This window comes from Pezoporus wallicus, unplaced genomic scaffold (assembly GCF_028554395.1).
Source record: "Pezoporus wallicus isolate ANWC-B61680 ecotype Strahan unplaced genomic scaffold, APGP_CSIRO_Pwel_v1 contig_5552, whole genome shotgun sequence".
Classification (NCBI taxonomy): domain Eukaryota; kingdom Metazoa; phylum Chordata; class Aves; order Psittaciformes; family Psittacidae; genus Pezoporus; species Pezoporus wallicus.
The window spans coordinates 2207059-2351237 of record NW_026640754.1 but is presented as its reverse complement, the minus strand read 5'-3'; the positions used below and the strand labels follow the sequence as shown (position 1 = coordinate 2351237).

Sequence of the window (144179 nt, the reverse complement as noted above, 5' to 3'; positions counted from 1 at the left end):
TTACACATAGGTTAATGGAAAAGTAAAGCTGGAGTAGTCAGCTGCAGAATACTGAGCTGCAGGATTTTTACTGGAAATGCAATTTCAAAGACAAGTCTTCTGCACAAACTCCTGTTCTGTTCTAACATTTTCTTGTCCTGAATTGGTTTCAGCAATATTCCAACATAATGACTTTTTCCCAATTAATATTCAAGATTTAGTGTCCACTGAAGAACAGCAAATGCAAATAATGCACCTTTTCTAGTCCAGAACTCCTGCTCAGGAATCATCATGTAACATTATGTGCAACTGTTAACATACATCTGTGTCTGCAGTTCATCTTGCATGGGACTAAAGCACCAGATCTGTATAAATAGTACTCTGGTTTTATACTTCTTTGCTGCAGTAGCTTAATTGTTCAAATTACATAATTTTTAGCCACATTTCACACTTTAATGTCCTGGTCAATCTATTCATAACAGTAATCCTTAACTGTTCTTGTGTCTCCCTATTTTTCTATAGGATGCATAGCATCCTATTTGTTATGAACAACTCTTAGTTATATCCAAAATCTCATTAATTAATCTTCTTACCTCCAAAACCAAAGGAACTTCTGCTCTGAAACTACAAGCTTTGTTCAAGATTGTAATTTCCCACCTCACGAATATTCTTCCCACCTGCCACTGTAATCTGAAGCCGAAGTCCCATCCCTTCTCTATTAAGTTCCATAAGGTGCCTCCTAACACATGAGAAAAGTGACTTTCCAAAGAGGTTGACGTCTTTGCCAGTGACACTACAAGAACTACATTTTCTCTTCTTAAGAGTCAAAACAACTATTCAGTTACTAGAGAAATGGCTTTCCCATTCTCTCAAGGTTTTGAGGATGTGAGCTTTAGCACTGGTCCTGAATCGGAATGAACTTTTTTAAGAATGCAAAACTTTAACTGAAAATCTGAAAGATAATTGTTTCAGGCTGAATATGATACAATGCTTTGATTAAAAACACTTTAAAAGTCTTTGGGTTTTGAATAAAGTTATTCAAATTCTAAATTTGAAGACCCCCAGTTTCCACACAAGCTCCTTTTTTCTTGTTTCTACAGATGAAGCAGTACAGTGCCAAGCCCTTTCCTTGGAGTAACAGAACCCTCCCTCTACTGTATTGCTAAATAGCTGTGACATACCTCTGTTGGCAAGCCAACCGTAAAACCATACAGGTCAGAACTCACGAATATTCTTTTTATAGAACATACACTGAACTTTCAAAGCAATTGACCAAACAAATTAAGGTGGTTTTCTCTTGGCCTTATTACTATTTCTGCCTTTCCTACATAACTGTTTAATTCTGGTTTATTCCTAGCTGCACATTCTCCAAACTATAATGTCTGCTCACATACAATCTCCAGTGCACACATGAGACATATTTCCGAAGTTATCTTATTAAATAACAAGGAAAGTCACACACATTTCTCTCACAAATCCAATCAACATCTACATTTGGAGATCATAAAGCTGAAGAAGCTAAAATAACAGAGAACAAATTATAAATACATATAAATTAAGGTACACAGTATTTCACCTCTTTTTCTAATCTTCATGAGGTACAACAACCTGGTAATGACAACTGCAGAAACATTTCTCAAAGGGAACTTGCACATATGTCAAGAGTCACCCTGTCTGAGGACACCGAGAACATCTGATGGCAGTAGCATCATCAGCATAATTATCATTTTCCCGGTATGGTAGAAATCTGTGCATGTATGTGTGCACACATGCCTATGTATAATTTGGATTTAAAATTATAAAAAACCTATTCCAAATGGTGGAATTTTCTTTTTAATCTTATCAGATTTTCAGTTGTTTCTATAACACATCTCACAACAAGCATTTCTACAACTTTCAGGCAAAGTTGCAAACCTGGCACAAAAAAGGAGCAAATAAATATCAGGTTTTCTAGTAACTCATTATTCACACAGATCCATGCTTTTGCTAACCCAAATGGTGACATGTGAACTCCACTTCTTGCACATTTTAGCTCCAAGAGTGATGTGCACTCTACAGTCATCCATGCAAGTCAACGCCTACTCTGTTCCCAGATGCTGTAAGTTTCCCATACCAAAATTAGAACTTAAAACCAGTATTTTTCAGATATTTCCAATTCCATTCAATCATTTTGGGGGTATGCTTAAAAATGCAAGAAACAAGTGTATGCAGTAATTAGTACTTCACACACTTTCTATGATCTGTCGAAAACACCTTCTAATCTTTCTCACTGTGTTAAAATCGTACTGCTCTCATTACATTTTGCAATTACTTCATCTGGATGTTTTAATTCAGTCAAAAAAAGTTTTCCCCTAACAAAATCATCACTTTCAGCAAGTGTCTAAGTTGTGCCTCAGGATAGCCTCAAAATTTGCAACTTCATTCTCAACATAAAAATACAGCAGTATGTGTTGAGTTGGTGACAAACTGATGATAAAGCCCCTACTAAACTGTATTCCTAAAAAAGTGGTACTGGTAAAGAACTTCAGTGCAGCAATATTTGTCACTGCAATCCCTCCACCAAATTCTGAACTGAGGGAGTGCCTATCTTCCTTTGATTTAACTGAGTTACATACATACATTTCTTCATTGGTTGTCTGCTAGGTTGCCCATACAACATAAGCAAAATGTTAGATGTCTCAGAATATGATCTCAAATGAGCAGACTAGTAAGTTATTTCAAGCTAATAAAGAAAGCAGAATTTCAGGGTCCTTTCCAGGAATCCCTTGCAGCGCTACAGTACCCTTTCTTCTCTAGAGAGCTAGAGTTTCAGACAGAGGACATGGCAAATTCTCTACTTTTGAAAAGGTGTGAGCAAATTATCAGAGAGGACTGTGGACCTCTGATAAGGTCAGCAGCAGTGTTGACACGTGGAATTAACTTTAACTTGGGATCACGTTGCATAAAAAACAGTTTGGGGTTGGTTTGTTGTTGTTATTGCTTGTTGTTTTTTTTTAAAAGCTAATATTCATTTTAATTTACAATTAAAGCTCAGATTTTAATGGAGATTTAGGAAAAATACCAGACATGACAAGAGTTAGAAATGCTGTGTCAGTCCCAAAAAACCTTCTACCTCCCCCCATCTCTCCGAGCACATGGGTGGCCTACGGCTGCCTGAAGAGATCAAGGGCTGACCTCGAGTGTGGCTGACACAACCAACTTATTAGGCACTGAAGATAAAAGTATAATCTAAGAATTGATGACAGAATTTGCTCTGATCACTTCCACCTACCTTGATAAAAGGGCAAAGGAAACACCTTTGTCTCAACCATCCAAGTTAAGAAAAACTGACTTGTTAACGGAAAAAAAATCTGCAAAGTAATGCTTTAAAACATCTGTTAAAAGCCTCTTAACGTATCTATGTATGTCTTCAGTTTTTCCACCTGAAGGTCAGAGAGAGAAGTAACCAGTGATTTTTGTTGGTTTTGTACCTAAGCATAAGAAAAGCCTGAAAGATAAAAATGGTACTTGAACTCTGTAGTGCAGGTTCACAAATCATTCTGAAAAATAAACTGTTACCCAAACATTTCAGTTTATTCCCACAACTGAAAAAACAGATGTGTCAGAAGATAGCAGAGTTTGAAGAGCTTTTGGGCGTAATCCTCCTGAGAATACCAACTAGGCCCTTTAACTCAGAATTTGTATACTTAGTACTGCTGCATGCAAAGCAATTCTTAAACTAGAGTTTACGTAAAGCAGATAAGGGACCAAAGCCATGTGTTTCAAACTGTTAAGACTCAAAGTATGATAACTGACTTACCAAACAGAGCTTATCTAAATGACAGTGTGAAATCCTCACTGTTTGCCTGTATTAGTTTTAAGTGCCTTCCAATACCAACTGTCTTCAAAACACATATTACCAAAAGGATGAAAATAATGCTTTTTTCAATATGCATTGTGTTATTTGCACACAAATAAGTTTGTGTGCAAACTTGCAGTGGTCTCAGCTGTTTCCCATCTACAAAACAAGTTACCAGGGGATAAACTGAACTTCATTTGCAAAGTAATAGCTTTCAAATGAAGAGAACTGAAGTCCTTCACCTTATTACTACCGCAATGTGTTTGAGTGCCACGCTCTAACAGCACCAGAGGATCCCAGACTCAAAAAGACTACAGATTGTGAAGCCATTTCTGAGAGTGTTACATAACATAGCTCATCACAACTACTGTGTACAAACAAACAAGAACCACCTATAACTTTTGCCAGGAAAGAAAAGAATGGAGACTGATTAATGCCAAAAATTGTTTGTAGAAATAAGGACCAGGGAAAGTATTTAATTTCCTTACTTTTCTAATAAAGTTCAGTAGTCCACTGTACTGCCTTTTGAGCACCTTTTTCTAGAGCTACTCTAATGTAGCACGTTTCCTTTGATGTCAATGGGGCTACTTCAATGTATGCCAGATTCTTTTCTACCGCAACACCGTTGTAGCTTCATTACCAGTACAGAAACTAGGAACAGATAGCAAAGTTTAAGTCAGAGGACTATATCATATACAGCCTAATTATTTAAATTCTTGGTTTTCATATTGGTAGCATCAACAAAACTCAGGGAGCTCTAGAGAAGATACATACTTCGGTTGTCTTTTCTGTTTGGTTTGGTTTTCAGGCTATTATTCCAAGTTGCTTTGGATTTATTTCAGGTGCCAGAGGCCTGAGGAGTTGTTTTGATTTTACATGGTAATGAGTGGCCCCTGCGAGGAGAAAACAGTGCTGCCACTGTTGTGGACAGAGCCAGCTCCAAACCAGACCCATGTCAGTACACAGCTGAGGACATCAGCCAAGCTGCATCCCTCTGCATTGCTTGGGGCATGGAGGGGCTAGAAGGAGAATGAAGTAGTGAAGTTGAGCCTGGCAAAGAGACAAGGTGGAAGGTGGGTTTAATTTTGGCTTTGTTTCTCACCATCCCACTCTACTTTTAGTTGTCAATAAAACAAATTCACTTTAGAATCATAGAACAGTTAGGGTTGGAAAGGACCTTAAGATCATCAAGTTCCAACCCCCCTGCCATGGGCAGGGACCACACACTAAACCATGGCACCCAAGGCTCTGTACAACCTGGCCTTGAACACCGACAGGGATGGAGCATTTACAACTTCCTTGGGCAACCCATTCCAGTGCCTCATCACCCTCACAGTAAAGAACTTCTTCCATGTATCTAACCTAAACTTCCCCTGTTTAAGTTTTAACCCATTACCCCTTGTCCTATCCCTACAGTCCCTAATGAAGAGTCTCTCTCCAGCATCCTTATAGGCCCCCTTCAGACTTTCTCCAAGTCAAGTTTGGTTTGGCTGTGATGGTAAATGGTGACTTCCCTTGTCTTTATCTCAACCCACAAGCCTTTCCATCTTATTTTCATCCCCTGTCCTGTCGAGATGGTGGAGTGAAAGAGCAGATGGGTGGGCATCTGGCAGTCACTCAAGGTCATCCTGCTGCAGGTCTTTGAGTACTTTTCCAGACCCGGTTTCTTGAGATACTCCACCATCTATAAGCAATAGAAATTAACTCCCAAAATGGCACTTTCTGCATACTCCTTAGGCATATCATATTCTTCCATTCATTAGATACTTCTATTTGGAACATATTTAGTATTTACTTCATCTACATCATTTGACAAACATTTTTTGCCATGTAACTTTACCTATAACTACACGGATGCTACACACAGCTGCGTCACCATCGAACATGTTTGCTAAATTTACTGCTTACTTTGAGGAACAAAATAGTGAACATCTGAAATTTCATCCAAATCTTTAAATAATTCCTGTAATTGGATACAGATGATCTATGGATATATACTATTTTTCTCATCTACATCAAAAATTTTAGAAGGTGTTTTATTTCTTCCAAATCCCCATTCCAAGTGTTTATGACTTGGTTATAACCAAGAAACAAGAAAATCTCATCTTGCATTGTCTATTCAGAATTTACTATATAATATGTCATTTTTAGTAGTAACTGCTAGAGCTGGAAAAAATACATTTCTGCTATGCCTATTTTGCTTTCTGAAGAAATCAAATGTTATAGCATATTCAGAATCATACACGTAGAGTTACCAGATCAAAGTGATATTGCTGATTAAATTGAGGAAACAATAGAACAAACCTGTAATGCCTAACAGCCTGCCTGTCTTCTGGCACTGATTGGTAAAACTGATCTGCTAAAATTCTCATCAGAATCATGTATGTGAACACAAACGAGGAAAGGTTTACCCAGTGTCCCACTCAGGAATGCCTTTTAGAAACTGGCCAAACTCCATCCTAAAAGCAGCTAGTTGCTCTTCTAATTTCCACTTGCATTTATTGATGTTCAACTACGTCACCACCCATTCTCATCATAACTTCAGCTTATATAAATATTTCTTTTCTGCTTACCACCAGATATATCCATAGAAAACTACAAAATCCCCCTTTTCAACCTTCATTTTGCTAAACTAAACAAGCCAAGCCCTTTCAATGTCTTCTTATATGTCCCCCATTGTCCTCATAATTCTAATAGCAATTCTTGGCACTTGTTCAATTTTTTCTCTTTATTGAATACAAGTGACCAGTACCTGAAGCACACAGTGTTTCAGGTAAGACCTCTTTAGGAATGCAACAGTGATATCCATTCTTCCCCATCTTTCCTGAATAGAGCTTGATTGATAGACTGGGAATTCATCTTTTCCTCCCTCCTTTCCTCCCTCCCTCCCTCCCTCCCTCCCTTCCTTCCTTCCTCTCGCAACACTTTTCAAGTTAACCACTTCATTCACTAATTTAAGGCATCATTTATTAGGTGTTGCTATATCAAATTCTGTAATGAAATCCAAAGTAGAGATCTATCACCTTTGTTTAGAAAATCCAGTACCAACTCAAAGAAAGCAGTAATATTAATTTCTGTAATGTATCTTCCAAAAACCATTGCAGCATTTTAACCCCATTTAAATCCATGTCTTTAAGCTGCATTTCTATCTGAAGGTTTAAAAGCAATTACGGACAGCTTTATTGACCTGCAGTTTTCATGCTGACTTTTGCCTGCTTCTCAAATATACTTCATTTTTAACTCTGTTGGCCCCTGGAATACCTCTTTGCTTTGTCTAAAATATTTGCTAATGAAGCTGCAACAGTTCTGAGAATTTTGAGATGGAAATGAGCTCACCAACTCCACTTGAGTGTACTAACAACTTGAATTTCTGGCCTGTTTAACAGGCACTGCAATTTACATGCTTGCCTTTCATTATCACTCTCACCCCAATGTCACTGTTTTTGTTGAGAAAGCATGCAGTTAGTTCTAGGTTGCTAGACCTATAATACCCTTTATCTTCACCCATATGAGTCTTCATCTTCTTCCCCTTAAATTTCTAAATTCTCTCCAAGGTGCTTATTCATCCATCTAAATGTCTACATTTGTTCCTCTTAGTTGGGATAAATTTTCCCAATACATTTAGCAATTTACAAGCAATCTCCATATTCAAGTTCCTGAGCTCCAGGGCTGTTTAGCCTGGAGGAAAGGAGGTTGACAGAGCACCTTATCACTCTTTACAACTACATGAAAGGAACTTGTAACGTATTGGGTGTAGGTCTCTCCTCCAAGAAACAAGTGATAGGACAAGAGGAAACAGCCTCAAGTTGCACCAGGGGAGGTTTAGATTGGATATTAGGAAAAATTTCACTGAAGGGTTTATCAGGCATCACAACACACTGGCCAGGGAAGTGCCTGAGTCACCATTCCTGGAGGTTAAGTGCAAATGGGGCACTTACGGAAATAGTTTTGTGGTGGACTTTCCAGAGTTAGGCTTTATGGCTGGACTCTTATGGGTCTTTTCCAACCTAAATGACTCTACAATCCTAAGATTCTACAGCTGAATGTACTATGTATTTTCTGTTTGAATTAAAAAATCCCTATTATTCTTCCACTGAATTTAAACTAAATTGACTAAAGATCATTTAATCCGTAATTACTTTCTCTGACCTCCTGTTTTATAGTCGGTTGCCCAGGACCACAATACCTTCTTACTCAATAAAGTTAAGCTAAAATAACATAGTATTTCTATTGTTTCAGTGCCATCAGGCAGCAAAAAAACATCCTGGAATGCAAGTACTAATAAAATATACTACAAAATTCACTTTTATTAATGTTGTTTACTAGTATTGATCGTAGCTAATAACATTTCCAGACCCTGAAGTCTTTAGCCAAACAGCTACTCTACCAACAGCATAGTGAAAAGCATCTGTGCTGCATCTAAAACCCTATCCATATGTTCGGGGCTTTTAAAAGCACACGCACTGCAAGTCATACCCCAACTAACTTAATTTAATGTCATGGTCAGCAACAGAGTAAGGTGCAAAAGCTGGTAAATACTCAGGCAGTCAACCTGTTACAAGTTGTAGTCACAGAAATAAATCTGATAAGAGACAAATCCAGGATCAACACAAGCAATATAAATTTGATATCCAGTCTCAATACATATCTACCTGCTGGAGAGAGCAGAACTGACCAAATGGATGACTGCTTCTCAATCCAGTACCACATCTGAAGCCGTAGGTGCTCTTTAGATTCCCTCAAAAATATACTTGCTTCTTATTGTAAAGCAAGTCATGCAAACAGAGTTATTTAAGACTGTGTCATAAACTGTTTTTTTTTGATTGCTATAGTAGTCAGAAATCACATGAAAAACAACTTTTCCAACTAAACAACTCCAAACCAACTTTTTTTCCAAAACAACTTTTGTTTCCAAAGCAACATTTTTTTTTCATGTTGGTGGATTAGTTCTCTAAACCTTAACTTAAAACAAAGTTTTGATTTTTCTATTTGATAAAGATGGCTTGTACATTCACCTACATGTGTGTCTATGATACACAACTGCATGCACACACTCCTTCCCTAGCATCATACAGAATACAACAGAAACCAGAAGGGAAGAAAAGCAAAACTCTCCTCCACTGCTGTACTGGCTTTGATGGGGTTAAGTGTGAACTCCCCATATTCTACATTTGTACTGCTGGTTCAGATAAATGGGTTTCATTTTATTGTTTACTTGTACTTGATAAGGCTCATGGATTGATTCCAGTGGCTCACAATGCCTTCCAGGCACAGGATGTTATTCTTACTACTGCATCCAATGCCTTCCACAACACAGTGTTTTTTTCTCTAAGAAAGACACACATTGTGAAACTAAAATGTCAGAAAAATCAGTTTCTCCATTTTTGGAAAATGAAGAAAAATCTGTGAAAAAAAAATCAATTCTATGCCAGCACAATAACCATAACAACCAGAAATCTCAAGACAGATAGAAAAAATTGATTATTTTTCCTCTCTTCTATCAGTGTTGGACAATATGAAGGCACTGTGAAATCTACGATTCACCTTGTTAACCCATAGCTAGAAAAGGATCTAAAGGTGTTTCAAATCACAGGAGCTGCTCTTACAGAGCAGGCAAGTATTCTTTAACCCAATCAATTAGCAGCAGCAGCAACTCAGGTTCCTGTAACTGAAAGAGTATGTCTCTCTCTTCATTCACCTTCATCTCAGATACATTTGATATTAATGTCAGGTGAATTCCAACAGGATTTGCATGAATCTGCACTGGGAAATACAATGAATCTGATTATTTCAGCAGAATTTTAAAATTCAAGATCACTTCCTCACCTTGTTACTGACTTGCATAGTCTCAAAATACCTGTGTATCTCTGTATATCTTCATCTTTTGTAAGATGGATACTAACATCTATTTACCTAAAGGAAAAGCCGGTAACATTCCTCACTAATAACAAATTATTTTAAGAACGTCATTTTACAATTAATTCAAAGAAGCCAAAGAACTGATTTATTATCCCCGCAGTCTGGTGATTGTATTGAACAGCCAAGACTGGGCCCATCTATCAGGAGGAGCACATGGAAATTTTTACTAGAACAGCAATGCACCACAGGAGCTGATCCTGCCCCTGTACTCTGCTCTTGTAAGACTCCACTTGGAGTATTATGTGCAGTTCTGGTGTCCTCAACATAAGAAGGACATGGAACTGTTGCAGCAAGTCTAGAGGAGGCCCATAAGGATGATCAGGGGGCTGGAGCACCTCCCGTATGAAGACAGGCTGAGAAAGTCAGGGCTGTTCATCCTGGAGAAGAGAAGGCTGCATGGAGACCTCATAGCAGCCTTCCAGTATCTGAAGAGGGCCTACAAGAATGCTGGGGACGGACTCTTCATTAGGGACTGTAGTGACAGGACAAGGGGTAATGGGTTTAAACTTAAATAGCAGAAGGTTAGGTTAGATATAAGGAACTGTGAGGATGGTGAGGAGGCACTGGAATGGGTTGCCCAAGGATGTTGTGATTGGTCCATCCCTGGTAGTGTTCAAAGCCAGGCTGGATGGAGTCTTGGTTGACATGGTTTAGTGTGTGGTGTCCCTGTCCATGGCAGGGGGTTGGCACTAGATGATCTTAAGGTCCTTTCCAACCAGAACCATTCTATGATTCTATTTCTGCCTATGATTTACCAAGAAAATGCAAAGGTCATTAAAACATCAAAAGCTTTAAGGTATTTTCTGTGTGAATTTGGGGAACACTTTACCTACATGAGTTTGACCCTACGTTTCAGAACTTGAGAACCATTTCTGGTTTTTATACATATATTCTGGTCAAAATCTGCCAGAACTATTTTAAACTTCTGACATATTCTTGAATCTCATCCAGCTCTTTCCTCCATTTTAGCCTGCTGTAAATTGCAGCTTTGGGACTGGCTGCACAAAAGAACTCCCACATTGTAACAGCAATGTGTTACAACACCTGTTTCACATATCCTGCCTTCCTAGGGAATCCTGCTCCACAGAAATCACCTGAGGCCTCACTGCGGCGGTGCTCAACACCGACAGCCAATATCTGTAAGCAGCAGCTTCTTCATCTGCCACAGCTACCTTTAACAGAGGTTTCCAACCTTGAGCAAATCACATAAAACCCCACCTGCAGTACTGTGTTCATCTCTGGGGTCCCCAGAACAAGACGGATGTGGACCTGCTCAAGTGAGTCCAGAGGAGGACCACAAAGATGCTCACAGGGCTGGAGCACCTCTGCTATGGAGACAGGTTGAGAGAGTTGGGCTTGATCAGACCGGAGAAGAGAAGGCTCCAGGGAGACCTCAGAGCAGCTTCCAGTTCCTAAAGGTCACCTACAGGAAATCTGCAGAGGGACTTTTTACAAAGGCATGTAGTGACAGGAGAAGGGGGAATGGCTTTAAATTGAAAGAGAGGAGATTTAGATTACACATTAGGAAGACATTCTTCACTATGAGGGTGGTGAGCACTGGCACAGGTTGCCCAGAGAAGCTGCGGATGCTCTATGCCTGGCAGTGCTCCAGGCCAGGTCAGATGGGGCTGTGAACAACCTGGTTGTTGTTCCCCTGTAGTGGAAGGTGTTCCTGCCTGTTGCAGGGATGTTGGAACTAGGTGATCTTTAAGGTCCCTTCCCAAACCATTCTATGATTTTATGATGATTCCACATTTAACTTCTTGGCTTCCACAACTGAGTAGCCTGTATACTTGCATGTTAAGGAGGTGGTTTTTAAAGTCACTATTCTTGCCTGTGAGCTATGACCCGCAGTAACGGCTAGAAGAGCACTAGTGTAATCACAGAGATCACAAATCAGAATCTTTACTAACCTAAAAGTAGTATTTACTAGGATTAAATACACTGCCCATGGAGCTCATGACCTGGTGAGTAAGAAATGACAGAGAAGGTGTTTGCAATTCTGCCTTTCTTCAGAAGTTGCATTCTGCCACCCCCAAGGTCCCTGGAGGCAGGTAGTCGTAGTGGAGTCACACCTCTGCATACTCTGTATGCTTATACAATGGACAGAAGTAACTGGTGCTTCTCAAATCAATATTAGTTTTTCTAGGCAAACTGTAATAGCATCATATGAAAAAAAATGAAAGCCCTACTACTCACCACTGTTGTCACTAAGCCTCAAATCCTGGAACCAGGAGATAATAGATCCAAAACCAGACAGAGCAGGGTATTAAACCCTGGCCTCTGACATACGGGATGATCACTTAAGTGGTATGATAAAAAAGGATGTTTGTGTCAAGGGATTTATGTCATGTGTGCTAGTTTAGAAATACTTTCTAAAACTCTTCAGCTTACTGCAGGGCAGTATGTTCAGCACCATCTTCCTGCATTCAGGGCCAGTTCCCTTATACTCGTGAGAATTTTCACACCTGTGCCTGAGCCTTCCTTTTAAATTAGCTGCTCATCAACTCTATTACTAAACAAACATGAAGCAGCTGTAGCTCTCAGACTATGATTAAAATTAAACCCTTCAAATCCAGCCTACCTTAGAGAACCTCTGTACAGTTGTTCTCAATTGATTAACTCCAACTGGCTCACTACTAAAGCTGATCTATACATTTAACAGTCTGAAAAAAAGCTTCAAATAAAGCATTTCACACAAAGGGGATCCAAATGATATTTCAAGTAAAACACAAAGAGATAATGCCACTAAAATGCTTTAAGAAAAATAAATAATTTATAGTTTTGCCTTAGAGCAGTTAAACCATGGATTATTTTATTGATTCAACATTCACTGTTGTTGTTTTGCACAACACTGGAAAAACAGAATAATGCTCTTATTGGTCTTCTAAGAGAGGTAACAGAAAATGCTAGGAACCACAAACCAATCAGCCCACTATCAGCTGTATGCACCACCTATGGCAAAATACTGAGTGCTTACCAGAGGGCTGCATTCCAACCAGGCTACAGAATAGGTTTTCGATCTGAACTTTCCAGAATATAAACCCCTGCTGTGCAGTCAATGAAATAAAGTAAAAGACAAATAGGGCTGATCCACAGGGCTGCATTATCCTGTTTAATCATGATGTAATGCATAAAAAATTACAGTGCTAGAAAGTTAGCTACACAGTAGGTGAACAAGTCTTCTGCATGAACTTTCAAAACATTTCAGGAAACACTTCTTTGCCTTTACAACTTCTCTTTAAGAGAAAATGCAAATCTACATGAGGATTTGCCTGCTGCTAGCTGAAACTTACAAATATGAGCAATACTAACCCTATCACACACTCTCTTTTTCCTCATTTCTGTTTTAAATGGAAAGGTTTTGCCTCAAGATCCACATAATTTTTACTGGTATGACTAAAGGGCTGAATCCTTTCTATTCAGTGTTCTAGTTAAATTACCGGTATTTCACTGGAACCTAAACAGACCCATAAATGAAACTTCATTAGTATTCTCATGGCTCCCTTCTCCACCTGCTCACTGAATTCAGCATTTAAAGCTTGCCAATACCTTCTCCACAAGATGGAGCTGGCTGTGGATTTACTTTGACACTCTGGTTTCCATCCCCACCTGCCCATCACATCCTATGGTACACGCAAAGTACACAACCTCTCCAAAAGAAACTCACAATACCCTTTAACAGTTATGAGGCACTAGCCTGAGGCACTGCATGATCCCAGCACTAGGGATCTGTCTCTGAGCCAGATGGACATGTCATAATCTCCATAAACTGGCACACAATTAAGGAAACTGCCTGATTCAGCTCTCAGGTTTGTAACAGATTTAGAAGCCATGCCAAATTAATGGTAAAAAAATAAAAAAAAGAGAGATGCCCATAGCTCTTTATGGCAGATGGGAAGAGATAAAAGGCAAAACTGGCTGACTCTCTTTTAGGGGTGAATGAAGGCACAATACAGCATGCAGCCTGTTTAGGGAAGCTTACTACCCTTCAGCAGGAGGAAGAAACAGAAGACCCCAAGGATCTGACCCGCCAGACATCACCCAAGAGCATCACATTGCTTTTCTCATGCCAAGAGCAGACCACAACCCCAGCAGTAGCCAAAACTATGTCACCAATCCAGCCAGGATTGTTCCCTAGATTCTCTGCAGGGAGACACTTTGTGGAAGCATAAGGTAGTCCAATGCATCCAGATAAATGAGCACTCTGTTACCAACATGAAAGGAGGCATTTGAATGAACAGCTGTCTCCAGCTGCTCTTCCTCTGTCCGCTAGCAAGGGACTCACAGGTAACCTTTAGGAAACCATACCACCTCCAGATGACTTTCATCTGAATCACATTCCCACACTGACATGCTTCTCTGCTAAGGCAGTACTGGTAACAAGGCTTAAACTTAATTTATTCTCAAGTTTAGAGTAAGGTACAGAAGCTGGTAAATAGGCAGTCAACCTGTTAAAAGTTGTAGTCACAGCAGTAACTCTGATACTGACAAACCCAGATCAACACAGACAGCATAAATTTGATATCCAGTCTTAATACGTATCTACCTGCTGGAGAGAGCAGAACTGACTAAATGGATGACTGCTTCTCAATCCAGCATCATAACCGAAGCTATAGCTGCTCTTTATAAGCTCTAGATATTCCTTCAAAAATACACACCACTGGCACTAGGTCCGGGGAGCCCTGTCACATGCCTCCACATATACTAGAGGAAACCAGAGGTGGCACCTGCACATATTCTTATCATCCTTTACCAGCACCCACAGCTTGAGAAGTAATGGGAGAGACATCTTCAGCTGAGTGTGGTGAGACAGTTGCTAAGTAAAGCAAGGAAGAGGATTTCACACAGCATCCAGGAGCCTCTATTTGTCCCTTTTTAGAGTTGTCACTGTCATTTGGTGGAAAAATGCTCTATTTGCAGGCATGGGTAAAGGTAGCTGAGTCTTATATTCTTCCAAACCCTTGGTTTTCAATTAACTTTTGCCTTGGACTCATGTTGATCCCACAGGGCACTTTTGTTTCTCAGTGCTTTTAACATATCAGGTCACCATGTGGTCAGTGTTTATGTTTGTTGTCTTCCTGTGAGTAATCTGTCTCAGGCCATAACCCAAGTATGACACAGGAGTACAGTAAGTCTGAACTGATGCTGAAGCTTTCCAGACTGTTGCAGTAAACTGCCATGAATACTGTTTCAAACAGTATCTGAAAATATTATGTGGCTGTGAACCTTGATTATTATACACTGCTACCAAGAAGGGCAGCTCTTTACACACTTTGTCAGCCTCTCAGAAGAAGCCTGACCTATGCATAAACATCCTCTTCTTTTTAATTTGTCCCAGTGCAGCAGAAGAGCAGTGAAGGACCATTAAGAGTGGCCAGGCTTGCAGGGCTCGCTTCTTGCCTCACTCCAGAAGACTAGCAACATTATTCTTACACTAAAAATCTGCTCTGCTTAACCTGTGTGACTGTGTTCGCGTCTTTTGGGGTGAAAAGAAATCAGTCCTTTCTCTTTACTTTCTCACTCCAACCTCAGCCAGCTGCAATTGCTATCCTCTCACATCCTGTCCCTGTATGAGGGGGCCTCTGCACTTGCTGGGACAGACTGTTTACCTTGCTCAGAACAGAGGGAACCTCCCTGTCTCCAACAGAAAATGAGGTGCACAGCTATGGTGTGTATAGCCTACATATCTGACCAGAGATTCACAGGTTGTCCATTGACAGTGCTGAAGCCCTGGGCAGCATGGTATTTCTTTTAACTAGACTACTTGTGTCTTTCCACTGGATACTGGAGAAAAATCTATGGTGTGTATAGCCTACATATCTGACCAGAGATTCACAGGTTGTCCATTGACAGTGCTGAAGCCCTGGGCAGCATGGTATTTCTTTTAACTAGACTACTTGTGTCTTTCCACTGGATACTGGAGAAAAATACATGTTCTATTCATGGATCTGACAGAGCTAGACATTTCATACCTCTCAGATATGGCAGTTCTGGACACTTCAGGCAGTGATGAGACCTGAACTAGATCTTGGTCATCTGCAACAAAGACAAGCACAACAATGGACTTTACCAATGCTAAGCTGTTCCTCTGGAGCCCAGAGTAACCAGATCTCAAACTGATTCCTACGCACCAAAGGACTAAACACCTGAAGCAGGTCTGGAAGAATTCTAGATCTAGTGCTCTGGACTGGTTACAGCGGAACCTCACACACACCTTAGGGACTTCACCCCCCAAACAAGCCAAAGAACAGTATGGATATGGCTCAGTGCTCCATTAAGAAGTTAATTGTATAAATTACACCCCACCTACTGCACATGCCAGAAACTCTGCCTGGATTACTCCCTAGGACTCTGCACCAGACAGACAGTACTCTGGGATGCACTGAAACACCTTTGCCAACCTCACAGACTTCACCTTTTAAGATCTAAACTAAATCGTGTCTTGTCACAACATAGTTTCATGAAGCTGTGCCAGCAAAAAGACTATTTTTATTTTCAGCAAATTAGATTTGGGATTTTCAGGAGCAGGAGAGACCCCTTCAGCAAAATAAAGCTTAATTGAGAAAAAATATTTCATGCTGCACACAGATCATAAGAAAAGCACTGACGTACACCAAGGGTATGTTGTGGGAAAAACATTCTGAAAGCAGGTGATGCATACTGAAACGTTCTCTCTCCTTTTCTCTCAGGATCAGAATATGGGAAGATCAGCAGTTTCCACTCCCACTCACTTACCTGCTGTGACAGGACACAAGCCAACAGATGCTGCCAGCTCAAAGCACTCAACAATCACTAGTCAGACTAAAAAAAAATCACAGCAATTCCTTAAAAAGCCGTATGTTAAAAAACAATAGATGTGCTCTTCTTTTGTTCTGCCTTTCCAATTTTTAAGCCTTAGAATCAGGTTTTATGTCTCTTCTTCGTAACCACGAGGGACAGGAATTCTGGATTACATTGCATTTTTTCGGTGGAAGCTAAAAATTTGACATCATTCATCCATTCATTCAAGTTACTGAAGCTTTAAAAAAAACAAGCCAAGCTGCATTGGGAAGGTGAATGCTGCCACCTCTGGCTGCCATATTTCAAAACAGTTTCCATATACTGTTTCCGTGGGTTAGAAATGTTATTTCTTAATGTCAAGAAGGAAGGCATGATTGCAAACTCAGAACCCATTTTGTTCTGCTTGTGCTGCTTTTAGAAATGCCCACAAAATGCTGGGCAAAGCAGACTTACTAGATATGTGATGGGCAAAATTAAACACAAAAGTACAAGAAGATACAAATGACAGTCCTGATAAGGCAAGGATCAGGAAGTCCCACATTTGCCATTCATCTCTAACTACTGCAAAATTAAATGAACAATGTCAGCATTCGGAGGCACTCTGGATGAAAAAATAAGTAGGACATTCTGAGTCAGGCTCCACAAATGAAGAGAATTTAAGTGTATTTATTCGTCTTTCATATTTGACCCAGAAGGGAAAAAAACCTGTAAGGGGAATCACTGTCACATTTTACACGTTTACAAGAAAGTGAGTGGACCGGGATAATGAACAGCTCAGAATTCCCTCCAGAGCTAAAAGCTCTTTCTATCTTTGCCTAGACTATACAGATACTGTATCTTTATGTAATAGTCTACAGGTCTCCCTTCTACCTCCACAATTGCTGTCCATACAAAAGAAATTTTTACAAGACATTCACTGCCATTACATTAGTAAAAACTGCCTTTCTACTAATGGAAGAGCATCTTCATTCAGGACAAACTACACAGAATCAGACGCTATAGAGGATAAGAGAGGAAAATCACACAGAATAGCTCTTCAAATTCAAATGGGCATTGAAAACAATCATAGCAAGTAAATGTTCCAGTCCTATCAGAGAAAAAAAAGTGCAGAAAGAAATTATATAGCAATCCTAGGGGAGAGGAAATGCAATTTACAGAAGAAAAAGTATGCGGTTTTATGGCCCGGACTAAAAATGAACATCCTGCCACAGATTCATTCTCCTTTTAAGTCCTGCCAATTCATATCTCTATTGAAACTGTAAAGGACACCCATGTAGTCTCAAAGGACATGAAGTAAGAAAAATATACATTTCAAAGGGAAGTCACATACCCGGGGCGGGGGGGAGGCTTATCCTCAGTAAGCTCCTTTACTGTGAAGGTTGAGTATACCCTTCCAAGACTATGCAAACCCACCTGCTTACTTCTTACTAAGTCACAGATTTAGTCATGGAAATACAAAAGGGAACAAACCCTTTTTGAAAAACTCAATTAAAAAAAAAAACACAAACAAAAAAAACCCAGTAGTTAGAAACTGTATTTAACTCAAACTTGATCATAGGCTAACAAAGAACAACCGCAACAGTGCTACATATACATGAAACAGCAAATCTTTCCCTACCGATCCTGTGGCTTTCCTAATGAGATGAACAAACTCAACCGCATGCAACAAGGGAAACAAGGCTCACTGAAGACAAGAGAAAACCATGTCCCTGAGCTGGAAAAGTCTGTGTATGAACACATAGCACAAAGCTGGTAACTTGCCCCCAAAATCCAGTCTCGTTTAATTTATAGCTGAATCCGCATTTGCCATAAAGTCCCAGTGAAAAAGGGAAGGGTTTTCAACTGCATTTCAGTCAAACATGCCAGCTATTTGTCAGGAAACATCAAAAAAACTTCAAATATGCTCAACTTACAGAATCAAATTTCCATCCCATAAAAACTGTAATTTCAGTGTATAGCAATAGGTTGCTGCTTAAGTACTGGACTTAATGCAGTATATTTTTTCACTCATTAGTATCCTATGATTTACTAGGAGTTTTTCCTTACAGACCCTTTTCTGCATGAGGGCTCCCTCCCATTTCTAGTAAGATGGGAGTTCAGATTGCAACTCAGAAGTTACAGGTCTGTTTCGTACTCACCTAACAGGTTTCAGAACTCATCAGGGTTCAATTATTGCTGTGACCTTCACCTGTCTGTTAAATTGGAAGAGAACCGGCCAGTTAAAATAAAAATTGATAAAAACCCCAGACTAATAGGCAGAGAGAAAAACATGTTCATACACATAGGAAAAAATTTCAGGATGTCAGGATAAAAATCAGACCAATTAGTGGAAAAGAATAGCAGAATTTGAAGGACACATGCTAAGCCATTTGGGATGACAAGAAGATAGCAGCAGGCCTGAGCCCCTGTAAACACCATTCAGAGTTGGCATCTGCATGAGACTACAGTACATTCATGGTTGCCTTTTCATTTATCTTTTGCATCCCCTCAGTGTCCAGCAGAAAGGGATTTGGTGTGTGCTCTGTTCCCCACTGCCAAACTGCAGAGAAGGGTCTCAATGTTTGTATAAGCAGCCATTGAGAAGGTCTGGCCAGCTACAAGAACTTAGCCACAAAACTTTACACAGCGACAGCACAGGAAAGCAATACAGAAAGCGATCAGGCAATGCAGAAGATGCTCAGAAGCCACAATCAAAACAGGTCACTGTACCAGGGATGCTGAGGACTGGGGGATCTGAGCTAAGACTCCATCCTGCTACTAACAGGCTGAGAAACCCTTCCTATTTTCCAAATATTCTACCTGCTACACCATAAACTGAGAAGTAGAAATGCCATTTTGAGACTATCTACTTACCTGTGCTAAAAACTTAACACTACATTTTAGGGTTTTAAAAAGGTAATTTCAGGACATATTTAGAATTTAGAAGCTATAATAAAAGCATTTTCAGCATGGAGCATTGAAAATGGCAAGAATCAAATTAGCTTTTTATTTACATCTGTCGTGTCACTGTGCTATGCACCATCATGTTCTGGGGATGCATCAATACCATCACACAACAGTTGCTGAACGTTATGAGAAATCACTACAACATTCCAGTGTATGTACTTTGTCCCACTGGGGAAGAATCAAAATATCATTGCTATGGCACTAACTCACATCAGAGTGCACTCCTTCTGTAAATGAGTAAACAAAACTATATCAATCTTCGCTGTTACACCAGTCAGCAGCTTAGGTATTTCCCAATGGCTCCACACTTAGAAATGAAAGCACAAATAAAAGCATATAAACTATCTGTCAACTCTACTATCAAGAAAGCTAATTCAAGCTTCTCTGGTTTGGGGACATATTTTTGTATTTCCTAACATAAATAAACAAGATGGAAGGAAACTCCAAAGCGCCCAAGTTTTGGTCCAGGCTTTTATGACAATAGGCTATCAATACTCATGGACACTCAATCTCAGCCCTCCACTTCCATCCATCCTGAGTGTCTATCGGAAACATTGTAATGATCCCCCTCAAACGTGCACATTTTGCAAATGACACCTCAGCCAATCAGCCCCATCTACATGAGAGATGGCAAATGACTTCACTCTTCAGGCATTCAAAATAAAACGCACATGCGGGAAATTCCAAGCTGGCAGGAAAATCCAGTCATTAAAAAAGTGATTTGTTTTCCACATTTGCAAACACAAAGGCTCCATTTATTTCCACTGCCATAAAGAAAATGAACTGTTACTTTTTTTTTTAAACAATCATAGCCAGGACATTTTGAGAATGTTTTAATTTCAAAAATACTAACTAGCAAATTAGTGTTTAAATAGCTTTGCCAAAGTGGTACCATTTTAGATACAGCCTTCTAATAGATGGCATCTCTTTGCCCTGTGGGAAGATGTTTTACTGTCTTCTTTGTATATTGGAGTGATGCCTACTTGTTGCTGGAGTCACTAAATTAAAGAAAAAACCTAAACTATGTGAATTTCAAATAAAATTATATTAATTAAGAAGATATATTTTACATTATGGGAGCATAAAAAACTACATTTCTAATAAAATCACAAATTTATGGTATCTGCTCTTCTGCCTTTCCCTCTTATGCTTCATAATGGGGAAACAGCATAGCAAATACAGAAAACAGCAAACATAACTGATATAGCCTCATCCTGAGAAAGCTTATAAACATGCTTAACTTCACACAGAGTGAGTTGCTTAATGGAACTCACTGGGATTATTCCCAATGCAAAAATGTACACATGAGTGTAATTCTTTCCAGGAGCGGATAAGTAAAGGTAATCTGTAATGAAAATAAACCACTCTTTAAAAAAAAAAAAAAAAATCTCTTAATCTGCATTTATTTACGTGGCTATAGCAGCATCTGGTGGGCAAACAGAAAAATAGCTCACTCACTTCCATCGTATGATCTAATGTATTTTAAAATACAAACTGGTTTTACTTGCTTTTGTTTTTTAAAAGCTAACAAGAAAAACATCACCTTAACATACATAATTCTTAGTAACTTTAAAGTTATTACATCTCTTATAAAATGCTTTATATTCTTAACCAGAAGTGGTCAAGGTATCCTCTCCCATCTTACCTGGCAGGCAAATGCTTACATAGCTTGAAGAGCTGGTCAGACTGTGTCAAGAGTATGCAAATACCCCACAAATGCTAAGTGGTCAAAAAATAAAATCTACCACAAATAAAGCTGGAAAGTTAAAGTAGAGTTAAGAAAACTCTAAAGAGCCCCTGCAGATTTCCTCTCCACAGAACTGAAGCCTTAAAAGAATTCAAAATAAAACCCCAAAATAACCAAACCACCAAAGGGCAAGTAAGCATGCAAGGATGGCTGAGTGATCAGCATGCTGACAGGCATTCTTTTTTGCTTCACTAACTTCCTTTCTGCTTTCTCTTAATTCCTACATAATTGCTCTCACATTTCTCATATTCCCTTTACTAAAATTTCTGCCTTACAGGCGTATCTGTTTAGAACCAGGAAAGAAAAGTATTTAATGATAAAATGAGATTCAAATACAATCATATTTGCTAAAATTGCTTGATGCTGAGGCTAGCTTGAATTAATTTTCAAAAGGCTGGAGACATGAGAATGTAGAAGAAATATGAATATACTGACTAAAATGGTAACTTCCTTCCCCATTTGACAGAGAACCCAACAAGGGAACTGGCAGATTAAGTGGCCAACCCATTGTCAATGCTGTGGCAGTCCAGTGAAGTTCTCACTGACTGGTAAAGGGGAAACATAACTCCCACCTCTTCTATGAAGACAGGCTGAAAGAGCTGGGCTTGTTCAGCCCGGAGAAGAGAAGGCTCTCAGGAGACCAATACCTAAAGAGGGCCTCCAATAAATCTGGAGAGAGGCTTTTTACAAGGGCATGTAGTGATATGACAAGGGGGAATGGCTTTAAACTAAAAGAGAGTAGATTTAGATTAGATCTTAGGAAGAGGCTTTTTACTGTGAAGGCGGTGAGACACCATAACTGATTGTCCAAAGAAGCTGTGGCTGCCCCATTCCAGGCAGTGTTCAAGGCCAGGCTGGACTGGGCTTGGAGCAACCTGGTTTAATGGAAGTTGTCCCTGCCATGGCAGGGGGATTGAAACTAGATGATCTTTAAGGTCCCTTCCTACCCAAACCATTCTGTGATTCTAAAATGTTTTAACAGTGAAAAAGACATTGTATCTACCAGCAAAACCAAGGAAGCAAATTAAGGATCAACCATTATAATAGTGGCTGTAAAATTCTAAGTCGTACCACAAGATCTCTAGAATTCAGGCAACAACCTCTAGAAATGTGAGAAAACAGAATGTACTTGAGGATGAGGCTGAAATCAACTAATGGATTGCTAGTAATCCAGCTAGGTATCTCAGTCTCGTATTTGGAAATCTGGTTCTCTGGTCCTTCACATACAATAAGATCTGCAGGACCTTCACAACCGGACTGTATACAAGACTTTGCTAACACAATACTTCCCTGACTATAGCTTTATGCAGAGACCAGAAGTGACCAGCAAGCTGTCCATCAGTGCCTGCAGCTTCCTGTACTGCCTAGTTTTTTAGCTGTTACTGGAAAAAATAATTGCAAGATATAGGTTCAGTAAACCAATAAAGTCACATACTGCCTGCTACAGCAACACACTGCTTCAAGCTGTCCACTTCCCGAACACCGATCAATGTGAGATGACTTCTTCCACTGACAAACTGCAACAGAAGTAGACACTAACAGGAAAGTAGCACACCACAGACACCAAAAAAAGTATTCTGGATTTACACATTGCATCAAATTTCATTCAAGTATTGCTTTTGCTGACAAGCCCTTGACTCTTCCCAACTGCCTCTTCCCCAAAGCTCCAAAATGGGGGACTCGCCGAAAACTCCTGGAAGTCCGTAACTGTTGCTTTCATTTTACCTGGCAGGTATAACAACTCCAGCTTTCACAGGTAAAAACATGGGGTTAGTCATGTTAGACATGTAGCTAGAAATTGAAAGCATTTTGGAGAGAAGGGGCGGGATCCTAGATTCAATCAAACTATCTGTGGAAGCCACCTGCATCCACAAACTCCAGGGTCATTCACTGGGACACTACCCATACAAAGCTTTATCACTTGGCCATGACTGCAGTGATTTTTAAAGGCCTTGACATAACCATGTCCGAAACTGACATTTCTAAGTTGTAGAAGGTACCTCTGAGGCTGTCCTGGGTTCAGCAGTAGCAGTCATTTTTCTCCTTCTTGGTAGCTGGTGCAGTGCCGTGTTTTAACTTTCGGCCTTGGAACAGAGCTGATAACAAGGATGTTTTGGTCTGGCCAAGGACTTTGTGAGCCTCATGCTCTGCCAGGGGAGGAGGGGAAGCCGGGAGGAAGCAGAGACAGGACACCTGACCCAAGCTAGCCAAAGAGGTATTCCATACCACAGCACGTCATGCCCAGGATGTAACTGAGATTTACCTGGAAGGGCTCGGACTGCAGGGTTGGAGGAGGTATTGGTCAGGCTGGGGGGGGGCGAATTATCAGTCGGCTTCTTGTTATTTCCTTTATCATTATTATTACTGGTGGTAGCATTAGTGATTTGTGTTATACCTTGGTTACTGGACTGTTCTTATCTCAACCTGTGGAAGTTGCATTCTTTTGATTCTCTTTCTCATCCCTCCAGGAGTAGGGGGAGGGCAAGAAGAGGGGGGAGTGAGTGAATAAGTTGTCTAGCTAGGTTTCAACCACAACAGAGGTGCTGAGAACTTGCAAGCATAGACAGGTAATGAAATCGGAAACCAAAAGGAAGCAATCCAATACAAGCATCTCTGTATGTGTACCTATTAGACAAGATTTGACAAGGATGATATATTTCACTTGACCAGCTAATATAATCAGCAGACAACCTCTGGGCACAAACCCCTTTCCATTAGTGTAAAGCAGAAACAATGGATTAGGAAGACTAAACACAAATTACTGCTCTAATGGGAAGCTTAATCACGTATGTGCTATCAATGTCATTCCCCAATGATGCAGAGACACCTGTTGAGAAAGTAAAATGTGTGAGAAAAGGATAGTTATGCCCCTAGGGAAAAGCCTGAGGTAGATTTTACTCTGTGGAATACCAAGCAGCTAATAAAATGGGGAAAAAATACCATAAACCTCATTTTTTCCCCTAGTTTGGTGTAGCTGGTTGCCTTACAAGCTTTTATTTCCCCAATCTCCACCCAATTTCCCCAGTGCTCCATGCCTGGAGGTGTTCAAGGCCAGGATGGAGTCCTGGGTGACATGGTGTAGTGCGAGGTGCCCCTGACCATGCAGGAGGTTGGAACTTGATGATCTTAAGGTCCTTTCCGACCCTAACTATTCTGTGATTCTATGATCTGTCTTCACAAGCTTACCTTGAAGCTTCTGCTCCTGCACTAGCACAGCCCCAAGTCACATCACCCTTGCCACAGAGACACTCGGGCACGGCCTGCTGCCCCTGGTAGAGGGCACAGGGCCAAGGGCTCTGCGGTGCATTCGTCAGATAAGCTTTTGAATACAACACGTGAAAAGGTTGCTACCACACACCGGACAGGAAGCTGTAAACTCTTCACTCCTTAGCGCCAGGACAACCGGTGGCACCGAGCCACACTTATACAAGGGGGAGGTGCCGGGGAACACGCTTTTAAACGTGAAATTAAACTTTTCTGTACTCCCCCCTCAAAACGTGCGTTCCGCGACCGTTACGTTACACAGCGCTGACCACGCACTGGTCCCACAGAACAGTATGCGCATGTGCGGGATGCAGGAGGACGCGGGCGGGCGGGAGGGAAGGTTTGTCACTCCGCGGCTTCCGTCGGCGCGCACCCTGATGTGTCGTTCTGCGCTTGCCGTAGTCGGACATGGCGGAATATTCATGCGTTAAATCCACCAAGCTCGTCCTCAAAGGGGCGAAAGAGAAGAGGTGAGGAGTGGGTTCTCCGCCGGCACCTTCTGCCCCCGGCTTCCCGCTGCGGCAGGCGCTCGGACCGGGAGGCGCGGCCGGGCTCCCCCGCTGCGGCGGGGGCCGTCGGAGACTGGTTAAGGGTGGGGCCTGGCTGTGCTGTGTAGTCCCTTCGGCTGCGCCTGGGCAGGGACTGTGAGCCCCTTGCTCCCGCCTAGTGTCAGTGACCCGCTTCGGTGCGGCTTGCCGGGGAAGGGACAGGTCGGAGGCACGTTCTTACTTCTTTACATCTCTCTGTGCAGCAAGAAAAAGCACAAAGAGAAGAAAAGGAAAAGGGAAGAGGATGCGGCAGAGCAACTTGATATTGTTGGTGAGCTGCCTTCCAGAATTACGTGACAGTGTGGAAACTAGGGGATGGCGAAGCCTAAGAGGTTGTTACAGGGCTTTGCAAAGGAAATGTAGCTTCTGTAGAGATTTGTGACTGCCTCAAAACATGCTATTTGCATGTTGGGGTTTTCCTAGACTCCAGATGGAACTTCTGACAAGAATGGGATGGATCTTCCACTTAGCTTTTTAGCTGAAGCATGTTCTTATAGAATCTTAAGCTGTTTCTCAGCTTGGATTTTTTTTTTTTTCTTTCCTGTTTTCTCTCCAATAGTATGTGCTTCAGGAGGAGAAACTTTTTAGGACTGTAATGCAGTTATGTAGTGAGGGCATTTCTATGTAAATGACTTACATCTTCTGTTACTATCACTTTGAAAATTAAAGATGGGATTTCCTGTGCTTTCTGTGCTTACTCTGCCACTAGTTACTTTCTGACTGCATTCTTTAGTTCACTCAACCTTCTTTCAAAAGGAAAAGAGTCTGGGGGGGGGCTTGTTTCTTGGATGATGCGTTGAATCTAATTCTATATGCATGAGTGGAATGTTCAGGATGTATAGGACAAGACAAATAACTATATGTTGTATAAAGACGGGGAAGATTATTTCAGCTGAAGGCAGAATAACCTGCCAAATTCACCATGTGTAAAAAAGATATGTTCAGATTAATTAAAATTAGTTATTATCTTAATGAGGTAGGAAGTATTTGTAAAACGGTATGCCAGGAGAAAATTTTACTGTGTAACAGCTACAAATGTCATAATTTTAAGTCATACATGTGGGTAGGGATACCTGTAATGTTGGTAGAATTCTGTGGGGCTCAAAAATTCAAACACAGATTGGCTTGAATAACCTAAGCTTAAGGTTAGAGCTCACCTGAAGTATTTTAACAGCAAGATGAGCTAGTTTTTCTGTTTCTATTGGAGAAGCTAGTAATTGGATATGGCCCCTAAAATGGTCCAGAGGAAAAAGAAAACACAAAATACCTTCCTTGCAAGGTGTATATTTGCTGATGAATGGATCATCTTGCTGTATGGACTAACACAAAGGGTTAAAGTGCAGGAGCCTGTAACTAGGGATGACAGGGTGGCTGGAGCAGCAAGACATCCCAGCTCAGCAGCAATACTGTTAAGTTTGCTCTGTGCTATAAAATAATTCACAAAGATCTTGAGATGGCAATAGCAGTTGTATCTCTGCAATTTCAAATCTCAAAGAAGACACTCCTAGAAATACCATCTGTAACTGCTGTAATCAGAAGTTGTAATTACCCTATTAACTCTCTTTGTATTTTAGGAAACTGGTGGGCTGTCCGTAATTTTGGTGAAATTACAGGAACAATAGCTATAGAAATGGATAAAGGAGCTTACATCCATGCCCTCGACAATGGCTTGTTTACTCTTGGAGCACCACATAAAGGTTTGCTACAGGAAATTTGGAAATAAGTAGTTTTAGTAATGAAAGGCACAAGAGCATAAAATGAGCTTGACTTAGAGGCAAGTAGTTTTACAGCTAAAGAGGCTTACTACAAATAATGCAATAAACCTAGCCATAGCATGCAGATGACTTAAACCTAATGACTGTCAGTTTCACTGATCTAGTTTCTTGCTGGTTTATGTGTACGATAAATTGAACTGCGTTGGAGATGATCACCTTTTAAAGGCCATACTGCTTACTGGATAAAAGGCAGTATAACTTTTATTAAGTCCTATAAAATCTTTATGGTGTCATTTCAGGAGTGGAACTCGAGGCAGATGAGTTTCAAGGCTTATTGCTGCATCCTCATCTTAATATATTTGTTTTGTTGCTGCACAAGTGGGCTAATAATGTGGTCAAATAATTAGCTTGTCCTTACTTTGAATTTAAGAGCCCTCAGTCAGACAAGGAGTGCCCCAGAACACTGAGCTGTGTTTTACCTCCAGTGTGAGATCAAAGCAATGATGGCAGTATTCTCTCCTTTTGGTTTTGAGGGATGGAGAGGCCAGTAGCTTTTAGGATACCGAGTTGTGTTATCATATCTGAACCTTAGTACATTTTGTTGTGGAAAAAATATCATTACAAATACATGAAGGTTTTCAAAGCCACCTGGAGAATTCTGAAACATTCTCAAGTGTAAATTACTTTATACAAGGACTGTCTTTATTTTGTCTTGCTGTAAGCACTCTCAATACATTAAATGAGCACCTGCATTACTTTCATAAAGTAAATATTCAGAAAAGGAATTTTTAAAGAAATAAAATATTGCAGCTTTCCATAGTACTTGGCAATGGCCACGTTTAATTCTTTTTGAAGCTGCAGTATTAACAGGCTAAAATACTGTATGTTTGATGCTTCATACTTAACTAATGAAAAATTTATTCCTCAGATGATGAAGGTCCTAGTCCTCCCGAACAGTTTACAGCAGTAAAGTTGTCTGATACAAGGTAATTACTGAACCAATGTTACCATCTTTGATACTTGTTATCTTTGTTTCTCCTGTGAATAAATATTTTTATATTCTCTTGAAATACACTGTCTAGTAAAAAATGTTTGTGATGTGTTAGATATTGTGAATTGCTTGAATTAAAAGTTATTTGCATTTTCTCTTTGAGGATTGCTCTGAAGTCTGGTTATGGCAAATACCTTGGTATAAATTCAGATGGACTTGTCATTGGACGTGCAGATGCGATAGGGTCAAGAGAGCAGTGGGAACCTGTCTTCCAAGATGTAAGCTGTTTGGAATAGTTCATTTGACTTTCTTAGCTTTTGACTGTATTTTAAATTAATCTATATTGATGTTCTTTGCCTGTCAAGTAAAAGCCTTTTGCAGTCTCTTTTATATTGTAACATTTAAACGTCTGGTTTCCCAGCTGCAATGCATTTCTGTAATTGGAAGCTCTTAGAATACTTCAAGTTAATGCATTTTTGGACAGCTATAAGCATCTTAAAAGGATCCAGTATGTCCACTGACTAGCTATTAACATGTCCATTCATAAAAGAATAAAATGCATTTGCATAATTATTTGGTATATTGTAGAGAATATATGTTATGAATCATGGATTATATGCAAACTCTTTATACGAACAATATGTGATATTATATCTGCAGAAGAAAATGGCATTACTAGCAGCAAACAGCCGTTTTATTAGATGCAATGAAGAGGGAGACATAGAAGCCAAAAGCAAAACTGCAGGGGAAGAAGAAATGATCAAGGTAATCTGTAACTTCCACAATTACTTTGCAATTGGCACAGATATTCAAACAAGCAGGTGTCTGTGTGCTGCAAATTACTGTTAATACAGTTATAATAGCTTTCTATAAGCTGTCAGGTGCTTTGGTTACAAGAAAGGTAAATGAGCTGTGGAGCTACATAAACCGAGGTACTTCCAGTAGAGGAAGGAAGATACATTACCACTACAGAAGGGCAAGAAGAAGGGAGGGGCAGGACAGTCTGTGTGATAGTCCAGATAGTTCTGAAATAACTTTTTGGTATGGAAGAGATAAATTATGACTGTAGCAGGGACAGAGAAGGTTTACCATGATATGCAGAAGGGGAGATGTTTTAAGTAGGAGAATGTAAAAAGACTATATTGACTTTATCTTGACATGGAAAATATGTGTTCCTTCAGTTACAGGTAGGTGTCTGTGAGAGCAATAATACTTTTAAATCGGTCTCTGAAAAAGGCATTTTACCCCTGCTAAAACTAAGAACTGTAATAGTGCTTCTCCGAAATGAAGGCAGTCAGATTTTACAGTAGCTTTGAGGATCACATTTAATATTTCTCAGGAGGCAGCTTTTGCTTTTATTGCAGTTGTTTCTTGTTGTGAATTAACCAATTTGAAAGCTGTGAACTTTCATTCTATTACTAAGGATATGTTGTTGTCTTTACCTGGAACTTCTGGTTTTAAAAACAGAGGCATTTTCTGTTCTTTCTGTTTTGTTTTTCTCTCAATGACTAGATTCGTACTTGTGCTGAAAGAGAAGCTGAGAAGAAAGATGATGTTCCACATGAAGACAAAGGAAACGTTAAACAGTGTGAAATCAATTATGTGTATGTAGTTCAGAGCAGGTTCAAGTACTTTTTTTTGCACTTCTCTTTGGGGCTGTCTTTGGAAGGGGCAAGCTCCCACACAACTTTTCACTCTCTTTCTCCTCAGCAGGACAAGGGAAGAAAACAGGATGAGAAAGCTTGTGGGTTGAGATAAAGATGGGGAGATTGCTTACCAGATACTGTCACAGGCAAAATAGACTCAATTTGTAGAAAACTGTTTAAATTTATTTCCCATTAGATTTGGGTAATGAGAAACAAAGACAAAAATTAAAACCACCAACTTTCCTTCACCCACTTCCCAGTCTCAGCTTCACTCCAGACTACTCCACCTACTTCCCCAAGCAGGATTAGGGTATGGGTCCATATATGAAACCACCTCTCTGCCACTCCTTTCCTGTCCCACTTTTCTCCTGTTCAGGCATGGTCCTCTCCATGGGCTGAAAGGGAATATTCACTCCACTGCCTGAAGTACCTCCCTCACTCTCCTTCTCAGTCCTTGATATTCACACTGCCATCTCAAACTTCTGGTTTTATCTGTCTTCTTCTGCCTGTGTGGCGTTTTGCCTTTTCTTAAATACATTTTCACAGAGGTGCCACCAGCTTTGCTGATGGACTCATCTACATCCTGCAGTGGCTACAGCACAGGGCAGGCCCTGGCCCTTTCACACAGGGACCACCCTTGAAGCTCACCACTACCAGCACCTTGCCACCTACACCCAATACACTTTCCTTCCCTGACTTACCATGTTAGTAGTTGAAGAAGGAGCACTTTAGAACTTGTAACCACATCATGCTAATTGTGTAAGGCTTACTCCCATTTAGACGGGAAGAAAAAAAAAACAACAAAACCCTGAATATCTTCATCTACAGAAGTCTTAGTATTTGGTACTGTAATGATTTGCTTGGTTTTATTAAGCCAGTTGTCCACTGTGTAATAGAAGTTAAGATTCTTATCACAGCTGTTTCTTTAATGTTTTCAATAAAGCAGTTACACTCTTTTACTTTTTTTTTTCTCCCCTTACAGAAGGAAATTCCAAAGTTTTCAAGACAAAAAGCTTAAAATAAGCAAAGAAGATACAAAAGCCCTTAGAAAAGCCAGGAAAGAAGGCACTTTTCATGAAATGCTGCTTGACAGGTACTTTGGAGTACAAGAAATAATGTGATTTAAAAACTACTCAGAGATGGAATTATAGTAAACAAAGGGTACAAAAGAGAGCTACATTTCATGCGGTGGGGTGTTTCCTCTTGGGTCAGTGATCGGCCTGAGTTCTGGGGTTGGCTTCTTTTTGTGGTCTGCGTTTTCACTTCTTAAACTGAAGTTTGTAGGTTTGGATTTACCCAGAAATTAATTGTTTCAGAAAGCTTTAAGTAGGCTGTTCAGTCTGTTTAGTACAGGAGAGTCGAGGGATACATTTTTTTAACCACAAAATCAAGCTATTTTAACATTTTCAATATCTATGGCACCAAGCATTTTGGAGAGTGGAAAGCTGCATTTTAAAGAGAAATAGGATTTATTAAGAATACCCTTCATGCAATCTAGTAGGAATAATCTTTTTCCCCACATGAGCTGAGTATAGAAACTGTCTTGCATTTTTAAAACATTTTGTATCAATATATAGCAGAAATACTCGCATTAATTCAGCTGGTGGAATGCAGAAGACTATTCTGATGATTGCAAGTGTTGGGAGAAGACTCCTGGGACATCAGAGGTTGAGTGTTTTAAATCACAAGGAATCTGAATTCCATTCCTCAGGGTGGAGAAAATGCAATTTGTGATGATTTGAAGGGAAAGACAAGGTTAACTTTAGACATTGCAATTCTAGCTCCTTAAAAAAACAAAATTAACAAATCGAAAGTATTGTTAGGCTTTATATGTGCTTTACTGAAGTAAAGTTTAAGAAAAATTGCTTTTAATGCTTAATGCTGTGAGGCAGCTAAAACACCTTGGTGTAATCATATTTAGTCTTAACCTAAATCATGTTTCATTACTTTTTCCCATACAGGAGAGCAAAAGTGAAATCGGATAGATACTGCAAGTGACAACCAGCTGGTCCATTTTCTTCTACAGCTTTGATGATAGTGTCATAATTGAAAACAAGAGTAAAATGTTTTGTAATTATTTTTTTATTGAAGGAGTTTTGCTGATGTTTTTATTACCTTATTTTTAAAGGATCGCCTGAGAGTTGTAATTAACTGTCAAACTAATGTCATCTTTCACTAGTGAATACTATTACGTTTACTCCAAACTACATGCTATTGAAATAGTGAGGTAATTATTTAATGAGAAAGAAATTGACCCAGTGATTCTTCCAAAGCTGATGAAAGGAACCTGAATGAAGAGACAGGGCAGAAGACATTAAGGGCTGAAGAGAAAACGGTGATGAAGTTCAAAAGCAAAATATGGTTAATACATTGAACGTGTAAGAAGTATGTAACTATTGAACATGAAGAAATAATTGAAAATGCACGTCTTGGAACACATCCTCTCAGATACTGAGTAGTGTGAGCCAGTGATTCAGGTGATGCCTGGGCCAGAATATTCAGATGTAGTCCCGAATATTGCATAGGGCACTGCATCAAGTGAAGACTGGGCCAGAATATTTAGCCTTCATAAAACAATGTTCTGAACAGATAAGTGATGTAATCCATATGTTGGGAAAAGTGTTGACAAGTCACAGAACCCTATTATAAATGAAAATGCAAGTGGTTTCATAAGAAAAGGGGGTGGTTGTTTTGTGTTAGCAGGCCGCCTATTTTACAAGAGGGAAAAAATTATTTTGCTGGTTTCTCTATGGCACGGACTTTATTTAATAAAAGAGCAGGGACTTTTTATGGTCATGTATAATATGCATTCCTATAATATGCTGTATTTCATATCTCATGAAATACAGCACCCCTGTCTGCTCTGATTACTAAGAAGCTTTACAGTAACAACATCTCCATCTTTTTCTTCTAAGGCAGCGTAATTTATGTATTTGTTTTATACCTGTTAAACCAACTCTTAATAGCTATTTTACAAGAATAGGCACACTTACTAGTTCTTTGTATGAATATCTATTTTGGAACGAGTGCCTTTTCTTCCCACTTAAGCTTTTTCTGTTGAGACAGCAAATGAGAAATCAAAATGCTGCCTCTGGGGAGCTGGTTTGTGCAGCAATATTGGGACTGTTGTGCTTGTAACTTTCTTGTACAGACAAATCCTTGGAGACCTTGTGTCATTCCAGCTGCTTCACAAGAGTTTGTTTTAATGCCAATAGAAGTTATAACAGAATGCTGACAAATTAAGTAAGCAAGGTTTGTGTTGAATAAAAAAGTAAAATGAGAATTTTCTCCTCAGTTTTCAGAGGTACAAAAGTCCCCTTAGTGGCTGGGGGTTTTTAATTCCTAGAGAACTGTCTTTTCCCTTATGTCTATCACTTTTCTGATTACTGTATTTCAGGAAATACTATTAACCAAAATGTAATAGTATCATGCGGTCACATAAACTGAGTGAATACTTGAGCTTTTTACCATTTCAATGGCTTCATTTTAAAGTTTTCACAGATTTTATTTCTTGTTCTAGTACAAAACTTTGAGTCTAAGCACGTAGCAGGAATGACTGGAAGTTACCTTTATTTCCTATCAATATCTATTAACTATGCATTCTTTCAAGAATGCAGGAAATTGCTGGGAATGTCAACATGTTTGTAGTGAGTCTCTGTGTTAAAACATTTTCAGAAAGAAATTGCAGTTAGCAGAACTGATCCTTGATTCTGATTTTTTTTTTTTTTTTTTTTTTTCCAGAATTATGTTAAACTTCCCTCACATACTGATAACCCAGTTATAAAATCTCATTGACTGTATCAGTTCTGGATATTTGGCTTGTATTAAGGGAATGGCTCCAAGGAAAATTAAAAGTATGTAAATTACCAGTGTTATTTGAAATATTACTTAAGCCCTGCACAATGATGTAGTGCAGAGAAAAAAGCTCCCTGTCTTTTAGTGGTCTTGAAAGAGAATAGTTGGCTTTTCCAGGGAATTCTATGTATAGCCTGATTGCTCTCAAATAAGAACAGATACCCTGTCAATCAGCAAACCATATAGGCAGAGTGTGAGGCTAAATTTTTTACCAGTAGCAGAAATGGTCAAGCAGATGAAACCAATAGTATACGGAGCTTAGAGGCTTTACAATTGCACTGTATGTCCATATGCTCCATGACTCAATTTTTGTGAAGAAGAGGGCTATGCTGTCTTTTCCACAGTTAATAAAGGCCGTAATTTGCGTTCTTATATTGTCAGAAAAGATGCATTGCACATGTTTAGGTGTGACAGAAGAGAGTGCTGAATTTTCAAGGAGAAGGCCAAAAGCTAGGGCTAAAGAGACAATTGTTGGCAAATGGCTGGAGTCTGAGGAATTCTTGGAAAAAAACGCAGCATAGCTGTGGGTTATGCTATCACAGAAAGAAAATATATAATTGATTTTTCCCCAGAGCTCCTCAGTTTGGTCTAGGACTGGGGATTAGGAGTCAGTTCTGGTTACAGGTACCATGGCACATGTCCCTCCCCAGAAATGTAAGTAACCTGGTGTACAACTGTCATAGTTTAAACACCAGCATCATGGACCTGGAAGTGGCCATGATGCCAAAACTACTGGAAATGCTGGGAAAAAGGTGACAACACAAGGAGCAGGCTGCAGGCCAGAGTAATTATTTGGTAGTCCATTGCAGGTGTCACAGATCCACAGTCACTGTGAATCTTAAATGCATCTGAAGTGAGTGCTGATGGTTGAAATAGACTGATGTGACAGTGTCTGGTTTTCCTTTCATGAATAGAAAGGAATTTTCCATTTCGTGTTTGTCAGTGTAAATAGGAGAATGCAAGGTGTAGGTGCTGTAAGTAGGTCCAAGTGATAGTAACAGAAGCATGTTCGTTATAAACCTTGCAATAAGTGAAATAAAAGAAATGCTACAGCAAATGAAATGACATTGTCCTAAGAAGTAGTACTGGATTCAGCAAAGGACAAGCAGCATTGCAGGGAGTAAGGATACTGTAGTAGCAATTGGGTCACCCTTTGTGTTGAAACTAATGATACACTAGATTCTTGCTAAGAAAATGTTGCCTGACATAACATGGAAGAAGAGGTCTGGGGAATTCGCTGGAATTTTAGTTCCACAAAAGGAAAGGTATGACAAAACAGTGAAGATCAGTATGTCTGTTGCTATAAGGAGTTTGTTGGGATATTTTCCCACTGGAGGTATTCATGGAGTCTTGGTGATACCATGTCTAGCAGTAGTGTTAGCACAAGGAACTTTAACTGAAGCAGAGAGAAAAGGGGAAGTAATTTGAGCAGCCTCTCCTTGTGGAGGAAGGAACAAATTGGGGGAGTGGTAATACAGTACTGGACAGATAAGTACAAGAAAGCAGAGGGTAGACATAAGTACTAGGTGTGTCACCAGCCGTCAGTACAGTTAATGAATAAAGCTGCACATCTTACGAAGCTTTTTTTCTTTTGACTTAACTTGGATTTTTGAAAATTGATGGAGCAAATCTAGACAACAAAATGGTACTGGTGTGGACTCTGGTGACAAGGCGTTCTGATGGGAAAGCAGTGGGACAGCCATAGTCAGACAAACATGGGTGCTGGAGGATGTTAGCGATTCCTTAAACCAAAACTTTCTTTACTGCTGAAAGAACTAAACCAGAAGTATAAAGAGGCTTCAAAAAAGTAAGTTGTGAATATTTAATGTGACGAGGGCATAATTTTGTTGTCAGAGCATTCAAAGCTTTCAATTTTCCAAAGTCATAGTTTATTTTCTACTGTTAAAAATGTCCTAAAGATGGTAAAGCACGTAAATGAAGATAAAAGTAAGTGTGAGAAATGGTCTCTAGATAAAACAGCGAAGCAGCTATTTATTCACATTTTTGCAAAAACGGGTGTCCTGGCAAGTAGGCACACACAGCAAAGGCAGAACTTTGATTTGTATTTCCTACCCTGTTCCCTCCCTTGTTTCTTCATTGGTTGGGTACTCCAAGGTTTACAGCCTATCCAGCACATATAATCTACATGCTAACTGTCCCACTTCTGTTTACATCTTCCCTCACTCGATTTCGTACACCCCTTCCTCTTATTTGTCTCCTTTTATGGTTCAGTTTCATAACTCTCTGGCAGACATGTGGTATCTCAACTGACTGTTTAACTACAGAACCAGTTTGCACCAGCTTACTTTCACAGGTTGTACAGAGATGATAGCATTCTTTTTAACTACAGAGTGTGTCTGTCGCCCAAAGATGACATTGTCTTTAACTACAGAGTGTGCCTGTTTAAGTCATGGTATTTCAAGCCCTCTGTTTTGTTCCTTTAGTAACGTAGCCCCAGCCCAAATATTGCAAAGTCTTAATATTGCAAAGCCTTAATACTGCAAAGTCCCGTCCCTGATATGCGAAAACAACAATTTCTCTCGCAGTAAGGCACCTAAAAGCTGCCTGCTCCAGTAGTGAAAGCTAAGCAAAAGGGATTGCAGATGTTTAGAAAATAACAGGACGAACTTAATCTGACTATTTCTCACATTAGACTGCAATAGTATGTTCAGTTACCAGTGTGTAAATGCAGAATTATTGCCAGGTATTTGTGTTCAACCAGAAAAATTTGCCTGAGCCCTAAGGAAACAAAGCAGTTTCTTATGTATAAAAGACACTCCCATGAAAATCTCAAGGTTTCTCCTGTTACACTATAATTCTCCTCATTTCCTGAATCACCTAATTGGTTCTCTATGTTCTTCCATCAGTACTAAATGCTTTCTGGCTTGGTCTCTAAAGCACTGTGCAATTCCACACTGAGCTGATTCCTTCCTACACACTGCTGCATGCCCTCCCTTTGCCCAAGGCTTTCAAATCTTAGAACACGTTTCTTTTATCCTTTCCTGTTTCTTAATTTCTGCAATGCAATGTAGCTTTTCAATCAACCAATGACTTCCTTTTCTTACCACCCCTGTTTTTTTTTTTAAGAGTTAATTGCACAGCCAATTAAGTCATGATATGAAAGACTGTATTGCTTCTTTTATGTGTGCCTAAAAATGTGACACATCTGGGGCACTGCATGAAGCTCAAGACACAAGCTAAAACACAAGCATCCTAGGTTTTTAGTATTTATTTATGGTGCTTCCAAAAACTGTTGCTAACATATATACTCATTACCTGTTCGTTTGCTCACACTAAAATTATACCTTTTTATTGTAAGCTATTTGGAGGATGCACCTTACTCTGCTGCTGGCTTGTACATGATAATACAACAAATAGATTTGCATACAGTAGTAAATAAATAATGGGCAACTGAATGCTGGGCTGCATCAAAAGCAGCATGGCCAGCAGGTCAAGGGAGGTAATTCTCCCTATTTATTCTGCTATCATGAGACCCCAGCTGCAGTGCTGCATCCAGTTCTGGGGCCCCCAGCATAAGAGGAATGTCGACTGATGGCGCATGTCCAGAGGAAGGCCATGATCAGGGGGCTGGAACACCTCTCCTACGAAGACAGGCTGGGAAAGCTGGGGTTGTTCAGGCCAGAGAAGAGGAGGCTTCGGGGAGACCTTAGAGCAGCTGTCAGTACCTAAAGGAGGCCTACAGGACATCTGGGGCAGGTAGTGGCAGGACAAGAGGGAATGGCTTGAAAGAGGGGAGGTTTAGATTAGGCATTAGGAAGAAATTGTTCACTATGAGGGTGTTGAGGTGCTGGCACAGGTTGCCCAGAGAAGCTGTGGCTGCCCCATACCTGGCAGTGTTCAAGGCCAGGCTGGATGGGGCTTGGAGCACCCTGGTCTAGTGGAAGGTGTCTCTGCCTGTTGGCAGGGGTGTTGGGACTAGATGGTCTTCCAGGTCCCTTCCAACCCAAACTATTTGGTGTATGTGCTTTAGATGGGTGTATTCTCATACTATGTCATTAGACTGTCTCTCCAGTTGCCCACTTCCTGCTCTCTTGAGCAGGCAAGATGGAGAAAACTCCATCTTCCTAACAAAGGCACCTGCCTTGCACCTCTCATCACCACAAAAACCCGCCTAAAATCTCCCGAGGACGCAGAGTAATTACAGTATTTATGAAGTGAAAACAAGTGCCACGGGTTTGCTTTTAGCGTTACCTAAGAGACTCCATTTTAGTTCACATCTTCCCGTGCAGGACTTCTCTCTTTTGGAAGCATGACTGGAAAACACCAAGGAGGGCCGGGGCGAGGGCGGTGAAGCCTGGGGCGGCGGCGGCGGCGGCGGCGGGAGGGCCGGGGCCCGCCTCCTCTGACAGGCGGGGCGGGGCCGTGTCATGCGGGCCGCAGCACCGGGAAGCGCGGAGCCGAGCCGGGAAGCAGGATGGTGGGCTGGGACTGGGCGCTGCTGTGCACCGCCGCGCTCCTTGTGGTGGCGGAGCTCGTCTGGGCGCCGGACCCGGTGAGCCTGGCGGCGGGAAGAGAGGGGGACGGCGCGGAGCGGAGGGGATAGCTCCCGGCTCTCTCCGGGGGGAGGAGGCGGCCGGGGCCGGGCGGTGTGAGGGCAGCCGGCCCCAGGCAGGAGGCCTTTAACTTCACGCGTGTGGGTTCGAGATAGAGCCTGGCTACCCTCACGGACTTTGTAACTTCTAAATGGCTCATCTGACAGCTTTGGTTGCGGTTACAAGTCGTGGCGTTTATAGGGTGTGTTTTACAAGTCCTTACTCATCCCCGCGTTCAATTTCATACACATCTGTAATGTGACTGTTGTAATATTACAGCAAAGCAGAGATATTCAGAAGGAAACTTAAGAAGGCCTTGCTAAAAGTGCATACACCTTTGAATCTGCTCAGTGTATTTGTTATAGCTGTACCCAAGGTTAGAAGTGTGGAGCAGGTATGCTTGGGGTATCCTGGTTTGGTTTTGTTTTTATTTTAACTGAGTAGGTGAAATATTTAACTTTTGGTGGAATTGAGAGGTCAGGGGAGTGGGGAGTTACTTGGAACCTGGTGGCTTCCATCTCCCGCATGGAGATGGAACTGTTGTTGGATGGAACTGTTGAAACTGCTGTTCTTGCTTCCTGATGTGTTTCGTTATTCCCAAAGCTTCAAAGCACTTCAGTTTCCCAATCTTCTCATCCTCTGGGAAGAGGACAGGTTTTTAAATATCTCTGGATCTCAAAATGCTCTTCTGCAACCTGTTTTTAAATACAGTTTATATTAGATACTTAAATATTCTGGGAACATACTACTTCCTGTATTCTTTTGTGTTTGCTATAAGACTTTTCCTAGCAAGTTATATTAATTTCAGTAAAATGAGTGTGGGTTTTGGGAGAGGGAGAACTGCAGGAAAGGCTCTGGAGGACTGTGAAGGTCTGGGTGACCAATCTTCCCTTAGTGCCCTGACTATACAGGATTTTCGTTAACCAGGAGCATGGAAGCTAAATGCCATGAATTACATCTCAGTGGTGCAGACAGTCAGTCCGTTTAGCTTTTGGTTAGGCCCATACTCAACTTCTTGTCCGAACTGCAGATTAAGTTGGCTTGGAACCCCATTTCTTCAGCGTTGCCAGAGTGCTCTGAACTTCCTTGTTCAGAAAGGTGCAGAGCAGTGGGACTGCTGCGGCAGAGTGCTGCACTGGCATCGTCCTGTAGGGGAAGAGGAGCAGGGAGAAAAATTTATTAGGCCACAGAGTTCATAGACAGAAAGATGCTGCATGTAATGGATTACTTTGCCTGAAGGAGATTGAGTGCCATGTCCTTAAACTGTAGAACCTTATTTTGTAGCTCAAAGAGGTCTTTTTGTATTTATTTTTAAAAATGAAGATGGGAAACACTGAATATTCAGGAAGGGTGCTGGAGATGGTCCACCTCAGAACTGTTTCTGAGGGTAATAAAGAAAGTGCTGGCATTCCTCAGACTGGGGGAGTGCATTCCACCTATTTCATATTAATGAAATCAGGCTAAGTTTTAAAATATTAACTTGGCAGTCATTAACCTCTGCATTAGTTTTCTGTACTAGAGTTAATAACTGTCATCACTTGATATCCTTTTCCCAGGTTGCAATTAATCTTGGCAGTTTTCTGGCTGGTTTGGTTCCTCTTCTGGTCTACCTTTTTTTTTTTTTCTTTTTATACAATCAGTTGTAATAGAAATCATCTGTGCTACTTCCATTTTTGTATCTTGTTTCCATCTTTCCCCATACCGTGTTGTCTTTCTCTTCCACTGTGTTCTCTTTCTTTAAGTGTTTGGTCCTGTGCTGCCGCACATTCATTTTTGTATGGTTACGTGCATGCAAATTTGAAAGAAAGAAAGAAAGAGGTTTTAATCGCCACTCAAGAATAGCTGTATTCCTCCTAGGCAGTTCAGTGCATGTTTGAAAAGCAAGTCTATAGTGATGACCTCCTGATTGGAGCCAGCTTCTGCTGGCTCCTTCTGGGACACCCCCTCTGGCTTGTCATGTTGGAAACTCAAGGCGATCCTCTCATCCTGGAAGGCTGCTCCTGCTTCTCAGACAGCATTTATTGTTCCTCTACCAGTGTCAAACCTCTGCGGAGGGGAGGACCTCGCTGACCGAAGAAGTAACTCCATAGCTGTTCATTTCAGGCCAGTGACAAAGTGCCTCGTGGCTTTTCTGTTGCTGTAAGGAAGTATTTTAGGTGTCTCTTTTAATCTTTAACTTGCAGGAGAAGTTTGCAGTCAGTCTTCAGCTGATTGCAGAAGGCAATGTTTTTTTGTTCACAACCAACCAAAACATTTCTAGTTTTCTGGTTGTCTTGACATCTTTTTAAATTACTGCTTATGTGCCAGCATATAGTAGTTTACTTAAGAAACTGTTAATAATATTGGCTTTCATCGGATATCACAATCAGTGCTAGCAGTTTTGGAAGGTATATGGTTTGGTTTGGAGATTCTTGGTTTCTTTAGCTTGCTTTATAAATAGACAGGTGAGAAGTCTAAAATCACTGACATGTAAAGAGGGAACATTTTCTCTGTATCTTTCCCATAACTCGTCCTTTAGCTGTTACTTTACCCACCTTTTTTGTGGCTTAGGTTGCAAAGGGCTCAGAAGATAAAAATAGCTACAAATACAAGATTAAAATCTCAGGAGTGACGTAACATTTGGCACGTGGAACACTGCTGAAAATCCTTTGAAATCAGTTTGCATGGTTGCTACTGTTTCCTCTGCATACACGTGGGCTATACAGACAGATCAACTGAACTTTCATCCACTGCAGATAATTTTTTGTTACAGGCTTTGTCTCTCAAGAAGCATGTTCTGACAGCAGGTATCTCATGAAGGTCCAGATCTGTGCATCCGTTGCACTAGTATGTGTATGTAATGTCACTTTTTCTGATTGATTTTAGTATTGCAGGATGGAAAATTTCAGAAGACTGTTGCATTAGTACTGTTAAGCTTTTGCTTGGCTTTGCACAAAGACTGACTTTTGTTGCCTAATTAGTCATCTGATATCCACCCCCTATACTCCTTGTTTTGAAACTTCCTCATTTTGAAAATTAAATGGCCTCTTCTGTTTGACCTTTTGTTCCAGCTATGCAAAGGCTATAACTGCACCGCGGTGAGATCTAGGAAACACACATAGCTGCTGGTCCTATACCTTCGTCTTGTATGTAGGAGAACCAAAATTCATCCCATACTTTTTCTCAGCAGCTGGAAACAATACAAAAAGAGGACACATGATAGCACACAGAAACCAGTCCCACTTTCAAATTCCTGTTTCCACTTGTAACAAATTATGCCAGTGTTTAAAGCTTGTGACATTGTGTAAGGCATTGTGTTTTCAAGATTAATGCATTAAAAACAGATAATGTGATGAGCCCAAAGAGAACATGGACATTAGTTAGCTTTTTTGTCCAGATAGATACATAGCTACTAAACATCTTGTGTCAGTTTTTAATGGAGCCAGAGTGCATTATAAGGACACATTAGTAATATAATTAGTAAAGCCAAATAAATATTGGAAATCAAAGTGTGTGTGAGGAGTGGTGGAATGATCGCTAAATATTTTTATTTCTGTTCTGTCTCCCAGACACTTGTGTCTTGGAAGGTTTTGTATGGAGTCCTGGAATAGCGTGTGTACCTTTCCTTTTTCCTAGTGGGATATACTGTGCTCTTAGTTGCTTACTGATCTGTTCTGATAGCTTGGGGACCAAGTCTGGTCTGTTCTCGACTGGCTTGAAGCACAAGTGTGGCTAGTAGGCATTCACTTGTATTTCACTGGGTAAAACATGTAGATATAATTGTAGCATGTATATGCATATGTTTACATATGTATGTGCATGCTTTATGTGATTGATGGGAAAACACCCTTGCATTCACTTTGAGAATGCCTGAATACAGTCCTCAAACTTTCATTTGTAAGTAAGGGTTCTCACAGGAATGAAGGTAACTAGTTTTTAGTTATATTCCTGTAATGTGCCTCTCATAATATTTAGCAGCAGTTCAGCATCACTTTCCCACACTAAATAAGAAGTCATGCCATGTAGCTCATTGCACAGAGTAATTTGCCTAGAGTTCATCGTGCTTTCTCTGCTGCAGCTGCACAATGCAGCTTAATGCTGAGCATAGTTATGAATGATGCTATAAAATGTGATTATGAACAAACTGGTCAGTGCTGAGATTTAAGGTTTCTGAACTTGTCTATAGAATATGCTTATTCAACTCTTTGTTTAATCCCACGGGGTAAAAATGTGTCTGTATATTTATGGCAAACTTGTGCTTGCCTTGGACTAAGCTGTTGTTTGTCCCCTACCTCTTGTGTTCTCCTCTGCACCCTTTCCAAAGTCCCAAGACTCTCTTTATTATCAACTCATCAGGAACTGAATTTGTTGATTAGTCCTAGAGGTTTAATTCAAATTTAAGGCTGATAAAGTAATAGTGTTTTAACTAAGAAGCTGAATTGTAATGGTTTGCTGTCTTTACAGTATGGAGAAGAATGCAGGACTAAAACATACCCTCCTTCAGGGCCAACGTAAGTAATCCGTTTCAACTTGGCTAACAAATGGCAGAATAGTAGTGATTTGCAAGTCTGAACAGTTTTGGGGTTTTTTAGTAACTTGTTCCTTTGCATCTGTAAAAAATGCTAGTTACAGGTGGGAAGCACCTATTTTGTCAAATGTTTTTTCAAAGCCTTCTTCAAATTTAAACTTTGGTACTTATCTTTCAGGTTCAAAGGGAACATACCCACGTATGTCATAAATCTTGATTTACCTCCCAGCAAAAGATGGGATAACTTGATGCGCGACAAAAAGACAGAGGTATGAAATTCAGAGCTTGCTTTGAAGCTTAGGAGGTATAAAACTAGCTCATAGCCTGTACTTTGAAAAAAGGTTTGGAAAGGAATACCTGTGCTAAAGTTCTCTGAAAGGGATAACATTTCTACTTGACTTTTTTATTATGACTCTAGACTAAAATAATTGCTTGAGTAAAACTTCATTCTGTTCAGCTCTTGAGCTTGTAGCATCCAGCAAGTAGGGGCACTGATGTTTGGGATGTAGAGAAATAGAAACTGATGCAGGATAAAGCAGGCTTTCATTTATCAAAGTCCTTTACTCATGAAGCAGTACAGAATAAAGAGGAGAGGAGTACACAAAAGGGACAGCCACAGCAAAATGAAAGGAAACAGAGGCAGCATCCCTTCTCTGCACATCCCTGCTTCTCTCAAAACACTGCAGGAGATGCTGAAGTGAATTTCCTGCGCTTTTCAGGGGTGCTGCTTCCATCACTGGTGCTTACAGAGCAGAAATCATTTTTAAAATACTCAAAACTATTTCAGACTATTTAGAGCAGCTTCTTCTGAAGGTTGCTGGAAATTCAAACCAGTAATGTTTAATTTCCCCAAAAAGGCCAGGGATTTTTGCTATATCCCTGCTAACTTTGACCTTTCAGCTCTGAAGGCCAGACAAATTCTACTTACACTATAGTATTTATTTGAAGTGTTGGAAGCTTCAGGTTTACCTTGAATTCTAACAGGTTCTCTCTCTCATGTACTTAGTTAGATCACATGGAGTGGAACTCTGTGGCAATTCACATGTTGCAGATGGAAAGCATGTACTTCTATAAGAAATTTATTGAGTCTTTTTGGCTTCAAGAACATCAGTGCTTAAGTGAAGAGCTTTTAATTAACATTTTTAAAGACAGAAGAGTGCAGCATATTAAAACGTGATCAAAGGAGCAGAAGACAAGGATGGCTTTTCCTTGTAATTCTTTTTCTCTGGTAGAAGTACACGTCAGAGGTAGTCGAGAAAGCTACTTGAATAAAGGTTGAAGAATGACTCTTTAATGAGGAGTTAGGGGTGGTTTTCTCAGCAGGAACACAACATTTAGCACTTGCCTTGAATACGTATTTTTCACCAAAATGATTTTTTGAAGGAGTTCTGTTAATATTGTAGCAATCCTAATGCTCCAGATGTACTCAGTAAAAGCTCTTGTTCTTTTTAGCTGAAGACTGTGGTCCAGAATATTAAAGATATAGCAAATACCTTCTTCCCCAGTGGCAAAGTTGTTGACATAGTGGATAAGAAAATAGTAAGTATTTTCAGCTTAAGAACTTTATTACTGTATGCTCGACTACCAGAATTGGAGTGCGCCGCTAAATCTGGCAGTTAAGAACTTCATGAGTGATAATTCTTCCAGAACAAAAATGCTGTTTCAAAGAGTTACTCTGAAATTTTTCCTTCTTCCTACTCTGAGCTACTCTGAAACCATCAAACCTAAAATGCACACATCTCTTCCTCCTCTGAATTTTTCTAAGATCTTTTCAAGTTTGGATCAGTCATGACAGACATATGCTATTTATGAAACCAGGACATTGCTGCAGCAAAACACTTCATTGGAATTCTCTTGGCTATGTTCAACTCCTTTTAAACAGTAGAATAAAATCAGGTTTTGAAAACTGTCATAAATATCTGAGTAGAGAGACAACTGACCAGGTCTCACCTTACAAAATAATTTGGTTCTGATTAAAATAGGCTTGGGCATGGAATCAGAACGGGGGAACACAGTGTAGCACTAGAGACAGCATAAGGTAAGATTTGTCCCCCATCTTTATTTACAGCAGCCTTAGGTCATACTGGCCATGCTTCATTTGTATCCCTGTGTACCGGAGTAGGGTTGACGTAAATGTAGCATCTACAGTAGTAGTAGTGACACTGTGTGAAAGGTAGGGATTCCCAAAAAGTCAAGCTGAGTTCTGGTTGAGCTTTTAGCATGTAAGAGTCTTGCACTCTGTTCTGGCTGCTGCTGCTAACGATAATAAAGATACTGTGCTAATCTCTGTTGTTCACACATCAGTATTTTGATAAGTAATAGTTTTTGCTTTCCCCAAGTACTTGTCATCCTCAAGTTTTACAAGCTGCAGAGGAATTCAGTACTCTGTATTTGCAAGAAGGGTGTACTCCTGGGGAGAGATTTGTTTTAAGTAACGGAATAGTATTGATTTACACAAGTAATGTACAAAACTTTTCCTTTCAGGTTCACCTGACAGCCACACTTCCTTATCCTTTCAATGAAGAACTTACAGGGATTGCAAATTCATCTGGGATTCCTTTGGGTAATATTTTCCAGCACTCTGTTAACATTGTGAAAAGCCAGACTCATTTAAGATTAGTATGTGTACAACCTGCCCTATAGTTATAGTCATCTGTGACTATAACAAATAAATTATTAATGAAGTAGATAAAGCAATAAATTGCATGTCAAACTAAATGAAACCAGAAACAGTATTTTGGAGGAGAATGGCAAGAAATCACATACGCCTTTCATCAGGCTGGAAATTCTCTGTAGAGCTGTAGCTTCTCGCTTCTGAGTTTTGGGAAATGGAGCGAGTTCCAGTTCCTGTGCACCAGAATTTGAGGGAAATGCTTCATTCTCGTTGGTTTCCCATTCAGCTGTGTGGCTACTGTTGACATACCAAGAAGGCAAGGCTTAGTTTCATGCTGTGCTTTCTTTCACTTTGCTACATCCTCCTGCCTTCCTTCCACACTTTGTGAAAAAGAATGCCATTCCAGTGAGAAATAGACATTGAATTCTTCCAGAATTGTGACAAAGAAGATCCCTAGACCTGCTTCCACTGCTTCACCCATACAGGAGCAGCATACCTGGTGTTAATCAGCAGCTCTTCTATGCAAGAGTGGTATATAGAGTACATTTCTTCTTTAAAGTGAATTTTATAGCTTGTTTTGAAGTTTCCAGAGGAGGAAATAGCAATTACTGTCAGTTTTCTGTATGGTAAAGCAGAAGACCAAAGGATTCTGATCCTTCTGTTTGCCTTTCAGAAAGCTCTTGATTTTGGTGAAACAATCATTTCAGTGCTCAAATGAGATTTAAACAGAAATTCTTTAGAGAAATACCATAGAATGTTGAACTTTGCAGTATATTTTTTTCTTACCTTTTTTTTTTTCTCTGTTCATGGCAAAAGTTTCAGACTATTGAACTTTGTTTCTTTTTGTTCTAGGGGAAATTGTTATTTTTAACATCTTTTATGAAATTTTTACTGTATGTACATCAATAGTGGCGGAAGATAAAACAGGTAATGCAACCCAGAATTTACATAAGAATCTTTTATGTAGGAGAGGGTCCAGGTCAATTAACACAAACGTAGTCCTTCTCAACTGCAGGCAAGAAGGTCTGGTAGAAGAGACTAAAAGCAATGATAATAAAAAGGTATTCCTGACAAGAGAGCAAGAGATCACAGTTGTCTGAGGTTAAAAAAAAGGAAAAAGTACCTTCAAAGATTACAGTAGCTGGCATTTGTTTTTCTAGGGGAAAGAAACACCAGCCAGACATCTGATACTTTCTCAGTGCTATGAGGGGTTCTAGTGCAATCTGTTTTGCATCTAGTTCCTAGTTATTGCTCATGAAAATGGATAGCCTGTTCTAAGAAAAAAAAGACTTCTTCTGTTACTCAGTTCTGCTGCCCTTGTCTGTACCTGTTCCAGCTCAGGAAATGTCTATGGGGTTCTCAGAGGGCTTACGAACATCTCACTTTGAGAGGAAGCTCAAGGTAATAGCATTGCATTAAGATAATGTGGAAAGCATCTCAGGCTGAGAGGGACAGCAGTTTACAAGATTACTGGATTTCAATTATGGCAAAACACTTCGTTAATCCAACCCCTCCCCCCCCCCCCCCCCATTTACTGGGCTTATGAAAAGGGCAACTAGACAATGGTATTTTCCTTGCTTACTTTCCCAGGTATTTTTCCTGCTTATTTCCTGATTTTCTAAGCTGAAATTTATGTCTCTTTCTTTATAAAATAGTGTTTAATCTTTTTATTGCTATACAGGGAAGCTGTACCATGCCAGAAACTTGGATTTTGGACTTTTTCTTGGGTAAATAACCACACTTTCCATTATTTGTGTTTGTTTATTTTTAAACCCAAAGGGAAAGCTGAACTTGAAATTTCTACACACATTCTATGAGTCTAAATGATGAATTGGATGTTCGAACTGTGACAAGTAGTTCTGGATTGCAGGTTGTGAAAAAAGGGCTAAAAAAATCCAACAAAAGGGTAGTTCTGCTGATCTTATGTCAAATTAGTGCAAGTGTGTCAAGAATGACTTTGTAAAACAGTTGTGTTCCGTGATACTTAGTGTTTTCTCAGCTTCAATTAAAACTGTTACTAACCAAAGAAAGGTCCATGTGACCGTATCTCCGAGGCATGGTTTGTTCTTTAAATGGTGGGACAGAAGCACCAACTGTAGTGTACACAGAGAAATGTGGATTGGGTTGAAGCTTGGTTTTGTGGTTGCTTTTTTTTCACCCAAATTCTTCCCCTAGTTACTGTACTGTGCTCAACTGGCACTTCCCATCATTCATGACTTTGACTCAGAAGCCAGTGCTTTGTACTCCACCAATCTAATATTATCATTCATTTGGATATAAATTCTAGTTTGGTGCCCAGCACTGGATTCTTTTCTAATTTTCATTTCATACCTTGTGATCATGTAGTTCTATTATCCCAGTTTATTGTGTAATGTCACACATCCAGATGGCTCTCATTGCCCAGATGGAATTTTAATGTCCATCTTCTTTAAGATTCTTACCTGCCTATCAAAAATCTTAACGTTGTCAGCTGTGACTCCACCTATTCCTTGGTTTGGCTTGTGTTGAAATTCTCACACTAGTCAGAAATACTGGGAACATGCTCCCTGAAAATTAAAGCAACTTCCAAAGTTGCTCCCAGAACCTGATTGCTTCCATAGAATTTAATGGTCTGCTAAGTGCACTTTAGCACCCTGTTGCCTACAAACTGTTCTGGCTTAATTTACAAACTAGACTAGGGCTTCCCTTAGGGTAGAGCAAATCCAATAGTATGTGGTTTGTTTTCTCCCTTTGAAAAGTCAGGATTTGAGGGAACCAGATCATTCTGCTGCAGAACAAGCTGTACATGCTTTCAGAATACAGTAGGTGTGATGTCACAGGTAGTACCTGTAGCAGTCTCCTTTTGCCAGCAGGAATATAAGAAAGTTATGTGTGTCAAAGCAAACCAGCTGTATCGGTTGTGCTGTTTAATACCGAGTAGTGCATATGCTCTTGGTTCAAACAAAACTGGGTTCTTTTCACCGACTGCTTTTGTATTTAGACTTCCTAATTGTGTGTTGCTCGTGCTGCTACCGTAACTGCTGAGCAGTGGTGTTGGCTGACATGAGTAAGATTAGAGGACAGGCATCACACAGGACAGGTATCACACACAGGAAATCTGTGTGCTGTGAAGGGAAGTTTTAAAAGCTGCTGAGGGAAGGAGGTTTCAAATGCTGTACTGTCTTCTGCAGGTGGGATGTTAAAAATAACTCCTGGACTTTAACTCGGGAACTGAAGCCCATAGTGGTGAACTTGGACTTCCAGAGAAACAACAAAACAGTATTCAAATCTACAAATTTTGCAGGATACATAGGCATGGTGTCTGGAGTCAAACCAGTAAGTAAGGGGAGGGAGGGTTGTCAGTTTGTTAATAACACTTCGGGCTTCCTTTTAAGATGTAGATTTGCCTGCTTTCACTCTCTGCCTTGGGTGGTTTTTAATAAATGATATCCTAATTGTTCTGGTACACTGTATAGCTGTTTGAAGAAAGGTAAAAAACCCTCATGCCAGACGTTGAATTCTGACTACAAACAGAAGTGAACACAAAGAGCTCAAGTGGTTGGAGTTTCTTGCTAGCAGAGGGATACTGCTGTGATCCCAGAGGTGAAATGGCATAGCTGTGCTATTTTAATTCCTTCTCTAATCCTTGGAAAAGGAGTCCTACATTGCAAGGTTTTTTTATTATTTCTTTTTTTAATAGGCACCTGAAATTTGGGGGTTATCTTAAGTCTTTATAAAACAGCAGTGGAGAATATGCCGAGGTCTCCAGCTTACCACAACTCCTTTCCTGCATGCTCTGGCTTTTATCCTCTATAGCAGGTGGCCCTTTTTGTAGCAGAGCATTTCTGGCATAAATCCCTGCATTGTATCCATTTATTTTTTTACTGGTCGAATAAACTGGGAGCAGTCCATTCTGAAAATAATCCAGTGTAGATGAATTCCACTTTCCTTCAAAAGAAACTAGTTGGACTGGGATTTGAGTTTGCATTGCATGTTGAACTGCATACAGCTGCATGCCCATGTGAACAGCAATAACATATTAGGGTGTACTTAACACTGGGACTGAAATATCTACCTTCAAACTGAGGCAATATTCAGAGGTTTGGGAAGAAGGTAATATACAGCAGGGGAAGGAAAACTGGTAATCCGGTGGTGCAGCAAGGACCAAGAGAAAAATGTCCACAGGCTTGACCTGCTTAGCATATAAGCATGGTTTGCTGGGTTGCTGTGCCCAGGCTGGAAGACTATGAATTACCATTTCACTTCCTCAAGCAGTGGTAAATTAGGTTCTTCTCTGCATGGGCTTAATCTTGCAGCCCAAAGGGGAAAAGTCTAGCGAACAAGAAGCTCAACTGGTATGTGAACTGCGATGCTGCCCCTTGTTTATTACTGACATCAGTGGGGTGCTGATGAATGGATGTTGACTTGTTTAATGCTTTTCAGGACTTGTTCACTCTGACAATGAATGAGCGTTTCAGTCTTGATGGTGGTTATGTTGGTGAGTAATGCTTATTCCTTTCACTATTTCTGTACAAGTTCTTCAGACCTTGGGCATACCAGTTAGCTTAATAAACAGGCACACAAATGGTGAAAAGATTCCAGATGAATAAGATAAAACACAGTTCACTTTAGAGGCTGTGAGAGTTAGAATAGCATGTGTGAACCTTCTCAAATTATTGTAACCAGTGCTGTTTTGCAGGAATCTTCGAATGGTTTCTTGGTAGAAGAGATGGTATGTGGATGGGCTTTCTTACAAGAGCAATACTAGAGAATGCTACAAGGTATTTCCCCCACCCACTCACACTCAATATTCTGCTGCTTTAATCTCCTTTGCTTTCAACTGGCATGAACACTGTAGATGTATCTAATGATCTTATCACTTGGTATCTAATGATACAGATACCTTCCTAGAAGCCTTAAGATTAAATAGTTCTGGTTTTGCTGTTAGCCTGTAGGAGGGAGAAGCATCACACATGATCCCTTAGAACTCCTCAAATTGTTTTCTCTGATATATTTGTTCCAATGAACCTATTGGCATCTGAGTGTGTAATGGCAGCATTCTGCATCAAAACACATCTGAAAGGTTTTTTTAGGAAGTAAACAGCAACAAAAGCTCTCACACAGTAAATGAAGTAGATGGAGTATGACACAGCATGTACATTTAAACCAGGAATAAGATGACGAAAAGCGTAGAGTACCTCCCAACAACCATACTTTAAATACAAAAGTGAGTAGAGGTGCTTTGCTTAAATGCATTTCTTCATTGTGATACAATCTCCTCATGTGCATGAAAGGGGAAGAAAGGTGCAACTACTGAACTGTTCTTGGGTCTGTGAAACTCATTTTTCTGTACTTCAACCATTTATGATGTTTAATAGTCCAACACTACTTTGTTATCTGCAGTTACCAGGATGCAAAAGACAAACTGGCAAAAACAAGACTGCTGGCTCCAGCTTACTTTATACTGGGTGGAAAAAATTCAGGAGAAGGGTGTGTGATAACTCGTTCCAGGACAGCCACTCTGGATATCTGGGAGTGAGTATGCTTGACCTGACACCTGATTTGGCTTTCCAGAAGAGGATAGGTTCCAACAATAATTGCATCCCATGTTTCTCGGGACTGCTGTTGTCCAAGAACTCACTTCAGCATTGTCGAAAAATTCCACAGGAACCCTAAAAAAAAATCTGCCCGTATGTAGTATATACTATATATGTACTTCCTGTATACTTAGAGAAGCAAAACACAAACATACACCTCTTTTCCAGCCTTGATATCCAGAAAGGTACGTGGTACGTCTTAGAAACAAACTACGATCGCTGGAAGCCTCCACTGATCTTGGATAATCGCAGAACACCTGCAATGAAATGCCTGAACCAGACAACACAAGAGGTAAACATCTTCCCAATACCTCTTCTTGCTTCTTTGAAGCTTCCAGGCTCCAGTACTGATCTGACACTGGCCAGAGCAGTCGGGGCATTTGCAAGCACAGCTCTAATAACAAAAGTGGCTAACGGTTTTGTAGCAATTTGTCTGTGCTCCTGGGTAATGAAGTACCAGCTGCTCTTCACACAAATGGGTTTTAGTTTTAGAGTTCCTCTTCATGTAGGTGGGTTTCTTGCAAGCATGTTCTGCAGCTGCATGTGCAGGAGGTTAAACAGGAGATACGTTGAGAGAGATTTTCAGTGTTTCCTGGGCTGTTTTAACACCAGTGAAATTCAAACACATGTTGTCAGGCAGCAAACATTGACACTTGGGTGTCCTGTGCTGTACTGAGATCTGGTCTGCTCAGGTTTTTGCAACCCATATTCTTCTGATCTCAAGATGCACAAGTACCATGTACTCTTAAAGCTGTATCTTACCATCTAATTGAGCAATAACGAAGTTACAGTTTTGAGCATTTACACTTACAGGTTAATATCCCTTACCATCAATGTGTTATTTTCTTTTTAGAACCTCTCCTTACCAGCAATTTATGATGTTCTTTCTACAAAGCCTGTCCTCAACAAGGTAATGCTTCTGTTTCTGCAGAAGGTTTAGAGTGGGGGCAGACTTAACTACTGTATGTCTAAGGAGGAGGTCACAGTGGTACATTCAGAGTTTTTTTAGGTGAAAATGTGCATAAAAGTGAAACAAATTCCATGCTTACTTTGTGAAAGCAAAAGTGCTGTTTTCCAGAGGCCCTACACCTTTAAAACTCTGAGCAGGCTGAGCCCTTTTCTCCTAGCAGGCTCTGGTTTGAGGCAGCATTTGCACTATAAACATCTGAAGGACCCTTCTAACCTGAATTAACCTGTGGTACATGCCTTTATAAGTAGCGTGGAACAGGTTAACACACCTCATGGTTTAGGGCATACTACATGCACATTCTTCTTGCAACAGAAGATGTTTTAGTCTGAACTTGAGGTTTTGGTGTTTGGGGAGGGGGGAAGGACTAGAAGGATGGAAAGAGTTTTTGAATGATAAAGTTTAGTTACTGTATTAAGTGGAAGCAGCATTCTTGGGTGAGGACACAAGCTGTGCATACTTGCATGTTGTTGACTGAATAAGATAAATGCTCATTTTAGTTGAACAGTTCATCTAGTATCAGAGAGAGTTTTTCCACTAATTGCTGTAATGAGGCTCTGTCTTTTTCTTTCCCTTTTCTCTGCTTCCTCCCACCTGCCTGACAGCTGACTGTGTGCACAACGCTGATGGAGGTGGATAATGGCCATACAGAGACTTACCTGAGGGAGTGCCCAGATCCCTGTAGCCCTTGGTAGTCCTCTACCTTTCCTATGTTGGAAGCTGCTTGTCAGAGTTGGAGGTCATCCAAGAAAAAATAATTTTGGAAAAAGATTCCTCAAACTCCTCTCTTCAGAAATCTAATGGCTACATAGAAATGTCAATGAGCTTCTAACAGTGGGGGCCCCACAGTCACAGTGGACTTTCCTGCTTTCTGACCAGCCATTGTGCTGACAAGAAATGTATACTAATGAATGTCTGGTTTGATTTCAGCCATTTCTGACAAATGAGTTTAGCAGCTGGCTCTAGATCTCTTCAGTCTTGGCAGTGTTCTTTGTTTGGTTTGTTGTTGCTTGTGGGTTTGTTATTTTTTCTTATTTGGTTGGGGTTTTTAGACTTCCAAAGCACACAGGAGTTAAAATTGCACTTATCAAGCATGAAAAATACTGGGTATAAGAAGGCCATCTGGGAGGAATGAATAACAGAACTGTACCCTAAACACCCTAAACACATTAAGGTGAATTGCTAGTGTTCTCCAGTGTAAGGAGATTTCAGAGATAACCTGTTATAAAATAACCTACCAGGTGTCATACCTACACACAGAAATGAGGTCTTAGGGCAATACCTAAAATGAGATCTGAGCCAAAAAAATGTCTTTTCACTAATGTAAAGATACTCTGCTGAAGCTCTTTCTTGGCCCAGTAACAATTTTTTAATACAGATTATTCTGTTGTCTCAAAAAAATAAATACTAATACAGTACATATTGTTAAGAACTACTTTATTTCACCAAGTAACAAATGCACTGATTTTGTACCTCAGTGGCAGTCACTGTGCATGTTACATAGCACATGGCAAAAAAATCTGTTCTGTCTCATACAATCTCATAACAGTGTGATTTAGATCCGGGGAAGATGCCTGTATAGTGTGATACGCAGCTTCTGGGACATTTGATTCATATAAAGCACTTAAATCAAGTCAGATAATACAGTCTGTACCATTAAGAGCATATTGTGTACTTCTGAGGTCGCACCTTAATCTGGCAGGGGGTTGTTCAGGTTTATTTGGAATTAGTTGTGTAACAGCCATAATCAAATTACTTTGTCATTTAAAAATAAGTAAGTTTACTTGCTTAATGAGCCCTGTCCCACTTTAGCATATGTGGAGCAAGGCAGTGTAGACTATTTACAGTCATTAACTAATGAGCTTTTGGTATGTCCCTTGTGCAAGACAATCCACATTTCCACACTGGAAATCGCTTTACAATTGCAAAAGCACAGCTAAATCCTGTGGATGTCTGGCCAGAGCCTGAATACCTGTGCCTGCTGTTGACTAAAATAAACAAAGCTGTTTAGAAATAAAAAGCCCAACAACTATGTCTTATGGGTCTGCCTTATAGGGAAAAAGTGTTGAATGTGATGAATTGTTTATTGATTTAACCTTCGCCTGTCAACTCTGAAAGCACTTGGTTTGAAGGTTTTCTCAATCCAGACAAAAAGTTTAATTTGTTACAGATAGAGACATCTGATTTTAACCGCAGTTTACTGCCCCCTCCTGCTTCTGCTGCCCTAGGCACTGTAATGGAAGCTAAGACCGTTTCACTGAAGAAATGTATACAACAACTTGAAACTTTGGGATTTCATTTAGCTTCTTTGTTATTTTTTTCTCGAGCAGAAAGACACAACAAAAATGGGCATGCTTCATAGAATCACACCATGGTTTGGGTTGGAAGGGACCTGAAAGTTCATCCAGTTCCAACCCACTGCCATAGGCAGGGACACCTTCCACTAGAGCAGGTTGCTCCAAGCTCCGTCTGACCTGGCCTTGAACACTGCCAGGGATGGTGCAGCCACAGCTTCTCTGGGTACCCCGTACCAGTGTCTCACCACCCTCACAGTAAAGAGTTTCTTCCTAATGTCTAATAGTTGAGGTACCTCACAAACACTGAAGAGGTGGCCTGAGCTTTTGTTTTAAGGTTTATTTTTCCCTAGGTCAAAGGAGCAGCTGTACATATTTTCTCTTTGGAGTTTAGATAAGGGATTTACACAGCTTTCCTAGTTCTGTTGTGAAAAATCAGCAAGTGGTTGCAAGAAAAAAAGAGATAAGTATATATATAAGGAACAAGACAAACATACTTTTGTATTATAACTGCATAATCTAGTTCTGTGAAGAACAGCCTCAGTATTTGAGCTTCCAAGAGATTTTTACAGGTAATGTAAATACAAAGAGTTAATCCAGTTGTTCAGACCTTGCTGAAATAAGGCATTACAGGAAAGACAAAACATTTGGATGCTGGCATTTAAATGCAAAACCTGTCTGCCACTAAAATATCACACCTCTACAGTATAAGAAACCTGTGAGGTGAAGCCCCATACTTTTCAGAGGAAGAAGGGATGGCATCACCCATGTCAAAGAGCAAAACACTAGCAGCTAGTGAAGATAGGAGAATCCAGGAAAAGAATTGGATTCCATTAAAGTCAAGCAGTAGTTATGGCACACACATGCAAGTGACTTTGCATTAGAGTCAGCTATCAGTTAAGACTTTGCTTAGAAGCCAGGCTCCAGAGCAGATGTGCTGAAAGGACCTGCAGGAAAAGCAGCAGGAGTAAATAGAAGACTTGAGCTGGAGCATGCATGGAGGCATGATGGAGAGTGGAATGAGATGGAGCAGCTGAGAGCTTTAGGCAGGTGCCACAGATAACAAAATACTCCCAGCACAAACACCTGTCCCACCTTCGTGCAGCCACCCCTTTGGGCTACAGGTGTAAAGAGAAAGAAGGAAAGCAACGCAAACAGAAAGCTCAAAAACCTGGATTTCACCTTGGTGACAGCAATAGGGAAATGTCCTGCTTATGCCACAGATCATTAGAGGGACTCTTCTGCTTTGGGAGGACCAGAAGCATTGGTGAGAAAGGCACACACAAGCTCTCCAGCAGCAAAACCTTTCATCCTTTGCACCAGAAGAACAAGATGAGCCACAAAGAGTAATGCTAAGTCAAAGCAGTGGCAGAAACCACAATTTGCCTTGGGAAGAAAACTCCAGGTATTTATGCATTTTATAAGCAGCTGCCTTTGTTAAAGGAGTCTGGAAACACAGCATACCAATTGGCCAAATACTGTGATCAAGAAGCAAGCACGCCAAGCAGCTGTTCTCTCTTGGTCTGCCTACCAGTTTTTCAGAGCATCGTAACTTGGCAGTATCAAAGATTTTAAAGGCCTCTTGTAGCTAAGTCTGCTCCCATACTGTTACTTAGAGGAGAGGACAGTAATTATAAAGGAGTTAGTCTGTTTACATACTGAGAAGTGCTGTACTTGGGACATTTTCTGATCCACAGTGGATCAGCTCTGAATTATATTAATTGTATATGGGACAATCCCTCTCAGTGTAATTTGTTTTGCAAAGTTTGTTCTCCTAGCTCAAGGGTGACGGATGAGCAATAGAAGAATCCCAGTAGTGAGGCTGCCTCTGTTGGGCATTCTATGTTTAAGGTAACTGCAGACATAAGGCTTGCTTAGGGTTTTTCACTAATAGTCTTGTGTTTCTTTCAATCTGGCTAAGCCTTCTCTATAAGGAAGACACCCAATGTGGAAAAAAAGTTAATCCTTAGGCTTTTCCCTCATAAAATTTCAATGAAAGTAGTTCATCTCATTACCAAAAAAAAATACTTATTTTGTCTGTAGTAATAAAGATAGATCACAAGCACTGAGTTGTAGCAAAGGGCTGAATTGCCATCTTCTTTTCAAAGTGGAACTTTAATTCAGGTACCTGCGGCTGTTTGTATCAAACACAGCCTTTTCTCAGGCCACACCAACCATTTGAATTACATCACTGTTTAAACCTTTGAGTAGTTACATATTATTTGCGCCAACTTAGTTTCCAAAATGCTGCATCTGCATTCCTGCAAGTGGTGTACATGCACCATCCCCTGAGAGCTGGAAACTGTTCTGCCAAGATAGCCCCGTTCAGCTGCAGAAGGTATGCTTTCTGCGTGAGCCAAGTGGGGAAAAGAAACAGGAGTGATTGGATGGAGAAGGGAAAACAAGAGTACACTCCTCTACTGACCCCACTGCTCCCTAAACTAAGCATTCCTTTGCTGTCATATGAAAGCCCAACCTAAATGTGCCTCCCCACCTGCAGCAACTGCTGTTACTATAGTTTGTCAAATCATGCTGAGAGATAGTAGATCTAAGCAGATTCTCTGAGGAAAGAATACTGAAGTTAAAACATACATGTTATCCCAGGCAACCACTCTTCCGATTTAAAAGCAAGATATACAGCTGGAGGCTGTAAAGCATCCAGAAGCCAGCAAGCATAGCAGCTACTCATCCCCCTTCCTTTTTGGATGGGACACAGTCTCTTTGTATGATCCCAAAATTCCTCTTACAAAGATGCCTTGTTTCACTCGCTGCACAGGACAGGCTCTGTTCCTGTGATTAATGATGATGGCATAATAAAGGAGAAAGGCTTCTGCTTTGTTCCAGCTCTTAAGACAGTAAATAAGGCCTTGCAAGAGAAAGGTGCTGCAGACCGGGCAGGCCTAAGTACCTACTGGGACAACTGAATCCTCACCCATCTCTGCCAGGTGCTACACAGGCAACCCAGTAAGTTGTGGGTTTTGGCCAATACCAGTCTGTGATACCTGTGGTTGCACTTGGAAGTACTGATCATAGCAACCATCGAGACAGAGGGAGCTATGCTGCAATCAGATAAAGTGCTCTACAATGTGTCCCAGTTCTTTACATCTCAGTTCAGGCTCTCAAAAGTCCTCCAGGCATCTTGGTTTCAAATTCTGTACCTCTGAGGCCCATATGTAATACAGGCATGATATCCCCTATCTTTCTAGGTATCAGAAAGATTGTGACATAAACTAATACAAAGAGAGGCCTAAAGCCCTCAAACAAAGTTGATTTAGTCCAATAGCAGCAAGCCTTCAGGAATCATGGAATTAATAACACAGGGAGAGCACCATAGGAAAACTGCAAAGAAACTGAACCATCTCAATGCAAGCCTTGGATGGTTCATAACACTAACAGATCTCAGGGCAACGCACTGAGACAGAGACTTTGAGAAACGGCCAGCACAGGCAAAAAGAAGAGAGATGACTGTATGATGAAGAGTACTGTGTGGACAGGGTTAGCAGGCTACCTGCAGGTGCTTGCTGTACTCCTGATGGTTATTTTGCAGTGCTTGAACATATAAGCTAGACAGCTAGAGGTTTTATTTTTTCAACTGCGGGCAGGGTATCAATTGGGATGGAGAAATTAAGATACACCAGAACACAGCTTCCACATGCCTGTCTGGTGAGAGGGAGAGCAGCAGCCATTTGGCCTGGAGAGGACAATAAAGCAACTTAGAACAGCTCCTATTTACACAAGGTGCAGGTCACAGCCTCCCACCAGGCCATCTATAGCTGCCTCTGCTCTGCCAGCAGGTGAAATGAACCACATTTGCTCTGTGAGGATCCTGATCATACCTTTGTCCCCCAGAGCAGCAACCCACTAATTTTCCCTCTGATCAGACTCTATTTGTTTCTCCCACCTGAGACTGCTCAGTTGATTATCAGCCTCCTTTTCACCAAACAGCCTGCCAGTGCAGTGTGTGCACACAGCAGCAGAGATAAACACCCCAGCACCAAACGGGTTTGAAGTGAAGCCAGGCGACTGCCTATCCCCATGTCAACCTCCCGCTTTCAGTGATGTCTCTGTTGCGCAACATCACAATAACACACCAGCACAAACCCTGCTTCCCACGGCCCTCAGTGCCACAGCCACAAATGCCTGCTCAAACCACTCTGTATTTTTATTGGGGTTGGTTTTGGCTTGCCATTTTCACTGCTGCTCAGAGTGCTGCATGAGCACAGCATGAGCATACGTGGAGTTCCCTCCCAGCCGCCAAACAGGCAGACGCTTGGCTGAGCAGCACCTTTGCTACATGGAGGCTTACCCCTGCTATGTGGAGGTTACCTGCCCTCGGTGAGCAGCCCCCATGGTGTCAGGCGCAGCTGGCACAGGCCGCTGGGATTTCCTGTTTCTGAAACAGTGTTATCAGCCAGACTATCATGATCCTTAATTTAGAAAGCTGTTTTCTTGTGATCCGGTTCCACACCTCCACACGCAGGCTGAGGACTGTCACATGAGTAGCAGCACTGAGGTTGCATGGCATTTGCCCTGTTAAAACCCACGGGTATTGCTCATTGTAAGTGTTTTCCACGGACTGAACTGTACAGGTACCAGCAAGCAGTCTTGCTCCTTTGCGTTGTCTAGTGTAACGTGACAAGAAAGTGGCACACTCAATAACCACTACATGGAATGAGGTGCATCTGCTTCATTTTACCTCTGGGGGCATTTTCAGTTTGCAGTTGAAGGTTCATGCCAATTACATTCCTCAGCTGTGGGCATCCACCAAATAATTTCTTACTTGATGGAACAAAGAAAGATCAGTGAAGGGTCTTTCCCAGCATAAGGCATGAAACTGACCCCTGCTGCTATAAATCACAAGCAAGAGCAGAGCTCATCTCGGGGATCTTTCTTATAGTCACCTGTTCCTGCAGTTTCTGAACTGTGGTATCAAAGCTTTGCTGCTAAACTATGAAGATTTTTTTCTGGTATTGACTGTTTCTCAGTGGCACCACCTTCTGTAGTGATTGATGTTCACAGGTGCCAGCCCCACAGCCTATCCTATGCAGAGAAGCACCCGCACTTTGAGGGCTCCCCATTGACTCAGGTAAGTTGGAGAGTTGCAGTTCCAGCAATAAACATCTGTAACAAAAGCACATTGCACACTGTGACTCATATCATGAAGACCTAAGCCACATAACTACAAAATATTAGCCTTTACTGTGCACACATAAAAGATACAGATTTGAGATGGACTATGATGATCGTAATCCCAATAGAATTCAGCATTTTAACCCTGGACAATACAGTGTCTGGCAACTGTATTTCAACATCGTTTTTAAACTCAGATGTCTAGCCCACAGAAGGAAATAATAGTATCTATAACTTAATCTTCTGGAGAAATGCAGTGAAAAATTGCTTTTTGTTTTCTTTTGAAAATATAAGACACCTGAAAAGATTAGTAAGTAAAAATACAAACCCAATAAATGTATAAATTCCAGCTTTTTTCTTTGTAAGATATTCAACTTCCCAGGTTTGCTTATGAAAGCTTCTGAACACGGGTTATATAAAATACCTGTAATGAATACTTGGTTTGCAACAACAAAAGAAGAGCTAATGGTTATGTCACTTTTAGTCTTCTAAAGTCATGCTAATGAAAACACTAATCAAAGATTGCAGTTACTTACATTTGCAGTCCTTCCCTGTTGTAGGTGGATTTCATTGAGCAATAGATTTATGACTTTATCACGACACAATGCATGCAAGGCTGAATTCATTCAGTTGCTAATGAAATGTGATTTGGGGACTCTCTTGCTCCAGCTGGGTGATAATTAGGGCTTATCACAGATAGGTCTAGGAAAAGGCTGGGAAACACTTAAGCTTGTTTTGAAGCTCCTTTGCCCTCTTAGTAAAGGAGCAATTCTACAGCATCAGTCTGAAGTCTCCTGCCTATTCAAGAGAGGTAATGATGAGGTTTTTAACCTATCTGCAAAGGGTATGGTTATATGAAGTGTGATGGGAGATTGTTTTACTAAATCTTTCTGGTTTAGTGCCTTCTGAAGGGTGAGATGGGTACTTTGCTTTCTCAGGCAGCTCGAGTGAAATGTTAATGAAGCAACTGGCTCTGAAGGAACCTTGCAGAACTTGCTCTATATGATGCCCTCTTAATTTGAAATTCTGCTTTTGGTTGTTGCCTGCCAACCTCTGTGTAGGTTTCCCAAAGCAAAAGGTAGATCCTGTATGTGGGAAAGACAAAACATTGCATTCATCTCTCCTTGATGACACTGGCACAGGTTGCCCTGAGAAGCTGTGGCTCCCCTGTCCCTGGCAGTGTTCAAGGCCAGGTTGGGATGGGACTTTGAACAACTTGGTCTAGTGTGAGGTGGAGGGGGGGGCAGGGGATTGGAACTGGATGAGCTTTCAGGTCCCTTCCAACCCAAACCATTCTGTGATTCTATTCAGATTATAATGGCTCTATATTAACTAATAAGCAGAAGGGCCTCTCAAGCATCTAAGTAACTGAATAATCTTACAACTAATCAATGTAGTAAGAAGGTAGCCCCTCCGAGACTCATATAAGTAAATACTTTAAAAGTATCTAAAGGCAGAAGCTAGACTGTGACTTCTGAGGTACCTTATCCAGATATGCTATCGGCTGGAAACACTATTCTACATGAGCAGCAAAATACCTGTCTCCTTAATGCAGACTGTGGCTCACCTACAGAGCAGATTCCAGTTTAAAGCCCTTCTCTCTCTGTAGGGACCGACTCCTCTTCCCCCTCCCTTCCTTGGTGAGGGTCATCTCTAGGTGCTTTTAAAGGAGAACTGCTACCTGTGAGCTGGAGACTACACAGCAGCTTTTCAAAATCAAGTTTTCCTGAATTGGAAGACTTCAGTTTTGGTAATTAGAAGATGAGTTTTTTAAAATGGACTGGAGAAATAGAACTTGAAATAACCAAAGCACTGCAGAGAAAGCTTCCCCCATATTGATTTTATGTGTTTTTTGCTAAAAAAAAAAACCACAAACAACAGGTTGTGATTTTGTGTAGCTTAAAGGAACATTTGTGGAGGGCTTTGTATTTTCCATGAATGCTCTTTATTCAGGCCAAACTTAGCTATCTTTGTAAAAGAAAGTGATTGCCTTTTACATTGAACCAAAGGCATATCTAGATTCCCACTGCAAATGTACAGTGGGTTCTATAGATTAGTTCTTGGAAAAAGCTTTTCATTTATTTCCCAGGATATACTCATATTTACACTGTGTGTCTATGTATGGAGAGTTCTGCTGTGTGGGTGAGCTGTTTTTTTTCCCCTTCCTTGAATAGTTTACATGGTTGTAGGACCCTGGACCTGAAGAGCTTTTAACATCAAGGCACTCGGAAGCACTTAAGTGCAGTCCAGACTTCCCAGCACTTCAGAGCACTGCTTGCTTTAGAGATGCAAATATGCAATGCAAGTCTGGGATAAGGAGTCATCCAGAGAACTGATAGGTCAGCAAACCTCAAACTTACAGTTCAGGTCCTACTTCTTCCTTAATGATGTTATCTACTTATCACACTCCCTTTGAAATGATTTCAGTCTCTATTTGGCTTGGGGTAAGAAAAACAGTCATGAGACCTGCTTGTAATACAAGTCTTTTCAGTGTCAGGGTTCTGCCCCCATTAGCCAAGGGCTAGACGCAGAAGTGGATTTGTTCTTTTAATTGTTCCCACACTCACACTGGTGTTCATATAAAATGAATCCAGGCAGGGGGCACGTTGGCCCTTTCTGAGATCTTAGCCCAGACGAATGCATGTGACTAGTACTGTACCTGACTCAGGTGCTGGGGCTGCAATTTAGTGCTCCTTGGTGATCAAGGCTCAGGGCTCTCTAGAGCCTGAGACTCACAGCTGTGCTCCTGATCTCTGGAATGGAGGCTGGCTGAGGACGCTGACCGCCTGTCCTTCCTGCTGAGTATAAGCTGTGGCACAGAAGCATTCCACATGTGAGGCCAGAAAGAGGAAGAAGGGAGGTGTCTTTACTGCAAGTTAGCCCACTTTTCAGTGGAAGAAGTCTGATGTTTGTCTGTGCTCCAGATATCTTGGAGTTTGTGCTCAAGTGCCCCTGAGGTTAAAGCACTGGATAGATGTGGGAAACCAGACCATAGCCCTGGGTCAAGAGCAGTAAACTTAAGCTATCCCACACACCGGTAGCTTCTCTGCAGTCTGAAGCTTCTTGGCTATTCTCAATATCATATATATGTATGTGTGTATATATATATATATATATATGCATACCCTTATCCTGACTGCAAAGGAAAGCCTACTGAAGTCCAAGAGCGAAGAGTCCTTGCTGTGGATGGCGAAAGGAAAATTGCCTGCCAAGTGCAGCTGAGGCATGAACATGGTTGAGTGGCTCAGGGCTAGCCACTGTGCCCACTGGCCTGTTATCCAACACGTCTGCTTATGGTTTTATCCAGCAGAAAATGCCCTGGCAACCTGAGGTAGCTCATCCATCAGGGAAAGAGGTGGAGGTGGGACTGCAGTCAAAATGATTTTATTAAGCATCTAGCCTCTGCTCAGCAGATGGAGCTCCTGATTCTGGACTAGAGTATGTCCCTGTCCCACCACAGACACATCCATACGCCTGTCAAACCTCCACGAGGACTTGGCTGGCAGCAAGAACAGGGTTTAGCTTCTGGGAGGCTTGGTTGAATACAAGCTGCAGGTCCCAAACTTTCCTGCCTGTGGAGGGGAATATTGTTTGTCTTGCGATGAGTTATCCTGCCCATCTCAACATGACAGTCAGGTGCACTGTAGTTGAGCCTCTTTTGAAGATGAGGGCAAAGGAGAAGTGAAAGAGTAGAACTATGAAAGCAACAATAATAAAAAAAAAAAGCTTCTTTCTCCAGGCTCTTGTGGAAAAAGCACAAAAATGCAGTCTGAGGAGGACTGTCAAGGAACTGACTGACATTCCCAAAGCTTCTCTTCTTACCATGCTTAAATTTACCTCACTTGGAACAGAAGTATTTAGGTTAGACAGGACCTGGAAACCATCTGGTCCAAACCTTGCTCATGGCACAGCTGATCTCAAAGCAAGGTCAGGCTGCTCAGGCTCTTGTCCAGTCTGGGCAGCCTATTCCAGTTTCCCCACTCTTCCTGTGAGAAGAAATTAGGTCAGTGTGGTGCTATTCCTTTCAGGGTTTCCAGCCTCAGACCAGCAGGTTTATATTTGGCTTTGGTTATCCAAAAGGCTGCTCCTGTGAGATGTAAATTCTATTATGGCTCGACTACCAGGCTACTGTGAACAGGTCTGGGTTTTTACCTAGGATTTGTGATGAAGGGCAACTGGAAGCTCTGTGTGGCGTTACCTGTGCTTGAGCAAGCTGCCCCTCAGCAGCAGGTGCTAGTGCTGGCAATGCAGTGTGCTGTAATGCATCCACTGCCTGGTCCTGTAGCTACACCAGCACTGCCTGGCCGCACACGGCACAGTTCTCTGCAGAGCAGCCTGCCTGGTGGCTGAGCTACCAAACACCACCGTAGAACTTTAACATGCCACAAAGAAGGAAACTGGGACATGGCTTCATTGAAACCTATACCAATTCTTTTATTTTCCCTCCACTTCTTACAAGTAAGGCACAATTAGGACAGCTGGACTGATAAAGTACTGAGGAGTAAAATGTTCTGCTACAGATGTTCCCTGGTGATCTGGTGTGGTGGAAAAAGTAGGCACAGCCCCAGGCACCCAGTGCTGAGTGAAGGCAGTGCCAGACAAGATGGACCACCCTGTGCCCCAGATTTGCCATGCAGCATCCAGCAGAAAAATCACAAAGTACAAGCTAAAAGGTGTTGAAACACTTCTTGTGGCTTTGCCACAAAGGGAGATGCAGGCTCATCTATTTCACATGCTGTTATGAGCAAAGCTGAAGATTGCTTACCTAGCTTGTGTCCTGAGCTTTACTTTTGAAGGTGCATCATGTTAACTTCAGCTCTTACCTGGCTGGCTGTGAATGAAAACAGATACTTTGGGCAGACCTGAACATGAAAGATAAGTGTGCTGTCCTCTGTAAAGAGAATTATTATGAACTTTCTGTAACCTGTTTTCCTAGATATCTTCTGTGGATTTTTACACGAGGACATGAATAATTTACATCAAAATTAAGTAATCTTTTATACCTTCCCCATCCCTAGCTGCAGGTTAAGGATTTGACATCAATCTATTCCATGAAGACTTGTAGAAGCACAGCACAGCAAATGACCTGCTGTATGAGCAGGTCAGTGCTAAGAAAGGCTCACTATAGCTCACCTCCTTTCTGTTTGTTGTGCAGCACTTCTCTTTCTGACGGTGGTTCAGCTCCTGATGGAGGAGCAAAATGTTATCACAGGGGTCCCGGCAGCCCTAAAGCGCCTGGCCAAACACATAGTGCGTGGTTTCTATGGAGCAGAGCACTCCCTGGCCCTTGATCTACTGATCCGCTACCCCTGCATCAAAGAGGATGACCTGTTACAGCTGCTCAAGTATGAACGTAAGCAACTGCGTGCTATCCTCAACACGCTCAAGGCAGACAAGTTTGTGAAGCTGCGCATGCGAGTTGAAACGGGGCCTAATGGGAAGAGCACAAGGCACAATTACTATTACATCAACTACAAGGTGCTGGTGGATGTGGTAAAATACAAAATGGATCATATGCGCCGGAAAATAGAAGCGGATGAGCGGGATTCAACTACCAGGTTCTCTTTTAAATGTCCATCTTGCTCCAGCACTTACACAGACCTTGAGGTCAATCAGCTCTTTGATGTATTTACAGGTATGTTGCTTATTCGCTCTCATCTTAAAGAGTAACTCTGATAGCACAAAGCTGGTTCCTATGCGAGCTTTGCAATAAAAGCATGTTTTTAGAATATATTTGTTTGTCAGCGGAAAAGGTCCTAGGACAGGAGAGGCTGGGAGGTGAGGATAAGAAGAAAGCTGTCCCTATAAAACAGGCCAAGCAAGAGGAAGAACAATCTTAAATATATGTGCTGGGGTTTGGAGTCAGATTTCAGGCCTCAGCTTTGCTATGAACAAGACTTTTAACCTGTTTTAAGACTACTCACTGAAGTCTTGTGATCCCCACCTCCTCATACAGGAATGAGTATACAGTACTCGCTTGACTCTGTTCTGAATGCATCGGTTAATCCATTTGTGTGTTCAGCTCTTCTGCTGAAAGAGTTGGACAAGATGGAGAAAACTGTTTGCAGCCAGCTACTGTGATAAGAGTATTGCAGCTCAGAAGTAGAGGCATTCCATTGCTCCCTGTGCCGGAAGTGGGGAAGTTTGGGCTTCTCGTGTGGCAGCACAACACATCCACAGCAGAAGTGCATCAGGGCTTGAGGGTTTCTTTTCTCTAAAATCAAAATAACTCAACAGAAAGTACTCTTCCAAAGTGAGTTAAAATGGCATCATACTACAATGCATTACTCTTAAGTGCAGCTGCTGTGCTGTTAACATCTGGGCTGTAGAATTGGCAAAGGATGCCAGAGCCAGAGAGAGTGAACTTTACATGCCTAGCTTGGAACGTCAAAGGTGAAAGGAGTGTACTGTCAGTTAGCAAAATCATCTCTTGTTCTAAATGGAGGGACTTTGCCAACATTGCAAACACAGAGGCTTGCAATATATTTTTAATAGAATATGCTTTAATTTTTTTCTTGGTTAAGACATAAATACAGGGGTTTAACATTAAATGAGTCTTTCTGAACTTCAGACCTCTGAACAACTGATGCTATTTATGCTAGCAAATGTCTTTTCTTACATGATGAACTAAGATGAGAACAGAGAAGAAAAATATTAGATCTTACTACCTGATATTCCATGTCTAGCCAACTCAACTTTTCCTCCTCCAATACAGCCATTTCTCCCTTTCATAGGGAATATCAGTCCCTCTCCAAAAGGCAAAAAAGAAGGCTTGCTTTTATAACTTGAGTTCCCTAGTTAATGTGAACAAATGTTTTGCTAATAGTCCAGGTTATGGATTTCTTAACAAGATACTGCTGGTCTTTTGTGTCCTATGAACTCAAGAATTCCCAATATGGATCATGTTGCAGAGACTTTCCACTGCACTTACTGCAACACTGAAGTAGAGGAAGATGCCTCAGCAGTTCTGACGCGTGACACTCAAACCTTGCTCGCGAAATTCAATGAGCAGATGGAACCTGTCTTTGCGCTGCTGCGTGAAACTGAAGACATTGCTCTGCCATATGAGTTGCTGGAACCGCAGCCAACGGAAATACCGGAATTGTCAGGAAGGTATAATCGTAACCCTCAAACTTCTGATCAGCCCCCCCCACCCCACCCAGAAAGCTGCTCAGTTGTAAAACCTTTGAAATGCTGAATTGCAGCCCACCTTCTACTCAGTTCTGCTTTGTCAGCTGCTTAATGAAGAAGCCTGCAATATCTAAGGCATTCTAAATTATTATGTATTTATAGTTTTATTTTTGCTGCTTTTAAAAGTATTTAATTTTCCAGACTTCTTTAGCTAATACTCATAACCCTTTCTGTGAGAAAGTAATGTTTCTCTAGCAGCATGCTCCATCCAGAGACAAATAACTGAGGAGACCATGCAAAAATCAGTTCAGAACCACTTGCCTCTGAGATGAAGTAAGAAGGAATGAGAATTGCTTCAAAATATAGCACTGGTTAAAGCTTCTCTGCTGACAAAACATGCTTTTTCTTGGTCTTGTTTTGTTTGCTTGTATGGGAACTCGGGTTTTTTTGCCTGAATTTAACCTGTCCCAAATGGGTGATGTTTCATTCAGCTTTGATCAGAAGGTGGGTTCAAGTGCGCTGGAATCCTGCAACCAACCTGAGAAATGGGCCAGCAGACGTTCCTCTTACAGCAATATGTACACTCAAAACTTAGTTATTGATGTCCAAGACTCTGAGCACAAGAAGAAAGCAAGAGAAAAACCAACTAAGAAGCAACCTATCTGGATGTCGCAGAGCACTGTGGAAGGAGCAACAAGAACTGCCAACAACAGCGTCGGTAAGTGTTTTTAGCAAATACTTGAAATTTGGCAGCCTTACTGCATTTAAACATAGCTTCCCTATCAAAAATGTAGTCAGCTTGGTTTAGAATATAGAGTTACACTTTAATTCTGCACTAGCGGTTATCACCACTTATAAATACCAGTCTTTAGCCTGACTGAGGCAGCATTTGTAAAGTTAAAGGTCAGATACCAGCTCCTGGATTATTTAGCTGTAGCCATGCAGTAACATTAGTGGCAATCTTTAAAGTGGAAAAGTCTTGGAGATGTCTGCACTTGGAAGAAAATCCTATAGCGTGGGTAAAGATGATGCAGAGCAGAAGAAACTAATTTATGCAGAATGCCTGTGGTAACTGTAAACTATTGCTACCTCTGATACTATGTGTTGTGTATTAGCAGTAAATGCCTCTGAAGAAACTGGTAAAGAAACTGTCACTGGTAATGAAATCCTCAGGACTCTTCTGCTCCATGAACCCAAGCTGTCATCTAGCACAGACAAGGCTCCTGTTGTCAAAAGCAAACCACCCAAATCAGGCAGTGATGTTAGTGAGTCTGAAGGTGATGCCAAACACTCAAGAGCAGCAGGAATGGAAGTAGCAGGCAGCAACTTTGAACAAGAGGAGGAAGAACAGGAAGCACAAGGTCCTATTTTAATGGTAGCTGGTCAGCCTCATTCATATGGTGAAGTTAATGAAAATCCAGAGCTTGTGTCTCTAATGACAAATGAAGAGAGGGATGAGTATGTTAAAGTAGGGCAAGAAATGTTCCAGTCTGTCTTTGAATAAATATAGTAGTGTGAACATGCAAATCTGTGTAGAATGGGTAAAGGCTTCTTTTGAAATAATAAGACAATCTATTAGTTTAACATACGTTCTTCAAAGTTTACCACCAAAGGGTGGTTTTGTTTGAATTCCTTGCTTTTATGTAAGATTATAAACCTGTAGTAGGTGACTACAGCTCAAAATGCTAGCATTGCAGCAAAAGCCATCAAAAGTTATTAGGGGTTTTCTGTTGTCTTAATGCTTAGACAATGTGAATGCTGTAATTAGTTTTGGAGCATGAGTAATTTTGCAGTACAGTGGATTGATTAAAATAAAGTTTCAAAAGCACTGGTGAACTCTGTTTGCAATAATAGATTTCTTACACCTTTCATACAGAACTTAGCAGATACTTCCAGTAGCAAAAATGAGTTGAAGCCAAAATATGATTTGGTTTCACTCCACATCAGTGTATTCTATTTGTTTTATTAAGTCATTCACTATACAGCAATAACAACTGCTACTAAGTTGCATTGGCTGTAGGAGAGAATCACCTCTGATTTCTTTAAATTTAATCCTAAACTAAAAATAGTTACATGAATTCTCTGTGATGAACTGTGTAACGGATACTAGACCGTAAAATATTCATTTTGGTCTGGATGGGTAAGACAGCAAGAAATGCTTGCTGCTTCTTGCAGTTCATCTATTTTCCCATAACCTTTTTAAACCAAGATCTTCCCTGCTACTACTGGAAAAAACACATTCCACTTGAACTGAATGACATGAGTAGGAGGAGTGGCATCAGAACATAAGGGAGACTTTAACCTCCTGTTACATGAAAGTAAATGATGGGCACAAACTGAAACACAGGCTCTTCCTTCAATGTTAGGAAATACTTTTTTTAGGAGGAACTGAGCACTGGCATGGGTTGCCCAGGAAGATTGTGTAGTCTCCCACGCTGGAGATACTCAAATACAACTGGGCACAGTCCTAACCAGCCATCTCTAAGCAGCCCTGCTTGAGTAGGGGGTTGGACAAGATGGGCTTCACAGGTCCCTGCCAACCTCAGCCAGCCTGTAGTGAAAGGGTAGAGAGAAAGCATGACCAAAGAAATACCATGTCGGTTCACTGTTCGTACGTACCGTTTCAGAGCAAGAATTAGGAATGGTGTGTGCTTGTGCATTTCTTGAGCCAAATCCAGTTTATATGGTAAATCATTAAACGCCTAAGCTCAACTATTCAGAGATCTTACCATACTACACTATGAAAATGACCCCTTTCAGGTACACTCATGGACTTATTCTTGTACCTTACTCTAGTGATTAAAAACTTTAATTTTGTTTCACAGGTTTGCCTTTGTCACAATAGATTTCCTCTGTCCTCAGAACTGTAAAGTTTTTTCTGCACACAGTACCACAGTGTGTTTACAGCCTGCGCAGTAACTAAATTGAATTTTTTTATATACTTTTTCCTTTGGATTGTACTCTGCCATTTTCAAAATGCACTCATAGAACCTGGAGAGACTCAAACTAAAAAAAAAAAAAAAAAAAAAAGGGAAATCACAGAAGAATCACACTCCTTTTTATTCAAACTTCAGGCATATTTAGGCTTCACTGGCACTAGACTGTTTGTCACAACATATAGCCATATGATTACAGTGACCTCAAAAGGAAGACAATTCTGAATTAAAGAAAGATCACCCTTGACTGTTTTAACTACTTTCAGGAAATCTTTGTTTTTAAGGTAAATGGATCTCTATAATGCAGCAGACAGATATGCCAAATAAGCTATTTCTAGCTCTGTTTTATGACTTCCTGTTATTAGCTGAAAAGTGAAAGAGTGAAGGAAATGTTTGTTCTGATTCAATTTTTCCAATCTACTTTTCTACAATCCTAGTCCTGCCTTTGCCATGAAATTTCAGTATGTGCTGACTTTTAACTGTTTGAGGTTTTTTAAACATTAATTACCTAAGTTTCTTCAACATTAAAACTCTTCACAGTCAAATATGTTTGAAAACCTGTAGAATCTGTTCCTATTGCAGCAACTGTAACAACACTAAATTTTTCAGACAGGTTTATTTCTTTGCACACTGAAAGTCAATACAGAAAGTGCAGAAAACAAGCTGGCTTCTGCAGTTAACTACAAACCTAGGGTATTTACTTTGCCTTAGGTAAGTAAGTGTACTAATAGAAATGAATTCCACAGGCCCTGAACATTTTTCATTTGGTTTGTTTGTTACAGACCAGCTATACTCTAGTATACAAGCAACAGGTAAGGCATATATTGCGCCAACACCTTATATCTGTGGAAGATAAACTTTGTGGGACAATAGTTTCTTGCCCCAGGAAAATTAGCAGTGTTTAACAAGCTGCTATAACCATTCCAAGATTAAAATTAGTTAACTTCCAACACCAAACTCTGCATACCATTTTGTAATCCAGAGTAAAATTTTTCAGAAGATGAACTTACAGACAAGTCCAAACTTTATTTGAAACTACCATTTTGAACAATTTAAAAATTACTAAACAAGTCACAATAAAAATAAAGAAAAGGTTAAGACAGAAAAAAGAACAATGCAGCAAAACTGAATAGAAGATTCAGTTCCAGCTGTTCAAACTGCCACAGGCAGAAGTTAGCATACCTATCCTAAGAGGCAGTGTGTCAGATATTTTACATTTTTATACACTTCCAGAATTCTGGGAAATAAGTGATGATCTTCTGTATGTGTTTGTGTACAAGGAGTTTATAAATGCAGGTATCTTCAAGGTTGTTCTCATCCACTTTGAGCTCCAAAAGTTTCTGTAAAACAAGAGAATGCTCATTATTGTCTAAGAGCTATAAGGCATCAAACTGCTCCTGAACACATTTCTGCTCCTTGTAAGGATCCATTAAATCACCTTGATGAACATCTCATCCTCAACCTTTTTTACAAGCATTTTGAGCCACAGATTACTTGAACAGCTTGTATTGTTTGAAGAATTGGAACTAGTTACGTTAGCAGAAAACTACCATCAGAATACCCAGTTCATGCATTTATATATGTCTGTACTGTACCTTCCACTGGAGAACTACAAGCCTAACAACAGAACATAAGCCTCTAATGCCATAACTTGTGTTACAACATCAACATTAAAAACAAAAACAAAACAGCCCACAAAGGTTTTTTTTGACCTGTATTGCCATTAGGTTGTTGTAGCTGCATAAATGCTGTTTCATGAGAGTGACAAGGTTTTATTGTTGTCATACACACTGAAAATCTTTTCTATCTCATGGTATGCTTCACATTAAAAACTATTTTCATTTCCCTGAAGAGAGATTTTACTATTGAGAAGTCTCTTGAACTCTTCTATTACAAAACCACTGAGCAGTCTGTCAGCAAATTGCATTAAGCATTATTATATCAGATAATAGCTATTAGAATTTACATCATTATTAAACCTCAGCTTGTGTAACAAGGAACAAAAATTCCATAAGTTTTAAAACCATCCTGTTATAACATGTTATTTTTTATGACTATCAGCCACATAATCTAACAGAAGTATGTATACAGAAAGGACACGGAAGCAAAATCCCTTTACTTCAATACATCATTTGAAAATGCACGTAACAAAAAAGGATAGGCTTTCAGCAGCACAATGACTGCTTACTTCCATCAGTGGTAATAAGGTAGTTAAATTCTAGGCCATTCCAGAGTGTTTTCCCAATAGGTGTAGAGGACTTAAAAAATAATCTTTACCAGGTTCTTTCAAAGTTTGGGCATCTCCTACTAATTCTTGATCTTGAGCTCCACCTCCACCCAGTAATTCATCAGACAAACTGTTGGTTTGGGCCTCTGTTGCCACTTTCTTCATTAAATCTGCCTTTGTAAGACAGAAAGCAAAACTCAAAATACTGGATAATTCTTACTGCTCTCTTGATAATTAAGAGTGCTAAATAACAACCCCCAAACAACAGCAAAATACCTCCGAGTATACTGCAAGTTTAAGGGGCAAGTCTTCAACTTTCACAAAGTCATCTTCATCAGATTTTTGACTTACATTTCCAGAACCAGCTTCCTGTAAATAGAAACGGTGACATTTAAGACTGCTACTCTTAAATAGTGCTACTTCAGTTTACCTTCCCTCAAAAACTAGATTCTTGACTATTATAATAAAGTACACTAAAAACAATACCCATATCAAATTCACAAATCAAAACTGAACATGACTGTAAACTAGACATAACACTGAAATAGAAAAAAGCTTCTAATTTCTCTTGGATGTATCTTAATGGAAATATACGCACATATTCATTCACCAACACAGGTGACTCTGTATCGGGGCTGCCAGCCATGGAGCTTTCAGAACTTGCAGCTGATTTGTTTTCCACGCATGTTGTATCTAGTGTTTGAGTTTCATTTACTGTTAAAGAGGAGCTTGATTCTTCTGTTTTCATGCTGGCTGTTATAAAGGATTCTGGCGTATTGAGTGTTAAAGGTGGTGTATTCTCTAAGTCATTGAGGTAATGAGGCAAAATTGTAGCCACATCTTGTTCACCTAAAACCACAAAACTACATTTTAACTAGGCAGAGACAGGAAAAGATCCTGAGCATACAAAATTCCTGGATCCTTCTATTATGTTTTTTAGATTATGATCCAAAGCTACAAATGAACAACTGAAGTTACCTGTACTCTCATTAAGTATCAGCAATTATCACAAGACAGAATGCAACTTCAAAATATGACTTGATACAGCCTTAAAAATGAAGAAGCAATGAAAAACAACTTCCAGAACTGTATGACCCACTGTAAAATATTCATTCTAGATATGAGGAAATAAATAATGAAGAACAATAAGTTCCTTAACATTTTGCCACATTCTTATGGCAACACAGGATCTACTCAAATACTGCTTTTAGCCTATGGAAAAAGACCAAGAACAAACCAAGTATTTGCAACAGAAGGACACCCAGGAGAAGGTGGTAAAACTGCTGGATTAGAAGTAACATTCATACCACCCCATAGAGCCTTTTGACAGAAAATGATTTCTTAGTTCTTAATCAGTTACAACACAGCATTACTCAAGAAATAAATCCCTAAAATATAAAGTGATTTCAATTGCTAGTAAATGGTAGTAGCAGAAAAGCAAGTACTAGGCAAAACATTGTGACAAATTTAACTCTGGTACAATTACATGCCAAGGGCTACAACAGTTAACTGGAATTCATGTTATTTTCAAGCATCAAAACCACATCTATCTAGGTAAATTTATTCCAGGTTTCCACCTTAAAAGGTCTGCTGTGTCTAGATCAACAGAGAGAGACTGAGTCAACTGAAGTGGTTCCATAAAAAAACCCAGCCCAGTAAACTCTTGCAGCTTTGAACACCTTCTTTTTAATTACATGTATCACAGGCACTGTCCAAGATAATTCTCACAGCATGCAAATTCATACAGAAGTGTTAATCTCTCAGTTACTGCATAGGGTCTTACCTTTAACATTAACAGATTCTTGTTCTGACGATAAAACCTCACTGCTTTTTGTCCTACTTAATTCTTGCTTTGAAGTCTATTAAGGAAAGTCGCAAACAAGTTATTTTTTTCTATCATTCTACTTTCATTAGTATGAAAACAGTGCAACAAGAAAAACTGAGATACATACAAAGAGTACTGAAAAGCTGTGCACTGGGCTCAGGTTTTTACTGCATTTACAGCTTTGGTGATACCTGCTCATTTTCAGTTGTTGTTTCACTGCTCGCTTGTAGTGATGTCTGCACATCAACAGGCCCTTCCTCAAACTCTATTTCTTCATCTTCATTCTCATCTTCTCCACTGCCATAGTTAGTCAAAGCTTGAGTTTCTGCTTTTGATAAACCTGAAGGGAAATCAATGGAAAACCACCTCCATGTTATATTTACACATTGACATAGCCTGACAGAGTAAAAGTCAGGCTGCAAAACCCAAACTCATTTTGGAGATTTACCGCAATGATCAGTTATAACTGATTCAAAACTTTCTTTGAAATTTAAGATATAGTGATGACTGAACTTTCAAGGATCCATATGCTCCCCACAAGCTATCTTGCAAACAAACACCACTGTGTTGATGTGAAATATCCAAGTTATTAAACAAACTGGTGTGAAGAAATTAAATCTAAGTGAAACCAAGCTGTATTTGGTGTAAGGCCACAAATAGGACAACAAATTATTAAAAAATATGCAAGTTCAAGTGGAAGCATATTAAAAAAAAATAAAATCATTTACATGAAAAAAGTCTGAAATTTCAGCAGTTTTCATATACTCAATTTAAAGGTTAAGAAACTTCAAGTTTAGCTGAGACAGAACATGTAACTTAATCTGATTCTAATCTGTTTTTACAGATGTACTGATTACAAAGAAAAAGCTGTTCCAATTGGAGTGTTTAACCTGTGACACAATACTAGCAAATACAGTACTGGAAAACTTTCACTGGAAAAGTCCCGTGGATGCCCAATCCCCGGAAGTGTTCAAGGCCAGGGTGGGCAAGGCTTTGAGCACCTTCCAATGGTATAGTGATGGGGTGGGGGGGAGGTTAGAACTAGTCTAGTGACAGGGGGGTCTTTTAAGGTCCCTTCCAACCCAGACCATTCTGTGATCCTATGACTAGAAGACCCGTGAGAGGAGGTGTTACACAGCAGTACTTCACGCAAATCCTGTTGTAAAATTAGTTGGTCAAAACTACAGTGAAAGCATTGAATAACGAGCTATACAAAAAAATCACTTACTTATTGCCACTGGACCACTTTCATTCTCCTCATCTTCCTCCGGATCAGACACATCAGACCTAACACTTTCAGGAATTCCATTACTATCACATATTTCCAAGTCCTGTACTTCTTTAACATTTTCAGTCTCATCCTTGTCCTAGGAAAACAAGGAATATTGTGCATTTTCATGTTTGCTTATTGTCCTGGGTTCAGCAGTAGTTCCTGCTGAACCCAGGACACTTATCTATAGATTAAGTTATGTAATCTATAGATTAAGTTATGGTTTCTGCATCAAACAGTCACCTTTGCTACTAAAAATATCTACAGACTAAAATTAATGTTTAAGTAGTACTTAAGGCCTTGAAATGAATACTGCAAAGCTACTCCTAAAACAGACCATTGGAGCCTACTATAAGAGATCATGCACTGTTCAGACATTGCTATCAAGGACATTGCAACCTGAGTTTTTCATTATCTGAAAAGGTCCACACTGATCAGTATTCTAGTTTAAAAAAGCTTATTTAAATTAGGCTTGTCATTATCTAGAGGAAGACAGACACACCTGCATTAGTACCTTCTAGCAACTTCCCTGCATCTAAATGACTTCTAGAAAACATTAGGAATATTTCTAACTATGGCTTCTAATTTCTTTAGCAACAGCTACACAGCAGTTTCTCTGTTGAATGATTTTCTAAACAACTTGAGTAAGAAAATGATGCTTAGCCTATATGAACCCCCAAGTAAATCCCTCAGCTAGGCTTCAAATTTTGACAGCACTCTTTTATACTACATAGCAACCGTAACAAGTGATACGCAACCTTTATAAGTGATACGCACTTTTAGTTCCAAAGCAGTGCTACAGTAACTCTAAGCCCATACATGTTTCCACGTACGCCTATGCCCATTTGGGAAAGCATTCAACATTCTACTTAGTACTTTACCCATCTCTTTCCCTTGGTTGGAAAGAGTGCAACATTCCAGCAGAAACTACGAAGCTTCATATATAACCCATCTCCCCAAGCACAATGATTTTAGTGGTTTTTGAAACAAACTTAAAGAGCAAAGGCAGAAGTCTGGGGCACTGACATTTAACACTCAAGAGCAAATGCATGCTTTGAGAACTGCAAATACCTTGTGTCCCAAGTCAAAACTTCTGCCTTCTCTTTAAGATGAAAACAACTTATTCCATAACGTTAAGAAATAAAATGCTAATTGCTAAAAATAGTTAAGCTGTCCTTGTTACTGAATTCTTCAGCAAATGACTGCATGCTCAGCGCTCTGAGCTGAGAACAAGGGAAACAGCCCCAGACCAAATCCCACAATAAACACCTTCAGAACAGGTCTTTCCTTTTTTCTTTAAAAATACAGAAAATGAATACTAAAAGGAAAAACGAAACCCTACCCTGAAGCTGCTCTGCGAGTGTAACAAATTACTCCATTCCCATTGTGTAGCATTCAACATAAACTTTGATATAGACTTTCAAATTGTCAGGCCTAAAGCAAAGGTCACTCTATATAAAGGACACCAACAATAAACAGAAAAACATCCTCAATACTATCTTTGTTGATCTGAATGCACTTCTTCAAAGGTAACAAGATAATACTTTATTATATTGTTTAAGCTAGTAATGGCTCTGCAGTAGAAACAAGAATAAAACAAGAGCAACCAAGAAAGTGATATCCAATTCATGTTTACTGAATGCATACAGTAACAAAGATTTATTGATGAAGGCAGATTTTTTAGTAGTCACTTCCCTCCCAGACCATCTACTCATATTAAAAAAGGAAACTGTAATTTGCTTTGTTACTTTGATAAATCACTGAAAATAACAAAACGGAGATAAAATCCATGACGTCGAATATATTTATAAACACTAGGAAATGGGCTCCTTACAGATACTAGATTTATATGACAGAAACAGTAAGACTAAGTGATCTGTGAAGTTATCTGAGGAATAAAGACAGTCGAGAAGCATAAACATACTTTGTCCTCATCGACATCTTCAGCAGATGAACAAACATCCACCTGGACACCTTTTTTTGCCTAGAAGAAACACAAACTGTCTTCAATTCTAAACTGAAATAAATTTGAAATACTGAACCAAACCAGGGCTTCATGAAAGCCTGGCTGAAATGCCAATCTTCCCAAGAACTACTATCTCAAAATGGCAATAAGCCGCAGGGACTTCTACACTATGACATGTTTACACAGATGCTTTAACAAGTTGAGAGTTGCAAAACATTACAAAAACGGTTTTAGCCCTTTCTATTCAAATACTTATGTCTATGTGGGCTAATTCTCCAAACTATGGTTGAATCATAGTTAACATATAGAATCAGATACACCAGCTCTTGTCAAGACAGTGCTGTGTTCTTCACAGCATGGAATCTAAAACCAGTTAGCTTACTGGGCTCAAGACAGCCAGAAAACCAAGCAAGATCAGATGTGTCTGCATGAGGATCCCAGAGTTGAAAGTTGCGAGAAGACCACACAAAGATAATAGCGCAGGTCTGTACAAAGTAACTGGGGACCTATCAGTTCTGGCTCATCTCCCACTCTGTTGAACCTGAACTGCTACCATAGGAACAAGACAAACAGACCTTCACCCTAGATCTCCATCTTTCAGAAGATAAGAAACGTCAGATCTAAGCTGGCTCTATGCATCCTCTTAAGAGTGTATGAATCAATCTTTTACGTAACAAGGACCCAACGAGCAACTTCAGACAGAAAGAAGTCTGACACCAGAAAGACTTGGACGCAAGTGTTTCTTTGGCCTTTTTACAAGGCACTCTGCAGTCTCTCTCATACCAGCCGTATTACTACTGGTATACCCACGATGAACTAGAAATATAGCTCATGATATGCTTAAAACTGCTTACAGAACTTTACGACAGATTCACAAAATACCTGCTGCTGAAATTTTAAAATGAGTTATGGGTTTGCTTTAGTTTTTGTTTTTCTAAAAGAAACGTGAAAGGGCACTGAAGTCATAACTATACAAGAAACATTAAGGTAGATACCTGACTGATGTAAGTATATAAACATGATCTGTTTTAGTGTTTGTTTTGTAAACAGTTCATTTTTTAGTTAAAAACTGCTATGCTCCTAAAAACTGCAATACTAAAATTAGAAATGGTGACACAACATCTTAATAATGTAAACGGTGTAAAAGCCAACCAAAACTTGCTTTGCTAGAGCAGAGTATGTACCGCAGTCTCAAATATTTCTGAAAATGTTATACATGTTTTATACTCTGAGTCTAGAAAGTGATACTTTCTACATATGCCAACAAGCCAACTATTTGATGACTGCATAGGACTTATTCAAGTTAGGTAAAGATGGTGCCTAAGCTACTGCAAGGAAAGCTGCAGGCATAGATGGAGAGATGATGAACTGGGACTGCCATGTCAAAATATATATGTGGGATAGAATTAATTTTCTTCATATTAGCTGGTATGGAGCTACAGTTTGGATTTGTGCTGAAAACAGTGCTGATAACACAGGAATGTTTTAGTTATTGCTGAGCACTACTTAACACAGTATCAGGGCCTTTTCTGCTCCTTGCACTACTCCACCAGAAAGCAGGCTGGGAATGCCAAGAAGGCGGGAAGGGACGCAGCTACGACAGCTGACCCCAGCTGACCACAGGGCTATCCCATACCATATGGCGTCATGCTCAGCATTTAAAGCTGGGGGAGGAAGAAAGAAAGCGACAAACTTTCAGAGGTATGGCATTTATCTTCCCAAGTACCCGTCATGTGTGATGTAGCCCTGCTTTCCTGGAGATGGCTGAACATTTCCATGCCCATGGGAAGTAGTGAATGAACCCCTTGTTTTGCTTTGCTTGCATATTGGGCTTTTGCTTTACCCGTTAAACTGTCCTTTAAGTTAACCCGCCTGTTTCCTCACTTTACTGATTCTTCCTCCTATCCCACTGGGGTGAAGGGAGCAAGTGGTGGTGTGGTGCTGAGCTGCTGGCTGGGGTTAAACCACAATAACTACACAATGGCCTTAGATTCCAAGACTTGACCATTCATTCTTATGTGCACATATAACCATTAAAACACATTTCCTGTGAATTACCAAAACCAAAGTCTACACTTAAATATCTGTAACAGATGCTCATCTATAATACAGGACATCTCCCTTACTGAAGAAAACTAGTTCATGCTTCTACACAAGCAACACTATGACTACATAGCGCTGGTTTGTAAAATGAAAACCAACAAACAACAAATACCCAACAAAACTCCCAAACCCCACATATATACAATGTATGAACTAAGGTAATTGAACTAGTTTAGGAAATACAGATATATGAGACTTTAAAAAGCTACATTTTTTAAAAAGATAATAAAACAAACCTCTTTAGCATAAGATTGTATCACTTCAGTAGTTTCTGTTTTTCTTTTACATCTCTGCTTTACAGAAATACTGTTGTTGTCCAAGTCTTGCATTAGTTTAAAAAAGGCTAATTCATTAAATAACACTTCAGAAATCTCCACAAGAAGATCTTCTCCACAGTCTTTTAATGTTCTACCAGCAAATTTCACCAGTGAATCCTGTGAAGAGAAACAATTCTTTCATTTCTGAAACAGGCTTTCAAACTTCAAAAACTGATTATTTGTCATATTCCTAACAACTCAAAATCAGGTATACAATAGTTAGTACTTCTTTTAAGATACAGTTTAGTGTCTTAAAGAGATTTTAAGTAGAATCTCTAATCTAGTAACAGAACTTACCAAGTTACTGATTTAACTCTTTTAGGGAAAAAAAAGGAGCAAGAGCAGACTATCGATTTTAAGGAATCTCCATGAAGAGCATCACCAGAGCTCTCTCTGAAGACAGCCACAGGCTGAAGATACACTTCTCACTGTTTGGCAGTGATGGAAAAGAAGTTCTGTACCCAGTGAAGTTTAATTTTAGGAAACAAGGTAATAAATACCTCATTACTGTATCAAAGTTGAACAGCAGCAGCTATGCTGTAATTTACAGCTTCAGGGAAGCTGGTTTATCTGTTGCTCATTATCCAAGTTGAAACAGGGTGGCAAGACAACACTGAAAAGCTACTAACCTGAAGTATACTGCCAAGCTGCTTATGAAAGAACTTCACAAATTCTTTACTTTCATCATTTTGTTGTGTAAGAGTCAAGACCATACGTCTTACTGATGTCAGTAACTGCAATGAGCACACTTCATCCATATGTTCCTAAACAAGTATCACACAATAAGCACAGCTACTACTTAAACACCCCAAACAACTAGCCATCAAGTCCAATACTGAAATCAATTTATAAAAACATCACCTGTCCTGCGAAGGAACAGCACTGCACGCGCAGGTCCTAACCCATCTCACAAAACAAACTAAGTGGAACACCGTTATAGCAGATACCATACTTCATTAATGACTGATTTGCCACAACACACAAAGCTTTATCCCACTTTTTCAATACGTCATATTTTAAAGTTTGGATAAACATTTCTATTTGATTTGGTCAGCTCCAAACAAATAAATCTCTGTTCTTGACGCCAAGTCACCAGCCCTTTCTAGCAATCTAGAAACCTTATAATTTCTTTTTCTCTTATTAAAAGCCCTACAGAATCTTTCTGTTGGAGGAGTTAACTACTGCTTCATCCTCTGCAAAGTCTGCAACTTCATACACACTTGTTGGCAGCTGTCTCCAAGATGCAAGTTATTAATTTTAAGCAATGCTTTCTATGCGATTGTGCAGATCCCTTTCCTATCCTAATTCACACCTTATTGAAAGGAGTTTTTACCTTGAGAAAAGGAATGACCTCTTTCATAATTGCCTTAATTTGCCGGTCAAGCTGCTGAGTATCTATACGAGGACACGGAACTGCAGAAACTTCATTTAACTGTAGCACAGGAGGACATTCACTGTTACTTGGACCTTGTTTACAAAAAAAAAAAAAAAAAAAAAAAAAAAAAAAAAGAAGAAAAAAGAAAAAAACGCACATTTAAGTCATTCAACATCACTACCACAGAAATGCAATTTCAAACCCATGTATTTTCATTAAAAAAAAAAAGTAATATTTACTTAAGCAAGTAAAGTTCTTTGGAAACTTTGCTAAGTTTTCAAAATAAATGTAGAGGAAAGTAATTCAGCCAATTAAATGACTCCTGATAATTATTTTCTAAAACTAGGCAAAATATGTATATATGTGCATACCTTCTAATTTAGCAGCAGAAGCACCCTGAATATTACTAGAGCAGCCCTCAGAGTCAAGGGTACTTTCAGCTTCAATTTTCATACGCTCATATTCCCTCATCCTAGCCAAAGCTTGATCTAAGTGAATCACTGTGTTGCCTATATTTAGAATAAAAACAGCTTTTAATCTAAATAAAAAAATTCAATTGATCATCAAATTAACAATAACAGAAATTAATTCAAAGCCACAAGTTTTGAAATCTACATATAACTGTACTTGAATTATAGTACTTTATTATACACTTTGATCAACTCCAAGTGTCTCACAAGTGGCTAGTTTCTCCAAGTGTTATTTTATGAAACATGTGATTACACACTAAAAAATCAAAGAACAATATGCTATATTTAAGCACAGACAATTACAGGCATTTTGGGAGGGAGGGATTAACACAGCATGGTAAATCACATCATTCTTACCAAGGTCATCAGTGGCAAAAGGTTCAAAATTTGAAGATGTAGACATAATACTCCTATTGTCTGCATCATTATGTTCACAACCTTGACATGCTTCTGTAGAAAAGTTCTTGCCAAACGCTTCCTGAAAAGACATCAAACAACTGACTACAGAGCAGGAATGCACCATCCTCTCACAAATGTAACAAGAAGCCTGCAATTCTTTTCAGCCACATGCTGCAGTATCAAGACTTGTCACCAGGCTGCCTGACTGAGGAACAACCTTGCTTACAGCATAGATCCATCAGGTGATCTATCATGTTTGTTTCAAATACTTCAACAAAGTACAAAATACTTCAATAAAACACGAAAGAAACTACAGAGGCATCAGTGATCCCTTAGATACAAAAAGCAAAAATCTGGGGGCAATCTTTAGATGAGTACTTGCCCTGACCTTACTCACTAGTGTATTTTGACTCTTTCTGAATATCAGTTTCTGATTTACATCCTCCTTCATGTCATATTCCTTCCTGACACGTTTGTTCCCAGCATCAAGAATCCTAACATATTTAATTACTTTTGCATTAATATTCCCCTCTATTTCTTTGTTTAGAAAAGTCTGTGTAAGGTAATCCTAATTTTAGAAAAAGTCAATTGCTAGACTGAATATTTCAGTACACAAGCATATACACATAAATTGAAAAAGTAAGAAAAGCTGACAGTAAACTAGCTTCTGAACTTTAAAACTTACATCATCTGTAGAAGGAAGGCTTTCACTGGGAGTGAGTTCAGAATTTGATGCCACCCATGTTCCAGAATTCAGTGATTTTGTGCACTTCCCTCTTTCATTGTTCTCAGATAAATGTCTGGTCACTATATCCTGGAAAAGATAATAAACCAATACTGTAAAAAAAGGATCTAAGATCTGTTTGATTCATATGCAAGATTTTTGTGCATACCTGTAAAGCATATAGAGCCCTTTGCCTCAGGTAATCTGTATTTAGCATCTGAAGCTCATGGAAAAGTTCAATAAGAAAGTGGGGACGAGACTCATTTTGAGAAATAAGAGTTGCCACTTCAGAATAAATTGTGTCGCGCAAAGCTTCAAACATAGAAAGATCACTACCAGTTTCTGTAGAAAAAAGGGAATTCATTAAGTCCTTGACATGCATCCAGTTGAAAGACAACTGTCTATTATGTATGTAAGTTACAGGTACACAAACTACATCACAATCATTGTGGATTCCATTATATAGCTGCTTTCTTAAAACTCACTCATTTCCTGAAGGGCAACAGTGATTTAAACATTCTGAAAGAATATGTAATCCTCTATATACAAAATATAAAGCATTCATGGGAATAACTTTTTTTACACTTCTGAACAATACCTTCAGAAAGCATTCTTTACTAAAGCGAATAATGCACACATTTCAATGCTGCTTTCAGAATAGCCATTCTGCACTGAAAATAGTTTGAGGTATTCCAAACGGGATAGCCAAAGGTCTCAAATTTATATAATACTAGTAAGTCCACACTTCAGCAACAAAAGCAACAACATTAAGAAAGCTCTAGACTGGATTTATGAAAGCTACTCCTTGCCACGCCTCCCACATGAGCATAAATCCTGCATTCTCATACATATATAATATCATTAAATTAATATCATACCCTTAAGTCCTACTACATATTTATGAAAAGACAACGTGCTCCCTAGTAAGTCTCCAATTCCTTTGAAAACTGAGGATTATCCTTGCAACAGTTAAAGTATTACATACATATTTTAGCAAGTGTTGAATGGAAAAAAAGTAACACTTGGAAAAACTCAGCTTAGTTTAACAGATGCGTATTTGTTAGTATTTAAGTTAATGAAGTTATTAGCAATACAACAGACGTTACTGTGCAATTTGATTATCTGCAAATAGTTTAACAGTATTTAAGCATATAGGTAAGTTTTTTCAACCATTAAGAAGCCACCAGAAACCACTCCTCTCCCCCATCAATAAAATACAATAGTAGCTTTTCAACTTGCTAAAAATGCCTACGGAAATTAAATTCTTACTGTAGTATCTACATGTGTATTTTCTATTTGTAATTGTGACTAACCAAGAATATGATAAACACATTCTCCACAATTACAATTCAAAGTAGTTTCTATCACTGCGTTTCATGCAAATTACAAGTAACTTTTCTTGCCTTATTTACAGAGAAGGGGCTGCAATAGTACTAATTTTAAACATCTGCTAAACAGTCTGAGTTATAGGACCAAAGCTAAGAGAAAAAAAGAAAAAAGTAACAGGACATTGTTGAAGCTAAGCACTGAATGCATTACCTGGTGCTTCAATGCATGCATTTCTGTTAGACTGCTGCAGAATTCTCCTAGCATGCGCTGTAGGAAAGTGGGGATAGACAGTGATAAACACAAAAATGTGCACCAGAAATAAAGACAGGGTCTATATAAAATAGCAGGAGGAAAAATGTTTAGTCATTCAAACCACAGCAAAGCTGCTTATTGTGAGAATTTAACTGGTAAAAGTTTGTTACGTATCCCAATAAACAGCTCTTAGTGTGGAGACAGCAACATTGACAGAGCTGTACATCGTGCTATAATGACTAGAATTTCTGCATCTTTCAAACAGAAGATACTGTCAGAACCTAAAAAGATAAAATATATTTATGATCTAGATGCAAGAAAAGCAGTGCAGACGCCAAAAATGTAAGGGTTTATGTGATGTTATAAGACTGAGTTTGAATGATATTTGATAGAGCTCTTTTAAGCATGAATAGAAAGAAAACATGTATGCAGTACAGGATGTAGTTTAAACAAAGTTTAATGCGTTGTGTAGTTATTTTCCAAAAAGACACCAACAAATGGGTGGTGGTTTCTACTGGGTATGTTTCTGTTTGTTTTACAGCTAGAAACAAACCCGTCAATCAAGTACCTAATCTACAGAAATCACCCAAAAGCAAACAATATCCAACTTTTTACACACCTTCATGTTTACAGCATCCTAAATATACAGTACTGTCTTCTTGTCATAATACACTGCTTTTAAAATATACACTAGCAAGAAAGTATGGAAGTCCTTTACTCAGAGAAGTTCACAAAATAATTACATCGGGAAAGAATACCTGAAGACATTTCTGTAGATCTACTGTATTTTATTATTTTTTCCAATTGTTCCCGATTCCTTTTGCTGAACACCTTTGCATGAACCACCTCTTCCACATGTCTGCTTTTATTGCTCTTGCAGGGCTCACACACACTTGAAGCACTTGCACTTTCATAACCTAAAGTAAGGGAATTAAAAGGAAGAAATAAAAAAATAGCTTACAAAATGTTTTATTACATTTAAAAAATTGTCCGAGGGCAAGCTCAAAGATGAAAAAAACCTGTGATGTCTCCTAGCCAGAAATTCTCTGTGCACTGAAGCCTAACCCTCAGTGACTGCAACTACACGTTAATAGTGTCCCTATCTTCTCATTCAGTATTCTACTGAAGGACATCTTTCAGCAAGTCATCCAGTTTGAGCATAAAGACTTAACGAAGATGAAGATTCTCCTGGTGGTCTATCCCAAGTGTACTCTTAGAGTATCTGCATCCACTATCCATTCACATCACGATGCCCTAATCAGCTATGCTTTTTATTTACTGAAATACTGAAAAACCTTACATAGGTGCATTATGTAAAATTAATTTGTATTTCAGTGACTTACTTTTCATTACTATAGGTACCATTTATGGAGAGTAAATTCTCCATAATGTAACGATTATAATCCAAGTTGAGTATGCCATAGTATCTAAGATTACTTTACAACCTACCAGTATTTTTAATTCTGCCCTTTAGCTGAGAAGAACTCTTCCTCTTATTCTTTGATTTGGGTGTTTTATCTTTTGATGCCAAACTTGCTTGCGCTGATGCTTTTCTAGATTTAAACGTCTTTGTCACAGTAGTTGGATCTACTGGATCAGGCATGCTACTAAAACTCTGCAAAGACTCTTCATCAAAGTCTCTTCTGCTCACATCAGACTGATTTTTATGACCGGAAGCCATGTTTTGTCCTGAAACTGTAAAACCTGCTTTCAGCTGAGACTGATCATCTTTTTTCACTTCTTGGCTATCATTAAGCCAAGTTGATCTTCTTTCCATTTCCTCTTCAGGCTGTCTATGACTCCTTCTGTTACAAAGAAGGAAACACAGACCATAATATATCATAACCTAGTCTCTCAAGATAGAAAAAGCATGTATTATCAGGCAACTACAGGCAAATAGCTTTATCCATAATGCATTGTCATCATGCCCTACTTATTTAGCCATCAACTCAATGCTGGGCAGGAGGGAGGAAAGGGGAGGGGAGAGAGAGGAGGAAGGAAGGGAAATCTAGTGAGAATCCTTCCAAATGGAAAACAGATGATGCCTGAAGAAATTTATCACTGATTTCAATCTGAATACACTTATGCAGCTACTGCTGTACTCAAATAGTAGCATAGGACAAAACATTTCTTTAAACAACATTCGTTACTACCTACCATAGCACAAAAATAAGCCTTCACTGAAATTCTGTTCTATACTTATTCAAACAGCTCAGTTTCTAAAAACCATGGAAATTAAATCTTCCTCCACTTACAGGAAGTATCACAAAACCACTCCAGCATTATATTTGATCTTAAAATTAAGTGATACATTAATATATAGAAAAGCAGAACATTTGACTGAAAAAGGAAACAAACAAAAAGAAAAAAAAACCAAACAACAACAATGAAAAAAAGCCACAAAAAAATGGAAACTGCAAAATTAAAGCTCATCTTGTAATTCTATTACAGTGAATTCCCCAAAAGAATGATGAATTCCCACAAGCCCTAGAAAAGGTAGGAGTGTGGGAGGGAAAACAGTTAGTCAAGAGTTGCACTGTGACATTTATTACCTTTGTTTTTCTGCTCCATTAGAGGATATACTTTCAAAAGGTTTAGGGAACGTCATATACTCAGTTTTCCCAGAAGCATTATGATCCAGAGGATGTTGTGGCTCCTGCTGCTCACTGCTGTGTGGAGAAACATTGTGTGCAAAATCTCCAAAATCAGAAGGGAACACTGGATTATAGTTAATACCTACAAAGCAAACAAGAAAATCAGAAGATACTAACTCATTTATCTGTGTGATAAAAGTCAAATTTCAGACACATTGTGTGACAACATAAAATTATGAAGTAAACATAGTGGGTAAGTAAGAGAAAACTGGTTTTATCCTGAAAGCATGGATGTAGGTTTTAAATTAATAATTAAATGTAGGTTTTAAATATAAATGGATACCACACACTACCATCAGTGGAGAGACAAATGTATTTCAAGAAACTGGTGAAAGTGAAAAATGAAGGTAATAACGACAAAAAGGCAGAGCTCTGTCTGCATGAAGACTTTATCAATACTTCAACTACCATCAGATTTATAAGAATATTTCAATGGTACAAGTATTCACAGGGCCAAAGAAGTCACAATACTTGTTTTAACTTCAGAATCTTTCTAGCAGTGGCAAATTGAGCATAACTACTCTTCTGTGCAGGTTCCATATAATGGAAAATATGTTCTTAAACAGAAAACAGACACTCTAGGTATCTGCCTATTTCCTGGTTTCCTGAAATGACTGAAATATATCAAGACAGCATTAACAACTTTCAATGATACAGTAAAACACCTACATTTTTCCCCCCGCTTCAAATTCAACACTAAAAGCAGATTTGGTGATGAGATTAGGAAAGTGTATCCAAGTCAACGGTTATTCCATACCTCTAATGGGATCAAAAATTAGCAAGAAACTCCATTTACAGGCATTTAAAACAAAAATAAGTGCTGGAAGTTCTAAGAAAAAGAGAAATAACTACCAAGTGACACCTTACAATAAAAGGGTTCACTTAGTCAGAACACTATTAAATGATTACTGAAGGTATGCAAAAGCTTTAAACATTGCTTTTCATGTGTTAGATGTAGAACATTAAAAATGTTAACTTTATGGAGTTGGCATTTTCAATTATAACCAACATGTTACAGAGAAAGTCTTGCTTTTCAAACTGAAATCAAAATACACAATATTCTGCAATAAACATTAACAAACTTCTGCTAGGATAATACGGGCTCATGCAAGTACCATTTCAGACTATTTTAATATAAAGGAAAAGTCACAGAGGTTCAGTGAGTTCACATGAAGATTTTAATTACATGAAGAAGTGGGAACTTTCAAGTTCTTATTTTTTTCACAGCTGTACTCATACTCACCTGGAGCAAAGGAAGAAAAATTAGTAAATCCTGGTACATTCAACAGGTTTACGTGTTGTGGAGGAAAGCTGAATGGACAGAAAACAGGGGATGGAGGTGGTGGTGTACTACTGCCTCTCTGCTTTCTCGATGGCTTCCCTTGACACTGCTGTTCTTGCTGGCGCATGAGATCATTTAACATTTGCTTCAACCTTGAAAACAAGGAAAAATAATCACTTGGGAAAAAGAATGCTGAGAGAAAGCTGTATATTTATACTAAAGTAATTTGAGATTCATATTATTTCACCTGCCCCATGTAACGTGTGGAGAACTGTTCCATTCAGCTAGGAAAAAAAACAAACCAAACCCAAAGAAAGAAACCCAACTCATACTTAATCCTGAGCAACAGACAGGAACAGTTTTAAAACCAACCAAGTAAAAAATTCTATACTAAGAAAGGATAAAGGCCTTTTCCACCATCTTTCCATAACCATTAGAATCCAGAATCTTGCCACATAGTCTAGCAAAAAGAACAGACTTAAAAGCATACTCAAGGAAAACAAGTCTAAACCAGAAAAGCCAAATAAAGTTATTGCCACAGATATTTGGAAGAGATGCCAATTTTTGATTCTCTTCACTGAAGATTACTCAAACAGAACCATTTCAAAATATGTTAAAGCAGTGGTGGGGAAAAAAAAAAAAAAAAAAAAAAAATCAAAAATGCGGTATACAAAGTTTGTGATCAGCTCACAAGTTCAGTCATCTCATATTAAAGCATTATCCACAATCTGTTATTCACCTAACCATGGTCTCTGTTCCAGAAGCATTTTGAATTTCACAAACACAAATGCAGTCAACAAACCTTTGCACGTTATTCTGCTGCCAAGACAGTTGAGAGTAACACTGGTTTAACTGATGCATAATAAGGTGCACTTGTAAAGATGGAACATTATTGGGCATCATATTGTAAGGACCTGTGAGCAAAGTCTGCAGGAGACAAGATAGCGTCTGCGGAAAGAAAACACACAACAGTGAGTAAACTACCAAAACCAGAACTTACTGCTGCAGAGAGGGGAAAAAATAAAAAGCAAAGTAAGAACAGCAAAATAACTGTTCATATCTACCTGCTGATCCTGCATCAGTGTCTGACAAATGCTGATGCTAAATTCATGCTGTTTCTTCAACTGATTGATCTGCTCTTGCCATCTTTCCTTTTCTTCCACATATGAAAGTTCAGACATCCACCGAAGGTTCTCCTGATGTCGCATACTTATGTTTTGCTGTTGCCTGGACTTAGACAATGGACGGTAATTTCCATCTGCTGAAAGAGGCCTGCATTTCTTCCACCTGGGTGGGGAAAAAACTTAAGAATGAGGACATTTCAAACAACTTCTTCTAATGACACTTCCATTATTCAAATTACATTTCAGTTGAATGTTGACAACTCACTTGGCACAGACCATCTGGGCATGCCAGCTAATGATCCATGTGATTTTGTCAATCCAACTTTATCCTGAACAAATGGAAAATAACAGCCACCCAACTGGCAACCACTGTCAAAAAAGAATTGCTAAGGATGTCTCTGGACCTTGTCTTTAGTATTGGCCATTAGCAATACATAGTATCTACTAAGATGAAAACGGAAGCCACCAACATAATACACTAAAAATTAAAAGGCCCAGCTTCTGACTAGAAGGCCAATATCTACTAAAATTATTTGGTATCAAAACCAGAGGAAATCAACTGAAGAGATACACATTACTTTTACGATGGCATTTTCATTTAGTCACACAAATACTATTAAGGAAATCAGTCAGGTAAGCAAAAGTTAAATATTCATGTAAATTAAAAAATCTAATAGGAAATAGTTTTCAAAGCTGAAAAGCCAACTATTTGAAAGCAAAAATTTCATAGTTAAATCATCTGAACTGCTGTTTTTGAAGAGAGTGATCAATTTCACTGCAAAAATGTAAAAACGTTTTCTTTTAAGCTGATTCAGAAACCCCATTGGAAGATACGGAGCTACAGCAACTGAAGAGCTCAATGGCAGACATTTGATATGACTGAAAACAGAAGAAATAAATTAATTATACACATTGCAACTACAGAGACTCAAGACAAGAAAGTGCCACTACACACAGCTCCCTAGCAAGCAGAAAGATATTTCACTTTGCTGTTAAATAATGCCTTGTCGTTCATGCAATGCTTCTTCCCCCACTTCCAAATATAGTCTGACAAGCATCAGATCAATAAGTAACGTCACTAACCTATCCTTGTTTTCTTTATCAATATATGCATTTTCTGGTATGTTGTTATTGGGATAAACAGAGAAACTGTCATTCAAACTTGAGGCATCTTCTTCCTCTTCTTCTGCCTGGCCAACTCCATCAGAGAGATAACCGTCTTCATCTCCGTTCTCTTCCTCTTGTGCACACTGGGTGGAACCACCCCAAGTAGCCATTGTCCTAGTCAATATTGGAGGAGAGGAAAGAGGGGTGTTTGGGAAGGGAGAAGCTAGTTTTGTGGGTTTGAAGGTGTTTTTTAGTTTATGACAAGTTATTAAAACAATCTGTTGACAATTACAAGTCTATCTTCAATTAATCAAGCTGCACCAAAATTAAACATCTCACTAATACAAAATTAAACTAGTATTCTTCTGATACTGGGATAGTTAAATAAAATTACTTACTCTTGCAACATTACTCCTTTATTATTGTTATAAATGATGTAGGTATGATGAAAAATTACTGTGAGCAATTTTCCACACATTCTCCTCTCCCTAGGTGATTTTTCACCATTTATGGAGCAGGTATACTAAATATGCTGGGAAGACCCATAAAACAGGCAAGCTGCCAACTAACAGTCACTTTAGAAGTCTAGAAATTGATTTACTTCTCTACTCTCATCACAGCGTTCAAATGAAAACAGGAAACTGCCGAAGAATCATATCTCATTAAACAACAGAAGCCACTAATACAGAGTGACTTATGTTCTTACTTTTCAGTTCTACACTGCTGTGGAGTACACCGGGCTTCTGATCCTTCACTTTTAACAGAGGCAGCAACAGTAGATACTGTTTCTGCAAACTCTCTCCTCCTCTGATGTTCAGCCATTAAAGCTTCAAGTTGCTTTCTTCTCTGTCGTAATTCTTCTCTTAAAATCTCATGTCTTCTTATCTCAGACCATAACTGTTTGCCATAAAATAAAAGACATCAGAATATAAACAAAATAAACATAATCTAAACTAAATCACATTTGATACTGCACTGATACCTTTCTGTTCAGGCTTTGATATTATACTGCAACTGAAGCCACACCACAGAAAGCTGCAAAATATATCCTGTATCTATTATTTATCCCAAATACTGAAAAATCTAAGCTAATTAATTCCTGTAAGACAGGAATTTTTAAGAGAAATAGTTCATGTTTCACTCAACACTGGTTTTATCACATAATCTATGCATTTTTAGTTAGCTCGTTAAGTAGCATGACAGAATACTACCCTTTGGAGAAATGTGAAAACTGTACTGAGTACTTCTTTGGTAATAAAGCAGAGGATACAACAAAAAGATTCTCTGCAACGTGCAGAAACTTTAAGTAGCAGGTTATGATTGAGCAAGACTTAAGGAAGCCATGATTTAGAAAGAAGAAAACAAAGATAGCAGGAGGCCTTTATCTACCTTAAATTAGATACAGTGAAAGCATATTTATGGCAAGGTACTTTAATAAGCATGTAAACAGCACTACATAATAGCATAACATTCAAAACCAATTGTGTAAGTGAACTAGACTGAAAAATTTAGCCTTAAAGAGACAGGCAAGTGACAACATACTCAAGACTGAAAACAACTGGACTAGTTGGTCGCGCTGGAGCCAAGACATTTTCCAATAAAAATCCACACGTATTTTGATGATAACACAACCTGTTTGTAGAGTGGTAGCAATTGCAGAAGCACATTCACTTTAGAGACAATTTCTTTTTAGCAGGAAGAATTCACAGCCCTTTTATTTAGTGAAGAGAGACAATTTGCCCTATAGTACTTGGAAGATGCCAAAGTTCTGAAATTCTCATCTTGTAGAAGGAAAATCTGGCTTTCAATGATAACTATACCGGCATAGACCAATCAGCCTCACGTAAACTGTTAAAGGAGAATTTGCAAGAATGCTGATGCAACTCATAGAGAAAGTCTATTAAAAAAAGGTATTTTTCTGATACTTGTTTCTGATGCCTCGTCTAACCAGAAAAAACTTCACATCACATATCCCTTTACCCCTACAAATAGTATCATAATTTTCAGAAAGATTGAGTAATATCCAGATCATTATTTAAGACATAATTTTTTGTAAAAGGGGAAGGAATATGCATGGCAGATAGACTACATTTCAAAAAATGCCATAATTTTCTTCATGGATGACTTGACTGTGGTATACACTTTCAAATGCCCACAGTATAAATTCAAACTTCATTCAAGTTCAAATTCATATTTGGCAACAACTGCTATATTTGGGAAAAAGATCTCCTGTCAGTTCAGGCCAGTATTTACTTCTTTCCAGAAATGAAACAAAAAAGTTATACACACTTTGTTAAAATGGCTACTACTCCACTCCCTAGGCCACATACTTAGTGCATCCAAGTTATCTCAAACTTCTTCCTTTTTCAACCCTTTTTAAATCATAAAGTATCAAGCATGAAATACCTCATTGCCTAGTGGTACGGATTCATCAAATTCAAGCAAAGGCTTGCCAGCTGTACTCCACTCATTCATGGCTGGAGTTGAGGTTGCTAGTAAAGTCTGCCTATTTGCTGGGTAGTTACCCAAACCAGCTGTCAACTGAAAGAGAAAGCGAAGTTAAAAAATAAAACAGCTTTCTAAAACTTAACTGCTATTAAAACCCAACATAGTTCAGGCTTTATGAGGTAGGAGAATTGGTAGTCAGTGAAAAGGGATTTTCAAATCAAGGCTAAATACTTATCTCAGAACTTAGCTAGGAATAAACAAAAATTATTTTTATGTAATATAATATTATATAATGCTGTAGATGCACAGTATTGATAACTTACTGCTCACTTCATAGAAAAAAAGTCTGTCTTTAAAGAGTATGAGAAACAATACAGCACTGTCCAGTTAAGCCGGAATACAATATAATGTTGATCATGTTTACAAGACATAATACTGTTTCAAAATACCAGGCCCTGAAAATAACTACTAAAAGGATTGAAGATGCAGTGACTAGCAGGTATGTCAGGCTAAAAGTAAGGTAGAAGGTTATCTATCTTTTAAGACTTTACATTAAGGCATTTCACTACAGTTAAATTGGAGTTTGATGCAGCAATCACTGAGCAAAAGCCTACAGTGGAATGAAATAAACACAGCTCTTCTCTAGGCTTAGAAGCCCAGCTGCATACAATAGACATGCACTGCCAATTTTAACGTTTTTTTTCCAATTTTTATAGTGAAAAATGGTGTGAAAGATACTTTATGTTTTGTTGCTCAACAGCTTAAGAGAGAAAAGAAATACATTCTACCTACTTGAAGGTCAGGACAAGCTTTCTGTAACAGTTGAATTTTTTCTTGAATTTCGATCAGTTTTCTTCTTTCTTCTTGTAACTGCTTAAGCTCCCGTTGCTGCTGAAGTTTAGCTTCATAAAACTTCTGTCTGTGTAAATAAGTTAACTGCATATTACTCAGCAAGAAGTTGCCTAAAGCATGATTCCACTCTGCTTTGACAAAGACATACCTTGCTTTTTCATTTAGCCCTGCATCTTTTTGTAACTTGTTGGTGCTAGTTCGGACATTGTTTGGCTGTTGCTTTGTCTCTTCCATCTCACCCAACAAGTCACCAATATTAGATGCATTTGCAATTGTTGCTTGAGGTTCTGGATCATCATTCTGAAAGAATGTTAGAAAGGCAATTAGACTACTTTCACACTGATATGCAAAATATAACTGTTTTGTCAAGCTAGGTTTTAAAAACTAAACAGTCTGAATTGCTTTATCTTCAGTTCAGATCATAAATTGAGAAGTCATCCCCATCATGGAATCACAACTTTAAGATAAATTAATGAGAGAATTCAAAGTTATAAAGCTCATGCTACTGAGATTTCCACTATAAATGCAAGATAACTTGTCTCATTTGGGGAGCATAAGCCACTTGAATTTTATTTTATGGTTACAACTGAGTGGATAGAAACATGATTCTATGACTCTATGATTCTATGCAGGCATGTCAAGAACAAGAGGGGGAGGAGAAAAAAAGAAGAGGAGACTGAGGTGAAGAAGACTGCTTAATTACTATAGTCATGAAGTTAAAGATTACTAACAACAGTTTAAAATAAAACAACTACTCTTCAAAGTTAAATCTGAAATATTTTAGGAAATCTTCTACATGGTTTTCTATTCCACTTTTCATAATTTCTGTATTTTCAGTTCTCAAGTTAAATTGAAAATATTTAAACTGCAGCCACTGCTTGTTTTCCAACTTGATCATTCTTAATACAGAACCTGCTGAACAGGAGAGATCACCATCAGTGACAAAGTACGACAGAGCTATGCAGACCTACAGTACCATTACCAAGTACATACAGATACAAGCCTTGTAAATATGAAGAAAAGACTGAAGACATCATTAATTAGGTTATTTATTAAAGACGCTGCTGTAAAGTTAACATCCCTATAGTGATGACAAAAAATAACGATCCAGATGCTGAGAAATTTTTGGAAGCAGTATAATCTTGAAATAGTAATATTGCATTTATATTGTTGCTATTGTAAAACATTCTAATTAAGACTATTTAGAGTTCTCATATAAAACCCTTATGTTAGCATTCTGTAGGGACATTATATACGAGAATATATGGTTTAAGTAAGCATCACTAACTTAGCATGTGATACTCTAAATCAAAACCACTTTCAACTCATAAAACAAAACCAAAAAACCCTCACAAAACACACCACACTGAACACAAATCAAATTACCACAACGTGAACATGTTGCAACATCCAAAGATTGTAATCAAAACCAATTATTTTTCCTTACTGACTGAATGATATTGGAAAACCTAGATAAGATTCAAAACCGAAAACTGATGATTACTCATTATAAGCTTAAAAATAATGATCAACACTATTTCAATATTAGACTTCTTCGTTCATATTTTGTACTCCAGTGCTAAGTATTAAAGCCATTCTTCCATTAGGTTAGCATCCCTCAATAAAATCCCATATTTGAACTTCAAAAGTATCACCTTCAACTTCAGAAAAATCTCTTTTTCCTTTATCTCTAGTATCTCCTTTTCCCCAGCCTAAAAGTAAGCATTTTAAATGTTACACTAAGCAGAGTGGTTTTCCCTACTAAAAGCTATAAATTTTAAAAATAATTAATGCTACACTTCTGTGCAGAGATTTATGTTTATGAAATACCTGCACCATAGCAGCAAGGTTTTGTAGCTGTCTAAGTTTCTGTTTTGCAGCTATAAGCCTATTGATCTTCTGTTCAAATTCAGCGTCTCCAGCAGCATCACCCAGGCTGCTTCTGTGACTAGACATGGAATCTTCACTAGCTCTATCTTCTTCCACTTCATCATCTTCACCTTGGGGTACGTCAGTGTCTTTGCCATCCTCCCTATTATGACAGTCTGTAGGTGGGGAGAGGAGGAGACAAAACAGTACCAATTACATGTTATTGAACTTCTGAAGTTCACTGTAATTACTGGACATTAGAGAAGTATCAGCTTAATGATCAGACTCTTGAACATTTTGCTCAAAGTTCTCCCATGTTCTGCGCTGCTACCAGAATTATTTAAGACTTAAATAAGACTTAAAACAAAAGACTTAAAACTATCAGAAGATTTGAGAACATACCTAGAGCAGAAGACATTTTTAGAGTTCTTATATTAGCAGCAGATCGGTTATTTATTTCACAGTCTGTATTAAGATGCCTTCCATCTCTGTTATTAGTTCCACACTGTACATTGGAGCTGCAATTTACTTCACTCCAACTACTCACACCTTGAGGATTTCTAGGGTAAAAATACATTACTTGTGTTAACGTTTTAAGAACCAGCACCAATGGAATTTTATTTCTGCCACTTTATTAACTGGCTTTCACAGGAATGTGTCCTGAGGCATTCAAAAAAAAAAAAAAAAAAAATCAACAAAATCAACCCCATGAGTCTAGAAGCTTGGGATTTCTCAGTAATCCATCATTCCAATAGATTGTTTTTTAATTAAGCAATCAAAAGCTGCTATGAATTATCCCTGGCAGATCTAGAACAATACAAGAGGCTTTCAAGGTGTATGTCTATATTATAAAAGCTTTATATGATTCATAGCTAAATTAGTATTTGTTTTGCACAGTGAAGATCCTTGATGCATGCAGTTACCCTGTTAAGATTTCACCTCTAAATGCCTATGTAAAATGAAGTTTGTTTTTACTCTTGGTCTCTAGTCTAGTCCTGTTAACCCTCTAGTGGACTTCCATACACATAATTCAGTGCTTAAAACCAAAAGAATTCGATTTTGAAGTCTCTTACTGTGTTGAATATCCAATATAATCTATATTTGCCATACAAGTAAGATACCAAGAACAAGTTTATTATTAATTGTCTCTATAAGAAAGCTACTTCAAACTCAAAATTTTGAAAAGTTAATGTAATCACACGATTAAGTTATTTCTGTTTGACTGAAACAATGTATTTTTTTCAGGAAACCTGCAAGAACTTAGCTACAAAGATTTAGGATGACAAAAAATCTGACAACCTAATATTTGTAACAGGCTGTGGATCCCCATGTTCAGAATCACTTTCTGAGTCTTCTGTTTCTTCCTCTTCCTTAGTGTTTTCATTCACAGCATCTGTCATCATATCAGACGTTTGCTCATAGTAGTGAACTAACTCGCGTAACTCATTCAGCCTCTTACGAACCTCATTTAGTTTCCTAAGGAGAAAAAAAGAACATGCTATGTGTTTTGTTGTATTAAACACATCTGTGTAGAGTTGAAAAAGATATATATACTTTATAGTTCTTAAAGTTTACTGTCATTTTCCTAGCTGTAAAAACCTTCTACTTGAAGCTCTGAACATATTTTAACTGTCTTGGACATTTACTAAAATTAATTAAATTAAAATATTAAATGTTTTCTTAAGATAGAAATTACTGAAAATGTAACACTCAAAATGACAAAAGTACATTATGAAAAAATTAAAGAACTTTTACTGAAGCTTTTCTGTTGGATTTAGATTGTCATCCTCTTCACTCTCATTCTGAGAAACCAGGGAATCAGGAGGATAGGGAACAGATGCCAGGGTATTTGATTCACCATTGACAACAGTTACTATGCCTACAGGACCAGAAGCAGCTGAAGTTGTACTTCTTTGATCAGTACTCCTTTGAGGAGAACCTGAAGCAGGAAAAACTGCAGAAAAGAAATATAGCTCATAAGAACCAACTTAAAAAACCAACCTGCTTAACTGAATTACCTGATCAACATGCAAACCAGCAGTCAGTAACTTCTTTTCTTAGAAGAACAAAAGCTTTTGTCTTAAAGTTTCATAGCATGCAATTGCTACTAGGCAGAGAGTAATAAGTAAACTTAAACTGTAAACAAGATTTCAGTCAGTTCCTTTTAGCTTTATCACACTTCAGAAGTGGAAGCTTTCATGCTGTAAATCTGCCCAATGAGTTCTTCAAGGGTTTATTTATGGCTGAATTGCTTTTGCTTTGATATTTACATTTCAACAAGATAAAAAGAAAAATCCTTTCAATTTTTAACTCTGCTAAGCTCTTTTGTCCATATGCTGTAAATGCAGATTTAATGTTTGCTTTCTCCTAGCTACATGAAATCACACCCAAGTATGTTCATATTATATACATTAAGTATGTGCAGAAAGATGGGGGAATAGCAATGTAACTATTAAATCAATCTGCCCCTCTCCAGGAGCATGCTTCAAGTGGCTCATTTCTTTATGTTAACCAAAATATGCCATGATCACCACTACTGGACAAGCTTCACCACTACAAATATATTTCTAGAAACAGAAAGCAAGAATATCAAGTAGGCCCACATCAAGACTTCAAGGAGAAGAAAAAGCCATCTAAGGGACAGGCCAAAACTCTAAGCCCATTCAGACAGTTAAGTTCCTCTGGTATTGCCTATGATAGGAAGTGGAAGAGAAAGTCAACGGTAGACAAGCAAACCCCCTAATGCTATAGAGCTAACACCTGAAGTGCTGAGTACCTAAATACAGATTTATGATAAATAAATTTGCACTGTGATAAGAATACAGAAAGTTAAAGTTTACATGGTACGCTCCAGAACTGAAATGTGTCACAGACAAACCTTGAAGGAAAATAATCCCATCATCACATCCTCACATTAGTCAACTTTGATGTCACAAGCCAAACTGCTACTAGCAAAACCACCATCATTACATATAGAGCTCTCCACTATTACATGAGGAGCTCTCAATTAAGCCAGAAACTTACATAGCATTAAACCATTTACATAAGATTGCCCCAGCACAGCTTTATCACCTGCATTTCAATAACTAGTTGCAAGTTGAAAGACCATGTTACAAACATGCACACTGTTCTTGAACAGATGTGACTGTGCCTGTATTTACTTACAGGAGGAGTTGTTCAGATGTTGGTCACGAAGTGTATGAAGCTCTCCTAACAGCTTGTCCATTTTCTGCTTTTTACCCTGCAGCACTCGCATCTTGTTAAAAAGCTGTGCCTTCTCATCCAATAGGTGCTCAGACATTGAAGAGTTTCTGCTTTGTGAAATCTCTCTGGTAAGTGAAAGACTTTCTGCTTGCCTTCTATTGTCTGGCACAGATTGTGTCTAAAAAGAGGAATTTCATTTTATTCCGAATACTATGAGAAAAGCCAAATAAATTGTAAAAACCAAAAAGCCTCAATACCAGAACAGAGGGAAACTGATATCAAACACACTGTCATGACAGCCCAACTGGATATTGAGTCAATATATAATTATGCTACAATATAGAAACTACTTCTCTGGACTTTCACGGGAATCGGCACAACAGAAAGCATAGATCAGTCAGCTAATAAACTCTTAAGAACGTAAAGATGTTCAGCTTTGAAGTTCAGGAGAATCCCAATTACTCCATTAGCAAATGCACACAAATAAGCAAAACAAACATTTAAATGCTCAGTAAGAAAAAACAGACAATACAAAAGCTTGTGCAGTGTAATCCAAGGACTGACCTGAGAATCATGAAGTTGGTTGTGAAAGCGCTGAATTAAGTCGTTCAGTTCTTCATTCAGTTCTGATGTAAGGCTTACTCCTGAAACACTACCTGTAGTCTCTGTTACAACTGGGCATGCAGAAGGAGGAAAAAATGTAAATACTTTTCCACAGCAGTGAAATAAAGGCTATGTGTTACAACGTTTGGTTTAACAACATTGCCAATATACTCCACCTCTTAAAATACATCGATTATTTTTAATGGTATGTTCTTCCCACCAACTTTACTCTTGAAAGATTAAACCCCTAACAGAAATGCTAACCAACTTCACAGCTCCTTTGTGAAGAACCATAAAAAAGGACTTTATAAGTCTGTCCTGTGTTTTGCTAAAAAGGTCAGAGTAAAATCACAGAAGCATAGAATAGTTAGGGTTGGAAAGGACTTTAAGATGATCTAGTTCCAACCCCCCTGCCATGGGCAGGGACACCTCACACTAAACCATGCCACCCAAGGCTCTGTCCAATCTGGCCTTGATCACCACCAGGGACAGAGCATTCACAACTTCCCTGGGCAACCCATTCCAGTGCCTCACCACCCTCACAGTAAAGAATTTCTTCCTTATATCCAATCTAAACTTCCCCTGTTTAAGTTTGAACCAGTTACCCCTTGTCTTATCCCTACAGTTTCTAATGAAGAGTCCCTCTCCAGCATCCCTACAGGCCCCCTTCAGATACTGGAAGGCTGCTAGGAGGTTTCCACGCAGCCTTCTCTTCTCCAGGCTGAACAGCCCCGACCTTCTCAGCCTGTCTTCATATGGGAGGTGCTCCAGTCCCCTATCATCCTTGTGGCCCTTCTCTGGACTTGTTCCAACAGTTCCATGTCGTTTTTATGTTGAGGACACCAGAACTGCACACAATACTCCAAGTGAGGTCTCACAAGAGCAGAGTAGAGGGGTAGGATCACCTCCTTCGACCTGCTGGTCACGCTCCTTTTGTCACAGCCGAGGATACGGTTGGCTTTCTGGGCTGCAAGCACACACTGCCAGCTCACATTAAGTTTCTCATCAACCAACACCCCCAAGTCCTTCTGCACAGGGCTGCTGTTAATCTCTTCTCTGCCCAACCTGTACCTGTGCCTGGGATTGTTCTGACCCAGGTCTAGGGCCTTACACTTGTCATGGTTAAACTTCGTAAGGTTGGCATCAGCCCACCTTACAAGCGTGTCAAGGTCCCTCTGGATGGCATCCCTTCCCTCCAGCGTATCAACCGAACCACACAGCTTGGTGTCATTGGCAAGCTTGCTGAGGGAGCACTCAATCCCACTGTCCATGTCAGTGATAAAGATGTTGAACAAAACCGGTCCCAACACCAATCCCTGAGGGACACCACTCTTTACTGGTCTCCAGCTGGACACCCAGCCACTGCCCACAACTCTTAACGTGCAGCCATCCAGCCAGCTCTTTATCCACCAAGTGGTCCATCCATCAAATTGATGTCTCTCCAATTTAGAGACAAGGATGTCGTGTGGGACAGTGTCGAATGCTCTGTACAAGTTCAAGCAGATGTCAGCTGCTCTGCCCCTGTCCATCAGTTCTGTAGCCCCATCACAGAAGGCCACCAAATTGGTCAGGCACGATTTCCCCTTAGTGAAGCCATGCTGGCTGTCACCAAGCACCTTGCTGTTTTTCATGTGCCTCAGCATACTTTCCAGGAGAATCTGCTCCAAGATTTTGCTAGGCACAGAGGTGACACTGACTGGGCTGTAGTTCCCTTGGTCATCCATTTTCCCCTTCTAGAAAATGGGGGTTATATTACCCTTTTCCAAGTCTTTGGGAACTTCACCTGACTGCCATGATTTTTCAAATATGATGGACAGTGACTCAGCAACTTCATTTGCCAGCTCCTTCAGGACCCATGGATAGATTTCATCAGGTCCCATGGACTTGCACACATTCAGGTTCTTAAGACGGTCTCGAACCAGACCCTCTCCTACAGTCGGCCTAAGGTCTTCATTCTCACAGTCCCTGCATCTGCCTTCCAAGACTTGGGTGGTGTTGTCAGAGCATTTGCCAGTGAAGACTGAGGCAAAGAAGTCATTAAGAACCTCAGCCTTCTCCAAATCCAGGGTAGCCAGTTCTCCTGACAGCTTCCGGAGAGGGCCCACATTGTCCCTAGTCTGTCTTTTATTTGCAGTGTACCTACAGAATCCCTTCTTTTTATCTTTCACATCCCTAGCAGAGTTTAATTCTGCTCTGGGCCTTAGCTTTCCTAACCTAGTCCCTAGCTTGGTGGAAAACATCCCTGTAAAATGAAAACCACAAACTTGTCTAGGCTTGATGGAAAAATTTTGTTTGTTAGAAACAAACTGTTCTGACTTAGTATAGCCAAACTAAGAACAGTGCATGTAATTTTACTCCCTTAAAATAAATTAACAAGACACCAAGCTTTCATCTTGGTATAAGTTGTAATCTTTATGGATGCAAACAGATTCTTGGGGATCTGTCCTTTAAAAAGCTTTATGAGAGGAATACATTAAAATGAAAGCTCTTCCCCCCATCCGTGAAAGCTCAGTTCAAACAGTACTAAGATACAGGACAGGCAGTTGAGAGATCAAAAGAAACTCCTTCTGCACATATGAACCAACATGTAAGATTTTTCTGATGAGAAAAATCAAGCACAAATATTAATTATTTTTCACACAGATCATTACTTTATTTACCCGTACAATGAAGTTTTACTATTTTTAAATTTAAAAACACTTATTTTACCCTATGTTGAGTTTGAATCTTTACATTTGCTACCCTACAGTTCTGGCACATAACACAAACAGCAATAAAACACTGTTAGTAAGAGTGACATAAGTGGAAATGTGAAACACAAACATCATCATAGAATCCTACACTCAAATCTAGAGTTTTCCTAACTAGTTCTACCTTCTTTTCTATACTGTACCAAATCGAAGACAGGAGAAAAAGCAGAAAGAGGAGCTCATGAGAGCTAGGAACCTTAAAGAGAGGCTTTCTGTAAAATGTAAAAATCAGTGCTTACATTTCTACAAATTAAGCTATTCAAAATAGAAAACCTAACTGTGATAGAAACTTCTATCCCATATACCCTCTAATGAAGCCTAACAGCAAGTTTTATGGGGAAAAATCATGAAAGAACAACACAGAAGGAGCCAGAACTTGCTCAGTGCAAAAACGTCATTCTCTATGACTGCACACACTGTAGAACACTTCCAAAGAAAACTGAACAGGATTTAAGGAGAAGTGGGAGCAGGACAAGTTTCCAAGAAAAAAAAAAATTATACATGCACAAATCAAGGACAACTGTCTACCTTTTAAGACTGAACTCTTGAGAAAACAACTGCTGACAACCTTGATCAAAAGAAGTCTCTGTCCAAACCATACTTTTTTAAAAGTTCAGAACACATGGAAATGAATCAGAAGATGGCTTTTAAACTGAAGGTTATAACATAATGGTGCTGCTCTAGTATCAGAACCATGCCTGTAATTTACATGCCACAGAATTTCAGAGTTCTGGTTTCATATTTATTTATGAAACTGCCGTAGCAACTTCCTCCTTTCCTTTATTAGACAAACCATTAGTCTACTAAGGTCAACTGCCAGGTAACCAGCAACAAAAAAAGCACGAAAAGGCAAACAAAACCTGAAACTACCAACTCCTATAGCCATAAAGAGGGAGAGAACACACTGTATTCCATTCCTCCTTCCTCCCTCCCCTCACCCCTTCTTTCCTTCAAAGGCCTAGTACACTGATGGAGATAAGAGACTTCAAATCTGATGTGACAGACCAATTCTTAGAGGAAAACCCTGCACTTTTAGGATTTTATAAAAGCAAACCACAGAAATTGGCTGTGTGTTTTTTAACTGACACATAACCTAACAATGTGTCGTGGTTTAAACTCAGTCAGCCAGAGTCTCTCTCTCACTCCCCCCTTTCCTCCCCCCACTCTGGGAGGGATGGGTAGGAGAATTGAAAGCATGTAACTCCCATGGGCTGAGATAAGAACAACCCAGTAACTAAGGTATAACACAAACCACTACTGCTACCACCAATAATAATAATGGTAAGGGAAATAACAAGGGAAGAGAATACAACTGCTCACCACCCGCCGACCGATACCCAGCCCGACCGAGCTGTGATCTAACCCTTCCGGGTAACTGCCCCCAGTTTATATACGGGGCATGATGTGCTGTGGTATGGAATACCTCTTTGTTAGTTTGGGTCAGGTGTCTGTCTCTGCTTCCTCCCGGCTTCCCCTCCTCCCTGGCAGAGCATGAGACTCAGAAAGTCCTTGGTCAGACTAAACATTACTAAGCAGCAATTAAAAACATCAGTGTTATCAGCGCTGCTCCCAGGCTGAAAGTCAAAAACACAGCACTGCACCAGCTACTAAGGAGAAAAATGACTGCTACTGCTGAGCCCAGGACACAATGTTACACTGTCAACTCTTTTCAAAAATAGAAGCCTTGCAGTAAATTTTGCGGTAAGTGCATTAAAAAGGACTTATTAACATGTAATCCATAATTCCAGCTTTAGTCAATCAGCATGCTAACATGCTATCAAAACCTCCATCATTCCACATACCAGAATCATCCATGACAGCAATTGCTTGCTCTGCTTTATGCTGCAGAGCAAGGAGAGCTGCCTGTCTTCCTTGAAGAGCCTTCAACTGCTCTTGCTGTTGTAGCATCCTTTGCAGTAAATCATGCTGCTTCTTCAAGTTTTCCAATTCTTCTTCAGCTTCTTGCTGAGGATCTCTGGCCTGCAAGATATGGAAGAACATTAGCATAACCATGACAATTTCTTTGTTGAGTATTAGTGACAGAACCGCCAAAACAAGCAGAAATTTAATAGAATCAAACAGGCTGGTTAATGTAAAAAGGTGAAAATGAAACAGCTCCACCTTTCCAGTTGTCCTTTTCAGACTTAAAATCTTAGACATCCAAGAGGGAGAAGCCTGTATCACCAACGCACGCTTATCACTCCTAGGGTTAAGTTTTCTTTAGAAATCCAGTCAGCTGCCCTAATATGTCCCAAAGACTAACTTAAGTATCCTCCTGACTTTTGAATTATTAAAGAGGACATTAAGCTATAAGACTGGTAAGGATAAGAATGCTAAGGCATAGTACCATGGAGTTACATGTAACACGGGATCTAGTTGGTTTACTGGCCCAAAATCACTAACTTTTCAACAGAACATTTTGGGTGGGCAGTTACTCTTCTTTAATGTGTAACATTCAGTTTCATATGCAGTATTTACGCCACAGATACTACAACAGGCCGTATTTATGTAAACCAATTTCAAAACAAAAACAGGTTTTGTTTCTGCTCTAGCACAGAACCTTCTATGCCGTACTTTCAAACGCATGGAAATGCAATCTGAATGAATGAAAGCATGTTGAGCAGTTAAAAATAAACGAAAACTAAGTTACTTTCTTCAGTCTACTTTAATTAAAAGCTGGAGATTTATCTCAAAACTTTTATTCATAGAATCATAGAATAGTTAGGGTTGGAAAGGACCTTAAGATCATCTAGTTTCAACCCCCCTGCCATGGGCACGGACACCTCACACTAAACCATGCCACCCAAGGCTCTGTCCAACCTGGCCTTGAACACAGCCAGGGATGGAGCATTCACAACCTAACTGGGCAACCCATTCCAGTGCCTCACCACCCTCACAGTAAAGAACTTCTTCCTTGTATCTAACCTATACTTTCCCTGTTCAAGTTTTAACCCATTACCCCTTGTCCTACCACTACAGCTCCTAATGAAGAGTCCCTCCCCAGCATCCCTATAGGCCCCCTTCAGATACTGGAAGGCTGCTATGAGGTCTCCACGCAGCCTTCTCTTCTCCAGGCTGAACAGCCCCAACTTTCTCAGCCTGTTTTCATACGGGAGTTGCTCCAACCCCCTTATCATCCTGGTAGCCCTCCTCTGGACTTGCTCCATCACCTCCATGACCTTTTTATGTTTGGGACATCAGAACTGCACACAATACTCCAAGTGAGGTCTCATGAGAGCAGAGTAGAGGGGGCAGGATCAAACTTAGCTCTACATTTAGACTAAGGCTGACAAAACATGTAAGCCTTCTATTTTAAGAAATAAAAAAAAATTAAAAAAAGAATTGAACTCAGACTTTTTTTTTTTTTAAATCAGAGACAAAGCATAGGAAAGCTGGTAACAGATAACGATCTTAAGTTTTAGACTCCAAGTCTTCTTCCTTCCAACCTATCATTTATATAAACAGCTATACAAGAATATCTGTGGAACAAATTACAGCTACTCTTCTACAATTTATTTTCTGTATACGTTATTGGCTTAAATTTGCTTTGGCAAACTACTGGTGTAAACATGACAACTGTCTGAAAGTCACATTTACAGTATGTTTTCCCAGAAAGAGAATAGCAAAACTGGAAGGATCTTTTACAGAAAATCAGAAAACCTGCTGTATGTATGTAGTACTTTCTCTGTCAATGTGGACACTTCAGAAAAGAAGGTTGTCAAACATCTCTAAGTAAAAACTAACAACTCTAGGCAAACAAATTAATTCAACAAAGAGACAGCTGGATACAGGTAAGCAGGCCAATGGGAACATTCACTAAGTAACAAATACACTCGAAATAGGTAGCAAGGGGAGGGGAAAAAAAAAAAAAGAAACAAGAAGAACAGCATGTAAAACCCTAGAGAGGCTAAAATAGTATTTTGAAGTGTACCTTTGAAGGCAATCCATGTTCTTGGCTATTAATCCTACAAGGCCATATTTCCCTGTCATTCAGAGCAGCTCTGTCACTTTTCCCTTTAGGGCTTGCTGTAACATCAATGTCTGTAACCTGTTCTTGTGAAGCTGAATTCCCTAGTTTGTCCTCAATGCGGGGCCGAATGCTCAAACTAAAAGATACCTCCTTTATTAAATAGTTTAGTAGGTTAGACTTTGAAAAGGTGCTCCAACTTAGCATACAGTTTTAAGTTACAAATCTACACACTTGTATCTTGTCAAATAATGATAACTAATATAAAATCTACTAAAGAGCAAAGACATTTTTATTCATTCTTAGAATTTCTGTAACAATCAGGCTTCATATAGCAATCGGCCTTTTATGTCCAGAAATAATCTGTATGTAATATATTCAAGCTCCATCTAAAGAGAAATTTGATGCAAAATGAAGAGCCAAACATAAACTAAACCCCATTTTGCAAAGATGAAGAAAAATGCAAATTTACATGCATGCTACTTAAAAACTCTACTGGGCTTTGCATTTTTCAGTTTTTGGGTTTTTTTCTTAAGCTAAAAGTACATTTTCCAAATCTACCAACTTATTTATTTAAAGGGATAGAAAGAGTTCGTACAAAGCTAAAAATAACTACAAAAAGTTCTTAACATTTTAACAGCTGTTATACTTCCAAGCACGTAAATTCTCTTCATCTGAAGAACATTCAGTGTACTAATGGGACAAAAGAGTACCAGCTCTCTAGTACTTTTCCTCAGTATAGTAGGATTGGAAGATGTAAAACATAAGTTATTATTAAAGTGCTGTTGTATCTACTATAAGCATTGCATACCACATTAATATAAAAGCTTTTATAAATAGAAGGGAAGATTGTGTATCTCAGAAGTTTAGAACACATTTCCTAGAAGGTGCTCATCTCTCAAAAAAAAAATAAGTGAAGCTGCTGCATTAGGGCAATACTTTTATCATATCCCTATAAAGATGCCTGAGCAATAGCCCACTAATGACTCATTTCTAACCCTCTCCTCACCCAACACCAGCAAGTTTTCCCCACTAACAGAAACAAACTCATAGATCAATTATTGTACACAGAAATATCCTTCCTACATCAATCCAGTGCATGGTCTGCTGATGTACACATTTAATGTTTCATTCTACTTCAAAGAAAGACTAAGGATTTTATTTTTTTTTAATAATTAAGATATAGCGTTGTTGTGACAAAATAATTAACTTTTCCCCCATATTAAATAAAACATTAAAATAGCCACACATGCATGAACACCTTCTGAAGAAGTGCTTGGGGATCTAGTATTTTTCATTGAACTGCAGATTATGAAACTATAATAGCAATCATGACAAAACCAAAACAAACTCTTCATTTCTAGCACCTTAATTACTAAAAGGCAGCTTACCGTGGTATCTGAAGCCTCAGACTGCACATCAATGTTTATCGATGTGCTCTCACCTACAGAACCAGATCCCACAGCTGAATCTATAGTCCGAACATCATCCTCCTCATTTTCTCTAGCCTGAAATATTTCATTGGCATAAATCAAAAACTATGTAAGGGGGCAGTAAAAATGAATTAGGGAAGGTACTACGTATCAAAACCAACACCCCAGCAGCACCATCAAAACATCAATGGTCAATTCCTCAAAAGCTTACAGTGCAGAAACAAATATATTACATTCTCAAACTTACAAGCATCTTTTGCAAAAATTTCAGATAGGATTTCTCCTGCTCTTTAAGGTGATCTATAAGGTGTGATAAACGCTCAACATTGGCCGATCTTTCATTTTTCTCTACAAGATCATCCCGCATGGAGCTGGCCTTAGCAATATAGTCGCGAATTTGAACTAGTCTGCTCACAATCTGTAAAGACACTAAAGTTACTGAATGTATTCAGCTACAGCTTTAACGTAGTTAATGCGCAAGACATGGTGATAGTAATAGCAAAGTAGTAATTACAAGGAGTGACATAAAATCCTATAAGCACTCTTCTGCCGAGCGGTTAAAATAAACAGCTTTCATAAGGGTAGATTTATGCATGCATGAAGCTGCAAGACTGAAGCACAGGGCTTCTTGTCAACATAAGCTAAAACAGAATTGAGCACATTAACGTAGGAAAATATTAAACTGTGAGACTATTTTCTGAAACTGTATAAAAGAGAACCAATCTCTAAGATGAAAATACTGCTTCTGTTACAAACAAGGAAATTTCTAAAGAACAGTACATGATTAAGTCTGGTTTCATGTTTTCCTCAAGTTGCCTTTTAGAATCAGATAAGTATTTTCAATGAAGTTACACTTTTTTGAAATTTAGAAAAATGACTGGAAAGTAACAAGGGAATTAAAACCTTTCTAACAGTCAATATTCTGTAAACATTCAAGGAAAGTAAATACCTGGCTACTATCCATAGCTGTTTCTTCCCTTCCATCTTCTTGAGCAGAGACTTGGCAATTTTGCAAGAAATCCTTGCTTAGCGCAGCTCCAAACAACTCTTTACATTGCACTGATACCCCACTTTCCTTTTTTTGGGAACCTGAGGCAGGATCTTTGCTTTTGTTAGTGTTTATTTGCAGTGACAGGAAGTTGAATGGCTTTTTATTTTCATTAAGTTGACGTTTGTTGTTAGCAGCCGTTGCCCTGCCTTGAGAATCACTTCCAATGCTTCGCTATAAACAAACAAAATAAAAGAACACCTGCTTTAATCCTTTAATTTTCTCTCCCATGTATTCTGAATACTGATTAGTTTCACTGCTTGGATTACCAGTTCTGCTGTATTATTAGACTGATTTTAAAGTTACCTTATTAGTCACAGATTAGCCAAAAACTAGCTACAGACACTGCCAGCGATTTTTGCCACATAGCTTTCAGAAAGCAAGCGCACCCTCCCAGAACAGCTGAGAAGCAAAATGGTTCTAAAGTTCCTCAGAGCTTAGTTCCTCATCCTTGCTGTGGCCTCCACCTTTACTATAGCAAAAGGCATCCTACTTCACCAGGTACATTGGAGAGAATAACAATAATAAAAGAGCTACATATTCACTTGAAGATTATGATAACTCATAACTTCAACTTTTCTTTACAAACTTCTGAATAATAACTTGATGCTGTAACATACATTTGGGGAGGAAGTTATGCCCAGTTTTCATATTCTAAGTCAAGGCAACGAATCACATTTCAAAAGAACCTTCACAACCCAAACGAGTTAACAACAAACTTTGACAAAAATGAACAAGCCTCTATTCTGAAACTGTTAGCACAAATTTATTCCTTGTCAAAGAATTAACCCCTTATACTTTTCATCATTTTGGACAAAGGAAGGATAAATGTGCCATATTCCCAAAATACTTACGGCTCAAGAATTCATGCCATACATTTCAATACAGTACCCTGAGGAGCAGTTTGTAATAATACTCTTTTGCTTAATCCACAAGAATAACAAAGTTGAGAAACACAAACTGGTAGTTTAAGAACAGACTTTCAAAACAAGGTAACAAGTATTTCTGAGTGGCAAACAATTATGACGAGTAAGAAATACAAACTGGAGGACACAGGAATTTGTTAATAATTGAGTAGAAGAAAGCGAAGGCAGCTAGCACACCCTCAAGGACAGGAAAGGATGGTCCTAAACTTTCCATATGTTTCTCAAGTTCAAAACTAGAATTTTGACTTGATTTCCATGATGACTATGAACATGTTTTTACCTCAATCCTTTATGAAAGCTTTCTTTATTCATCTGTCAAATTATTAAGAGATAGCTGAATAAATCTAGTAGTCACATTTATAGTGGCAGCTAGCATTCTATTCACACAAACCTGATCCAGATCACTGAAGTTTATTCTCTGTTTAAGCCTTTCCAGCTCAGCCTGCTCTGGAACAGACATCTGGGTCATGTATCGAGCATGAGGAAAACTATGAGGAGTTCTGGTTTTCCGGCGTCCCATTCCAGGTGTGGATTCTGGAGATATATCATTAGTAAGCCTTGTTTCAGCTTCCCCACCAAGCTTTTTCTTGTTTTTTTCTGAAGATCTGTTTGCTTTCTTCTGTTGACTTCCCCAGTCCTTAAGGGGAAGCAGAGGGCACAGAAAAAAAAAAAAGTCCTATTTGTTATCCAGATTGATTAAAAAGTAAATGTTTCAATTCAGCGAAAGAGAGCTTACTTCCATTTTAGAAGTTAAAAAGCAATAAAAAACATGCACTAAGTTTTCTAAAGCAAATGTCACGTTACAAAATACGATTTTCTCCACTGCATACATGCTTGACAGGAAATTTTAAACCCATTTCATCCCAGAATGTATTATATTAATTTCAAATGAAGCTAAAATTCTATTATTCTTCTTTGTTGAAGACTCTTCAGCAGTTTACACCTTTTAGAGTTTTCACTTTCATGACACCTACAATGCTTTTGTGTCTAGCTACTTTATTTATTCAAAACACTTCACATAACCTCTGAACTGCACTTACTGCTTGCTTACATCTACCTTATTTTTACAGGGTTTGCTACCTGTAAAGCTCTCCTGACAAGGCTTTGAGTTTTGCTTTGTTACCTTCCACTAACAGTATCTACCTGGAAATTTTAGTGTACAGCATAAAATGGCAACTGAAAGATAAGATTAATTGTACCGTATTGTTCAGGCGGTCATCAAGGCTCTCATTGCTCCAGCTAGGCAAGTCCTGATCATTCATGCCTTCTTCAAAGGGACCACCTCCTGTTGCCATGACAAGCAATCACTAAAAAGAATCTAAAAGAAACAGTTGAAAAAAAAAAAAAAGTGCTGTATTAAAATCAGTTTGTGTAGAACATTTGAAAGATTCATAATCTAACCATTACACAATAATAAAATGCAAACACAAGGCTATTTTAGAAAACAGACCTCCTGTTTGCTAAAAATGTAACAGTAAGAACAACAGATATTGGCACTAAAAATTAAACAAGTAGTTGTGGATTGGTTCCGCTGACGATTTTGTTTTTGAAATCTCTGTTCTTAGAATGTGTTTTGATTTTTTTTTTGGGCTCTCAAATTTCCTCACTGTAAAACACATTACACAGTGCTTGGAAAGACTGCTTTGGGATTGCTAAAGCCTGCACCTTCTATTCAATACAGGGAGTCTGGAGACCTAGGATGTCTAACTTCTGCATTTATGTCAATACCAGTATGTTGAAAGCAGGGCTGTGAAGAGGATACATGACACAATACAGAGAAAATACACATCAATAAAAGGATTTTTACCTTCTTCACTATAGGTTAAGTTATTTAAGCAGTGAATGCTGTGCCACTTACATCACAATTTCTAGTAAAACCAAAGAAGATAATTTAGTTTTCCTAGAGCTTTGATGCTCTCTAATAGTGTCATTCTGTGCAGTATAAAACAATCTGTATGTTAACAGTCTTTTTTTCCACTTCTAGTTTTGACTTTAGTAATGGAAAAATTGCTAAAGCTGAAAGATCAGAAATCAAGTATTTCTTTATAGCAGAAAAATTAACCTGTTCAAAAAGGTGAAGAATACATAACTGCATATACTCTCAGGCTGCAATAAAAACCCTTGTTGCCTACGTGCTTCTCACACAGTTTCACTGCACAAAGCTCCAAACCTTTCCTTTGTAACAGCTATAAAGTTCACTTACAGACGTGGAAGAAGAAGAGTCTTGCAGAGAATTACTTTTCCAGCTGGTTTTAACTGCTACATTAGGACATGATCCTAGCTTCATCTTTATATGGGCAGGGAAGAATTAAAAGGGACAACTTATTTCTAAACATTTTACTACAACCTATCTACTATTAATTTTCATGCAGTACAGGTGAAAAAGTCATCTAAAGCTCCAGACTCAAGTTTAAGAAGTATCTAAATAAATGATTTTTTTAATAATCAGTTCCAGGGGAGGTTTGGGGGAAGGCAATAAATACTGAACTAAGTTTAAGAACTGTAGTAGTATACCTTACACCTGTCTGTCTTAGGTATATTATTCCAAGAAAAACCATACAGTACAGCCCTCTCAGCACTTGCACAAAGCAGTATTTTTATGCAAACACAGCCTACTACTATACCATTAAGGAAACAGGATCTACAAGGTATGCTCATTATGTCTGGACCCAAGTCACACAAACACAGTTCAGAGTAATTCAGCTTCTGCATATCGCAATCAGAATCATAACACAGGTCTAATGAGAAGCCTGCTACTTTGGGAACTGGGATACCTGTGCCCTACTGTCTTTGCATATTCATCCATATTCCCTTCCTCATCTCAACAGAAGTGTCCACTACACCATGCATTCGCAGGGTACCATCTGTAAACTAGCTAGCCAGCAAGTAAAACCAACATTAAATATCACATGAATTCTCAGCTGGCTAAGCTCCCTGATCTAGCTAACCTTATGACTATATAAGAATGATTTGCAGGCTCAAGGAAGGCAAATAAAAGCGATATCATCAGGAGGAGCGAAACCCAGACAGGCCAAGTGTAAAACCACACCTTTTGTGTAACTTTCACCCAGGTGAACTGTCAGATTTACTTACAAAATAAGGACACTACGCCTTTCACATTTTCTTTGTTTTCAATTAGAAGCAGAAGCATCCTATGAGAAATTGACAGGGAAGCTCTCTTGCCAACTCAAAGTAAATTGGACAAGCATTCAAAACAAAGGCATAGTCATCAGTTTAGTTTCTTTTAGAAAGCAGCTATGTTTTGTAAGAACTTACTTCAGTTACAGATAACTGTTCAGCCTTGTAGATGTCCAAGACCCAGCATTTCAACTGGCACTCTAAGCTGACCTATGCCACCAAGCATAATGAGTTCATCTCCACAAGATTAGAGGCCATCTGGGTTCACAGTCCAATTCAGTAAGCTGTTTTCTCATCATCATGTTATATAATTCCACTAGAACAGTAGCAAAGAAGTTTTTCCCTACCTTCTACTGTAAAAAAAAGATGCAGCAGTATTCATCTTTACAGAATACAAGCAACTGTTCACATTTATTTAATGTAAAACTTTCACAAAAGTTATCTTCAACTATCTTTGCTGTAGGAGTCTCTAATTACCTCTGAGGTAAATTCACTGCCACAGATGGAACACTCAAAAAGGACGCTAGGCATATACTAATAGAGCTCAAAAATAATAGTATCCTGATTACTTACAGCACGCAGATTTAGACGCGTTCTAACAGAACCATGCCTTTCCAGACAGAAGTTTCTAAACATTCATATTGAATTTTCCAAATGAGTTGTATTCAAGTGAACTTAAGATCAGAGAGCTATGCTGATACTTTACTCCTCCAAGTCAGAAAACACAAAGAGCTACAGACAGATTTTTTCTTAGTGATGGAACTCTTCCACACAAAGCTGTGGTTTTCACCTCCCCACATGTCACCAATTTGTATTTTTGCTAATTTTTCATTTTACCAGCTATTTCCAGAAATCGTCTTATAAAAGCTTTGGTATCCTCTCATTACACTATTTCGGCATGCAGCAATCTCAGCTTCCTGCACATTATAGTATCTGTAGAAAAGCTCTAATTTGAGCATGCGCATACTGCCTTACAAGTCCCCTTACTGGGGGCTTGAAGAAACAAACCGGAAAACTTTAACGTGTATTTTCTGTTGAAAAAGATTTTCAAGTGTATTTTCTATAGAAATAGTTTCAGAAAACATGCAAGGTTACAGTAAAAAAAATACAAGACTGTAGCCAAAACATATTTTGTATATGTAATAGTAATATGCAAACTGCTCAGAAATTTCACATGATAACAAAAACAAAGACAGGTATTTTAAAAGGCGCTTTTTTTTTTTTTCCTACAGTGGAGTTGGTTTTGACATTTTTTTTCTATGGCATTCAAGAGAACTGCCAGAGCTCTGAAGATCACTTAATCCTACACACAGAAACTTCTGAAAATTAAAACTTAAATGGAAAACACAGTGTTGTAGGAAGCCATCATAAAGCCATAAAGCCTGAAAATGGCATCGAATATTTCTCCAGTTTAGCTTCTGAAGGCATACGCTCCTCACCGAGCACTAACTTCGCATTAACTCATTACACAGCTACAGAGTATGGCCAACTCCACAGCATAATCAAACAGGAGCAGGCAAAGGCGCAAGCCCTCTCTGGGGGCACCAGGCAGCCCTCACACGAGCATCGAGCTCGGAGAACGGAATACTTCAACACCAGGCCCAAAGGAAGGACGCCCACCACTACCACCAGCTTGCGGAGCCGAGGCCGCGCCGCTTCACCCCGGCGCCCCGCAGGCTCCCGTCCCGACCCGCTTCACCTCCGCGGCCTGGCAGGTTTCTCCGCTGCCAACGGCGCCGGCACAGGGGAGCGATGATCCTCGGCGGCTCCGCGGGCCGAGCGGCTGCGTGAGGCGGTACGAGCGCTCCGCGGGCCGAGCGCTCAGGGGGCGCGCACGAAGCCCGCTCTCTCACGGCGCCAAAACAAACGCCGGGCACTACGAATCCGGCTCTGCGCAAAGCGCCTCAGGCGAAAGCGCGGCTGTTCCCCCTGCCCCGCCGGCGTCTCCTTGGAGAGCGACTAACGCACGGAGCCACGGCGCGGAGAGACGCGAACCACCCGACCCACAAGGCCTCCCTGGGCCTGCTGGCCCCGCGCCCCCCTTTCCGGATCCCCCTCCCCGCCACTTTAGGCAGCGAGCCCAATCCTTGTCTCCCCGCCGGCCGGGTGCCCACGTACGCGGTGCCGCAGGAGAGCCAAGGCCAGGCAGCGCCGGGCGGACCCGCGCCCCCACAGAGGCGGTCCCCGCCTCTCCCCGCGCTCCGCTGCCAGCCAGAAAAGGTGGCCAACCCGTCGCGCAAAGGGGAGGAGAGGGCAGCTTACCCCGCGGCGGAAGGGAGGTCACCCAGGCCTGGCTTCTTCTCCACCGCCGTTCCGTACCCGTAGGGCCCGGGGTGCCCGGCTGAGCGTTTCGCGTTCCGCCAACGGAGAAGAGCGGCAGCCTGGCTTCGCGCAACGCCAAGGCACAGCGCTGGCTGGCAGACGAACTCAGAGCCCGGCCTCCTCTGTCACCTCCGCCATCTTGACCGCCACTCCACTAGGAGCGCAGAGACAACCCCCAGCCGACAGGCTCCTACCGTTACCTAGTAACCCCACCCAGCCTTGCCTTGCCTTGCCTTGCCTAGCCGCGCTGCGCACGCCCCGCCCGCCCCTTCCCGCGCTCCTCCCTGGCACGGCACGGCGCAGCTCAGCCACCCGGCAGGCTGGGGGTCCGAAACTACAAATCCCAGCGTGCAAGGCAGGAGGAGTGGAAGATGACGGTGAGGCAGCCTGCTGGCAGTGCCTCCTGGGAGCGGTAGTTTTCCAGCCAGGATATGGGCAGCGTCAGCCCCGAGACAGGGTTAGTGGATGCCCGCGGCTAGCCTGAGCTGGGCTGTGGAGTGGCGGGCTCGCGTTGCAGGGGAAATAAAATGCGAAAATGATGATGAATTCAATGTTTACCTAAGTGGAAAAGTAGAAGAATCATGTCAAAACGCTGGACAAGGATCAGATGCTGTCATGGAATAATCGGATGGTTTGGGGTGGAAGGGGCTTTAAAGATCTATTAGTTCCAACCCCCCTGCCACAGGCAGGGACACTTTCCACTAGACCAGGTTACTCAAATCCCCTTCCAACCTGGCCTTAAACACGGCCAGGATCGGGCAGCCACAGCTTCTCTGGGCAACCAGTGCCAGTGTCTTACTGTCCTTGTGAAGAATTTCTTCCTAATACCTGAATCTATCTTGTTTCATCTTAAACCCTTGTCCCATCACTACACGCTCTTGTAAGAAGTCCCTTTCCTTCAGAGCAGCATCAACTTCCAGAGTCTGTTTCTGCATTTGGTTTCCTGTAAGAAGTAACAGGTGTATATGCAACGGTGAAAAGGTGGAAATCATTGTAAGCCTATCTAGCTTTTTTTCCCTTCTTTTTCTGCAGTGCCATTATTTGTGTTTTGATACTTCTTTTAGGGCTTTAGAGTTTATGGCTATAGGTTCTTTAAGCTTTCATTTGGGAAAATACTAGGAAAATTTAGAGGATTTAGCATTTTTTGAAAGAGTTGTCGGTAATAGTCATGCTCTGCTTTACTGTTATTCTTTGATCACTCAGTTGTTCGATGCAGATGAACTTAGTATTCAGCAGAAGTTCCTGTTGTTAGGCTTCAGTGGCTGGACTTGGGTAGTATACTCAGGACTTTCAAGTTTTGATTCCATAAGGCTGATAATAATTTATATTTCTTGCATTTGAAGAGATTGTCCCTTGTTGTCAGAATAGGAAAAATAAGTTACCATTTTCAGCATTTCCATTACACTGAGTTTCTAAAGCAGAAGTATTAAATGTTCACATAGTCCTCAAAATTCATCCTGGGTGAAAAACATTTTACTGGTACTACATGGAAATGTAGTTAATCCGCATGTCCCCCATATTAGTACTTATACCAATGTATTTTGCTCCACCAAAAAATAAATGACCCATTGATCTTTTTCAATGAGACATTGTCTGAAATTTAGAAAGGAACTAAATGATTGGAAAACCTGTGAAATAAAAAATATTTAAATAAAAATATTATTGTTTTCACTAGCAGATGCCCCTGTATCAAAGGAATTGTTCTGGACAATCTGTAGTGTGTGAAAGAGTTGAGCATAAGACTGCCTGTTACAGCAGACTTTTTATCCCATTTCTACTATGAGCTACATGACTTTATATCCACAATTGAAATTTCTTCGAAAGCAATCTGCAACAGCTTGATGGAAGATCTTTATGAAATGAATATATATTATTAATTTCTCCTGAAATTCTGCAGTTAGTAAAGAAGTTAATTTATCAGCTTTTAAAATCATACTTCTAAATAATGTGTTTTTATCCTGGCCTCCAGTAGTATGTCTCGTTATTCAGCACCATACTGGCAATGTTGCTGTTGGTAGGATGCTTTATATTCTCACAGTGGCATACCTCCCACTGCCCGGCAGATGGAGGCAGAATTTAAGAGAAAATAGAGCCTTAATGCAATGATTATCATTATTTTTGTTGTGGTGGTTTATTCTTAAAGTAGAGCTCCCTCATTCCTATCATTTCCTCTAGGGCAAAAAGAAAAAACAACAACAAACCAAAAAAACTTACATAAAAATATAATGAGTTGTTAAGGAAAACCAGTAAGTTAAATAGGTTTCAGTGTATTTTAGTAACAATGTTTTTACCATGGTCCCCAATATGTCATAACAGCATATTTTCCTGACCACAGGTTGTCATATATTGGTAGCATGTCTCCCACAGAAGCTTACAGCTCTGTTACTCTGATTCCTGCTTGACATTTGCAGGTTGATTTTTGTCTTCTTAATTTCCGTCCCTCTTCTGGAATTTGTGAACTTGTTCTTTGGGGAAAAAAAAAAAAATCTAAAGAAATAAAGCTCCTCAAAGCCATTTTTCACTGGGGATAGGGACTGAAAAAAGATACGAGTATTTAGAAATCATGGATTGCACTTCAAGAAGCATTATTTTCAGTAGGTGATTCTCCACTACTATTATAAGAGAACATCTCAGGATTTGGTAATGACTGTGGAGACAGTGTTCTCACAGGAGAATGGATAATTGGTACATAAATTCTGAATAATCCTGAAAGATACAACAAGGCCATGAGAGGCCCAAGGAAGCCTAAACAAGCAAGATAAGAAGAAGCTGGATTTCACCGAGTTAATGAGAACTACAGACTGTTGGCAAGCTTTCGAGGTCAAGTTCTCACACCTGTGCTTAACCAATTATATGTTAGTCACAAAGGGTCTTCAAGACATGTATCCAATCATAATATGCCAAATCACTGTAAGTGCATGTAAGAAACAGTATTTAAGGGGTTAAGGCTTTGTAATAAACAGCTTTTGTCTGATCATACTGATCTCTGACTGAGTCCATATATTTTCTGCGGCAAATGACTGTGAGCCAAAACTAATTGGGCTTAAAGAATGTCTTGTTTAAATAAAAAAAAAAAACTTTTTTGGGGGGAATTCCTATATCAGCGTTAATGAGCCTCTAGATTGACAGTAGCTAATTCCTCCTACAAAGATCTCTGTTGTAAGTGCTTCCATCAGCAGACATAATAATGAATGCACCCTCATAGGAACTGAATGGATTATCTTTGAGATAGCCCAATTCAATTAGGATTGAAAGCTATGTCACAGACATGATGAATTTTTCCTTGTGCATCTGCTGTCTGTATCTTGTTAATTTTATTATTCCAGAGTGAAAGGAAAGAAAGCAAATAAAATACATGCAAGTAAGGACTAGAAACAAGAAGTGAAGAATTAAAGTTTTACTGAGAGAGAAGGGATATGATGAATAGGTGGGAAGAGAATTTTTTAAGGCACTGGAACAAAGGCACTAATTAATAGGGCATTTGGTTCAAATAGCAATTGTACTCTTTTTTGCTGATTTTGTGACAAAGAGCTTTTTGCTACAAAAATGAAACTGGTCAAATATGATTACCATAATGTGGCTACACAGTGGCTATAAGGCTACTATAATAAGGGTAGTTTTTCTTTCTTTGTGTTATATTGGATTCGAAAGATCTTTTAAGTCATTAACAAAGAGTCTTGAGTTGATTTATACAGAAATATAAAGTATCCACTTATCCCCATGGGACCTGATAATAAATTAAACAGGTGTAGGACACAGGTATAGGCATTTAAGAGCCAAAAGTGAAGCATTAGGCTGGTCAAGGATTAGCCAATTGTGAAGAAGAAAGCATTTTTTGATGATCCACTCAAGCGTAATAGCCATCAGAGCAATAAAGGAAACAAGACCAATTGAGAGACAGGTATTAGCTAACCTTGTCAGACCCCAGAAAAGTACATGAACCTCAGCTGAATAATGGGCAGGTTCGTGTTCTCTTGGCACTTGCACTAAGATTTTGAGCAAGTCGCTTGCCATATACCTTTCCTTACAACATACCTTAACTAATGTTTTTTATGATCTTGGGGTTAATGAATAGAAGACAAATGTCAGCAATGGAATTTCTTGTGATGATTTTCTAAAAAAAAAATTACTCTGGGCCTTCACCAAATGCACCATTTCTCTATATTCTGCAATAGGAGATTTGTACAGATGTGGATATTTTTTTAGATCTTTAACTTCTGTAATGTGTTCCATCTATGCTAGTAATACTATCTTTGCAAGCGTCTACTGAAAAAGATGGGAAGGACTGCTTGGTTTGTATTTCTAATAGGAACTGGGGAGGTGATAAAATAAAGTCCAAATATGTTGAATATGCTGATCATATCATCCATGATAATGACGGTGTGTTCCTGATTTTGGTATCATGTATCTGAAATGACAGACTGCGAAATAACTGAAATAACTAAATTATGCACCTGTTTCTTAGATTAATACTCAAAAATTAGGTGAATCACTTAAAACCTGGATATTACACCCCCTTGTCCAGGGGAAAGAGCTTGTGTGCCCTTGTGAGGTTGGGAGCTATGCTGGTGGTGGCATATGTCTCTGGTAGGTTCTCCCATGCCAGACAGGTCTCAACTGAAGGGTCAGACAAAATGTGTCTATGGGCAGGATGGGCTCACTAGCCTTCAGGCAACCATCCTAGGAGAAGGACAACTCTAACTTCAAACCAGGGCAGATGGAGCTCGTTTAGCCCTGTAAGGCCATCCATCTAAGAGAAGGATACTCTAATCAAACCTACAACCTGAGGACTTTGCTGTCACCCTCCAGGCTAGCTAGGCCCTGGCAGGTAAACCTCAGGTGTAAAGGGTGGGGCCAGCTCTGCGCATGCTGTGCCTCACCTAAAAAATACACTGCGCAGGCCTGAAGGGTTTACCCACACTTGCAAAGCATAGCGATACCCACCTATACCACCCAAGGAGACCTTTTGTTGTGCTTTTTGCAACCAGATTTGCCTATCCCACATTGGCCTTTTTAGCCATCAGTGCACTTGTAGTAAGCGTGGGTAAAGCCCTTCCCAAATCTTCGTTTGCGAAGCCAAGCCATGATGATGATGATGATTGTTACATATTACATCCATATACCAATATATTTATATAGTAGGTGAAATCTTCGTAAGTTTATAGATGGGCTTCTTGAATAACGCAAACCTGTGACTTGACACTGTATATAATTCTTGAATCACAGCCATAGGTTTTAGCCATCTAGTCTTTGTTTAAAGACTTCAAGTCATGGAGACTCTACTTATAATCCTTAATAAGTTGTTTAAATGGTTAATAAATCTGAGTTTAAAATGCCATGCCTTTTTTCAACTTTCTAGATTCAGAGCCTACGTATTGAGTAACAATTGGTTAAGAGTCATGCTATGAACACCCATACCCCTCCATGCAAAAGGCATTCACCATAGCAAGATTTGCAGTAAAAATTTCTTGATGGATGATTTCAAATTTTCAATGATTCTTAGTGTATGCTACTTCTAAGAAACTTACTGACACTATTAAATATTTGAAATGTAGAATATGAAGTTAATTAGTTGATGTAATTAGTAAAGAGAAATACTGCCAGGTAAACAGATTTCAAATATTACACCAGAAATTATTCATAGGAAGTGTGCAACAAGTATTAGTTTTCAAAAGAAATTGATGGTGTGAATAATTTGATTATTATTATTATATTGTGGAATGTAAAACTTCTTTTATTGCTTTTGTTCAGTATTTCCATAACAGTTCATTTCTTCCAGAAGCATTCCTTTAAGTATACTCATTTATTGAACTTTTGGGGAAGAGCCAACAGAGAAGGAGGGCAAACACTCAAAACAAATTCCATTCTTCGATGTATTCATCTAGCTGTAAAAAGCTTAAAAAGAAAGTCTAGCCAAGTCACTGAGATCATGTGCTTCTTAGTGCTTTCCTGTTCAGCTAAAAAATACTAACTTACATCAAACAAGATTTTTGTCCTTTTTTTCTTGTTCGCTTTGGCTTTCTCTCTACTATGTTACTTTGTTGGGTATTTTTTAGCAGATTTCTTGTTATTTTATTACCTTTAACATGTGACTTCTAGTCTGAGTGATTGTGTTTTGCTGGGTCAGTTACGCTTTCTGTATACCTCTGGAACCTGAGAGATTTAGACTGTGATTCAGGGAAGTGCTAGAGTATATAGCTGAATATGATGCTGAGAGCAATTTCCTGGATCAGAACAGTAAAAGGGAATGGTTGTTCCTTTGTTATTTTTGGTCTGTTTTTATTTCAGAACTGTTGTGTTAGGCACAGAATTATTGTCGTCTTCTTATGTTGCAATTTAGTCTTGATAACTGCAACTTCTCAGAAACATTCCTACACAGTGACTCATAGCAGATGTAAGCCTCAACTCTACAGAATTTAATAGCAAAAACAACCACAGCCTGGGAAGGGCTGTAGAATTATTTGCATCAGCTTGAGAAGATTTATCAACTTTGAGTTCTGTCCAGAGGGAAAAGGTAAACATTTTAGGTACCTAGGGGCAGGTAGGAGGAAGGTAGAATAAAATCTGGGGAAATTGCTGTAGTTACAGTTTAAAAGTAGTGTGTTTTTGAAGACCATATAACTTTTGCAATGTTGCTAACGACATATGAATGTTTTAGCAGGTTCTAGCTATTTTGCTACGATATCTAGTTAGTAAACCTCATACTAAAGTCTGTAGTTTTAAAATTTATAGTAATGTTTGCGTGTATGAACAAGGCTGCTGTTTAAGCCTAAAAGTAGATCAAATCATGATTTGAATTTAGGGGGGATATGAAGATAGGATTATCCGAGTAGCCTGTAAAGAAAGCCCTGGCATAGAGAAAGAAAAAGGTACCTTTCTAGAATTTTTATTCCATAGCTTTGAGAAATCGTTCTGCACAGCTGTGCAAGTGCACATTCCAGGTGTAATCTTTGAATAGTAAATGATAGTAAATGGATAGAATTTCAAGGTTTCACAAGAGTTGTCCTTAAACTTCAATACTATTAAAACAGAAAGGGATTCCTAACTGCAAAGGGCTTGTGTTTTCAGCCTGAAAATATTACAATAAGTTTATCTCACTCTACGATGATGTGTGATAATTAATCCAGATGTCTACTGTCTGAGAGGAAGATTTTCCTGGAAAGGGTTCTATTCTGCGCAGGTTTTGTTTTGTTAAACCAACACAGGTGTTATTACAAAAGTCTTGGAAGTCTCTCAGGACTTATTAACTCTTTGGGTTCCTAGCATCAACAACACACAAATATTTGCTAAATTAAACAATTGTATTCACCTGTGACATGGATTAAGATATATAATTCTTTTGCAGTTTTGGGGGTGAATGCTTTTATTGCTTTGTGTGTGAATATCAGCGGCTGCATTCTCTCCCTACTTTAATCTTTCTTTGAACAGAACTTCAGATTTATATATTACCAAAGAGCATGGATGTACACTCTCAGAGAACTGTCTTTCCAGAAACTTTTAGTAGAAATGTGGAAAACTAAGTAAACAGTTACCCATGTTGATTCAAGACTGAACCTGTTGATTCAGTTAGTATATGCAAAGCGTTTTGAACATATATAGGGCTTGACCCTATTTATCACTTTTATTATCACTGTAGAGTTGACCACTCAGTGAATCTCATGTCACTGCAACTGTGGGATCAGATTAACTCTGGGAGTTTATACCTCCTGAGAAACTGGCTCAAAGGTACTGTCCTCTACCTTACCGGGTCTCTCTGCTGGGCAGTCACAGAAGCAGAGAAACATTGTTAGGTCAGCCACTTCCTTTCAGAGCTTGAATTTTCATGTCTCCTCCAACTCTTCTTGACCTTTCTTCTCTTTTGGGGGGACAATGGCACAAATATTTTGGTCCCCCCAATCCTTGTTTCTACTGAACCCAGGACACAGGTCCACTCTGGAGTTTTCAGTGTTCTTTCTGTTTCAGTGTCATCCGTGTTTTTGACATAGAGGTTTGCCAAATTGAACTCTTGGTTACTCCTTCTTTCTATGCCTCTTAATTCTCTTATGATCATAGTGAACTCATATTTTGAGGGACTACAGGATCAGTAATTTATCTTGAGTTTACTGTTCGACTTATTTTCTTAGAAATTAAACTCCAGGATTAAAATATATGGAGCAACGTATTTAAATAATCACATTTAGAATTTTATTTGTGAGACTTATGAGCATATCTTAGTTCAGGGCTAGAGCTGATACATGTGAAGTTGTCTCCCAAGTCTAGCCCTCCTGAAGTTCACCACAAAAGGATCATGCTTTAGAAAGAGGCAGCCTTTAAATAGAAAAGTGACTTCATCTGAAGATGACAAACCAAACCAACTGTACACACTCTACACTTCTCACTCTACCCTGCGTTCCTTTTGTGCAGCTTGCTCATAGTAGTTCACAGATGCTGCAAGGGATGTGATCTGCCTTGATTGTGACAGATAGTCTTCTATTTATATTATTTTTTTACTCAGATAAATTTCACTGAACAGTATGCAAGATTCACTTGCTAGTCTATTTAAAAAAAAGTATACTCTAGTTGTAAAGCTGTGCAAACCTTTTATGACTAATTGTGGTATTCAGACACTCGGTCAGTGAAATCATGATAAAACAGTTTGAATATTAAGACTAATGTGAGGGAGACAGGGGGCTTTTGTAATGAAAATAACAGAGAATGAAGCAGAACAGTTAAATATTACTCCTCCAGTGAAAAAAAAATATTGTCCCCTCTCTCCTAGAAAACATATTTAGATATGCATGGAGTTGGGACAGTGATTATCAGATATAGACCATTTCCAGGTTGTCCGGGTAGCTGATGTACTCTTCAGTCACTCCTCTCACTGACAGTGTCATTACAACAGATGGCAACAGCCGCTTTCAAAACTGTGGTGGCTGCATTACCCGTAATTAGTGCTGTTGCAGTACTGTTGCAATACTGTTGTAAGGTGAAAGCACATATTTTATCATGACAGAAACCTCCAAAACCTAAATTAATAACAGAATACAATGCCCGACAATTCTTGCAGATCCTGACCCACATCATTTTTTAAGCTAGAAATTCATAGGATTCACCACTTCAAACAGTAGCAGAATTTGTTGCATTCAATTATGGTAAAGCTTCTAATTCAAATGATAAAACATTTATCTGGTTAGCATAAATAACAACTTACAACCCAAAATCCATAAATTTTATGTCACAGGAATAACTTAGTCTAAGGTTTTCAGTTCACACTTTATAAACAAGAAACATTTTATAGGTAATTTTTAATGGCTTCCTTCAGAATCCTTAGTAATAGACATCTGCTTAGTACAGTGCTTTGCAGCTTAATGGTAGATGTTGCGTATGTCCAAAATGCTTAGAAAACCCTTCTGAAGCTGTCTGTAACATGAGTCAGTGCATACAGAGTATGCAACAAAATACCTTGTGTCTGCATCAGTCCAGTGCAAGAGGTGGTATAACAAGCTTTATACAGGTATACTTGGGCCTCACAACTCTATGCTTTCATATATGATGTTTTCAAACCAGCAAAACTCAAAAGTAAAAATAAAACACATGTTGCTCTACTTATATAAGTGCAATTTAAAAAAAACATTCCTAGTATTTTATTAGTAGGTGTTGAAAACCTGAAATTAGGCTGCTCTGTAATTTGTACACTTGCAGGAGTTTTTCAGAGGTTGGTGAAAATAAAACTGGACTTATTGCAGAATCATAGAATGGTTTGGGTTGGAAAGGACCTTAGAATCATCTACTTCCAACCCCCCTGCTGTGAGCAGGGACACCTCACACTAGACCAATTCTATAGGAACTTAAAAATATACTTCACATAAGCACCTTGCTTGTCTTTGTACAGTAAAAAGCAGAGTCTGCTGAAGTTCCACTGGTGTTTTATATTAATTCCTGTAGAAACATGAATGGTAATTTCCATAAAGTTTATGTTTCAATATGCACATACTGGCATTGAATCATTAATCTCTATTAAAGGTCTTATGCTTTGTCTAACCACAAATGTTTTAACATGTAGTTAGTGGATTCAGTTTAGTAAGTAGAAAAAGCAGAGTGGACACATATTTTTGGTTTAAAATGGTGTTGGCATATACTAAATGAAAATACTGTAAGTTAAAAAGAAAACCCCAAACATTCCTCAGTTGATAGCTTGCAGCAGTTTACCTAATCAATTTAGAATTGGTTCATGTATAGTATATGTAAATATTTTAGTGATTGGAGGCCTTGGTTTCTCATCTGTGAGATGAAAAGCACTCATCTACCTTACAGAAAATTGTGATATTATATCAGTTAATGTTTGCAAGGCAGTAAGTTACAATGGTGATTTTTTTGGTCACATAAAATAATTTTTATATGAAATAATGGGATTTAAAATGCTGTGGGTTATACAGTACAAAATATGCATAGCTGTCAGTTGAAAGATGTTAGAATTAAAGCTAGTAACTATTACTCATTTTCCCCAAAACTGCTCTTTAACAGTAAAATTTCCATCCTTTCTTGGCACACAAAAGTTGCACAAAACTTTAGTTCAAGTACAGTTAGCCCAATTCAACTTTTAATTACTTGAATATAACAGAGAACTTTCTCACAATTTCAAAGGACCAACAAGGAATATTGCCCTGCTTTTCAGAGCATTTTAAAATGCTATTTTTTTTAATCTCATTTAATAATAAAATGCATGGGTTTGAATCTTGAATAGATGCCCTAAAATATATGGGGAGCTCTGCTACAAAGTAGCCTAAAAAGATAAATCGTTTTTTACTGAAAATTTTGGAGTTCTACTTAATGAGGCTATTTTCAACATTTATAATGAAGCCAAAGTAAACATATTTACAACATGTAAGAAAATAATTATTTCAAATAAAATATAGATTTCCAGTGTAAATATTCAATTTTAATGTGTAAGTTAACTAGTATTTCCTTTGTTCCTCTACTTCACAGCTTCCGAAGAATGAAGATATTGATAATGATTGATTTTGTCCTTGCAGCTAACTTCATGGATGCCACTGGCAGTTCTGTAAGTTCCAGTAATTAAATTTGCCTATAGAGTTTCTTCTAAATCTTTCATACCTTGTCCTCCATAGTGCTTACAATGTATCTCAGCTACATGAGATGGTAGAACCTTTGGTGAAAAAGATTAGAAATCAGACCAAAACAGAAAGACTGGAGAAATAACCTCAGATGGTGTTCAGTGGAGACAAGTTTCTAGTAAGGAAAGAGGAAACAAATGCACAAATATACAGTGGAAGATAAATGACTGGGTAGTAGCACTGAAGAAAATAAGCTAGTCAGTTTGTTATGGGATCCAGCATGAATTAGAAGGCAATGGAATATCTTTGCTAAAAAAGGTATCATATGATGCATTAACAGGTGTATCATATAAGGCACACAAGAGAGTTATACTACCACTCATGGGTAATGCTAATTCAAAATAACACCTTTAGTTTTGAGCAGTATACTTACAGGAAGGCAGAACCCAGGAACTCCTAAAGCGGTGGCTGCAGCAGTAGTATTTCTGGTCATTGACGCTCAGGATGAAGAATGTTTCTATCTTTTCCACTTGCCATACAACTTTTTCTCAAGATCCACAGCTTCATATTCTTACTTGTTCCCATGTTAATATGTTATAATTCACACTGAGAAACAACAATCAAAACACCTTCACATCTAGCTCTCAAAACCTTCTGCTATGAATTCTGATCTCCAACAAAAACCCTAACACAATCCCACTTACTCCACTGCTTAAAATACTTCTAACCTCACCAGTCCTGTACTGCCTGTCTTGGCTGTCTTTCCTAGTTTGGTATTCTGTTCCTAGCTAGTAGGGACCTGGGAGATTGAATTGTTGATTCATAATTGCCTAGGTGGAAGTAGTGGCTGAATTTACAACTAGGTGAGCATCATTGTGTCTTACATTATCTTATGGAAGCACTTTGTTCAGGTAAGTATCTCTATAGGGGCAGAATAGGAAACACCTGCCTCTAATCACTCCTGCTCAGTGGAGAAAAACATTACTAAATTTTATAGAAGCCTATTATGAAAAAGGCATTGCAATGAAATGCATTTGCTTGCTTTCAATTTTTCATTTGAAATGTTCTGAGCTTTTGCTGGCCCTATGACTAAAAACTGGGAATAATCTGAAGTTTACCTCTTAAGTTTTCACATTGTAATATCACTGAAACACTAATCTCAATAGAGATTTTTTGGACCTCATTTAAATTCTAAAAATATAAGAAATAAATCTTCAAGTAAAAAAAAAATGTATAGTTTTCATAAAATATTCTGAGTGTAATTTATAGCATCAATTTTAATGCAAGGTCACTAGCTGCTAAATAATTCACACAATAATGAAATAAAATTGTGAATCCACATTAATTACAGCAGCTGGTTAAATATGTCCAAGAATAGAGCTGTCAGCAGTTGTTGGATAATTGCTTCTCAATGTGTAGTACAATCAGTTGCTTCACTGAAACAGAACAGGTTATGTTCAGTCTGGTTTCAGTCAGTGGGCACTACTGTCCACTGGAGACAGCAACAATGAAATTCCCATTTTACTGAGTATTTCAATATTGTACTGGTTTAACTTTGGTTCATATCTAACAAAAGGAAGAGCAGTATGTTACAGGTGCTGACTCTCATAACCCTAAGATATGTTTTGCTTTAATATTACTCTAGCTGTGCACTGGTTTAGCTCCAATGACTTTAAAAGAGTTATCCTGAGAAAAAGTGTATTAGTACATTAAAAGAACAGTCTGGTAGCCTGCAGACTGCAGATCAAGCCGCATTGTTCCACCCTGAAGGTACACAGCTAACTTGTGATTGTCCCATGGGAAAAAATACAAGAATTGTGGTTTTGCTGTGCCACAAAGTATAATGGGATTTTTCTGGAGCTGACAGAGAGATAAATGGGGAGGTTGAAGTCAGGGAGAGAAAGCAAAGTACTAGATGGCAGTGCATTTCATATGTAGGTTAGTTTCAAAATGCTTTTTCTGTTCAGTCATTCCTTTCTTATAGCATAGCTATTCAGTATGGTTGGTGATTTTTTGATTGTCACTTACTGTTTACCAGCACTGTAAGCTTAAATTCTTTCCATCAGGAAATTGTTCTGTGTAATGTAGCTATATTACTGTTCACCATGTGTCTTGTCTGTGAAGTAGATGAGAATCAGCTCAGTGACACTTTTTCATTTTCATGAATTAATTCACAATTCACAGTAAGTAAAGAAAAAAGAAAAAAAAAGAGATCAAAGTTAAGAATAATATTTAGAGACATAGCCTATTGCAGACTTGTTTTTTATGTGGCTCAGAGGAAAGGACCTTTTATAGTGGTATACAAAGTAGTGTCATACTGAGTTTAGAGAGCAAGTTTTCCTAAGGTACAATAGTAGCTTTTGAGAGGTTCTGTGCTTCTGCTATATAATTTAATCACAGCAGGAAAAATGACTTTTAGCAGTATGAAAGGGTGAATTGATAGATGCTTTTCACTTACACCTGAAAGAAACACACTCACCTGCATGTAGCTGCCCCTGAAACACTCAGGCTCGTGCTCTCTCCAAACTGAGCTCTTTGTGGCCCAGACCTTGCCATGTGTTAAAGAGATTACTCACCTGAAGTTTTGCCTATGAAATTTCAAGGGCTTGGTGACATGGGCCACCATTTCCAGGATCACACAATTCTTTCCTATTGTATTTTACCATGTTCTCCAAAGTTGCAAGTCCTGAGTTAAGACTGATACAGGCTAACCTTCTCCATAAACAGTGCAGTAAGACTAGTAAGTGTTGCATGATGGCTTCTTTAGCAATCTTAATTTTATATTATTAGAATTACTATTTGATCTGACTGTTAACATGGGATTTTTGACAGCTTTACTTCTATAGTTAGCATTAGCTCATCAGTGTGATCCTGGATTTATTTTTTTTACTAGTATTTACTCACTTTTTCTCAACCTACCTGTGCAGCTCTCCAGTTCTCCATAGTTTTATGCATGCACTTGGGACTAGTCAGAGAATTTGCAGAGACCTGTCAATGAAGCCTCTTCTAATTTCCCAGTTCAACTCAGCTTTTGTGAAGGGTTTATGTGAAGTTGCAGGTACAAGTTGAGACAAACACTCTGGAAAGACTATATAATACTGCATCTTTCTTTGTAATATGCAACATGTCACACATTAACCAGTGCCGATGGTCAAATGGTATTCCTCTAAGCCACTATAGCAGGTTTGTCTCTGTGTGTGCATATATAAGTACTTTCTTCTCTCGCTTCCTGCCAGAAGAAAAGGAGGGTATGTTAGGGATCTAGTATATCTATCAACAACTGGAAAAGATTTTCAAGGGAGTATTCTTAAATAAGATAGGACTCGAGGGATATTAGGTCATTGCCTGCATTGTTTATTCTTGTAAAGATGCTAGTGTTTGGTAAACGTGCCTCTTATTTCACAGCGCCTCCTTGTGGCTTCTCAGGAACTAGTAGCAAGCAGTTGGAGTCTGCACGCAAACCTCTTGTCAAAGCAGCCTAACATGGGCAGCACAAACCCAGGGAGGCAGTTGAGCTTTTCTTCTCAAACAGGCCACTGACAAACTGCTTAGTTCTTCCACGTATATTCCCCATTCTTTTATTCCACCATGTCTTAGCTTGCAGCTAAGTATGAATTAAAGCAAGCATCTGATAGACTTCAGAAATACTTATAGCAGAGGCCTGTATTCAGGATTGTTATGCAAAGCCCAATCATCAAAATTTTCAGTGTGATTATATATTATAAGCAAATGGAACGTGATGGTTAGGAACCATTTTACTCATGGACATAGATTATTTAATCTTAAATTTTTTTCTAGTTCCTTTGTCTATTTGATGGAAGTGAATTGCATCCTCTCTAGTGAAAAAGCAAAGGGGTCTGCAATAATTACTTCTAACAGAAATAACCACAGTCATGACAGAGTTTATATGGATGTTTCTTGACAGTAGCAGAAGTTCCTCTGCTTCTTCACTAGTACCATAAATGAATTATGAAAAAAATCTGCATGTGTTAGAGTTATAAAATCCAGATTCTGTTAGATGTTAGTTTAATTCAGAAAGTTTTCCCTTGGAGTTGTGGTGAATGGTACCACAAGGAAGTCAACCTAACCAGAACCGTGTTTGTGCTGCACAGAAACTTACAGAATGGTATCTGTTTTTCAGATAGAAGAAAAAACAATCACTGCAGCAAGAAAGTGACACAAAACATTTTGGTGGGAGTGTTCATGGAAAATAGGTGAAGCCTGAGCTTGATGCAAATGGAAGTATGCAGATACCACTGGAGGTGCATGTCAGTATGCTACTTCAGGTCTTGCTAGTTCAATGTCATAGGGCAATGGTCTAAGATATCAGCTTTTCTGTATGAATGGAAAATGTTACAGGTCTACATCCTTAGCTTATGTAAATAATGTTGCCCTATGAATAAGGTTGTACCAATTTAGACCTACTGCATACTTGATCTTGCATATCAGATTTCCAAAAGGTTGATCTCTGATTTTGCTTTTAAAGTGCTAGTTGTGCTCTTGTGCAAGCGCTGTAGCTACTAAACTCAGTTTGCTCATATAAAATTGCAGACACAATGCCACCGATACAAAACCTCATGGCACATTTGTACAATGTGTCATAAAACTCCAAAGGCTTTTTGCTCTATGTTGAAATCAAATTTGTGTAGCATCTATTTGAAGCTGTGCAGGCTATTTTAATTAAAGCTCCCTAGATCGGTTTCTGTTCACTTTGGCTGTTTTACCATAGTCATTAATCTAAACCAAATTATTGCTCTGTGTACAATCAGCATGTCAGCATTTGAAAGAGTTATTCCACCTCTCTTGTCATGTATCTGTATTTGCACTAGGGTAAAATGAGTGCTAGGTGTCACCATATAAGAATCACCACATTTCTCTTCCACTCTGCATGGAAAAATTAAGTGTACAAGTCACAGACAATAGGGATTTTATTTTTTACATTTCATATGTATTTGTAGCTTCTTAGGGACTATTTCTTTTATCATGCCAAAAAATGAGCTTGAAACTGTACAGTGTTTATGTTGGCAATGTTAAGATTTTTATCATAAGAAGTGTGTAATCTAAAAGCATTTGAAAAATGCACAATGAAGTTGGAAATGTGTGTGGACTATATTTCTTTAAAACTCTGGAATTTTAGAACCTTCAATGTTAGTAGCAAGGCCTCACTGAATAGTAAATCTCTGTATATGGCAGGCAATAGAAAATAAGCAATCTTTATGGTGGGGTCTATACTATAGTGCTTTTCCCTAAAGTCCCCTCTTCATGTTTGCAGTGAGAGCTGGTAATTATAGCTATTAAAGCAGGTATATGTTTGGGCACTGTAATACACAAAATAATATTAAATAGAGGTAGCAATTGAGGCAGAAGACAACAGTGTCTGTAGGAAATTGCGAGCAAATGTTTTATTCAAGTTAAATTTTATTTATGGGTTGTTTTTTTGTTTGTTTTTGTGTCACATGTTAAATGTAACTAAAATTCTTGATTTTACAAGAAGATATGTTTTCCTCTCTAGGATCTACAGAACTGTTTTCAAGAGCAGATACGACTTCAGGGCCAGGTTAGGCTTCTGGAACATCGTGTGAAACAGCAGGAGTTAAAAATTATACGGCTTTTAGAGAAGAAAGAGATTCAGTACAGTGACAGAGAGGATGAAAAGAGTGTCATTGACTTGGGAGGAAAAAGACAGTATTCAGGTTAGAAATGAAGCTATTCTTTTCATTTCCATTCATTGTAATGATACTCAGAAGCTTTAGCACAATTGGGCCCATTGACTTACTGTTTCAAAAGCTCATAGAAAATTGTTTGTTTAAAACAGTGTTCAGCTTTTACTTAGGCCTGCTGCCACAGGGAAAAATTGTTAATGTCACATGGTATAAATTAAATCAGGATTTAAGTGGTTTATCCATTTGCTAATAACATATAATTCAAAAACAACCAGTAAATAATAAGTTCAGAACAAATATCGGCAATTCAACAGATAAAAGCCAATAACAGATATATACGAAATGTTAACATACAGTTACAGATTTCTAAACACCCCTTGACTAATCTCCAGAACTTCTAACCCACAGGGTCAGTTCATATTCACACATTCACAGCATGACATGGGTTAAAAGTACACCCTGACTCTGTTCCAACCTCTAAAGTCCCTGTGACATCCTAACACACGCAAGCCTGTCATAATGACATCTCCATCTTGCTTTAATATTCTGTATGTTGCACCATTTTGACTGAGTTAAGTTCAGGTCAGGACATCACAGGTTTTAAGTTGTTTTTGTAATCTCACCAGCATTCTTGTGGTGATCCGGTCCCTCTACAGTGGAAGCAGGCTAAGTGTGTTAGCTCCTAGGAGCTGGAGTGAGGCCCAATCTCTTAAAATAATAAAATACCATACAAACCAATGGTTGGATTGAAAATACAATTTGGGGGGTGGATTCTTGGATGGTATGTTTCTAGTTGTCCAGTGCTAGAAAGCCTAAACTTCCATGATTAATTTAATAGCCTTGTTTGAACATACTTGTAAGTGTTTATGCTGGTGGAAGAAATCACAAGATATAAAAAGGCATCAAATTTAAGAAAGCAGCATTAAAATGAAATTGAAAGCAGTTATAAGTCTGACTTTAAATTTTAGCTGTATATTTATTTATATTCAGCACCCTGGAATTCTTTCTTTTGTTATTATGGCTGATTCATTTGCTAGTGGAAAAGATTATTAAAACCACATTTAGGTGAAAGGTATTTGTCCTTTCTTAGCATTTGCTTCAGTTTATTTTCTTAAGATGTGATTCTAAATAACAGATCTAATTTGTTCCAGTTTCTGTTGTGGGGTTGTTTTTTTCTCAATTTTTTCACTTTCCCTGTTGGTACTGTAGTATTTAATTGGAACTGCTGTAGCATTTTAATGTCGACAGAGCTGGGTAATTTGAAGTTAGATAATAAGGGAGAAATTCCACACTATATACACCTGCTAAAGAATAAAATACTCTCAAGTGTTTTTCTAATCTACAAGAAAATAATGGACAGGAAAAGCTGTTTTTTATAAACCAATCAAACATTATCTAGAAAGACAACTTAGCTATCATTTAAATTCTGTTTTCCATTAAAATTTATTCAAATCCTAGCACAGCTGTTTGTTTTCAATATGAAGTGTTTATTTTCTATGTCTAATCTTCACTGACATTTTCACTGAGAAGAAATATAATAGTTCAGAAAGTTCCAAACTGGCCTGGAAGTTCAGCCAACATGCTCATAAATGTTTCAGGGAAAATCTTACAGTTATTCAGCCCTACCTTTGCCAGGAAAAACAGAAATATTGAAAATGATACATCTTTCCTGTATGACTGCTTGACGGTAGATTACATATAAACAAAGAACTCCTTTCATTTCTTAACTCCTAGAGGAAAAAAATATAAGATTATAAAATTACATTGCTGTTATATTTTCATGAGCTCTGAATTTTGTCATTGCTGTAAATGCTGGTTAGCCACTAACACCAATGCAGACCATACTGTCAATGGTACCAAGCCAAAGTGGTATCGTTTTACACATATATAGCATTTTTTAGAATCATAGAATAGTTAGGTTTGGAAAGGACCTTAAGATCATCTAGTTCCAACCCCCCTGCCATGGGCAGGGACACCTCACACTAACCCATGTCACCCAAGGCTCTGTCCAACTTGACCTTGAACACCACCAGGGATGGAGCATTTACAGCTTCCCTGGGCAACCCATTCCAGTGCCTCACCACGCTCACAGTAAAGAATTTCTTCCTTATATCCAATCTAAACTTCCCCTGTTTAAGTTTTAACCCATTACCCCTTGTCCTATCACTACAGTTCCTAATGGAGAGTCCCTCTCCAGCATCCCTATAGGCCCCCTTCAGATACTGGAGGGCTGCTATGAGGTCTCCACGCAGCTTTCTCTTCTCCAGGCTGAACAGTCTCAACTTTCTCAGCCTATCTTCATATGGGAGGTGCTCCAGTCCCCTGATCATCCTCGTGGTCCTCCTCTGGACTTGTTCCAACAGTTCCATGTCCTTTTTGTGTTGGGGGTTGTCTTCTACATATTTTTGCACCTGTCTGGTACAAAAGTATGAGGTCCAGCAATTGTTTGCCTTTTCTAACACTGGTGATTTCATGCTTTTGGTTTTGGTAGTTCTCCTGTGGACTTTCTGGAAATAGAAGTATGTGTTTGTTTTTAAAGGTTACTGTGTGTTTTATATGTAAATTATATGATTGTAACAGGATTCTAATGTGGATGATACCATTGTAAATTAAAAGTGACACCACTTAAACCAGAGGAATGATTTTGCCAGTCAGATACAAATAAGAATGATATTTTATGTTAGAAAAAGATTCTTTTAAAGAAATGCATAATAATTACAGCTCAGTAAAGGTTTAAACCAACACAAATACAAGAAAATGCCCAGAAGTCATAAAAATATGTTTGCAGGAATATTTCCTTTGTAATAGCTTGGTTTATATGTGACTCTTACATGACATGACTTGATTTCTGATTTTGCCATTAAGCATAGGACTAAAAAACCTGTGTCCAATGAATGTTTTGTGAGCAGATTGTGCAGAAATCTACAATGATGGCCATAAGCAAAGTGGATTTTATAAGATGAAACCTATCCAGAGTCCTACTGAATTCCTTGCCTTCTGTGACATGTCTGAAGGGGGTGGTTGGACTGTTTTTCAGAGACGTTCTGATGGCAGCCAGAATTTTGATAGGTAGGTACCAGACTTGGTCATTAAAATTGGAAACAAAGTGGACAAACATTCAGTGAGATGGAGCCAAGTTAAATCTTAACTTTATAATTGTTGTTATCCCAGATAAAAGTGAGGAATGGTTATTTTGTGGGACAGTCTCCAGATGAGGTACCACTTCTGGCTCTGGCACTCTTCTGTGAGACATTTCTTCTAGTCTTTTTCTGACAGCTTGAACATTTTACATGATGACATTTCAGTGTTAAATGCATTAATAATTGTTGGAGCACGAATTCTTTCTGACAAATGAAAGACTACCTTGTCTTTTGCAAATAGTAAAAATGTAAGCAGTCTGCTTGAACCAAAATACCATCAGCAAGCAAGTTTGAGAGAAACCCACCACAGTCATTTGTAGCTCATGATAAAAAGCCTTCAGGAAAGATATGATGCGTGACACCTACTCTCCTTGCCTTTGCCAAAACTCAAGCATTTCGGAGAATGTCCAGAAGTGAAATTTTTGGTTCTGTGAGACTTGAATATAAAACTCTACAAATATTTACAAATATTGGAAGCAACAATAATGTTTTTAGAACCTCTGCTTTGCTCAGTTCGCTTCTCATGTATCTGCATCCTTCTGTGGATTTGCGTCTTACCTGTGTTTATGATTACTGCAACTAACTTTACAATACCCTTATGAAATAGAGAAGCAATCCCCAGAGAGGATGAAATACTTCAATCTGGCCAAGAAAACTTTGCTATTCTTATCTTATAAAATATAGACAGACAAGCTACAGAAGCAGTGTGTAGCATTTTACTATTGTTACCGCCACGCACCACCCATTCTCCCTTGCCAGAGACTGCCAGCTATTTAAGTCACAGAGACTGCTTTCTCTTATGACTGCATGTGCACAGCATAATACTTTCACCCACTACTTGGAGAATACTTGCTGTCCATCAAGGAAAGAGATCATATTTTTGTCCCCCTTAGAACATGTCATGAAAGCAAACCACTGAGAAACTGTTTCAAAGCCAGTGTGGACAGGGAAAAGATTCAGTGTTTTCAGTATACACATTGATTCTTGAAACTATATACCAGTGTTAAAGTTCAAAAATTGTTAAATCTGTCAGTAAGTCCAAGCTGGAAATAGCTAATACCTCAATTTAAAAAGTTATATATCCAGCTACAGGGGTTTCACATTTTAATGACATCATGGAAAATAAAGAAACTGCATTTGTGGCAAACCTACACATCCACTTCAATCCCCTGGATGTAACCAGGAAAAATATTTTCACTTCAGGGAAATTGTGCTGTGCCAGAGATTGGACTGAGCTAATGTGTTTTCTTCTGGCTTTAAAAATCTGTTAATCTTCAGACTGGGATTCAGTTTTTCACATGTGAAAAACAGAAATAATTCTGTGAAGATCAACAATGTAAATAAGATATTAATATCTAAAATATTTATGAATGTTCTGATATATAATGAACCTATAGAGTTCAGCAGAGATGACCAAGGGCTGCAGTACTTGCCCTGTGAGGACAGACAGAGGCTTCTTCAGCTTGGGAAAGAGGCACCTTCAAAAGAACCTAATAGTAGCCTGCCTGTACCTACAAGGAGGTCACTAAGAAAGCAGAGCAGTTTGAGAGCTTATTGGGTAAACAGGCTCTTCAGAGTGATATCTGGTGGGAGGATGAGAGACAAAGTACATAAGCTGAAACGAGAAGTTCTGGATATAAGGAAAACCTTTCTTGCCCTGAGAACACTCAGCAAGTTGCCCATCTTTGGAGGTTTTCAAGACCTGAATTGACAAGCCCTTGAGCAACGTGGTCTGATCTCATGGCTGACTGCCTTGAGCAGGAAATCGGACTAGAGTACATCCTGAGGTTTCTTCCAATTGGAATTATTCTGTGGTCTCTGATTGTATGATAAAATAAACATTCAAGCAAACTTGGGGTTTTTGTAAATTAGTGATTTATATTCTTTTCAGAGTCTGGACTGACTACGAAGAAGGATTTGGAAATTTTGTTTCAAAAAATGGTGAATATTGGCTTGGAAATAAAAATCTTCATTATTTGACTAATCAAGGTAAGATTTGTATTGTAACAATAGTCTTCTCTTGTTTCTGTTTCTCTGCTCTTTCCAGGCCATTTTTTGTTACCTGTTTTCTTTGCACAAATCCTGAATTCTGTTGTTAGTCTGCATGGACTTCCCCAAGTTTCAGACAAAACACATTTGAATATAAGTTTGTCTTATAATGGAAGGATCAAAACTGTCATTGGGCCACTGTCATGCAGGGAGCCCCAGCAAAACAGGAGGTGGTAGACAGGAGTATGTCTTTAAAAGAATTCCCTTTACCCACTTCACAGTCAGCATCACTAACAGTCCAGAGCCAGGTAAGTATGCTGTACCAATTCATTTAGTCAGAGCTTTACACAGCTGCATAGGCTATTACATGAAGGTAACTCTGGGCCTATTGATGAGGCTAATTTTAGAAAGCTATTTCCATCTTATTAATAGCCACTCAATCTAAGGTAACTTCTGCTTTGCTGTAGGATACACCAAATACAAAACTTACATGTTAACGTAGCCAGCTAATTATATGGAAATTCGTGCCACCAGGATGCAGTCTTAGTTTAACTCTTTTATCTTAAGTGCATAAAAATCTAATTTTCTTAGGATTTTTTGTTGTCTAAACTTGAAAGTCTGTATTGGAATAATTCTAAAATGTTCTAAGCTGAATCAGGAGAATAAAGACAAAGAATTGCAAGATATGCTTTAATATGCATGAAGAAAGAAGATAAACCCCCATAAAATACACTGTGATGTGATAAGATTCATGATAAATGCCTAGTTAGTATATTAATCTTCTACTATAATACTGTGTTCTAAGAAGTAGTGAGGTGGAATAGTTTAACCAAAATAATTTCTCTTGTTATTTCTTAAGGGAACTATACTTTAAGAATTGATCTAACTGATTTTGAAGGAGAACGGCGGTTTGCACAATATGCAAGATTCAGAGTTGCAGGTGAAGAGGTAATAAAATGCTAAGTAGTGACTAGAGGGCTTAATGAAAATGTGGATTCTGTAGATGGACAATAGACATACAGGTTCCCTAATATTCATAAAGGTTTGTGTAGAACCTTATCATATTTTCCTTCTTGCATGTGCTTGGAATTTTCAAACATATAATAACAGTGATTTACTTTGATACATCAGTTTCACACTTACTGTAAGATGTATGAATTATTTCGTTTTAGCAGCCATGGATTAAAGCAAGGTTTTCTATTTTTGTCAGTATCACCAACAATAATGGTACATCATGTTCTGATTTGTTAACATGTACTACAAATTAACACTAATATTGTTTTTTAGTATGTCATTTATGCACATAATAAATGTGCTTACCCCAGAAAGCATCTTTACAACCCTCCATTATCTAGTACACAGTGTGCAAGTGGCATGACATTTCTGAGCATAAAAATAGTAGCAAATGGAATAGATTAGTTTCCTCTTTGTGGTTTCACTCTCTGACATGCTAAAGGTTAAAAACATATTGGTATTATTTTTTTTCCTTTCTTTTTCATATTTTATTAGTATTCTTATGAGATGAATTGTGGTGAATACTCTGGTACAGCTGGTGATTCCCTTACTGGTGGATTTCATCCTGAAGTAAAATGGTGGGCTGATCATCGAGGAATGAAATTCAGTACTAGAGACAGGGATAATGACAACTATGAAGGCAACTGTGCTGAAGAGGAAAATGCTGGCTGGTGGTTTAACAGGTATTTTGATTTTATATTAATACAGTATTGACAATTATTCTGCTTCATGTGTATTCATGCAGTAATAACATATGGTAGAAGACAGGACTGGCATTGTTTATTGTATTTGCAATCTGCCTTTGACCCATAGCAGAAATCTCAGTGCTGGTGAGACTGAGGCTCACCTTAGAAGGACAGCACCTACCATTCAGCTCAAGCTGGTCTGCAATAACACTATTTGCATAGGTTTTGGTCATCTTTGTTATCAGGGAGTAAGGAGAAGACAATTCTGCCCCTTTAACCATTTTGTATGCAAGTAGGTCAGATGTATCCCTGTTGTTTGCAGATGTATCCCAGTTGTACATTTGCATTTCTCCTGTATTGCACTACAGCAGATGTGACAGAATATCTGATGAGTTAAGCTAGTTCTGGGTTATTAAGCCTCATTTTTTCACCTCAGTTCACAGCGTCTCGCTCTTGTTATTCCTTCAGTATCAAGATGGGAATGTGTCCACTCAGTTTCTGTCAGTGAGCATGGATGAACTGAAAGGAAGATTTTTTTAAACAGTGTTCAGTAAAGGAATTTTTAAATCCTACTTACATGCAAAATACCAACTCAAAAAGAAAGGATAAACCTGGTAGCCTTAGCACTGTCTGTATAGACAGCTATGTTCTTTCCCTTAATTCATTAGATAACAATGAAGAGAAACTATGCAATCTAGCTGTGTAATACAGCGATTTAAAACACAAGTCAAGAAAGCATACTAGTCTCTCATGGTGATCTCAGTTCACTTGGCAAGAGCTGCCAGGCTGGATCAACTCTATTGTTTCTCTCTGTTGTGTCATCCTTTATTTCTGTTTTTTAATTCCTCATTTTCCAGATGCTGTTTCTGTAAGTTTTCTGTGACCATTGTAGCTGATATGATGTAGCCATTAACTCAAGGTTTCATAATTAATTGCTTATTTTAATACATTTAAATATATTTGCATGGATAAGGGGTCAGCAGAATGTTTGAGACATATGGAAAAAATCACATGTAGACAAAGGTTTTTGCAGTTCTCACAAAAGCTAAGACATAAAAGGGAAAGGCAACTGTGTTGGAGGTCCTTTTCCCATGAAATCATAACTTTTGTGGATTTAGAGGAATACGTAGACCTCAAGGAGCATAAAACTCTGATACCATGCCATGGAGTTCATTAAGAGTGAATCACCAATGAGTGTTAGTCAACTGCATACTTTTTTGATATTTCAAAAACTTTTTTGTTATTGTTGTTAATATTGGATTGGTCTGGGCAAAAGAATGACCCTTTTGCAAAAGTAACTGTATGGCAGACTTGACAGTTATTAATACCTTGTAGTTGGTGTTACATAACTGCTAAAGATATCTGGCTCCTACTAGGCTGGTTCCTATTATGGTTGTGTAGCTCATGCTCTTAAAGTGACAGTCTATCTGGATAATGAAAATCAATCATTAGTAGTAATTGATTCCACTGCCTTGCTACAGACTTTTTTATGTTAAGCCTAGCATCAGACTGAATACTGCAAAATATTAGAAAATTTCAGTATCCTTAAATCCTCTCCAAAAGAACAAATTGGCAGAGAAAGAAAGCACTCAGAACATGTATTTGTCATACACAGATTAGCAAACCTAGAAGGAATTAGTGCTCTTGGCTGGTTTGTATAGGAGCTCCCAGCTATGAAGGAACTCCTTATAGCCAGCTCTGTGCTATCTGGACTAACAAAACACAGAAACGCCCAGATAATATGAATACCAAGGGATGTGACACAAGTGAGGCCACATGGAGATAGCTTAAGTCTTGCTCCAGCTCAGCACTTGTCATCCTGGACTTCTGCAGAAAAATGGCATTCTTTTGTAAGCAAAGCTGTAGAAGAGATTTTCAACTTGGATGCAAATCCACAGAGCTGGTTTCACTCTGGTACTACACTCAGGTGATAAGCTTTCTTGCATCCAGGGCATTGCAAAGGTCAGTAGGTTCATAAGTAGTAAAAAAAGAGCTAACAAGTCTAGTGGACATGAGCTTATTCGCTCCCCAGCATTCCCAGTTTTAGTTAGGTCATGCATGGGTGATCATGGTGGATTTGCCAGGCATCACGCTGGGATGACAGGTCTCACCAACTCAGGCTTCTTGCCTCCAGTCATCCCGGCATAGCTACATCAGTGTGGGGCCATACTGGAGCCAATAAGTGCAGGCAGAATTCAAACAATTCTTCAGAAAACCAACTCTATCTCCCTGCATCTGTCATACAGTTAATATGTAAGTCAGATAAAATGTTCACAGATAATTGAGAGTTGACTGTAGTTCTGAAAGTATTGCAGGGAAGTTTTTTAGTGTAAAAATAAGCCGATCAGGAAGAGAGGAGGACCACAGGTTAACCTTAAGGAGCTTATTGATGTGTGAATGACTGTTGCTTCATAATACAGTCACGTGCCAGTTGTTTCTTTCATATGTCCAGTTACTTCAGGCAGCATCCAGTTGGTTACAGAATACCATGCCTCCCAGCACTAATTAGGAATTGTTACTGGCTCATGTTGCTGTTGACAAAATCCTGTTTTGCCTGCTTCCATCAAAGGAACTAAAAGGAGGGGTTCAATTGATCTAGATACCTCTTATCAATTACAAGTCTTCCAATGAAATTGTGGTTTGATTCATTTTGATAGAGTCCCTGCTCAGCGCTGAATTTGTATGGCTGCAAAGATTATGTCAGCTCTGATACAAGTTTGTCATTATTAAAACCAAAGTCATTTTTTGGTATCTATCTGTGGTTTATACACTTTCAACCAACACATTATCAAAATTGAGCTTAGAAACTGTGAGCTATAAATAAGCATATATATATGAGAATTTTCCTATGAGGCTTTCATGACATTTTTATTTCAGTTCTCAAAAACTGTTGTTAATGAAGTGTAAGCAAAGGCAAAGAGACTAAGATTTGCCAGTAATAATATCCATAAGTTTAATTTGGGCTGGTTTCTGTTTGCATATTTTCTGAAGTATACTTTTGAAATCCAGCATGGTGTTCAACAGCTAGATATTAACAGCACTTACAACAAAATACTGAATTGACAGATAAACCAAGCCAATTCATTGCAGTGTGCTGCAGAAGAAACAGCTATTTTGCTCTCCATATGGTCACATGAGGATCCAAGCTTTCCTGTAGAAACCAAATGTGTATCAAGATGGTGCTGTTGCCTAATTAAGCCTTTTGGGTTTTGCTAGGGAGTTTGTGGGGTTTCATTTGTTTGTTTTACCACTTCAGTTAATAAATTGTAATGGCATTTCTTCAGTGTATTAAAGAAACCCCTTCCCCTCCCCCCAAGTATTTTGTATAGTCAAATAAAATGCTAGCTCTGATGAGCCAGTGATTTGGTATACATATGTTTAATTAGCTGACAGATTTAATCTATTTGTATACAGAAGTCCACAGATGAATAGGCAAATTGATGGTAATATTCTGGAGTAATTGCAAAACAGAACAACAAAAAGCAGAACAGCATTTCTTTCCCAGAATTTTGTGTGGTGCATGCCCTGCTGCCACCCGTGACCTGAAAAACTCTGGACTAATTCTCCACTGAAACAGATTAGCAGGCAGAACTCGGAGAGCTAGTAATGCCACGAAACATGTGGAAAGAACAAAAAGAACTTTGTTTCAAAGGAACTCATAAGAGCACTCGCAGTATGCCCTAATTGAACTGTTATTGTTTAGCTGCACTGAAGTCCCCAAAGGCAAATGTTTGCAGCTGCCAAACGAGGCTGTTATCAACAAAGCAAAATATTTGACTTGCACAGAAAATGCAACTTTTTGAAGGCCTTATCTCTGTTTTCCTTTACTTTCCACCAGGTGTCATTCTGCCAACTTAAACGGTTTGTACTACAAGGGTCCCTATACTGCAAAGACAGACAACGGGATCGTTTGGTACACTTGGCATGGGTGGTGGTATTCTCTGAAATCTGTTGTCATGAAGGTCAGACCAGCAGACTTTGAACCTAATATTGTTTAAGTATTTTATTAAAACGATTTATCTGGTTAATTTTTCAGCAAATCAGTCCAAATTAAAACAGACGGGCAAGTTTTTGCTTCTGATCTATGCATATATAAATCTGGAATAATTTCTCTGTAACCAGTAGTTTTAGGAGATGTAAACGAGAAGAAAATATGGCTTATGAATCTGTATACAAATACTTACACTACTGTGTGTACAGGCTTTTTTGAAAAAGGCAGACATTCACCTAGGAATAAGGACATCTTCATCAACATGGAGAATTTTTAGCTTCTGCAGTAACTAAAAATCCTTTCACCTTTAAATAAAACAGTATTGTCACAGTGTTGACTCAAAAATTAAAATGAATTGTACTTATTACAACAAAAAACTATTTAAATTTAAGTGTAAGGCTGGTTTACTCAGTAGACGGAACATACTTTCTTTAGAATGGCTCAAGGCTTTGGAAGTGAGTTGCCTGTAAATTCCGCTGATTTATTTGTTGCATGTGTTGTGTACATAGCACACATAGTAAGTATAAAGAATGAGGCAGGGAGCTGAAGGAAGAGAAGGGATGCTACCAGGCTAGAATCAATTGAACCCAGTGTACAGAAGTGGATTGTCTGTTATTGCTGAGCCATTTCTAGGGCTGGTCACATCACTAAAATCTGACATTTTTAGATGGTCAGTAATTATGTGTTTCTTCTTCTTGGTAATCACCATTATACTTTTTTTTTTTTTTTAATAACAAAACCCGATCTTTAAGGTATTGACATTTAGAATTTACCAAAAGGCTAAATAACAAAAGCTGCAACTAATTTTAATGTGACCTATGCTGCGAACATAATGCATGTGTAGAGGGAAGTGTATTTTATGTGCAACTAAAACCTGGCATTTTAGAGGTTCTTAGCACTTGACTCTATATAAATTTTTACTTTCTTTATGTATCTGTCAAACTGCACAACTCTCCAAATTCAGATGTCTTGTTCAGTCACTTCAAAGTGGTTCTGATTCTAGGCCTATTACCTTCTTCTTTTCCATGCTTTAGTAAATCCCTGTACCCCTGCAAGAGAGGACCAATGGAAAGCTCTACAACTGCTTATTTGGAGCCTTGTTTGATCAGTTAAACTAAATTAAATTCTGTATCTGACAGGAAGGCATACCAGCCTGTGTGTGTGTATGTATACATATGTACTTACATACAGATATGTATGTTCAGCATTCAACATTATAACAGAACATGTGATGTGCATTCCTATCCAATTTTATTACAGAATTTAAAATGGGTTCCCATGTAACTCTATGAGCAGCAATGTAAGTATAGATCATTAATAATATGATGGAAGGTTTGGAATGGTTTAAAAAGATGTCGTTAGTACAGTATTTCCCATCATAATTTTCAATTTTTTTTTTTTGCTACTTTTAAGAGAAAGATTTAATTCCTTGCAAATACATGGGTGTCATTATGTAGAAATTGCAAAAACATCCTTAGCTTTTCACAGGAAAATGGAAAGATTAGCTCATTTATTTGTGGAGTATCAAGACACATCTTATTCCACATAATTAAAATAAAAGACATGGAGGATTTAAGTACAGCAAAGCTGGATCTCTAGCACACACACACAAAAGACTCTAACCATGTGCATATTGTGCTTATAAAATTGCAGCAATTTTTTTTTTTGCTGCAGCATAAATCCATCCTCTACTTAGGAAAATACTAATGAAATCTTTCAGCTGAGTTAAGGTAATTTTGTCATATTCTGACATAAAAATGGACTCCCTTTCTCTGTTGGAAATCATAAATGAAGGAGGATTAAATCTTCATTTTTACATTTTACAATGCATTTATATTCAGCCTAAAGGACTGAATGCTCTTTAGAACAAGGACTGTGATATACTAGCTGTCTAAAATGCATCCGGTATACTGCTAGCAACGTGAAAATACAGTATTCTTGCCACCTTCCTATGGCCTTTCTTTATGTAATAAATCTTTTTGGCCACATGAAAAACATGTCAAAGTGTCGTAATTCAAAATGGTCATATAATTGTTCTCAAATAAAGAAACCCCTTATTTTCAAAAGGCAAGTTTAAATAGCTACTAGGCAAGACAGTAGACCTTGGAAGAGAATTCTTTTCTTTACCTGGCTTGCCTGTTCTTATTAATTTATTTCTTCAACAGGTATGAACATGTTCTAAGGTAGTCTTTATTTTTACAAGATAGCAGAACAAAGGCCAGTTTATTTGTTCAGGCATTAGACAGAACAACATAATAACTCCCAAATAGTTGAGAATTAATACATACCATTTGATATAAATCATATAATGCAACAGAAGAAGAATCAAGACAGTAACAAGGAAAATGTTTGTCAGTCATGATTTAATAAAGAAGATAATGATAGCTACCATCAACATGTAATCAGAAATATATCTTACTGTAATATCTGTTCAAGGGAAACACCTTTCTATCTTCAGTTGAATATTTCTCTTTTCTTCCATTTGCTAAACATATCAGACATTAAAAGAATGGAAACTACAAGCCTAGATGATTTAAATGATCAGTGAAAGAGCCTTATATGCTACAGTATTTGTTTTTCCTAGAATGTCTGGTATGCACTAAGAGAGCTGAGGTACTGCAGTCTAGCCTACTGCCTTTCCAGTGCAGACTTCTCATCGGCTTATTGCCTATGTACAGCTCACCTATCCCTACCATTCCCAAAACTGTTTCTCCTGACA

General features: G+C 38.9%; 5 protein-coding genes across 26 annotated transcripts; 4 read left to right on the top strand and 1 right to left on the bottom strand.

Moving 5' to 3' along the window:
• The first annotated feature begins 24830 nt into the window (after positions 1-24830).
• FRG1 (FSHD region gene 1) lies at positions 24831-31459 on the top strand. Its single transcript, XM_057420314.1, has 9 exons — positions 24831-24946; positions 25228-25295; positions 26599-26721; positions 27668-27725; positions 27894-28008; positions 28391-28495; positions 29243-29334; positions 30359-30469; positions 31338-31459. The coding sequence occupies exons 1-9, from the start codon at positions 24885-24887 to the stop codon at positions 31372-31374; spliced, it is 771 nt and encodes a 256-aa protein (XP_057276297.1). The 5' UTR covers positions 24831-24884; the 3' UTR covers positions 31375-31459.
• A 6190-nt stretch (positions 31460-37649) lies between these two features.
• On the top strand, positions 37650-52413 carry ASAH1 (N-acylsphingosine amidohydrolase 1). 2 transcript variants are annotated; one of them, XM_057420296.1, is made up of 14 exons: positions 37650-37744; positions 42228-42274; positions 42470-42560; positions 43744-43830; positions 44776-44854; positions 45758-45832; positions 46587-46632; positions 48076-48220; positions 49328-49382; positions 49584-49665; positions 50288-50419; positions 50650-50773; positions 51335-51391; positions 52054-52413. In XM_057420296.1, the coding sequence occupies exons 1-14, from the start codon at positions 37667-37669 to the stop codon at positions 52141-52143; spliced, it is 1188 nt and encodes a 395-aa protein (XP_057276279.1). In that variant the 5' UTR covers positions 37650-37666; the 3' UTR covers positions 52144-52413. The 2 variants fall into 2 exon arrangements, with proteins under 2 accessions (XP_057276279.1, XP_057276280.1); XM_057420297.1 differs by lacking the exon at positions 37650-37744 and adding an exon at positions 37921-37986.
• Positions 52414-59569: 7156 nt separating this feature from the next.
• Positions 59570-67530, top strand: LOC130605138 (general transcription factor IIE subunit 1-like). The gene is made up of 5 exons (XM_057420361.1): positions 59570-59683; positions 64028-64507; positions 65784-65985; positions 66495-66721; positions 67119-67530. Exons 2-5 carry the CDS (start codon positions 64060-64062, stop codon positions 67505-67507), a joined length of 1266 nt encoding a protein of 421 aa, XP_057276344.1. The 5' UTR covers positions 59570-59683; positions 64028-64059; the 3' UTR covers positions 67508-67530.
• A 2331-nt stretch (positions 67531-69861) lies between these two features.
• PCM1 (pericentriolar material 1) lies at positions 69862-114097 on the bottom strand. 19 transcript variants are annotated; one of them, XM_057420403.1, is made up of 41 exons: positions 113864-114097; positions 109663-109781; positions 108855-109100; positions 107439-107711; positions 106737-106907; positions 106448-106564; positions 105021-105209; positions 102892-103069; positions 98301-98410; positions 97698-97914; positions 96288-96486; positions 95832-96008; positions 94935-95092; positions 94494-94708; positions 92812-92963; positions 92604-92730; positions 91770-91904; positions 90070-90260; positions 89340-89537; positions 88197-88419; positions 87935-88080; positions 87094-87284; positions 85749-85932; positions 84646-85001; positions 83955-84113; positions 83155-83211; positions 81785-81957; positions 81577-81705; positions 80850-80970; positions 80394-80531; positions 79981-80114; positions 79277-79411; positions 78567-78764; positions 76186-76245; positions 74220-74358; positions 73183-73331; positions 72950-73025; positions 71765-72015; positions 71443-71535; positions 71217-71340; positions 69863-70279 (listed from the first exon to the last, which is right to left on the bottom strand). In XM_057420403.1, exons 2-41 carry the CDS (start codon positions 109756-109758, stop codon positions 70254-70256), a joined length of 6411 nt encoding a protein of 2136 aa, XP_057276386.1. In that variant the 5' UTR covers positions 109759-109781; positions 113864-114097; the 3' UTR covers positions 69863-70253. The 19 variants fall into 19 exon arrangements, with proteins under 19 accessions (XP_057276394.1, XP_057276386.1, XP_057276388.1 ...); XM_057420405.1 differs by having other exon boundaries at positions 84646-84998; XM_057420404.1 differs by lacking the exon at positions 113864-114097 and adding an exon at positions 113228-113246.
• A 702-nt stretch (positions 114098-114799) lies between these two features.
• On the top strand, positions 114800-141871 carry FGL1 (fibrinogen like 1). Of its 3 annotated transcripts, none has more exons than XM_057420307.1 (8): positions 114800-114916; positions 124889-124964; positions 130490-130670; positions 133550-133709; positions 135672-135769; positions 136629-136717; positions 137279-137466; positions 141308-141871. In XM_057420307.1, exons 2-8 carry the CDS (start codon positions 124899-124901, stop codon positions 141465-141467), a joined length of 942 nt encoding a protein of 313 aa, XP_057276290.1. In that variant the 5' UTR covers positions 114800-114916; positions 124889-124898; the 3' UTR covers positions 141468-141871. The 3 variants fall into 3 exon arrangements, with proteins under 3 accessions (XP_057276290.1, XP_057276289.1, XP_057276291.1); XM_057420306.1 differs by lacking the exon at positions 114800-114916 and adding an exon at positions 120306-120437; XM_057420308.1 differs by lacking the exons at positions 114800-114916; positions 124889-124964 and adding an exon at positions 129207-129239.
• The last annotated feature ends 2308 nt before the right edge of the window (positions 141872-144179 follow it).

Bases quoted from the DNA above. Each gene is read 5' to 3' on its own strand.
- FRG1 (XM_057420314.1), top strand. From the start codon at position 24,885: ATGGCGGAATATTCATGCGTTAAATCCACCAAGCTCGTCCTCAAAGGG. The intron at 25,296-26,598 runs GTGAGCTGCCTT...TTTGTATTTTAG, and splicing joins AGAGCAACTTGATATTGTTG to GAAACTGGTGGGCTGTCCGT. The intron at 28,496-29,242 runs GTAATCTGTAAC...CTCAATGACTAG, and splicing joins GGGAAGAAGAAATGATCAAG to ATTCGTACTTGTGCTGAAAG.
- ASAH1 (XM_057420296.1), top strand. From the start codon at position 37,667: ATGGTGGGCTGGGACTGGGCGCTGCTGTGCACCGCCGCGCTCCTTGTG. The intron at 43,831-44,775 runs GTAAGTATTTTC...TTTTCCTTTCAG, and splicing joins ACATAGTGGATAAGAAAATA to GTTCACCTGACAGCCACACT. The intron at 49,383-49,583 runs GTGAGTAATGCT...GCTGTTTTGCAG, and splicing joins TCTTGATGGTGGTTATGTTG to GAATCTTCGAATGGTTTCTT.
- LOC130605138 (XM_057420361.1), top strand. From the start codon at position 64,060: ATGGAGGAGCAAAATGTTATCACAGGGGTCCCGGCAGCCCTAAAGCGC. The intron at 64,508-65,783 runs GTATGTTGCTTA...ATCATGTTGCAG, and splicing joins GCTCTTTGATGTATTTACAG to AGACTTTCCACTGCACTTAC. The intron at 66,722-67,118 runs GTAAGTGTTTTT...GTTGTGTATTAG, and splicing joins AACTGCCAACAACAGCGTCG to CAGTAAATGCCTCTGAAGAA.
- PCM1 (XM_057420403.1), bottom strand. From the start codon at position 109,758: ATGGCAACAGGAGGTGGTCCCTTTGAAGAAGGCATGAATGATCAGGAC. The intron at 92,731-92,811 runs GTATGTCTTTGT...TTATTTACACAG, and splicing joins GGGCTAAATGAAAAAGCAAG to ACAGAAGTTTTATGAAGCTA. The intron at 80,971-81,576 runs GTAAGTTTTAAA...ATGTCTTTTCAG, and splicing joins GCCTTCCTTCTACAGATGAT to GAAGCGTTTGGCAAGAACTT.
- FGL1 (XM_057420307.1), top strand. From the start codon at position 124,899: ATGAAGATATTGATAATGATTGATTTTGTCCTTGCAGCTAACTTCATG. The intron at 133,710-135,671 runs GTAGGTACCAGA...TATTCTTTTCAG, and splicing joins GGCAGCCAGAATTTTGATAG to AGTCTGGACTGACTACGAAG. The intron at 137,467-141,307 runs GTATTTTGATTT...ACTTTCCACCAG, and splicing joins GCTGGCTGGTGGTTTAACAG to GTGTCATTCTGCCAACTTAA.